Source organism: Fusarium coffeatum (assembly GCF_003316985.1).
Source record: "Fusarium coffeatum strain FIESC_28 chromosome Unknown BRIP53273_contig_179, whole genome shotgun sequence".
In the NCBI taxonomy this organism is placed as follows: Eukaryota; Fungi; Ascomycota; class Sordariomycetes; order Hypocreales; family Nectriaceae; genus Fusarium; species Fusarium coffeatum.
The window spans coordinates 1-132,891 of NW_022157972.1; the positions used below are offsets into that span (position 1 = coordinate 1).

Genomic DNA, 132,891 nt, shown 5'->3' on the forward strand with positions numbered 1-132,891 from the left:
TTTTTTTTTTTTTTTGTCCACTCGCACCAGTTCCCCCGACGGAAGCCTATAAATCGGCCAGAGACATATTGGACTCGAGGCGAATATCATATGTCTAGATCATCAATGCATATTCTTGCACTGGGGTATGTTGTCAGATGAGCAGGCCTGTGGCAGTTACAGGCATGATGACCGACGACACAGAGGCTGTTCGCCGATCCAAGATACTAAATTTGGCAAAGACACATTCGACACTTCTTGTTACCAACATCCATGAGATTAAGCGATTCGTCCAGGGCCTAGAAGCAAAGTCAAGGCCTGTATCCTCATCGGGTCTGCCAACGTTCTTGAAGGCTTTGCAACGAGAAAATTGTGCGCTATGCAAGCTCATTGAGGAATTTTCATCGGAAACAAAAGTCTTTGACTCTCAACGACTCACAGCTCAAGAGCGAAAGCTTGATGCCAGCGTTACATTTACAGCCCATAGCATCGCCCAATGGAATCGATTAAAGAAAAGCCATGACTTTGTCGCCATTAATCAAGCTTTCCAAGGGTCGACCAAAGATGCGCGAAAATTGGAGATTGAAAAGCGACAGGTTTCAGGAAAAGATAAACACAATTTGCATCGTCTGTTGAAGGAGCAGGGTCGCGTTGAGGTTGACGTCGTTGAAGGTGGACGGGAATGGATCGCTATCAAGGCCATTTCTCGCGACCGTCTGGCTCGCCAGATGAATGACTGCGGCTGGGGATGGGGTGAGCATGAACTTGGCGATGAAGTTGATCGAGAAGAGTGGGAAGATACGCCGCTGGCGATATATGTGCAACGGCTAGTCACAGCTGCAAGAATGAATCGTCACGAGTATCGTTTTCCCCGAATACGTCTCGTTCTTGCTAGTCTCAGCCGCGGAGAGGAGGAACTGGACATTCTCCTCCATCAATTGAAACACACGGATTCTTTGGTCGAAGTCATCATCGAAACTCAAGATAGCGATTTCGTCACCGCACCCAGTCCACCACTCGATATAGCCATTGGAAACCTCGTTGGAGATGAACTTGCATCACTTACATCCACGGTTAATCTCGATCACACTATCCTCATTGACCTCATCTCGGACCTAACGCATCTGGATCTTGAACCTCAACCATGGCAATCACGGACAACGCGTGCGCAGATAGAAGAAGAGAATTCGTATGCAGGTGGACTTATGGCTCGGGTGCTGTATCCTGTCTTGGCGGATCGTGAGCTCGTTTGCACACGGGAAGCAGCGGAGCATTTCCACGATGTACTACGAACCGTTGGTACTGAATCTGAACGCGAACGCGGCAGGCTGTTGATCCCCTGGGGTGGCAGTGACACACAAGGCATATCCTCAGAGCACATTCGCGAACGTTTCCAGGAACTCACTATTCATCCATTACCATCCAATGTTCAGATTCCTGTAGCTGTCATCGGCGAACCATGGGATATGGATGCTGTGGCAGCTGCTATTAATAATGGTACACTGCCCCAAGTCGCTCAAGACGTTGCATTGAGTAGTGGCTTCAAGAGCTCAAAGCTGTCTATCTTTGTGTACGGTTGGGCAGCGGAGTTGACAACAGTGACGAGCAATAAGGAAGTCCGAGGACAGATACGGACTTGGATTGAGGCTCATCGTAAAAACGACGAAGAGCTTGGGCCTCAAATATATCGGTTAGAAGTTACGAGGAACCTTCTGGCAAAAGCTGCAGAGCCCAGGGAAGGATGGCAAGAGGGAGATGGTGCAGATGCGGATGAAGCCGACGATGAATGACGCTCCTCGAAGACTTGGGCCACCAGAATAAAGTAGCCTAAGTGCTACTCTAAGCTGACATAAGGTGATCAGCTTGTCTCGTTTCTTATGACCTCGACGGCCAATTCTTCTGATTCCCTGACGACTCTGCATTTGTATACCAGACCAAATACTGGCAAGGGACTATCCTGCTACATAGAAGATGCGATTACTGAGCAAATATAGATCTAATGGGATACTTTCAACTGAGGTATCTAGGGTTGAGATGGTCTTACAAATCTTCTAGATAAATGAAGAGTAAATATCCATTATCGCGAACACCTTGGAGCTGGTGAGTGATGAATCTACCCTATTGGACTTGAATTTCCTTGATCTCCACTCCGTATAACAAACGTATCAGTACCTGGCTCAAAAGACACTATTGCCTTCCCCAAACGCTAATTGGCAGCTTACGAGGCAATCTGGGGCTCAGGGTCCCGCAAGTCAGAGCTCAATTTGGGAAACTGGGGCCTCCACTGGTAACGCTGTCCACTTCGACTTCGTATCCCTGGTACATTGCTGTACCTTAGTAGTGCTTGGGGTATACCAGCTTTTGAAAGCTGACGGCAACATCACCAAGACCAAGACACAGGCTGTTTTCTTCTTCTTCTATCATTCTTTTCTGCTGGCCGCTGACCAGTTTGGACATTCAGCATCTCAGTGAGTGCATTTCCTGAACCTAAAGCGTTGCGCCGAGACTTTTAAACTTACGGCGCATAGGTGAGCTTTAGCTCCCTCTTCCCGCCGCATCCACGTCTCCTTTCTTTAATTGCCCTGAGGAATCGACGTAAACCTCACAACCTCCCTCCTTCGACCTCGACCTTCTCGACTACCCATTCCCCTACCGAATGGCCACTGGCCTTCTCTGCGCTCCCCCATGAGCTCCCTCAAATTTGTAGTGTCCTCGCTTGAGGCCATTGCCTCGTCCAAGGATGCTCAGCGCAACAAGCAACTAGAAGAGACCACTACCAAGGCACTCGACGCCATCAAGGAACAGGACCAGCTTCCTGACCCCGAGATCGTTTTCGCTCCTCTACAACTGGCATCACGCTCTACAAACGTCCAGCTTACCACAACCGCTCTCGACTGCATTGGAAAGCTTATTTCCTATTCATACTTCTCCGTGCCCAGTAACCCTTCCGAAGGGACCGAAGAGGGTGCTGAGCCCGTTCCTCCCCTGATTGAGCGAGCTATCGATACTATCTGCAACTGCTTCCAAGGCGAAACCACCGCTGTTGAGATCCAATTGCAGATTGTCAAGTCCTTGCTAGCAGCTGTCCTCAATGACAAGATCGTAGTCCATGGCGCTGGTCTTCTCAAGGCCGTGCGGCAAGTATACAATGTCTTTCTGCTGTCGCGAAGCACAGCCAACCAGCAGGTTGCTCAGGGTACTTTGACCCAGATGGTTGGTACCGTCTTTGAGCGTGTTAAGACAAGACTGCATATGAAGGAGGCCCGTCTCAATCTCGAACACCTCAAGAATGGCTCTAGCAATGTTACTTTTGACCAGGCCGAATCAGCCAATGGTGCCAACGACAGTCCCGACCGCGACGAGTCGCCAGACGAAACTATCGAGGCCACGAATTCCTCGACCGAACCTGCCGAGAGCGGCGCAAAGCTCACCCTGAAAGATCTTGAGCATCGTAAGAGCTTTGACGATTCGAACCTGGGCGACGGACCTACCATGGTCACACGGCTCAAGCCTGACCGAAAGGAGACTGACACTCCAGTCTCTGACCAGGCAGGCCAGGATCCTGCCCCTGCTGAGGATGGTGACGTGCTGGACGCCGAGGACGAGGTTTACATCCGGGATGCTTATCTCGTCTTTCGATCTTTCTGCAACCTGTCAACCAAGGTTCTACCACCTGATCAGCTTTACGACGTCCGTGGTCAGCCTATGCGCTCCAAGCTTATTTCTCTTCACCTAATTCACACACTTCTTAACAACAATATCGCCGTTTTCACTTCTCCTTTTTGTACGATTAAGAATTCCAAGAGCGGCGAGCCTACGAGTTTCCTACAGGCGATCAAATTCTATCTTTGTCTAAGTATTACTCGTAATGGTGCTAGCTCAGTTGACAGGATATTCAACGTGAGCAGCGAGATCTTTTGGCTGATGGTCAAGTACATGCGCGCTGATTTCAAGGTAAGTTTGTTCCTGGAGTGCAAACTGTCACTTACTGAGACTCTTGGCAGAAAGAAATCGAGGTATTCTTGAACGAAATCTACTTGGCGCTCCTTGCACGAAGAACTGCGCCGTTGTCACAAAAAGTTCAGTTTGTTACAATTCTCAACCGATTATGCGCCGACCCTAAGGCATTGGTCGAAATCTACCTTAATTATGACTGCGATCAGACGGTCGATAATATTTACCAGACCATCATCGAGGACCTGTCCAAGTTCTCGACGACTCCGCTTACTATTACTACGATCAACGAGCAAGTGTACGAAGAAATGCGGCTGAAGACAACCCCTGCGAGCGAATGGCAACTCAAAACGACTCTTCCTCCTCCTCTGACGGTAGCTCACATTGCTCCTAACCAAGAAGCTGAGCCGGATTATCCCAAGGAGTATGCGATCAAGCGGTTATCTATCGAAGCTTTGGTAGAGACGTTGAGATCTATGGTGAACTGGTCGGCGCCCATTCGAGGTGACGCTGAGCCTGCGCGCTCCGAAAACCAGGACCTTAAAGCTTCCCTGGATATCCGACCATCGATCGACCCTAGCATCAACGATAGCGTCTCTCGCGTGGAAACCCCTTTGCCTCCATCCACGCCTATCCTGGAAGACGACCCAGATCAATTGGAAAAGGAGAAAATGAGGAAGACGGCCTTGATGAAAGGAATCAACCAGTTCAACTTTAAGCCGAAGAAAGGTATTCAGATGCTCCTGCGTGATGGCTTCATCCCAAGCGACAGCCCCAAAGATATCGCCGAGTTCCTGATAAGGGAGGACAAACTGGACAAGGCTCAAATTGGAGAGTATTTGGGTGAAGGAGACCAGAAGAATATCGACATCATGCACGCATTTGTTGACACCATGGAGTTTGCCAAAAGGAGATTCGTTGACTCGTTGCGCCAGTTCCTCCAGTCTTTCCGCCTGCCTGGTGAAGCTCAAAAGATCGATCGATTCATGCTTAAGTTTGCCGAGCGTTATGTTCTCGGAAACCCCAATGCATTCGCCAATGCCGACACTGCATACGTCTTGGCTTATTCCGTTATTTTGCTCAACACTGACTTGCACAGTGTCAAAATCGCCAAGCGCATGAGCAAGGAAGAGTTTATCAAGAACAATCGTGGTATTAACGATAATGCGGATTTGCCTGACGAATACCTCCTTACCATCTACGATGAAATCGCCGCCAATGAGATCGTTCTCAAGAGTGAGCGAGATGCAGCGGCTGCAGCCGGCAATGCACCCGCCCAATCGACTGGTATTGCTGCTGGTCTCGGACAAGCACTTTCCAACGTTGGTCGGGATTTGCAGCGCGAGGCCTACATGCAGCAGTCGGAGGAGATCGCTCTACGCTCCGAACAACTGTTCAAAGATCTGTTCAAGAGTCAACGCCGAAAAGCTGGGACGAAGTACATTCTTGCAACTTCTTTCAAGCATGTCAGCCCCATGTTCAGTGTTACTTGGATGTCGATCTTTTCCACCCTTTCGAGCCAGATTCAGAAGTCTCACAACCTCGAAGTCAACAAGCTTTGCCTTGAGGGTATGAAGCTTGCCACACAAATCGCTTGCTTGTTTGATATGTCTACTCCGAGAGAGGCGTTCATGTCAGCTTTGAAGAACACCACCAACTTGAACAACCCACAAGAGATGCTGGCCAAGAATATCGAGGCTCTGAAGGTCGTCCTTGAGTTGGGACAAACCGAGGGCAATGTCCTCCGCGAGTCATGGAAAGATATTCTGATGTGCATCAGCCAACTTGACCGACTCCAGCTTATCTCAGGTGGTGTCGACGAGAGTGCTGTGCCCGATGTATCGAAAGCTCGATTCCTGCCCCCTCAAAGGACAGAGAGCTCTGACTCTCGCTCGTCAAACTCCAGGAAGCCGACACGGGCCAGGTCAGGAACTGCATCAAAGGGCTTTTCTACCGAAATTGCTCTCGAAAGTCGATCCGATGAAGTGATTCGCAGCGTCGACCGCATTTTCACCAACACCGCGAACTTGAATGGTGAATCTATGGTCTACTTTGCTAGAGCACTAACAGAAGTCAGTTGGGATGAGATCAAGGTGTCAGGCTCCAACGACATGCCTCGCACCTACAGCTTGCAGAAGATCGTTGAGATCAGTTACTACAACATGAACCGTGTCAGGTTTGAGTGGAGCAATATCTGGGAGGTCTTTGGCGAGCACTTCAACCGAGTTGGATGCCACAATAACATGAACATTGTGTTCTTTGCACTTGATTCTCTGCGCCAGCTCTCAATGCGATTTATGGAGATCGAGGAGTTGGCCGGTTTCAAATTCCAAAAGGACTTCTTGAAGCCCTTTGAGCATGTGCTCGCCAATACACACAATGTGACAGTTAAGGACATGGTTCTCAGATGTCTGATACAGATGATCCAAGCTCGTGGTGATAACATCCGATCTGGCTGGAGGACCATGTTCGGCGTTTTCACAGTTGCTGCCCGTGAACCTCACGAGAGCATTGTCAATCTGGCTTATGAGAATGTCAACCAGGTTTACAAAACCAAGTTTGGAGTGGTCATTTCTCAGGGTGCATTCACTGACCTGATTGTATGCTTGACAGAATTCTCCAAGAACCTCAAGTTCCAGAAGAAGAGTCTGGCAGCTTTGGAGCTACTCAAGTCTCTGATTCCTACTATGCTCAAGACGCCCGAGTGTCCATTGTCGCAAAAGTACAACAACATCCCACCTCCTGATGGCGCAACCCAGACTTCTGAAAAGCGATCACGGTCAAACACCTCGGTCGAGGAGGGATACTGGTTCCCTGTTCTTTTCGCCTTCCACGATGTTCTTATGACAGGCGAAGACTTGGAAGTGCGATCGAACGCTCTCGAGTATTTCTTTGAAACCCTATTGAAATATGGCGGTACCTTCCCATCAGAGTTTTGGGATATTCTATGGCGTCAGCAACTCTACCCCATCTTTATGGTATTAAGATCTCGCCCAGAGATGAGCAATGTTCTGAACCACGAGGAGCTTTCCGTTTGGCTATCGACCACTATGATCCAGGCTTTACGGAATATGATCACTCTGTTCACACACTATTTCGATGCGTTGGAGTACATGCTTGATAGATTCCTGGAGCTATTGGCCCTTTGCATTTGCCAAGAGAATGACACGATCTCACGAATCGGTAGCAACTGCTTGCAACAGCTAATCCTCAAGAATGTCACCAAGTTCAAGCCAGAGCACTGGAACAAGCTTGTTGGGGCTTTCTGCGAGCTGTTTGAGCGAACAACTGCATACCAGCTTTTTACAGCGACTGCTATCAACAACACTGCTTCGATATCGCCTCCACCAAATGGCCTTGAATTCTCCGCAGGCTCAACAGAGGCCACACCCGTCGATGAGAAGTCACTCAAAATCGATGGACGAGATGACGATGATGAACACACTATCATTCCTCCGCCTGATGAGGATGAACTTCAGACGCCAACAGCAGATGGCCCTCATGTTCCGCTCGAGGAGTTCAAACCATCGTCTAATCTTCAGCAGCAGCCCGTTGTAGTGACGGCCGCGCGACGACGATTCTTCAATCGAATTATTTCTCGTTGCGTTTTGCAGCTATTGATGATAGAGACGGTCAATGAACTCTTCAGTAATGACACTGTCTATGCTCATATTCCTTCTCAGGAACTCTTACGTCTGATGACGCTGCTTAAGCGATCTTTCCTATTCGCCCGTCGGTTCAACGAGGATAAGGAATTGCGTATGAGGCTTTGGCGGGAGGGTTTCATGAAGCAGCCACCTAATCTCCTGAAGCAGGAGAGTGGTTCAGCTGCCACTTACATCTCCATCCTTTTCCGTATGTTTGCCGATGATGCACCAGAGCGATTGCAGAGTCGACCTGATGTGGAGACTGCGCTGGTACCTCTGTGCAAGGATATCGTTCATGGCTACACCACTCTAGAAGAGGAAAGTCAGCATCGAAACATTATTGCATGGCGTCCAGTTGTCGTCGATGTTCTTGAAGGTTATGCTACTTTCCCCGATGATGCCTTCAAGAAGCATGTTCCCGATTTCTACCCTCTTGCGGTCGAACTTCTCACCAAGGACCTCACGGCGGACTTGCGTGCCTCGCTCTTAGTGGTATTGCGACGAGTTGGAGAAGTTGCACTGGGTATTGAGGGTATGACGCAGACGAGACAACGACAAGACAGTGTGGCCAGCCGAATGACGGCGGAACCAATGGGTGATCGAGAAGCAGACGCAAGGAGAATGCTATAGGATGGGCTTCCTCCGCGATTGTTGACAGTAAAGAGAAGCAGGGCGTTGGGTGGAATCATAGAGAATGTTGGTTTTCATGACGTTGTTCTAGATACCCCAGGTTATCCGATGATGGAATAGTCTGACCTGGGGAATGTATTATGGGTTGAAATGGGATGTGTCAATATATACAAGTTTATGTTTTTTCTAAAAAGTGGTTGCTGTTTCTGTGTTTCTTATTAGACAAAGCCGTTCCACGCTTTCGGACTCGGGAGCTTTACATCTTATAGCACGGACAAAATTGAATGGTGTTAAACTGTTTATTTTAGTATTTACTACACGGTGCCAAGCTATGATAATTCGACTCGAGGCTCTTGTGGCCTACGTCGCTCATTAGTCCAGTATTTGGCTGATGTACTTGGTCAGGGGCTCCGCTTCCTCCTGTACCGTCCTATCTGGCAGTGTCCTCAAAGACCGCTTCAATTCTTCATCTTGTGAAGTGGCTGTCTTGACCACGTTACGCACAATGGCATCTTTATCGGGCGAATCGCCTGCAATCCGCAGAATGCTCACAAACGACTCGAAGAAGACAATCAGAGTCTGATGCATGAGAACATCACTTGTATCAACCATGTTCAGTGCTGCCCATTGCAATAAGCCATGACCGATGGTCTCGCTTGCATAGTCTGGCAGAGGGAATATATCCGCGAATGGAGAGATAGCCATGGCACGAGGATGAAGAGCGGTTAGGCGAGGAATGATCCTCAATAGACGGTCCTGCGCGAATGTTGCTTGTCGATTGATGATTGCGGGACGGCAAAGGGAAACGATGATCTCGAGATAATGGCGATCCCAGATAACCAAGCGCCAGAGACTGGCATGTCCAGGGATATGACGCTTCACGAGCCCTGTTTCTGAAGGGCTGACGACATTGACGCCGTTCGACATGGCTGGTTGGGTTTCCGGCATGATATCGCAATCTGTCTCGAGAAGACTGCCCAAAACTCTTGTAGAGCGTCCTCCAACATCAGGATCTGGTGAGCCTAGCCATGTGCGAAGTAGCTCCTCGACAACCTCAGGTAGGGCAGCGAGAGCGTCGACCTCTCGGGGATTGCTAGCGGCTTTTTGAATGATATTCAGAGCGAGCAGATTGGCGCCAGCAAGAGGCGACTTGAGAGCTTCGATAAGAGATTCAGCGCCGCCTAGAGATAAGCATTGTGTGAATAAAAGAGGTGATAGGAGCTTGGTGGTGAGAGAGAAGACCACAGTTGGATCTTGTGTTGTGGTCTTGAGGAGAGACATCAGCGGAGGGAGAAGAGTTGGCTGAATAATAGGGATATTCGAAGCTGTAACGGGTCAGTATCTGCAGTTGTTTATCAGGAAAGATTGACGTACGAGTGAGTTGAAGCTCGACATCATCAAAGAGCTTGTTGTTTAATGGTGTCTCTTCATTTCCAGGCTGATGGAGCTCTGCAAGATGGGCGTGCAGTTCAGCAAGGCCACTGACAGGGACATTTTCGCCCTGTTGAGGAACGACTCGCTCGGACATGTTGTATATGAGTATAGAGCTATAATAAAGATGGGTGGTGTTGATTGTTTGGCAGTTTAGAGTTGGTGATGATGGTTGTGAGTTGCAGGTTGATGGAGGGGTACGTAGTCGAAGAAGCCTGAAGTTCCATAAGACACAAACCCAAAGTACGCAAATCCTTTAGTTTAAAGAACGATCAGATCTTAAGCTGAACGTATTCTCATGCAAAATGAAGGAAGGAAGCTTATTTCGAAATGTGATAAGCTAAACTTATCCTCCGCGATATCAGTGCCGTCAGGGAGTCTGAAGGATTGGCCGCCGAGAGCACAAGAGACGAAATAATTAGGTCACCTTAGGCCGCCTTAGGATAGCATTTAGGCTACTTTATTTCTGTAGCCTAAGCCTTAGGGGCCTTCGCGATCGCCTATACCTACTGCAGGCCCGGTCAGCGGGGCATTTAGCGGACTTAATTCCGTCCCATCTTTTTTTCTTGTACAGAGTAGGCGCATTCAGAACACCCCGCAAAAAATCATTCTGCGTGCGTCAAACCTAGATCGCGAATAGTGACACATGCTCTATAGCTACAAACGGCTTGAATCTAGCATCTTACCTGCAGAAATCACAAAGTCCTCATTTGAACCCACAGCCTAGGCGCGTAATGTCTCGAGGAGGTCGAGGTGGAGGCCGCGGCGGTCGCGGCGGCGGAAGAGGTGGAAGGCCTAATGTGCCGTGGGATACAGGTGACGAGCCTGATGCGCGACCCTCTGAGCTATTTCCCGTATGTCATTACACTGATGGATCGGAGTGTCACACATCGCTAACACAATTGACAGCCATACATCGTTCCGACACCCCGAGAGCTCGCCGCACCCGAGAAAACCGCCGTACAACACCTTCTACTATTAAGGCACCAGACCCATGCCTCTCCTCTATATACATCCAAGCGTACATCCCTCAACGACCCGACAGCGCCCCGGAAACACTATGGACAGGCACAGAAGAATGCCGTGTTCGGCGTCAAGAGCAAGGCTTCCGTAGATCCTTTTACTGCTGTACCCACCTACTCTCACAAGTTCGCCCGTGAAGAGCGCGCTCTTCCGGATTGGTCCAATCGCCCAGTTTGCCGTGAGCTTTTCCCCCGCGAATTATACAAAGAAATCGACGCTGCGGCTACCAACAACGCCGACGTACCTGGCGGGTTCAAGCGCCGGAAACTTGAGCTCTCTAGCGTCAGTGCGCTGCCAAGCGCAGAGGAAGCTTTCGGCATGGCAGGTGACGCTGAGGATGATATGCAGGGCCGGACACTTCTTGAGCGTCTTCAAGCTCTCAAGGAGGAGGAAGGCGAAGAGGGCGGCGACCTCGAAGACGAGGAGGGCATGGAAGAGGAAGAGCAGGACGAAGTCTATGATGACGAGGATGCAGGCGACTACGATGCTGAGAACTACTTTGAGAACGGCGATGATTTTGGCGACGATTATGGTGATGACGGCGACGGAGAAGGAACCTTCTAGTTTCCCGAGGAATCGTGAGGGCCGCATGGAGTTAGAGAGGGAATAGCGATTATTTGTATATACATCATGGCTCCGCATTGCTTTGATACCCAAAGCCCGCGAACTCGCGAGGCAAAATAATGAGACTTTTGGCATTCGAGCCAGCTTCACATTGACCATCTTGAAGAATTATTTTCTATGGTTTAGACTACAGATACAAAGTAGCCTAAATGCTGGCCCAAATTAGCAGAAAAGGGCTAAATTATTTCGTCTCTTATACTCTCAGCGGCTGATCCTTCCGATGCCCTAACGGCTGCCAGAGCCCATTCCATCGCCCGAATCAGGATGGAAGTTAAGCTTCATTACTTTTGTTCGATATTACCCCTACGCTTGTATCACAACCCTCATGATGCTGTCTTTTGTTCAAGTGGTATTCGTACATGTCGTAAGGCTATCCTCACTATGATCCTCTGCGTAGCTGTTAACACCATACCCTCTCCCTCGTCTACCAAACAATGCATTTATGAAACCTGTCCCCTAAACAAGAAACGGACATTTGTATTGTCCAAGATATTGATATTACCATCCGTCTTTAACTCGCCTCCTCTTTGACACATCGGTCTAGTGATCTAAGCGTTCATGCCCATGGCGTACACTCCGCTGTCCACAATGCCAGCTTGGAGACGCGACAGCCGTTCTCTGGTGTCAGCGATTTGTCCCGCCTGCGCAACAATGGCGCTTCCCGTATCCCTCAGCGCCAACAACACCTCGTTCAGCTGGTCTTGTACAACGACGCTGCCGGCGCTGCGATCGCGCATAGCTCGAATCTGTTCGTAAAGACCGTTCTCAACTCCAGGCATATCTCTCTCAATATCTGCGCGGTACTCGTCAAGACGGGCCTTGTACTTTTCGATATCGTCACAGATGCGGTTAAAGTAGGTAATCAGATCCTGCGCATCGGCATGTGTCGACGCAGCATCTGCACCATTGGTATCGGCGGCGGGCGCTTGGCTAGCGAAAAGACCTGTCTGGTGGTAATGTGTAGGAAGTTTGAGGTTATCGGCACCTCGGAAGCATAGGCGAGCATCGGCGGCATTCTTTCGAGTTTGATCCTGGAGAGCCTTAACGGTTTGGATGTCGTTGTTGAGTGCGACTTGAACGGTGCGGAATTTGGACTCGACGAACTTAACGTCGAGACCAAGTTGTTCAATATCTTTCTCATGTTGAGGCATGAATTCACCAATCTCATCTCTCATCTTGATAACTCGTTGGATACCCTTGTCCAGCAGCGCAATTTCGTCTTGTACGGGCTTAGCGAGGTCATCGAACCGAGTGCGTGGGCGGATGTTGTCATAGTTGATCTGTACGGCTGAGACTTGGTTTGTAGATTGACCTAGAGTGTTGTTTTGCTGCTGCTGTTGAGGTTGAGCTTGGCCACTGTTGGAAGTTAGCGCTTGTTACTGCAGGGAGCTTGATAGAACCTACAAGAGACCAGTACCCGTAGAGGCTGGCTGAGCTTGAGATTGACCGAAAAGACCGGTTCCTGTGTTGGTCTGGGTATTTGTTGCTGTAGATTGTCCAAAGAGGCCTGTGCCTGTTTGCTGAGGCTGCTGCTGGGTTTGATTCTGCTGAGTCGATTGACCAAAGAGTCCACCGGTTGACTGTTGAGTGTTTCCTATTCCCCAGTGAGCCCCTGATATTGGCGCTCCAGTTGGCTGCTGACCTTGTGGTTGGGCGTTGTTCGCGGCGGTGTTGCCAAAGAGTCCAGTGCCAGTACCGGTGCTCGGTGTCTGTTGGGTGTTTGTAGCACTGGCATTTCCAAATAGACCACCACCAGTTGAAGCGGCAGGTGTAGTTCCTGTCGTCGATTGTCCAAAAAGACCGCCGGTCCCCGTCTTCTGCGCGCCGCCGCCAAAGAGAGACATGTTGCCTGTGCCGCTTTGCGCTGTTGCTGTGGTGTTGTTGGTAGGTGTAGCGGAGGCAGATGAACCAAAGAGACTTCCTGCAGCAGAAGGGTTAGAAGCAGTGTTGCCTCTGTTGAAGATGCGCGGGTTAGCAAGAGAATAATTCGACGAGGTAAGTTGTGAAGCTGGCGCAAGAGAAAGCAGAGCAGAAAAGTTGGGTGGGTATCGGCGGTGATGAATGATTGATTGTTTTGTTAGAGTCGGGTGTGGAGCTTACAAGGCGTTAGCAGCGCCGGTGTTGATGCTTAAACCACCTGCTGGTCCGCTGGCTGATCGGATCAATGACATGCTAAGGAACAAAAATTACAGCACTTTGAGCGAATGCGACAGTGGCTTCAAAGTCAAATTCCTGCGATTGACCGTGTTTTGACACCGCGACACGATTAAAAAGTCTCCAAGCTATTTGGAGAAAGCTCGCGCTTGGACCATTTTGGGCTCTAGGTCAGTCTCGGTGAGCGTTCGCTGAGCAGCTGAAGCACCAGGTGAATCAGCTGTCCGGAAGAATGTCGGCGCCGAACAGCCAATAGCTGCTGTAATTGTGAGAGCTTGAGCTTGAAGTCCGGTCTTTGTAGGTATCCGTATGCACATACAATTCTTAATATTTACATTTTTCACTTCGACGTCAATCGTACGCGACCCATATCCTTTCCACCAGAATCGCCAACATGGATATCGACTCAGATGATGACCTCTACCAGCCCGAGGAACCTAAGCTCGAGAGCGCACCTGTAGAAGATCCTAAGCCTAAAGTAGACGACTTGGAGGAAGGTGAAGAAGAGGATGAGGGCGCAGCTATGGACGAGGATGACGACGACGACGACGACGATTCAGTAAGAGGCTCGCGACACGCTACGATTATATCAACTGACGCCCAATTGCAGGATATCGATATTATCACAGAGCGCAAAGATGGCACCAAGCCAGCTCCTCCACAGTACGCGATTCTTGAATGCGCAAGAGCTCAGAGAGTGCTAACTAGTTTCTCTCTACCAGACAGGCTAAATACAGCGACATTCGAAATATTCCCCAAAGGACAGCTTCAAATGATATGCCAGCACAGCCAGCACCAGTGAGGAGGGAATCAGAATCTCGGGCATCAGTCAATGTTGCTGCACCCAGCGCCGATAAGACTTCAGCTGCGGCATCAAAATCGACAATCGACGTGAACGCAAACCCAATTCATCCCGGAACAGGGAAACCCATCACTCAAGTCAACATTGACGAAGGTCAGTAGACTTTGACCGAACATTTGTGTCTAAGACTAACCTAGCCACCTAAAGACCTTCCAGAGAACGACAAGCCATGGCGGAAACCCGGCACGGATATCAGCGACTATTTCAACTACGGCTTCGACGAGTTTACATGGGCCCTGTACGCCTCCAAGCAGGAGACTGTCCGAGGCGAATTCGGAGCCGACGTCTTCGCACAGAACAATAAGAAGATGATGGAAGACTTCAACATGATGATGATGGGCGGCATGGGCATGCCAGGCGGAAGCAACCAGGGTGGTCAACAAGGAGGTATGTCTGGCGGCATGGACGGTATGTCCCCCGATATGCAAGCAATGATGCAGCAGATGATGGCGTCAGGAATGGATCCAAGCCAAATGGATCCCAGTCAGATGAGCGCTATGTTCTCCGGCATGCAAAACGCTGGTGGCCAGGGTGCTCAGGGCGGCCAAGGAGGCAACTTTAATGGTGGCTTCGGCGGCAATCAAGGCGGTTTTGGCTATGATCAAAATATGTCTGGAGGCGGCGGCAGAGGTGGTTTTGGAGGTCGTGGACGCCGTGGACGGTGGTAGACTCAGAAGCGAGTCTGGTCCTCACTCAAAACCCAATCACTTAAGCTTGCGTCGTGGAAACAAACTTTGTTGTTTTGATAACGGGAAGAACCTGGCGTTGGGGTATATTGCCTTTAGGCACGGAATAAGATAGATTGGCTCGCTTCAAGGGCTACCGTTCAGATGAGAATCATGACTCAAGAGGCTGATCAACGTCTTGGTCTCTTGTATTATTCTCTACTCGCAAGAAATTATACCCAGAACATCCAAGCTAATTTGCATCATCCTCGCCGGCTCCGTCCACAGGAATTGTGTTTGCTCTCACATGACGACGTTAGGATCTTCTCGTCTTCATTATACCCACGCTCTTAGGCCTACAGTCCTTGGTATCTTTTCGCCACCCATCGATTGCTAAGATAGGTACAACATGGATCGGATATTGTGGCTCGCAGTTATGTATGTGTAAAGGAGGACAATGTATACAGCGAGTGGGTTGCGGTTCTGCAGTAGAAGTATGTTTGCTCTAGGGCAATGAACAGTGATCCTTTGATGCCGAGTTGAAAGTTAACGTCGACCGGAGATATCATGGGCACGTTTTCAACGCAACCTTGTATAGTCCATTACACGATCGAACTTGTAGATTCTCCTTTCTGGTGACCTGAGAAAAAGAACATTGCTGTCATTTGTCCATTGACACTAAGCGACCATAGACATATGCGATGCTTTGTCTCTAAACTACCCCATTGTGAGGTCCTAAAGTAGGCTTCCAGATTATTATAAGCTCCGGCTCATGGCAAGTAATACACCCTCTGAGTGAAATTGAAGTTCTGTTCACACCAGCGCTCGAACTCCTTGCCATCAAACGCAGCTGGTCCATTCTCATACACCATAGTGCCGTCGTTGAAGACACAAGCATAAGAGTTCCCGTCCGCGACGTTCAAAGCCAGTGCAGCGATACAGACCTCTTCATCCTGCTTCTTGCGTAGGGTGTCCTGTAGACTCGGATACTGCCCTTTGAGGTCAAATCTAAAGCGGCTGTCTCGGTACTGCGCAACCCAAGAGTTACCAACACCAAGCCAGAGGCTCTCGACGGCAGATCTGGTTGCGTGAGAAGTGATCTGAAGGCCATTGCGGATGACCTCGGGAGACAAATTCCATTTCTCGGTGCCATCTTCGACGCGAGTGTAGAAGGTCTTGTTAGGACCGAAGTACAGAAAGGGCGGGCGCTCAACATCATGTTCGGTGAAGAGATCGCAGACTTCTTCGTAGTCTTCAAAGTCGCTACTGTCTTTGGCATGTATTAGTATCTGAATTACTCACTGCTAGCAAAACTCACTTCGGGCGGCAATTCGTCCGGTCCAACTGCGAGTACATCGAAAAAAGCGTTTGTTAGGACCGAGGATGATGTACTCGGAGCTTTTCCCACCATACTCATGGTAAAAATCCATGTTGGCAGCCTTTGAGGCCATCTCGTGGACATATCTGAATGGAATGTTAGCCCTGAACTTCAATAGTTTCATGATACCTACCCATAGCTCCTGATAGGGCCACTGAAGAAGTAATACTCGCCAGCAATGCTCACAGTTGGAAGTTCATGTCTGAAATCTTCTTGTCGATCAGGACGACCGATTGCGACCGAACTGCATGCAGTATTATGAGCCATATTGTTAAGGCAAGAGTAACTGCTCGGGAATACTGGAAGACGAGAATGGGGTTGTGTGTAGTGGGAAGTATGGAAATGATTCCCAGAGCTCAGGTTCTATACTCATTCTTTCTCTATAAATACGATACAGCCTCAACTGTGATGTTTGCTAAGTAGCTTCCGTCGCTTCTGTTTCATAAGGCTAGCGTTTGACTCTGTACAGATTCCACTATGTATCACAAGACGTTTATTTGGCTGAAATTAGACACGAAAGGACCGATCGTCTTTCTGTGAACGAAATCAGGTCTTCCAAAGTTTACCGTTTGGCCAAAGGGCCCTTGGTGTTTGCTTGCCAATGCCTGCATTGAATTAACATGACACCTGACGATTTCCCATTGCTGTTACAAGGTGATACTTGAGTACAGTCAAATTTCATGTTATGAGGCTAGAATCAAGGATATCTATCCTAGAGGGTATCAAACGTAGCTTCTTTCCCGCCTGCTGACGACTCATAACACACAGATATCGTGTCCTTCATACTGCTCCCGCTGTCATCACGGGACATTAATTTCAATATGTAGAGGTGACAAACCCCCTTACCGTTTCACACGGCTTGATAGGTATACATATCCGACAAAAAGAGTAACATGGCTCTTCTCCAAGCACAGGTGACGGTCGCCCTAGGTGGGAATGAAGTTCTGGGAGTCCTTCTCCTGTTGTTCAAATGACTGCGGGAATGCTGCCAGACCAGCAACAATACCAGCAGCCATGAAAAGGATCGAGATGATGGACCAAATGACACCCCAGCACTGAGAAGAACCGCCATATCGCTTCGCAAAAACACTGGCGTCAGACTCGTTTACTTTCCGAAGAATCAGGTCGTCGCAGATATCCCAAATGCTGTAAAGTGAAGACATGACACCGATGAAGAGAACGACAAAGCGCAGCGCCTCGGCATGTTGAATGAACCAACAAGCGATAAGCAGTCCAACGGCCAAGAGAACGGTGAGGATGGTGAGCCAATCACGCTTTCCCCACCAGAGAGTGAGGAGGAAGCAAACGCCGAGGACGATGCTGGCGACTTTACTGGCGACGATGTTGAAGCCGCAAAAGGTGAGAAGAGCGCCAATGATGGAAGAACCTAGATAGCCAGCTGGTAGGACGATGGCATCTGCACCACCGATGTGATGAGTTGCGCCGCCCTCGTTGGGGCTAAGAGTGATAGACTTGACGCGGCCTCCAGTGAGAAGAACGGTGATGGCGTGACCAAATTCGTGAAAGGCAATGACCAACATCTAAGAGCAGTTAGTAAGTAGTTCTTTCGTTCATTGATAAAGAAGACATACCTTGAATGGCCAAAGAATCATTTTGACATAAGGAACGTTCCATAGAATAGCAATAACAACGACATAGACGCCGATGATACCCAATGTTATTTGTTGGGTGCGATTTGGGTTCTGAAGATCACGTCTGGCCAAAGTATGGAATGTCTTTTTAGCTGCATATTCCACAGCCGAAGCGTAGGAATCTGAGTGCAGAGCAGGCGCCATTATCGCTTTGAACTGGAAACCTCTGCGTCGTGAAGTGTAAAGTGAATGTTTACCAGGGTTACCAAGTCAACGAATGAAGAAAGGAGACGACGTTAAGCAACGAAAACCGATAGAGTCAAATTCGGGTTGAAGTTGAAAAGAAGGAAGGGGAAGGGGTTTTGTTTACTAAAAACTAAAAACTTGATCTTCATTATCTATTTGTTGCATTGCATTGCATTGGATTGCCATTTGGCGCCTCGTAAGCAGCCTCCTCTAGAATTGTCTTGGCTCGAATCCAATTCCTTGGAGTGTTGACGCGGCATTCCGAGGCGGAGCTGAAACAACGGCCAACGCCTTGTTGTAGAATGTGGCTGGGTGAGACATTATTGGTTGATATTAATAGGGCTGGGGATAAAGAGCAAGAAGAATCTACTACCAGAGACCAGAAAGATAGAATTAGTGCTTCAATTCTATGTGAGCAATGTACAGCGGCTTGATCCATCATTTTACGCACCCTAAATTCAGCAGTCGACCTTTCTGTAGCCGATCTACCGGGGCAACCACCCCTGTAAATCACCATCAAACCTTAGCGCTCTACGTCATTGCTTTCTTTCAACACTCACCAGCTTGGGCTTAAAGAAGGATGATCAGGGTCCTTCAAAGTCGGCATTCAAAACCTTGTTGTTGATTGGAATATTCTTGAATAACTACCGGCAGTTGCTTTGGCTTTTATTTCCACTAGCGACTTCAGGCTTGACCCCTCATGCTAGTACCGTACAAACAGCATGTTGCTCAACTTGGTGATAATGTTCCTGAGCATCAGTCATTCTTCATCTTCTGGAGGTAGTCACAGTCGATACTCATTGTCACACAGAATCGACCTGTTCTTTTACTTGGCGCTCTATTGATGCCTCGTCCGTGCGCGTGCCTTCCTATCTGACATGACTCTGCTATTCAACTCGTTCTTTCCCTCTAGAGGCTCTATCATGGCTGACAATAGTGGTCATGGCAAGAACTGACCAACGCTGGGGCTTGTCTGTTCACTGCCCAACAACTCACCTCATCTACATTCATCACATCAACAGAAAAACCACGATGAAACCTCCGAATCCTCTTCCAGACCGCCCCGTCCATCATCACCAACTATCCCAGTTCTGTGGGCCCAGATACCGAACCAACAACCAGGATTTGCGCAAAATTCGCATTTCATGTCATGATACAGTACCATATCAGACACTAAAAAAAAGGACCACGGTGTATTAAAGAGCCATGGCTTCCGCACCACAGATCCCACCCATCCTTTCCTCGCCAATCTTCCAGGCGACAGACTACGCTCTCGATACCATTATGGCCGCCGATTTCGAAAAGCAGAGTTACTGGCACGAGCGCTTCGCGTCCGAAAAGGCCTTTGAATGGCTTCTCCCCTCGGCAGAGTTCACCTCGTTAATCGAGCCCGCTCTCAACCGGCTCGATCCGGACACGGCCCGTATCCTCCACATCGGCTTCGGAACAAGTGACCTTCAGAATCATTTCCGGTCCCGGGGCTTCCGTCATGTTTTAAACGTCGACTACGAGCCCCTCGCCATTGATCGCGGTCGCGACCTCGAGAAACAGGCTTTCGGCGATGTTCAGATGGATTACGATGTTCAAGACGCGACTCAGCTGGACCTGAGCCAGAAGTTTGATCTTGTCGTTGATAAAAGTACCGTTGATGCCATCTCATGCGGAGGCTCAACGGCGCTGCGCCGTATGGCTGCTGGTGTCAAAGGTTGTCTCGCAGAAGGTGGTGTATGGGTGTCGTTAAGCTTCTCTGCATACCGGTTCAACCTTGATGATCTACCATTCGACGTTGAAGTGCTTGCCCAAGTCCTCACTCCCAAACTATCGCCAAATGATCCAGATATTTATTACTGGTGTTACCTACTACGGCCGAAACACGACACGCCATTCGAATCGCCGCAGTATATAAACGATAATCCTCTTGAACAAGGCTAAAAGCGCTGATAGCGTAGCTACCGGATAATTAATAATGATGTATGCGCCATGAGCGGGAAATTTGATCCTTCATCCTTCCTTCGTTCTAGCGCGTACCGGCTGAATGGTTCATTCTTGAGGAACTATCCATTCAGCAAACATCCCAATATGAGAAATTGGGAATATTGGCCATAGCGTTATCACATCTGGGCCCGTTAATCGGTCACAATTTTAAAGTTTCGTCATGTTTAAAAGCCAGATGATTCGAAAGCATCCTCAATCTTTATTGGACAATGGAAGAGAAAGTTCAGGATATCACAGGGATCAAAACAATAGATTTCCGGCATGTATGTCATTATCATGCTATTAAAGTATTCTTCTGTAAATATTTTTTGTCTTATACCGTGACTCGTGATATTGCTTCTCGTTTTGGGAGGCCGTATCCAAATTCCCTCCCAAGTGTCATTAACGCCGACCCATATCAAATTATCATGCTCATCCTCTGGAAGGCCAAGAGGTAACTTGTGGTCTCTGCGGCCATGTCACCAACTCGAGCGACGATAATCTGCTATCCGTGCTCTTTTGTCGTGCCGCATCATTATAATTTCCTTCGATATCGGCATCTTCGTCTTCCAACCTGACTCCTTTCGACCCTCTTTGGAGACTGTTACTCCAGTTTCGGCCATTCTTCTTAGGTCCAGTGACGACAGTAACGACTCCCGGGGCTGTGCCGGGAGGATAAGCGTGAGACTGGGTGTTGTTGTAATAGCTGCTGCTCTTGGATCGAAACATATTTCTGAACAGGGGTCGGAGGGCCGGTACACTTCCGCAGATAACTCCCAAATTCGCTTCGACAGCGGTCCAGATCCAAAGGTGGAAACCCTCCCAGGTGACATCGTAAGTTTCGTCGGTAACATAGTGGGTATAGTATGCGCGCATGGAGGCCGCAAAGACAACGACCAGACCGAGGGAGAAGACAACGATAAGAGCGATGCGTTGCGACAGAGGAAGTTTGAGTTGAAAGAGTGTTTGCAAGGGCAAAGCACAGACAAGGAGATCGGTCAGGACTGTGGTGATTGCTTGGCTCCTGCACACGAAGAGGTTAGTGATGACCAAGAATGAAACTGACGAGTGGTTATACTTACAGGACTCCAGGGCCTTCAGGGACGCAGCTGTCACCTCCTGTCAAACTCCAGTATGCAGAGACAGGTCTATCTTCAGTTAGTACAAGAGTGCAGGGGTTGTAACGAAGAGTGTATTGACTTACCGACATTGTGTCCATAGTACGATCAGGAAGATAAAGATTAGGGAGGTCACAATGCCAATTGAGACAAAGGTCAAACGCCGAAGCCAGGAACGAGCAGGGGCAATGCGCAGGTAAGAGACCAGGATCGAGTTTTTGGCCAGACCTGACGAGAACAGAAACAGTGTTTGAGCAGCAAGAGAAACCTTTCTGCCTGTTTCTGCTTGTGATTTTCTGAGATCCCAAACGTGGATGTTCCAGCCGTACAGCTGGGCTGCGAGAATGACACAAACAGTGACTCCAATTCCGAAGATCTGGGGTTCCGCAAGTCAGCATTGGAAATTGGAATCGATCTTCGCACATGCTGCCGAGGTTTGAGGTGACTTACCATGGCAGCCAGCATAAGCCAGTCGTCGAGGCCATGCTTGTTGACTTTGAATATCCGGACATAGAGACGAGCCATGAGGGTGAGGATGGCAACGGACATGATGGTGACCTCGACGATGAGCAGAGCAGGCCCACGATGCTCTGGATTATCATAGTTGGGCTTTGGCCATGTAGCCACCACCTCAAGAGGTGGGTTACGCATGATGATGTCGTTTCCGTTTCTCTGGTGGTGACTTTGAGAGAACTCAGCTCTCCAGTTCGAGAAACAGAGAGAGCAAGACCCGCGGCAGCGGGGTGGGAAGCAGGAGGATCATCATTATATGTAAGTATTACTTACAGTCCTGCATTGCAGGACAAGACTAAGAGTGGCTCGCTCGCTGTTTCGCCTCCGCGTGGTTAGCTTTCTAGACCCGCCTCCACGCATATGAATTCCGTAAGAGGCAACCTTGAGATTGAGTAGGAGAGGATAGGAACTGAGCCGTATCCGAACCCTGCTTCTTGGGTTATTACGGCATCGCGTGACGGCGGGTTCCTGGTATGGCAGTGAGCCTAGGTGATGGCTTACTTGGTGCTTGGAGAGGCCTACCCCTTGGCTAGACTAGCTAGAATCGAATGAAAGGGTTTTTTCCCATGGTTACAGTGCATATTGATTGGGCCCGGGAGTACGGGAAGAGGGTGCCTGTCGGGGGTATATCCACAGATTTTCTGACATGGAGGCGCCTCTGCCGGACGTACTTGACGGAGCAGGTCTAGCTTCCGGGCGGAGCTTACAGTAGCTTTCTTGGACTGGGGGACCCGTAGAGGAGCCGAGGCTACAGCCCTAGGGTACCTCGACCTCGATTGTCATTGATCGATCAGAAGCCAGGATGTGCTTGGTTAAGTGCTGCTAAGTGCTGGGGCCTTTAGCCAACGGCAACCAGAGGAACAAGCCTTCGTGTCGAAATCTCTCAGTAAAATGGACCGACAGAAATAGAATTAGGCTATGATTGGATATCGACTTGACAGCTGTCGCATCTTATCAGAGCAATTAAGATCAAACTTTTTATCTTTATCCGGTCATTTATATGATGATCTATTCAACCCGTCAAATCTTCAATTTAATCAGTTGACACTACTTACTTGTTCACTCTCACATGTAATTACAATCAAGTCAAAACTACTCAACGCCATGGATTCATTTTACAGTAAGAAACTACACAATAGGCAGGTGGGCGCATGAAGGTCAAGGAGGGAAGTTCCAGAGCACTGTCTAACGCCACTGCATGACACTTAGGTACGTACTTTACGGTCTCCAACTTTCAACTGTCTGAGTCTGGCTTAGCCTCCTGTCAAGGGTGCATCTTGGTGCATCTTCCAGGGGTAGAAAAACGTGTGAGCGAGACATTTTCAAAGCATTATTACCTGAATTTTCTTCTTAGCAGCGACATGTCCCTGTTAATAATTCGCTCGGACCTTGAACCGTTACAAACGTGATCCAACTCGATAATCGGCCAATGAGCAGAGGATCCCTACCACCTTGATCAATCGGATATACAACCTGAAATTGGAGTTCCGTGCATGTTGAAGACATTTAAGACTGTTCCTCTATCAATAGTCTCAGGTGATTAAGCTAACAGTGTGTCTGCTATCCATATTGAAACATATAGAGAGAGATTGATACTGTTGTTCAGCTTACCTCAAACAGTCAAAACCTGACATCCAACTAAACTTCATCTAGAAGCTGGTTTCGAAAATGTGCGAATCTCATAATAGAGTTTCAATAGACGTATCCACCTCGGTCTGAGGCTCTCTCATCTCCGTTTAGTTTTGGCCGATAATACGAGTGACATATCAAATAATCCATCCGCCCACAACCCGAATATGAATATCTAACTAAATACCTAGCAACATAGCGAAATGGCAGTTGATGCCCGAGCGTCTTGAACAAGAGATCTTCAGAACCGCAGTGTTGCTGTAGGTGATCTCAATATAAAACACACCCAAAGTGGGTAAATCGCTTCAATGTGCCGATGCTACGGAGCACGCTATCCTGAGTGCGGAATTGAATGACATATCATGTCCAACTACCGGAAAAATACTTCAGGTGAAACAAGTTCGGCGTTGTGCTAAGCGTTGATCCGCTTCTTCGGCCTCAACAATTTTCTCACCTTACAAGGCGCTATCTCATCTGATGAATGGGTCCGTAGGTTTTCTTTTTTAGCCAAAGAAAGGTACTTCACGTCATAAGTTTCATGTTGTTTCCTATTTGTAAGCTCTTGATTAAAACATATTAGATATACCCAAGCAGAATTGGTGGTAGAGTTGCGAAAAATCACTGGCACAGCTCGAGGAGCCGCATTGTATTGCCAGAAACGCTCTTCTCTACATACGATGTGATGGGCAGGCTGTAGCATGTATGTCACTTGTAATGCATGATCCATCTCCGCGCTAAGTCCACTTACACAATACGATAAACAAAATACTATGAAGACCTTTCAGCCCATGTTCCGCTATATGAAGCTGGGGTTACTTCGTGCCCCCGTGATGTAAGTCTCTTGGCGATCTTCATCAGAGCGCGAGCTCAGAAGGCTGAACTTTCATCTAATTGCGCTGATCGCAAAGTTCTGGCTCACCCTGATGGCGTCCTCGGACAAGCCTCACAAGTCGGTGAACCCGTCGCTCTTTTTTTCCTCGAGCGCGAGATGGCTGTGACTAACGGAGCCCAAATGTGCCACTGATGATGGACGAGTCACTTGAGAAGCGCCACGAAAGTGTAGGAACGACAAGATATACAACTCCTTCCTAAAGAAGCTTCTCGTCTACTCCAATACAGCATACCGTGCAGATGTATTCCAAGCTAGAAATATGATATCTATGTTGGTGGTTTATAGAATGTCCTTCTGCCATGCGGCCCAATCAGATAACATGGTTAAGACCGTAGATGCGGCCAACCATGAATGCGTTTACAACCTCAACTGTGCTAGTAAGCCTACCGAATGTGGTAGTAGTTTCCACCAAGTTCAGAACAGAGATCATATCATGCGTAACACGGGGAACTACTCGTACATATTCTATATGCTTAACTCATGAGGACACGGTAGAAGCTGCTGTGCCCACGATACACATATGTTGCCCACTCTCTCGTGAGTTGCCATAAAGTTCCTTGCATAATGAAGTTGCATTCATATCTGATAAGGAATCGGCCGACTACCTATGTACGTAGGTTGGCAGATATTATGATATTCAGGTCTAAGAAGAATAAACTGCCTAAGAACTCTCTTAGCCCGTCATGGATCAGCTCAGCCATTGGACTGCGTATATTCGGTCATTGGATTTGCTGACAACTCAACTTGTATACATAGGTAGTCTTATTCTTTGGGCTGATTCAGTGTAACATTGTCTTACGAAGTCATCGACACGTTCTGTTTAACCGACAATTATGCAAAAGTATCGGGTTTATGATCTCATCGAAGCTCCGACCCCCGCTTGTCTCCACTCCGTCCCGTGCCGTCCGGCTGAAGCTCCGGCTCTTGGATAACCTACTACAAACAGAGTCTCGCAGCATTAATGTGAATCAAATTTGGAAAAATGTAATGACACAGTAGAAGTTTCAAAGGCCTGAGAAAGGAAAAAGACACAGTATCTTTGATGATTCTTACATAAAGTTGGGGTAACTGCCGGGAAGCTGAGAGGCGGGCTCGGGAAGGAAGGATTGACCCCACTCCTTCGCATCAGAATGAGGTGAGCTGAGCGACGCCTTCCTCAACTTTCTGCTCTTGCATTCAATAGAAACACTCAATTCGTTTCATTCTCTCTTGACTTTGAGCAACAACCATCATTCACTGATTTCAGGTCTTCAGCAACACTTGAACAATCTCAATTGTCCCAGCTATCACTTACAATGTCTCAACCCGAACCCAAGCGTGTCAAAGTTGATGATGACGCTCCCTACGAGCTCATTTATTGGCCCGGTCTCCCTGGCCGTGGCGAGTTCGTCCGTCTCGTCTTCGAAGAGGCTGGAGTTCCCTATACGGACATTGCCCAGAACCAAGAGAAGGCATTCGATGCCGTCACGAAACTCACAGCCCTTGATAACGTTGGCGATGAGCATAATCCTCCCGCCCTAGCTCCTCCAGCGCTCAAGCACGGCAATCTACTCATCTCTCAAACAACCAACATCCTTCTCTACGTTGCACCTAGAGTTGGTCTGGCACCCAAAGAGGGCAATGGCGTGTACCACCTCAACGAGATTGCGTTGACCATTATGGATGGTCTTGTTAATGAACTCCATGACACTCATCACCCTATTGCTGTTGGCCAGTACTACTCCGAACAAAAGGAGGAAGCCAAGAAAAGATCTAGCTACTTCATCAAGGAGCGTCTTCCCAAGTATTTCAAATACATGCAGCGATTGTTCGACGCCAAAACTAGCGGACAAGGGCCATGGTTGTATGGTGACAGTCTCACTTATGCAGACCTCGTACTATTCCAAGTGAGTGAATCCATAGACCTAATCTCTTTCTTGAAAGTTTACTAATTCTCCCCAGGCTGTCGATGGTACCAAGTTCGCCTTTCCCAAAGCTGTTGAAAAAATGGAAAAGTCTGGCGAGTACGATGGTGTATTCAAAGCATACCAGGCCGTCAAAGAGAGACCCAACATCAGCAAATATCTCGAAAGCGATAGGCGTCAAGCATACGGGGATGGAATTTACCGATACTACCCTGAGTTGCAGGAAGATGAAGAATGAAGAGAATGTGTTTAAACCAAGCATCCCTGGAAGAACTGCTACAGGCGCCTTGAGGATAGAATGGATATTATGTCACTAGACAGCAGAGAGATTGTCTTGCAAGGCATAGAGCACCCAAATAAAGTACCCTGATTGCTGATCTAAAATCGCTCAAAATGACCGACGTAACCTATCCCTCATGCTCTTGATGGCTAATCTTTTTCATATCCCGATGTATGCTTTACTGCCTAAACAAAGTTCCACTGCCGTGCAAGTTGCCGTCCGTTTTCAAAACCCATCAAACCAGGTGTCCTATTTTCAAAATCCAGAGCGCCTTCATAAATCATGATTGGTGTCCATAATGCCCATAATACCCTGTATCAATAGTCTCATGTCTCACCAGAACATTGGTCTTTTGCTGCTGCACCACGGAATGTCCGAAGGCCAGCGTATGATCATCCCACTCCACTGCAGGCCTTCTCTCGCCCGTTCTTGTTGTCAACTCTCCATACACATATGTTCCTCCAAGTTCCCTGATACGCTGCTTTCGGTCATCACCATCCATTGCTGCCATGCCACTAAAGTGGTCCACCATATTACTCTCGCTGACGTAGTACATCGCTCCAGCAATGGAGCTTGGGTCGACGGGCATATCAGGCCAGCGGATAAGGAAGCTGATGATGATCGTGAGAGCCATCAAAGCCAAAATTCCAACTGAGATACGGGCGCAGATATCATGGGAGATTCTGACCTGGGACAGCGAGTAAGGTATGTTGGCGAGCAGAATTGGCATGAATTCCGAAAATATGGCCATCAATGCCACGAGCCCTGGGAATATTTGGCGATGCTTGATGGCAGACCAGAAACCCGAAAAGGGGTTTGTGGATCGAGTAAGGAGGACCGAGTTTGAAGCCGATTGAGGACCATACGACATGACTTGATATGGAACAACCATGGCGATAGCTAGACGATGTTAGCAAAGAGTCTTGATATGGCAGAAGTTGTTCTTTAAGGCTTAGGTCGGCAAAATAAAGTGGCCTATATACCAGCCTGAGCTGGCATAAAGTGCGCAATTTATTTCGCCTTTTAGTCTCTCGGCAGCCAACTTTTCAGAAAAATAGCACTTACTAACAAAGAATGCTGACCAGCTGAAGGAGATGATGACACCAAAGGTAGCAAATAAGAACCGAACACCAAAGGTTTGGCTATTCATAAAGTTCTTGAACGACGAAGACTTGTCAAGTGTAAGGTGGTAGTACAGCAGAAATACCATCAAACCAAGCAGGAACAGCAGAAACACCAATCGCCATGCGAGGCCAAGAAGGAAGAATGGGTTCCTGCGACCGGTGCTCACAACTTCCGTGTCCACGGAACTAGCCTCTAGCGACAATGCCTGCTGGAGGTTCTCCCCAGCATCGTCGTAGAGAACAATACCGTATTCCGTTTTGCCTGCGTGGTTCTCAAAGAAACCAAACCCATATCGCTTTTCGGCCACCTCCTTTTTGATCTTCTCCTCAGAATCCTGGCAGGGCCTAATATCTCTATTGGCAGCGAGAGATGCAATACCCGCAACACTCCAGGGGTTTGCATAAAGACCAGTGTGAAAGTCCCTTAAACAGAACAACAACGCACAGAGAAGCAGGATAATAAGACCCAGAAGAGCGAGAAGAATACGCGATGACAACGGGGAAACACCAAGTGCCGGAGCGCAACCTTCGAAGGCGTTGATCTTGCACTGGCCATGCATCTTGAAACCGATGGCTTCAACGGCTATGGGCGCCAGAAGCGCCGACGCCAATGCGATGGTCATAGTGATGAATGGCACAGGGTGACCTTCAAGCAGAACGTTGAAAGGCTCTATGATACTGCCCAAACCACCAAAATGGAGACTCATCGACTCCGATCCTCTCGCACCATATTCTTGATTCATGGCGTGGAACGGCTGGAAAAGCTGCGCGTTGTAGTCGATGGCTCGAGCAGGGATTGAGAGCATAACTGCCAGCATAGGAGGAAGGAACTTGCCCAAGAAATACTTCCCGGCATCAAGTTCAAATACAGTAATCACTGTTTTAACTACTCCGCCAGTATCATCGGCTTCGGACGCGTCACCGGTGGCAGTAGGAGCGATTGTAGTGGTCTTCTCGTACGTTCTCGTAGCACCTTTGACAGTAGAAAGCCAGGTCGAAGAGTCTGTTCTGTCAGATGTTATCGTCTCGGTTTTCTCGGTGGACTTTATCGACGCGATAGTTGTAGGCGCGGCAGCCCTGGTGAGTGTTGCCAAGGAAGCGGCCTTAGTAGATACGACTTGTTTAGTTGTAAGTAGACCATCTGCGCCAGTCTCGACAACATCGACTGTAGTTTCGACAGCTTCAAACTCGCTCACGAATGTCTCAACGCCATCAGAGATGACCACGTTCACCGTCTCAATATCTTGAACCTTGGTCACGTAGGTTGTGGGGTCTAGCTTTTCGACCTTCTTAATGGTGCGGTCAGGATCGACCGTTACGACATCGATAACAGTTGGTTTAGCCTTCTCTGTTGGCTTAGGTTTCGGCAAAGGCTTTTGGTTTGTATCGGTATAAACGGATGTGATGGTGATTCGACCGTATGAGACATAGGTGCTCGCCGAGGCAGTCGTCTCTCCCACACTTTCGTATGCTGTAGGCGCCGCTTCGGTGATGAGATGCGAAATCGTCTTTGTCTCTCCATCCTCAACAATCGTGGTGTAAATCGTTTCTGTCCTATCTCCTTCCAAAGTCGAGGTATAAGTGGCTACCACACCAGGCAATGAATAGGCTTGGGTAATTGTAATTGCCTCCGAATATGTCAAGGTACCAGGGGCGGCAGTTTCAGATCCAGAGGGATATATGTAAGAGTAACCAACGCTGATGCTTGTAATGATGGATTCTGACATCTCTGCTGGCTTTGTGGTAACAATTGCTGTAACGACCTTTGTTGGAATGACTGTGACATCCGCACTAGTAAATGTTGACCCATCTTTTACTGTTGTTGTATAACCCCAATGTGTAGTATACTCAGTTGTAGTGATCGTTTCCGTATATTTGCCTGTAGTACCAGGCACTGTAACTACAGTAGAGACGTCGCTCACGATGACTGTAGTCGCCAGTCGTGTCCGTCCCATTGGGGTCATGGGTAAGTCATTCGAGTCGTCTCCTCTTGGAAAGTTGGGATTGTCGATAGGATTCCGCTTGTGCACAATCTGCGCAGTCCCATCAGAATTGGGCATCTCTATCATTGCCCAAATGACGAGGCCCATGACAGCCAGAAGGAAAGCGATCTGGCCAACGATGAAGTACCATCTTAAAGCTGTTGGTTTGTAAAAAGTCTTCTTCCTGTTGGAGGGCAGTTTGTCTGAATTAGTGTCCCACAAGGTATCATCTGTCGCTTGAGGCGCGTAGTGGGCGTCTACGCCAGCTTGACTTGAATACATGGCGACAGTGACTTTGAGGCTCTTGCTTCACGTTGAGGAGATGATCATCGAGACATGAGAATGGAATAGATTGACAGGTCAGAGAGAGGGGAAAGAAGGCAAGGACAGAGTGCGGATTAGTATAGGTAGTTCTATTAATACTAAGGATGGCTTAGCCTCAGCCTCAGGATCCTAAGCTGACATTCAATCGGGATATAAACAGAGCAGCATAAGCATAGCCGCAAAACTTTGTGGGGGGTTGGACGAGCTTTGGTCGCATTTGCTGACAGTCCAGACAGCCTAAGACAGATCCGTAGCTGACGATTGGTTATCCGTGCAAAGGTCAAACGAGTGGCGTTGGGCTGAGCTGCAGCTGCGTTAGACCCATATAGGGCTGAATCTCCTTAGCAGGGAGGTTGAATCGTTCTCGCTGGTTCAGTCTCTGACACCCCGAAAAGTATGTAAGACGATGTAGCTGATGATGCGGGTGCGAGTATACCAAGCGTCCTCTTCCTCCTCCAGTGGACCGGGTAAGGGAGTCTTGAGCGCAGACCAGTCTTCGACCCAGTCCAGTGTGCTTTCTGGTGCAGGCTCGATGAATTGTGCAGCAGTGCGGATGTCGAGGGACTCATAAGTCTTGCAATTATTGGCAATTTTCTTCTTATATTTTCGCCCGTAATCACGTTTATCGTCCCGGGCCTTTTTCTTCTCTTTGCAAGATGGTTGCTCGCAGAATTTTGGGCGAAGGTATGGCGAGGATGACACCTTTCTAAGACGGTTCTCATTGAGCTTCGTTTCTCTAAAATCCCTTCGTAGATCGAATTCCGGATGTTCTGGACTTGGTGACTTGTCCGATGTTGTATGAGCCTTCTTCCGCGGTTGTAGCTTCGCGGGGCGAGCATGTTTTGTTTTAGAGTTTTGCTTCTTCTTGCCCGTCATGTCGACGAAGTGCTGTTTATTGTGTGTCTGATATTTGTTCATAAATAAATCGGGAGAAGACGATACCCTCGAGCGCAGAGGAGGTATTTATATCAGTCCAGAAATAGGCTCAGAAAACAAGCTCACGTAACTTTCGACGATGCAGTTACTCTATGAACTATGAACAGGAAAACTGCAATCGCGATTGTTAAACTTTGCACAAAAGCTTGCTATAACCGTCACTCCACTGTAGACCTCCCATGATCGCAATCATCAAGGCCAGTGAGACAACAATACTCGTGGTGCCATAAACCCACGAACTCCGTCGTCGTAGGCCAGCGAGCTCAGACACCCACGTTGAAATGGTCGTCAAACACCCGCAGAACCCATCTTCGATACCCTGCAGCACCTGGCAACCAATAATTCCACCCAAGGGCACATGGGCAAGATCCCACGCCATACCTAGCACTGCCGTACCGAGCACATTGGCAGAGAAGGTTCCGACGGGGAACGTCGCCATCTTCCCGTTGAGGTGAAGGGACAGGTAAAAACGTAGAAGACAACCGAGCGGTGCAAACACCAGTGCGAAGATTGCTTGACCTCGCCAGGCTTCGTGAGGTGGGAAGATAGCGAGCAATATGGCCCCAAGCCAGCAGCCCCAGCCAAGGAGCACACCCAGCGGATCTAATACACGCCGACTGAGCGAAAAGGGGACTGAAGGGGTGATGCGCTCGAGACCGACGGCCAGATGGCTTCCCACAAATAAGCCAGATAATGATAGCGAAACCGTGGTGATTATAACAGCTAACATGGCCATAAAAGAATACCCTCCGTTGCGACGTGTTGGTGATTCTGGCCACCCAGGCGTCGTCAACTCGTTGGACAATGCCAAGAATATATCTCTGACGAAACTCGAAAACGTAGTGAAGCTTCCGCAGAAGCCTGTCGCAAGTCCGATGTAAAGAGGAATCGTTTTCTTCGTCGCTAAATGTGCCCTTTTCGCCGCCTCTAGGTCGACCTCCTTCTGTTGACTGGAGCCAGACCCGACCTCCCCTTCGCCGCGCTTCTGTTTGGTACGCTTAATAGCATCGTCATATGTCGGAGTCCCCCACTCGTTGAGAAAAAGCTTTCGGTCTTCGGCAAGAAATCCCATAACCAGACTTCCAGTAAAGTTCGCCCAGATGGTGTTGAAAATAACGGGAGTGCCGCTGTAGCGCGTTAGCGCTGTCAACCCTAACCGTGCCAACGTTCCGAGGATGGCGAAGAGCACAAGATATGAGTGCGTATATAGTCCAGTGAGCAGCTTTGATGTCTTTTTCGGCTCTGTCTCTCGGGATAGAGACTCCGATTCTTGGTCTCTGGGTCCATGGCGGACTGCGTTGCTTTGCCTTCTTGATTGCTCATGAGTCGATTCTAGCGACAGAGTCTCGAGCGCAGGAACAGATCTTGTTTCGTTCAGATCGCTATAGTCTTGGGGGACATTGTAGGTGCCTCGGTCGCATCGCTTTGACTGTGGTGGCGATTGAGCCGAGCCATCTACAACATCGTTGTTGGGGTATTCACCAGATGTCGGTAGTCCCTTGCCATTGTTGATCTCAGCGTGTGCTTGTGGTGTATTGTAGGCTCCAGCACTCGAGCGCCGGTTTTGGTCGGGGAAATTGCTAGCCATGTCGCGTTTCTGTCGCTGCATTTATACAGTCACTTCAAGTCAGGAACCTGGACGTGCTGCGACGGCACAATTGGTGGTATAGAATCATTGTCTCGGAGATGATGTTCGGTCATAGTTGATATTAACGCTATAGCTGGCTGTCAAAAGTTATGGTTTGAGGCTAGATCTGCCGGATATGACGGCATATCGCGAGGAAAGAAACATCCCGAGCGACAGCCACTTTGGAATTTGGTACTGGCGTGTTTATTTCGGTGGCAGTGGAGGCGTCCTGCATTTCGAGACAGTCTAGGTGGTCTAAGGATTAGGCTACCAAAATAAAGTAGTCTAAAAGCCTCTCTAAATTGCCATAAGATGACTAAACTATTTCGTCTCTTAATGGATGCTTATGACGGGACGGTCAATTCTTCTGATATCCTGCGGGACAGTGGAGATTTGAATGTGGAGGAGAACAAGGGTCTATAAGAAGGAGATAACAAGCCGCAACTGGTAGAGAGAACAAGGCGACAGCTTCTCCAATAGTGTTGAATTGGTGCCTAAGCAAGGCCAACAATCGATAGTGATATGGATGTTGAGTCTCACCGCGTTTCGATCACAGCCCTGTTCTTGTCTTGTCCGGGCTGTCTTTCAGGTCCCTCAATCAACAAAACGGAGCTCACCGCTTATCTTATCGCACCCCGCCCTCCTCCGGGCATCCGCTGTAGGTACCTAGCATGCCTAGCTCCAGGTAAGCTCCCGTCTACCCCGCCGTCCTTGTGATCGCTCTTAGACTGTCACGGTAAGAGTCCATGTAGTACAAGATATGCTGATAAAGAGGTATTGTACTGTGCCTGTGCTGTACTATGTTGTGTTATCCTTGACGTGTCTCTCCCTAAGGCCAAGCTCCCTCTTCCTCGAATACAAAACCCCCTCCCATCTCCTTTCTCTCCTCTTACTATCTTTCTCTCTTCTCTTTCTTCCTCTCCTTGGCTTCGTCCCAGCATCTAATCTCTGGTGCTTAATCGTTTCCTCGTAGACTCCTCATTGTGAACGAATTCGTACATTTTCTGAATCAAGATACATACAATGGCTTCTTTACCGTCCAACGTCCATGTCTCTCAGCACCCGTGTCTCAGGGCCAAGCTGAGCCAGCTTCGCTCAAAGTCCATTAGCCCTAGAGAGGTTAAATCATTGATTCATGAGATTTCTCTGATTGTCTCTTGTGAGGCTCTTGCTTCATCTTTGGAAGCTACAGAAGGATCTCAGGTATGAAATGTGATGAAACTATACACGCAGAACTCCGTTAACAATACCAAGGATGAGACACCTCTAGGCTTTCAGTTCAAGTCCACCACAGTTCACCCAAGCACTATGTGCTTAGTTCCTATCTTGCGATCAGGCCTTGGCATGGTTGACGGTACGTTTAACCTTCTCTCTATGAGATCCCCAGACTTACTTTCCCAGCTGTGCAAACGATGCTCCCTAATGCAGTCCCAGTCCACCACCTGGGCATGTATCGCGAGCCTTCAACTCTCGACCCAGTCGAGTATTACAACAACCTTCCTCAGCAATCCTCCAGCGAAGGTGCCAGCAGTCTCGCTATCCTGGTCGACCCCGTTATTGCAACTGGTGGAACTTGTGCTGCCGCCATCCAGACACTTCGTGAATGGGGCGCAAAGCGAATTCTTGTCCTCTCTGTCATTGGAGCTAATGAAGGTGTTCAAAGAGTTGCGGCCGAGTGGCCCGAGGGATGTGAGGTTTGGATCGCCGCAGTGGACAATGAGCTGACCAGTGATGGTATGCTCAAGCCCGGTTTGGGAGATGTTGGTGACAGACTATTCTTGACCATTGGTAAATGAGTACGTGTCGACAAGTTCGCTTTCGATGTCGTTGTTCACAATTACATAAAGATAAAGGCTAGGTAGAAAACATTTGCTACATACCCCATCATTCTCAAGGGACCACAAATCGTTCCTCATCAAGTAATGTGCTCTCCTTCCAGCATTCCTCGACCCAGTGTCCTGTCACAACTCGCGGCTGTACACGCCTGGAGCTCAACTCCTTTCGTACCATATCAGCCGCCTCGCCCACTTGCATTGGGTCATCTCCCTGTATCACCACGTGTGATATGGACAAGTCATGGGCGTCGTCTGTGACACTTCCTCCACCGTACTTGACGAGATGCTTTAACCTCGAGACCTTTTTGTCGCCAGCTTCCACCGCATGGAATAGCACTATGCAACGTCGAAATGTTAAACTTCTCAAGTTTCCCAAATCTTTTCCATGCTCCTCAAGCTGTTGTACGAACTCATCCTTGTCGAAAGTTATGCCATCCTCAATCTTTGGCATATCATTCATAACTTCTCTCAGCTCTTCGATAGACAGATCGCGCACGTAGCTGTCGCCGAACTGATCTGTGTTGTCGTTCGCCGCTCTTTGCAACGCATCCGTGGCATGGAATAAATGCGAATGCTCGAACGGCAAAAGAAACGCGCCCAAGTCCTGCTCGAGGCAATCTCTAAGCCATTTCGGGCGGATAATATTTACGTTTCCTTCTTTGATAAGACTTGCTACCTTGACCACCTTTTTGTCAGCAATAAGAACCATATTGGTGCCAGGCATCGCTCGTTGAGAGACGGTGCCGCCATTCTCCTTAATGATAGCTTCGAGCTGAGTTTTTGTCTTTTTGTAGGGTTTGAGTGCCTCTGAAAGAACACAAAACTCCAGCCCGTCGAATAATTCTGTCGTCTCCCCCGTCAACTCGGCAGCTGTTGTATCCTCTCCGGCGATGGTGAGTTCTCTCTTGATTCGTTTGGGGTTGCGCCGCTTCCTGTCCTCCACCGTCATCGCTTTTTCCTTCGACTCTTCGTCAACACGCTGTTTCAACTCTTGAAACTCCTCAAGCGATAAAGCAGTATTCCAGCTTCGGTCCAATCGAAGACGCCTAAATCGTGGGAATCGCAGAGTAAAGCCACGAGCAAACTGATCCGAAGGTCCTACACTGGCCGCTTTGACGGAAATCACAACAGAATCCTTGGGTCGGATCCAAACATCCGGGCGCTCATATTGCCTGGACTCGCCTCCTCCCAGTTCAATGTACTCCGAGGGCGGATTCCTGTTGTCCCACTCAATCCATTTTCCTTCTGTCCGATGTCGAATCTCTGCATAGTCCTCTCCGCGGAAGCCGCCTCCTACTTTGAAGAAACTGAAGCACTTTTCAGGATTGGCACCAGCTTGTATATGATTCTGCGTGACACGCAGTCCACATAGGAAGCTCGATAGAGCGCCACCACGTTTGCCTGTGCCGTAAAAACCACCAATGATGATACAATCAAGAGACTCTCCAAATTCGGACATATATTCAGGCTTGACTTTGAGCCAGTCATCATTTCGACTGTTGAGACGGTACATGGAGCGCGGGTTCTTCAAAACAAGGCCTTCGGAAGCATTGGCAACAACTTCGCGAAGAAGAGGCTCGATAGCGTCGGCATTCGTTGCACTGGTGTAGCTGTGTATTTCGAGTCGGCGATGCACAGGCTTTATCGCTTTCTCTAGAGCTCGGTGTCGATCTCGTAAAGTGTATTGTGTCAAGGGCTTATTGTTGAGGTAGAGGATATCGAAGACTCGAAATAAGGGACGGTGACCGGCTGAGTCTGTATCCGACTTGTTTTGCTGCTCCGAGATCGCGGCAGTCTTGAGGGTGCCGAAAGGCACTATCTTGTCGACACCCATATCCCACGTAATCATCTCTCCATCGAGAATCAGATTCTTCACACCCGAGGCGAAGGCATTTTTGAGGTGTCTAGTCAGACTTGAGTTCTCGTCCTGAAGGCCATCGCCGTAAAGATATGTGTAATCTTTTGCCTTTCGTGACCAGAAACAAAACTTTCTGCCACCTGGATGGCTCTTGTCTTGGACCATATGCACCTGCATACGCTCGCCGTCAAGCTTTTCCTCGATCCAGAACTCGGGGTCCTCTTCGGTCGGTCGGAGGAGCTCAATCATCTTTTGGAAAGATGCAGGCATCTGGAATTGGGCAAGCTGGGGCTGGAAACATTGCATCAGAGCGACGCCTGCCTCATCTTGTTCAAGGCGAGTTTCTGGGTTCCAGAGTTCCCAGCAAACACGTCTCAGACTTGACGATACGCTGAACAAAGCATCCCCGTCGGGATGCCAAAGATCTAAAAAGGTCTTCTCTGTAGCGCCAACTTTCATCTGCTTCAGCACGATTCGTATAAGCCACATAAGCTCTTCTGCATTCATGCGATTGTAAAAAGTCTCAAAAACACGTAGGTTTTCCATTTCTCCTGTTGAAGCCGCAAGCTTGTCGAGCTGCTCGTTCACCTCGGCAATTGTCATATTGCCGACCTGAGTCCGCATCGGTCGCTTCGAGATGACCTCAAAACAGCGTCCAGCAAAATCACCGGCTAGTCGAGATGCCATAGTCTGGCCAGGTAGCTTCCAATGCAGAAGGTTGTAACCATCTTCGGAGTTCTTATCGATTTTCATGAGCTTAACGAGCAACTTTCCGATGGTGTTCTCTTTGAGACCATAAACTCCACGATCGCGATCCTTGTCAGGGAGAATCAGACGCAGAGCAGGGTAGAAGTCGGGACCAACTTCTTTCCGCCATCGAATGATGAAGCGCTCAATAATGTGCCGCCGCTGTTCATGGGGGGAGAGCTTGTTGACACCGCGGAAAGCCTTTTTTGGGCCTGCACCAGTGGCATTTTGTTTCTTGTTCTCGTTGAGCGGGTTGAAGACCTCCCGAAAGAGCTCAGAGAACACGAGCGTCTTTGAGTGGTTCCTTGGACGGTTTGGATACCTTTACTGCGGTCAGTACTGATGTTGGGATGTTTGACGATTACTGACTTTTCCTCCAACTCTTCACGGGTTACTCCCATAGAGCCATATTGTATATCGTCTTCATGCTTGGCGTCGTCGGCTTGCGACATATTGCTTTGTTTACTTTCTGGTGTAAACCACCTGCAGCCAGCTGTACAGCCTCAATGCGCCAAAGACAATACTGGTCTGGAAATTGCCTTAATTCGAGAAGCGCAAGATAGAAATGGATGTAGAGAATGTGTATACTCTACTCTCAGGTCGGGAGATGGATCATTTTAAATTCCCGGTTCGGGCTGTGAGCAGATGAACGTTGTAAGCATATTCTGGGCGTGAGGCTTCAAATGGGGCAGTAGTGGTTGCTGCCTGTAGGCTCCAGGGGCCCAAGCTTGTACAGTAACGGAATTCAAGACCCTTATGTAAGCACTTGACCTCTTTCAACGCAAAAGCTGCACGACAGTAATGGGTATCTTGTTAATTTCTGTAAGTAAGTGACTTATGTCTCTGATTCTTGTTTGGTCCTCGAAAATCGAATTGTGCTGAAGCCGGTAGTTGGGCACATTCACCAAATACCTAGGCACAAACTGCTGGCCCATCATTACCTAGGCTCACGGCAACAGCAAACAAGAACAACCCAAAGTCAAGAAATAAAAGATCGTTGTGCTCCTGGAGCATGCAAGCCTGGAGACGGATGTGATCAGAAGCGAGGATGGGTGTGCTGCTGCTTGAACAACTGAATGTATTGTTCTTTTGTTTCTAGCGTTTCCTGACCACGGTCATCCTTTGGCAACAAACTACTAACCTCTAGATCTATATAAACGGTCAGTAGAAACTGTTCATAAGCGCTACACTTAAATATGGAACCTTTCTGTAGATAATATTGCCCCTAATCCAGTCTCCAATTCGGGTATCATTAAAACCAAATGCTTCGATCGTCCGTCCTATGCACGCCATAGTCAATCATATCTTTAGCTTTATCTTCTGGTTCTTGGACCTCTGCTTCTTTTTCCTCAACGTCAGGATGTGTCTTCTCTGCACAAGCTTAATGAGCCAATTGTAGATCGCCTCTCTCGAGATAATCAAGATTGTGAACACAACGGTTGGAACAGCGCAAGCCCAGCTGGGAGTTGTTAGCTTTTTGGTTCGAAACAGATGAGAAACACACTTACAAATACCAAATGCCGTGGTGGATTTCAGGAAACCCCTCCTCAGCAAAATTCTGTCCAAAGAACCCAGTAATGAACGTCAATGGCAAGAAGATAATGGTGACTGTAGTAAGCTGCTTCATTGACTCGTTTTGGTGAGCTGCGATAGTGTTGAAAATCAAGTTGATCAGGTTATCGGATGATTGCTTGAGCTGCTGGAGAGCCTCTGTAATCATTATGCAGTGATCTAGAACGTCACCAAGATAGGTATGCGTCATGGGCGTAACTATGACACCAGACGACGGGTTCTCAAGTACCTGCATGGCATTCTCGTGGGTCATGGAAGTCTTGTGATCGCGAAGGACATTGACCACATTGTCAATTGGGTTCAGAAAACTGAGCATCTTGTTGATCTCGCTGATGCAGAGGTAGAGCTTTTTACTCTGACTGATATTCGGAGATGTGAGGACGTCCAACTCGATATCTGAAATAATGTCTGTATAGATAGCCGTCAAAGGGATAGCGAGATCAATGATGGCGTCGATTATACCTTGACACAACAGAGACGCATCGTTGGACTCGCGAAGAATTGTGCCAGGGGTACTGAGACGGGTCACGATCGGCCGCTCGATGTCGCCGGCTGAGACCTCGAAGAAGGAAATAACGGTGTTGTCTGACGTCAAAAAGATAGAGACTTGTTCTGCTGCCACGGCCATTTGGTAAGGCGCGAGAGAGGAGTGGCTTTCCATGAACTCTGTTCGTGCTTCATTTCCAGAAGCATGATATCGCTGCAACGTCCGTATCATGCCTGTTTCCTGCAGATCCGATGTGAGGTCCGGAGCCCGCAAGTTACTCTCAAATACATTCTTCTCGGTGTCTGCCGTCTGGCGGCTTTTCCAGAGTTGCCTCATAGATCCTCTTAGCGCGCCAAGGGTCTTTGAAGAGTATGTACTGCTCGTATCAGTTGAGTCGTCCTCATCGTCGACCAAGTGGACAAGTTTTTGCAAAGTCAAGACGATAAAGGCATGATTTGGGTACCAGTCAGCCTTTGTTCGGTTTCGAAGCTGCATCAAATCCTCCAGCGCCAGCTTATGCAGGCCCTTTTTGTTGCCAATAGCCTGAATGACATCCCAGCTAAGCCCATTGACGTTTATCCATCGACATCTTGCCCATTCTTCCTTTGGTTGATCCAAGAAGGCTATGAAACTCGCATTATCGAAGTGGCGCTTGACCATACCGTCTTGTGAAAAGTCAATTACGGAGATTTCACATTGGGCTTGAAGTGCAGGCATGGAAGCATGTCCTCCATCGGGGAGCTTAGGGTCATAACCGGGCTCGGAACCAGGTTGCCAGCCGGGGCGATCGCCAAATGTCTCGAACTCATCGAAGTCGTCGACCGTCTTAAACGTCGGAGCGCGACTGATTCGGCGACGCAATATTGACGGGGAAAAGTTCATCTCGCGATGTATTTCGGTATCGGATCGTACTGGTCGTATAGGCTCGGCCGGGGGTGGGGAGAGATTCTGCGTGTTGAGGGTGAGGTTATAGCGGACATGTTGCTCGGCCTTCTCGTCAGAGGTATTGGTATTAGAGGACTGGCTCGGGCGGCCTTCTTGCTCTATGTCGTTGTCCATTGAGGAGTCCTGCTCCGCTGGGATAGCGAAGTCTCTTGAAGTCGACATTGGAGGAATAGTTCGATATACAGGCGGGAGGGGAAAACTAAGGACTTTCTTTATACTATTGAGTAAAGACGGAGAAAATAAGTTTGGCGCTGAGAATAAACCATCAGCTCAGCTGAGGTCGGATGCAAAGACGGAACTTTGGTGTTGGAGCTAAAAGATACGGGCCTCGAACAAAAATAAATTCAAGGATGCATTTCGCGACGCAGACGCAGGGGAAGGGAAGGATAGCCCGTAAGCACCAGTACCAGCACCCGAAAGTGAAAGTGGCATCGGTAACCGTAGAAGGATTAGGGATAAGGGGCCTTCACTGGCATGAAACAAAAGCAACCAATAAACCCAGTGAGTCGCAAGCTTTATTGGCGCATTATGAGTGAGGAGTCATAAAGCTGAAGCCGATTACCCGTCATTAGGGGGAAAAGATGTTCTCGACCATCCATACCATGACATTCTGGCGATGTCATTCTCGGACAAAGGCACGCGAAAACCCCACGCCCAATCGTCGATGAGCAGTCTCATCCTCTTTTGGCTAAGCTTTCATAACAAGCTTCATATCCACATTTATCCCGCCTCGGCACAGACTATGCAGCCAAGACGAAACTTAGCAGTTGCTACAGACCATCAAGAAATACAACAATAAACGATAACCAGCCAGAAAGCTTGGAGAGGCCAGGACTTTTGGCGCAGCATTGTTGCACCGCATATGGAGGTTATACAACTATCTATACAGAAACCTTAGCGTCTTGGTTTGTGCGACGAGGTTGTCAAGCAAGGCATGACTCTTTTATTGCCTTCATGTTTATTCTACCTACCTACCTAGAGTATATCAAAACATGAAATATCACGGCTACAATGACCCCATCATCATCCTACTATCAATTTCCTCTAGTATGGCAGCTTAACTAGAATACAATTCTTTCTCTCGTTGAACTCCGTTACTCCTGGTACTCGAGATCACAAGGTGCATCTTCGGTCTGACTTGATCCCCTTAGAACGAAGTAATAGGGTATATGTCTGGTCCTGGCAGAATCTGTTACTACGTGAGCGATGGAGATGCACGATTCTCTTTTCAGAAAGCTGTACGATCAAGGCAATCCCGACGTCAGCTTTGGGCAACACCCCACCCAGTGATGGCATCTCCGGGTTGTTGACAACAGCTAAGCTTGAGAACCCAAGGATTAGAAACCATTGTGATTGAACCTGGTATACTTAGGCAGTACACATTAAAAATTAAATCAACATCCCCTATGTGCCACCATTACCCTTGCTAATGTTACAGCCATAATGCCCGTCCATTTCAGCTTGCGCTGGTCTTCTCTACTTCGCCGTCCTTATCGTACAATATCGTCTAGTTCAACTTCCTCCCTCCTCGGTGTTGCAAAACTGTGGGTAGCCAGGTACTGTGACAGAAGGACAGTTGGACCACCATTGAGGGCAGCAAACTCCATAGCTCGGGATAATCCACGTGTTGTGCCATCCAGGAGCGCAACAATCCGGAACATCAAAGGGCAGCTCATTGATCGTGTCCGCTGTCCATGCCTCCGCATCGTTGATGCGGTTGATCTCTTGGTATATCAGGGGGCAAGCCGTGTCGAACAGAAGCTCCCTAAAACATCCGCAAAGGTTTAGGAATAGAACGTAGCCACACATATGGGCATTTCAGATCTTGATTTGCGTCTTGAGTTGTTTGGTATGTTTCGTTCGCTCTTTGAGTAGCATGAGCGATTCCAAAGAACGAGAAGCATAACGATTGTGCTGGTCGGAGCTTCGGTGCAGTTTCTGGGCGAATTGGCTGCGTATGATCAGGACATATCATGGTCAATATCCTATATCGTTTGAAAGCGCGAAGGGTCGTTTGTTGTCGATTCTCCGTCTTAGGCACTGGGCCAGCGACTTCGCCGACTGTATAAAGAGTTTGCGCATCTCCTCCCCCCTGATGATCCATTGTCAGTTAGCCCCTAGCCTGTGTGTAGCAGTTCTTTCCTAGCGAACTTGTTTGACAGCCGTCATCACTCGTTCCGAGAAGCAACGTGCAGATGGGTTGCTCCAGGCATGCCGGAAGAACCACAAACTCCCCTGTGACACCAAGCTGTCACTCTTATTCCAGCAGCCATTGGCTCCATCATGTCCGTTCATTTGAGCTGAGCCGTTATGAGCATATGTGGATGAATCTACTTTGGTCAGTGTCTTGCAAATTGGCCGCTTGACCTTCCATGATTAGGAGAGTTTGGTGAAGCGATTTCTTAGTGATAAGCCTGAAAAGTCGCCATGGCCGTAGTCAAAGCAATTGTGATAGAAAGAAACGTTGACTGGGCTTGTTGTTTCAAAGTCTTATCCGAATTACCGCATCGAACAGCTTATCGGGAATCATCGCAGCCTGTTGAAACATGCGGTGCGGATATCGCCTGTTTCTACTATGCCTTGATGGCTATCATAGACACAAAAGGAGAATGAATGAACGCAGCGCGGGTTTGGGAACGCGAGTAATTAGACGTTAAAGAGGGTTCACCGTTTAAAGTTGGCGCTTATCCACGTGAAGATCGTAGATGCGGATTAAGGAACCCGAGCAGAAGCCGCATCTTGTGATCTCTGCATACGTCTCAGAATTACGTTCCCGTGATCAAGGCAACTTATCATAATTGGTTCTTATCTTCAATAATTGATCAACAACGAACAAACGGCTTCTTTTACCGCTCCACCCACAAAACCTACTGATGTCACAGGCTCCACTGATAATGGAACGCTAGCCCCCCTGTATTGTAGCTTTCCAAGTCACAGCTAGAGCTCCCCGCGTGCAGCTCTAACAGCCCGTGTCGCATGTGCGACAATGCCGTAGTCGCCTTCCAACCATTTTGCCTTCTTCAACCTTGCACAACGCTCCCTTCTTACGCGGCCAGATACAATGGTTTGTCTCCCTCCTCTTCTTCTTTCCTCAACTCAGCACTTGTCATCCCTTCAGTCCTGAGGTAGCTAACAATGTCTTCTCCTCAGGCCAACGAAAGCGATCCTCTCTTATCCGGGTCCGGCTCTGGCCACGACCGTTCCCACGCCGAAAGCAAGGCTGTCCGAAACTCGCGCCTCCGTGAGCTTGGTCTGTTTGCTTGGGCTTTGATCGCTACTGCGGCTGTTATTGTTGTTGCTATTTGGACTCAGCATGAGCAGCAGACCAAGCATGACCACAACACGCCTGCTACGAAGCGAAATCTTGTCTTCATGGTGTCAGATGGCATGGGTCCTGCTTCCTTATCTTTGACGCGCAGCTACCGACAACATGTGGAAGACCTTCATTTTGGCGATACCCTTACACTGGACAAGCATTTCTGGGGAACGAGCCGAACTCGCTCCAACAGCTCCCTCGTCACAGATAGCGCTGCTGGTGCCACCGCTTTCTCCTGCGGCAAGAAGACCTACAACGGTGCCATTTCTACTCTACCAAACCACGATCCTTGCGGAACCGTTTTAGAGGCTGCCAAGCGTGCTGGGTATCACACTGGTCTTGTTGTGACTACCAAAATTGAGGTACGAACAATCCCGGAAGTTCCTGAGTTAGGGACGGCGAAGCTAATGGTGACTACTTAGGATGCGACTCCGGCTTGCTTTAACTCGCATGTTGTGCTTCGTGAAATGGAAGATGAAATCGCTCTTCAGCAGATTGGAGAGGGTGTCCTCGGTCGAACAGTTGATCTCATGCTTGGCGGTGGTCGCTGCAATTACCTGCCCAAGAGCGCAGAGGGCAGCTGCCGAGCTGACGACACGGATGTTGTTAAGATCGCAAAGGAGAAGCACAACTGGACCTACACTGATGATCGCGCCGGTTTCGACGCTCTTAAGGGTGGCAACAACGTGAAGCTGCCTTTTCTCGGACTGTTTGCCCCAACGGACATTCCTTTCGAGATTGACCGCCGAAACCACAACGACGTCTACCCCTCGCTGAGCGAAATGGCCAAGACTGCTCTTCGCGCCCTCGAGAAAGCTACTGAGAAGAGTGACAAGGGCTTCTTCATCATGATTGAGGGCAGCCGAATTGACCATGCTGGTCACATCAACGATCCTGCCGCTCAGGTTCACGAGGTTCTTGAGTACGACAAGACCTTCCGAGCCGTTCTCGATTTCATCAAGCAGAGCAAGACTGAGACTGTCCTCGTCGCAACCAGCGATCATGAAACAGGCGGTCTGGCTACCGCGATTCAGGAACCTGGCCACCTCCCTGTTTACAACTGGTTCCCCAAGGTCCTTGCCAACGCGACTGCCTCAGCTGAGTGGCTCCATGCAAAGCTCAATGCCCATCTCGTCTCCGAATCTGGGGCCAAGAAAAACATGGAGAAGCTTAAGAAGTACATCAACGATGAACTTATCGTCCGCGGTCTTGGAATCTCCAATGCCTCCGACAAGGAGATCACTGCGATTGCTGAGCATCCCGAGAACGCGCTCGTTCTCTTCTCGGCCCTCATCTCCCTCCGCGCCCATATCGGCTGGAGCACTCACGGCCATACCGCTGTTGACGTCAACATCTACAGCTCTGGTGGGTCTCGAACGGAGAACCTCCGTGGCAACGTGGAGAACACCGACGTTGGTAAGTATCTGCGCGAGTACCTCGAGGTTGACGTCGACGCCATCACTTCGGAATTGCAGGATAAGATGGGCAAGGCCGCTGTTCAGGATACAGGTATGGAGGCGCTGGATGAGGTGTGGTCTCTTGGAAACAAGTACCATGCCATTGAGAACTAACGGGTTTTACGACAATTAACTTACGGTTTGGACAATTTATGGTTCATGAAAGAGGTGGACAATACGAGATAGAATAGCATACTCAGATGTACCAGTACAAAAGAGTCGAGCATGAAATTATGTATTGATATGTATTTCTTCCGATTCTAAACGCTTCTTCTGCAACACATGGTAAAGCAAAGACTACGCTAACTGCAGTTTGTTCGATAAACAAAACCAAGGCAATTCGATGTTCATAGTACTCGTGTCGTATCTGTCGGGTGAGTAAGAGAAGAATTGTCCACTGAGGCGATAAAATACTTTAGCCAGCAGCGCTTTCAGACGCTATAGCGCATATAAAGTCTATCCTTGAAGTGTGAATGACGAATCCCATTAGGCCTCGCTTCGGCAAATGTCTTGATAGCTTCTTCAACATCAAATCCACACCGCTCAACGAGATAACACACAATAAAGTATCCCGTACGGTTGAAGCCATAATGACAGTGGACTCCAATGACGCAGTTCTCTGGATCTTCCCATTCCTCTGTGACGGCTCGCTCAGCTTGCTTCTCGCGGAGCTCATCAACTAGCTTAATGAAAGCCTCGACCTCATTTGGTAGCGGTGGGATCTTTGAGACGGTCGGAAACTTATGGTAATGTATACCAGCCCTGTCGAGCCCACGAGGGTCGTAAACAGGCTGATCTTTTGAGATGTCAATAACATCTTTCACAATAGAGCCCCATTTTGCAACAAATTCCTGCGGACAATGCACATCATCCGCTTCACGCAGCGTTTTGAGGGCGCGGAAAACCGGCTTCCCCGCAGGTCCAATCGGGTCAGATACGGGATTGACGGATTTCCATTTGTTGAGGTTTTTGACGTCCCATTTTCCTTCACGGGAAAGGTATTGCAATTGCCAGGCAAGAGATAATCTTTCTGTGACATTCGTAGCAAGGAATTCGGAAATCAAGCCGGCGACAGCTCGGACCGAACAAGGCGTATACAACACAGCGTGTGTTGCAGGGGCGGGCATTATGACAGACCGAACAACCTTCTTAGGGTGATCCGGTTGTGGAGGCAGCTTAGTCTCGGTCATGTTCTCGTTCGGAGTGGAAGGATCAGTATGACTGCCACCCTCAGGGGGTGTCACAATGCTTGGGTCTTTGACCTTTGTGAAGTCGTCTTCTGTGATTTCCTCAATAGTTTGAGGGCGATGGTCGTTTGATCGTGTTGAAGTATCAGCAGAAGCAGCAGCTTCAACAGTGGCATCGTTCGTCTCGCTCTCGCCTTCCGATGCTGGAGATGTCCTTTCGGAGCCCAAGACTTTCACGATCTTATCGGCTTCTTTTGGCGAGACAACGTTGTCTTTCTCACCAGCTATCAGGAACACGGGGATATCCAGCCCTGCCCAAGTGTCCAGAGTTGGGATACCGCCTGTGGGCAAGCCATCGTTGTAGACTGGTAGCGCGCCGTTTGCCATACGCCTCCAGACCGGTGTACGGCTTTGCCTGTTGAAGCGATACTGTAGTTTTCGAGTGGCTTCATCGGCACTCTCACCAACGAAACGCTTCACACTTGCACTTTCGGAGCCACCCCAACCATCCCAAGCTCGCCATAAGTTGAGCAACCAATCTGGAATCCACAAGGCCCTCCTTGCTAACTGTGTGTGCCGCTCATTGAAAGGCTCTGCTACGGGGCAAATGGCTACCAATCCCACCACGTATTGCGAAATGGTACTGCTGCGTGAAAGCTTAGCATTGGCCAGTCTCGCAGACAAAGCAGTGCCCATGCTATGGCCGATCAGAACCACGCGCTGACCCGCATCTTTGTCCCGGTAATCATTGATTATGATGTCTAAGAGGTCGACCAGAGCTTCTGTTGTGTACGCTTCCCAATCGGTGACCGAGAACTCAGACCGGCCGCATCCGGGGTAGTCAATTGCCAGACAAGGGGCCTCGTCTTTAAGACTACTCAACAAAGAGTGAAACTGAGCAACAGAGCCACCCAAACCATGCAAGAACACCAAAAGAGGCAACGGGGGTTTGGGTAGTTGGTCAGCTTTGGCATGTTGTCGGTAGAAGACACGAATGCCAGGATATTCGAACCCACGACTCTTGTAAGATTTGAATTCTGAATGATCCTTAAGAAGGGGAGGGTCCGTGAGATGAGGGTCAGTGGAGTCGACAAGATCCTGGACGTCCACTTCCTGTGCAGGAGCAGGAGCAGCCATGACGTGGAGTCGTTAGTATCGGGAGCTCAGGCGATATTTTTGATAGTAGCGTTGTTATGAGTTTCTGTGTCGCAAAAGGCCGTCGTCTAAGGCTTATGCTGTCGAAATAAAATAGTCCAAATGCTGTTCTGGCCCGACACAAGGTGACCAAATTATCTAGTCTTTTATGTTTCCGACGGATAATTCATCTGGCACCCTGAGGGGCCTGTATCGATGTATGGAAGTGTGTTGGAGTTTGATCGAGATTCAGAGACTGCAGTTGTTGAGTCACCAATACGGCGCAAGAGTAACACAAGTTCGCGTCTCTTTTATTGCCGTGACCAATCTTGATCAAATTCTGGTGCGGTCGGCATAGCAATGTCTCACTGAAATGTCAGATGAATTACACGATACAACGTGAAATAGATGTAGTCCTAACTCACTTGGTCATGAAAGTTTGGGTGATGAATTGTGAGATTGGGCTTCAGTGCCTTGGTCTTGGGGTCGCAGAAAACTCGATTCTATTAGCCCATGTGACGAAATAACTTGGTCATTCCTTCCGGCTTTAGAGGTGCCACTAGAACGCTTGTTTTCGTCAAACAGGCAGGCTTAGGTCTTGAGTTTTCTGCTACAGTAGGTTACCTCCTGCCCAGGTGGTTCAGGCAGTCGCAGTAGCCAATTAGAGGGTTCAATACTGCATTGGGGAAGGAACGAGATCATCATTGGAGAAGTCCACTGAAGTGAATTTCCGTGTGGGCCTGCCTGACCTTGTAGACAAACAGATGCAACAGCGATCAACTGTCTGTCTGTGTACATGTCGCTTGCCCGTGATGGCCTTCCAATACAAACAACAAAACTTAGATGTAACAGAAACTGAAAGCTTTAGACAGAATAGGATGTTTATTGGAATATTTACGAGGTGTTAAGTGTTCAATGATACTGACATTCACTATGGATTGTGAGATATGCTTTTGTCGATGGCTTGTTACCCTACAGTAATCGAAATGCGTTTTTGGTCACAGATCCAAGAGCTCACTGCCAGAGTATCGAAAACAGACAATCGGAGTATAAGAGACAAAACAACATTTCTGCTGGTCGATAGCTCACCCATTAGTTGCGATGCTACAGCTGTCTTGACCGACGCATGTTGTTTTCATATGGCCAGGATGTTCCATGGGCAGGTAAATGAGTCCAAGGTAGTCCATATTCGTCACATTAACATCTAAATAGTACATACAAGTCAAAGAATTGACCTTGCCTAGGCTATAATCTTACAAGCAGATGTGTACAACATCACTGTCGTAATGACTCTTGCTATGCTCTTATTTCGCTCCAACTCCGTCCTGCCATCCAATTGGTATTAAAGCAGCCGCCACGTTTGATACACCTCGCTCTGTAGCCAGCAGGTTAAACTGCGCTGCCGCATTCCTTGTGTCTAGGATTTCGATTCGCATGCCGAGCTCAGATATGACTCGTCTCGTGTCGGGAGCTAATGGCATGATTGATGGGCCGACTCCAATAATCAGAAGATCTGTAACTCTGTTAGCACAAGTACTTTTGGAAGCGTCGCCGTCTGTCCATAAGAAAAGCAGAAACTTTGAATCCACCCACCAGGTCGAGGGTATAGAAGGTCAAAGAGCGCAAATGCATTGGGTGGGAGCTCGAATTGTCCTTTCTTGTTGACGAGGTTCATGGAGCCCTTGGCCTCCCATGGGCGCCACTTGAACACTTCTCCATCGATCAACAGAACACCATTGCCGCCCGTAATCGTAATGCCACTGTTGAGCCCAAAACCATCGTACATGCACACGTCGACCGAGGTTGAAGGGGCTGGAGTGTTGCCGAGCACGTCGAGTTCGCCAAAATCGGTTGGGGGAGGTTGCGCGGGCGGCTGTTGGTCCTTTCTCCTACTAGGGATTATATGGAAGAGCCGGCGGTCTCGAATAGAGGCTTGCAGAGGAGACTGTACTTGTGACGCTGTGATTCTGAACGCTGCGATCGAGGAACGCGGGCTAGGCCGAGGAGCCTGGGTAAGAGCCTGGCGCACAGCACGTTGCGCGCTGCACGAGGGGACGAGGCTTCGTGACACCATGATCTTGTAGCAATTAGAAAATATTTGTTGTGTGAATAACCCAAGGTAGAATGTGCGCGTGAGAGCTGGCTCGGAGTTTGGATGTTGAAGTTGGGATAGTCTAGGTCATAGAGATATGAAGCTACGTGGGGAACGGGTATTTTTTCGAGGTCCCGCACGTCATGATGTTGGAATTGTAGGTAGTCTATGCCCATACACTTTAAGCGCGGCAAATATGGATATCATTTCGAAAAAAGTCATCGATAAACATTAGGTGCGAATATGGAAAATTTCAGGCTTGTATATTTTGACCATCAGGCGCCAGTATCTTTTAATTCACATCACGCCAATATGCGTTGGGGGCACACATATTGACCAGCCCACAGAATTTCATCACGCGTGCGAATGGTAGCAGTCCACGCCAGCTTGATGTTCTTTTGTCATTCAAGTCACCAAGAGGATAGTAGCAGTCCTAAGACAGCAGAGGGCCGTCCATTCTGGCCGCGGCCCGATGTATCATGCATTCAGTCCCTTTTTGCCTAATGAACACCAAAGCAATGGACCAGATCCCCAGAGGTCCTTGCCATTCCCACGCAGAAAGCCAAATCCGACTAGGATTGCATTTATTTCTTCTTCTGGCTCTGCTCCTGCTCCTTCAACACCTTCTTGACGATCTTCTGCTCCTCAATGAGGAAAGCTCGGACAATGCGGTCACGGACGCAGTTACCGCATCGAGAACCACCGTAGGCACGCTGGACGGTCTTCTTGGGCTTGGAGATCTGAGAGTACTCGCGGGGTCGGAGAGCGGGGATCTATAAGAGATATGAGTTAGTTCCAAGCTTTCGAACGAATGTCGAGAATTTTCTGCGGTGATGAAACGGGACAACAATCGCGGGCTGGTTTTGACAAGTCGTCCAATGTCATGCAGGATCACCATAATGTGTGCATCCTTTCGTCGGCGGTGTTGTATCTTGATCGTTCGGTCCATGCCACCCAATGCCCATGTCTCGTCTTCGTCTTGTTGTCCCGCATCACACTGCACAAAATTCCCATCGTTTTCGAGAGGCACTTACGCCAGAGAGCTTGGAGCCGCAGTCACCGCACTTGGGGACGGTGCCTCGCTTCTTGATGTGAAGCAGACGGATATCACCACCGGGAGTCTTGATGACTCGGGTTCGGTTGGAGGTGGTGTTGTAGCTGTGCGACAAATTGTTAGTTATATGGCCTCGGGCTAAGATATACAGCTCGTCGATTCGATTTCGAGCGAGCAAAGGCGAGTACTTGCCCGTTGCGTCGGCGGTACTGAACGCGCATGTTGACCATCTTTGCGGCGGTTGAGGTTGTCGACGTGGAAAATTTGGTGGTGACGGCTGGGCGAAGAGTTGACTCTCTGGATCGTGGATAATTTGGGAATTTTTTTGGTGGGTGGCACTTTCCTCAGGGCCTTGAGCCACGTGACCTCGACAAGCGGAGAGGGAAGGGTGTGGCTGTGGATCTAAACTGTTTCTGTTTAGCAGTATCGAAACAAGTTGTAGAATTACTCGGAAAGGAATGATGAAAACGATAATGATTCGTATAATACTATTTCTTAAGTCAGTTTGCCGTTATTAAAGCACCTAGCTTTTTTTTTGTCTGATGACCCTATTTGTGGTGCATCTCGAGGTCAAACGTTACTCAAGGTTGATCCTCAAACTAGTGATTGTACCATCTCATCCCTTAGTACGGATTTGGGTGAAAAGCAGGGTCCTTCTGCGACGGAACATACCTCATCTTTCATAAATACCGCCTACAGATATCTGCTCTCAGAATGCGTTGTTGATCGACTTGCAGGGTTGAGTCACAGCCACAGTCTCCATCTTGAGGCTCAACTTCAAGTATGGAAAACCTTCGGGATTGGCTACTAAAATAGTGGGAAACGAGTAATAACCGTGCCTCTTGTCCAGCAACCAATATAAGATCATAAATTACAGCCTTGAGGTTGATCAAGGTAACGAAGATAACGAACATTTAGTCTCAACAGTACCTGTATTACCCAATTTTGCAAAAACGCACCAGCCCATGAAGAAAAGACATGACCCAACCATAGAAGAACGCCAACAGCACCGATCCCAAGTAGAACTCACAAACGCCGCATCATAAGTAGATCCGATGCATCACTCTTTGAACCAATCTGGATGGTCGTAGTATTCCCAGCTCTCAATACCTTCCGGCTCCTCTGCTCTTCTCTTTTTAGCCTGGGCAAACACCTCACGGCTCTTCTCATCACGCATCAAATCAGTGACTTCTTTGATGTTGGCTTGCGCTTCATTGACCGAGTTCATGAAAGCAGCAAACATGACATCGGCTAGATATAGAAAATGCGTCAGTTCAAGATGTTTCAGAGTAAGGACAAATTGTGTGACCTACGTGAAGGCTGCTTCTGCACAAGCGGTTTGATCATCTTGGGGATGGTGTCATTTAGACGTCGAACCTGAGATAAGAGCCCGATCAGCACACCTGCATCTTTCAACCCGTGTTGGAAAACGACGTTACCTTGATATGCAGTAGCTTGAGCCGTTTCATGGCTTCCTCGAGTTGCTGCTCATCCCAGACATCCTGCCCGGCGGCATTTGACGCCTGAGCCTGCGCCTGGTGCTGGTTCTGGGCGGCAGGCTGCTGGTTCATAGTTGCGAATGGGGTAGTATGCCCGTTCAAACGTATGTAGAGTCTCCGGGGGCTTGAAGGGGTTGATGGGCAACACGAGACCGTGGCCGGCCGTAGTCCGATGGGCAAATGAGAGTCTTTTCTGGAGGATTGGGAAAAGATCGGGCAAGCAAAAGTGGACAAGGCTCTATTTTTATTCCGGGATGGATACGAAAGTCTGAATGGTCAGTGCTTGTTGACTCTGTTGATGCAGGGAATTGTTCTAGAAGTCAAGACGTAGATGCATATGGCCGTGGTATATACATACCTAGGTAGGTACAGTACAGAAGTTGAGTGTCTCGTTTGTCCTGCCCGGGCTGTCGTCTTTGCCTTGCGTGACGTGGGGGCAAGTTTTAAGGGGGATGGGAAGAAGCTTTGACCGGTGGTACTACTTATACCGCCGCATTCAGAGGGTTAGAGTTACCTACCTACTGTGTTTGAACGTTTTATTATTGAGTTTAGGCAGTGGGTTGAGTGAGACGAGAATGAGAAAGCCAATACTGCGATATTTGGATGTCGTTTTGGAAGCCTCAATTGATAAAGCAAGGGCCCAGGAACCAGGAACAGGAACGGGAACAGGAACCAAAACAATGGGGAGTGGAACTGGACCTAGTGAGCTTGTTTGGGTTTGGGGAAGATGAGCCCGCACCGTGTCGATGACTAGCTGTGAGTGACGTTTGTTCTTTGTTAAGTGATGGAAAACGAAACGCAACGCATCACTCACTGACATAGGAATGAAGACTTCTATCAATCAATCATGCCAATCAACCCATCCAATATCTCTGAAACAATTTGCGGTCCTCCTCACTTCCACAAAGCCCGCATCGCTGCGTCCGCCCGTTGCCTACCACTACGAGCAAAGATGTCTGTCTCTCTACCAACCCAAACGCTTCATTCAGTCTATCACGTGCTTGGCATGGGATGGGAGTAGGTAGTCCTTGCCAGCCGTGAAGCTTCACACCCCTTCCTTCAGAACTTGATTTATATCAGTACAAGACAACCACATTGCATCGAATTCCATCACAATTCTTCACTCCTTCATTGCATTCGCATGTAACCCACTCTCTGCCACCCGCTTACAGTACTTGATCGATCATTGATTGATTAAAGCTCCACGAGCTTCCGTCTCCATCCCATTACAGTACTTTACCTACCGTACCATACCCGCGTCGTCTTCCACACCCCCCAAAAACAATCATCTACAGTCAGGTACTGTACTGTACCTCGGATACCTTCCCCATCACCGAAAGCTTGCTTGTTACCTTACCTGCAACTGCCCTCTTGACGCGCGAAAAGAAGCTCCAGGCCAGGTACGTACACTACCTCTAACCCAGTATTCCCAGCTTGCATCTAGTGCCCCGCCCTTGTGCAGGCTTGGCTTCATACTGGGCCGTCTTGCCCGGACCGGATCAACACTAAACCTTGTTAGTTTCCATACTTGTTCGACAGTGCGGATTGGAAAAGTCCTCACAGCCCAGCCTCTTGCATACATCCACACTTGCACCGCGACCACGACCAACAGCAGCACATCTCGTTTATACGCGATATCATCTTTGCGCCTCTCCTTTTAGACCTCTTATACCTCAAAGAAACCGTTTTTTGGGCAAACTCTTTGCCTCCCCCCACTTTACCCAAACTACCCGTTACAACCGTCACCCTGGCTCAATCACTCACCATGACGACGAATACACCACCTCCAGCGCTATTACCCCCACCAGAAGGGATATTTAGGACCTTCGATGATTTGATGGCTTCAGTACAGCGCGTGGCCAAGGACCAGGGCTACGGCATCGTCAAGTTGCGCGCTTCTAACTACCGCGACGGCAAGCCCACACGTTACGATCTTGTTTGCGACCGCGGTGGTGTCAAGTATAACAGCACTGCTAAGAAGCGCAACCCCTCTACGCGCAAGATCGATTGTCCCTTTCGTGCCAAAGCTGTCTGCGAAGTCCAGCTTGGAAACCAATGGCGCTTTGCTATTCAAGAGGGACGTCACAATCATGAACCACGAGTGCCTGCTGGTACGCCTGGTCAGGAGAACGCGCCGCTCGCAACATCTATCCGATCCTTCACAAACAAGCTTGACCGCCTAAGCCACGACATGGCTCAGGGTCTAATGCGCATCGAACAACGTCTTGATAACATCGAAAAGCGCATGGAGAATCTGGAGGCGCGAGCTGGAGGCTACGAACCGCGATTCCAGGCAATTGAGCAAAGACTTCAAGGAATGGAAGGTCCTCGTATGGATGGTATGGGCATGGATGATGTCGAACAGCGCCTTCTGGCTTCGACAGTCATGTAGGATGATGGCCAGAGACCCGCGAACGCTGACGACAACCGCACCATCATGACCCCCGATGGGAGTGCCAATGCTGGTTTCAACGAGGACATTGACTTTAATGGTAACATGACCTTTGACGGGAACGTTGACTTTAAAAGTGACGGTTTCCACCAACATCAAGATCCTCTCTGACGGCAGTGACGGAGATGGTGTCTCAATGCCCATCGTGGAAGCCGCCTTTCCTTATTTCGGAGTAAAAACATCAAATTGTTAACAAAAGCGGCACACAGCGGAACGGCTTGCTATAAGTCTCCCGGTCTTTGTGGTTCTCGGGGTTATTATTAATGACAAACTACGGGATTGTTCGGGGCGTTCAGGGAAAAGAGCCTACAAAGTTGAGGGTTCTGTGAGATTACTACTACCCCTTCATGAAGTTGCGCGCAAAGGATTGTTTCGTTTATTTTGGTTTTATTTTTTCTTTATTCATTTCACCATTCCTGTCTCTATTCAACAGACTGAGGGTACAGTTTTTGATCGCGGGCATCGGTTGGGCCCCAAGGCTCTTTTGCAGAAAATAGAGCTGGGCGAGTTCTCGAATAGTCTTTCCAGAGACCAAGGACATATCATCTGAGTGTGTACAAATTTTCGAGAAGCTGCGAGCAAATCGCTGGAATGTGTATGGTCTACTGTGTTGTACTATACCGTGTATATCTACAGGCTGGCCTATGGTTTTCTACTGGGATTCGAACAGATTAGCATTTCTTAATGCAAAGCACCAGTGCCCACGTCTTGATTGAGTCTTGTCGACCCTCTGATTTTGTCTTTACGGTATGTAGTTGATCGACATCGATGCCATGTCGTTAGCCGTCCCAATTCGGAGTTGTTGTAACATGCAATTACTACCTAACTGACCAGGGCTATTGAAGCTTGGACCTCCCTTCAACGCAGGTTTCCATGTGGCATGCCTCGAGGGGCGTTTGTGGACATGAATGACCGTTGACGCCTCACACACTGTACAATGGGTACATGACATGGCATGTCCTTGTTCGTCGAAGCAAACAGCTTCTCCCTGGTCGATTGTAGCTCACACCGACCCCACGCATTTGGTATTGAGGCAGATAGCATCAGACGGTCTGCGAAGCGAGAGGGTGTCGTGGGAAGTTACTTTTTATGGTATCCAACTCGGACCCGAAGCTGACAAGGACAATGACGAACTATCAAGGAACAAGTTTAGCTGAGAAGAGAAAGAAGCTGTTGGTTCAGACATTGGAGGCCCAGAACCCAGATGGAGGCGTATGGTGTTGATGTAGTGCTGCAGGCAAACGGTTGTGTGACACTGGGAAAAACACAGGTACATGGAAGGGTACGAGAAGCACGGGGGTCGAATCGAATGCACGACGGAAAGAAATCAAGATCCAGATCCAGGCAAGATCCAGGAACATTGCGATCTCTCCTTTGTTCTGATACACGTTGTGAGGTCCCTGCGCTTAGACAAGGGAGCTGAGTTAAGTTAGTAGTACCACCAAAGCATAGACGCCAAGTAACCAAATGAGTAAGGCAGCTAAGGCTGTACACTACAACTACAGTGATAATAGGCTGCGTAAGATGAAGGCTTGCACCCAGTGACCAACAATGATTGAATTTTGTTATTGAAAAGTCAGTAAAGCTTGGGGAGTAAATATGTTTATCTTTATGATGATATCTTCACCAGCTTAGATGAGTTAGGGTGACACCTCTGTCTATCTTGGGACCCTAATGTCTTACGCATAGACTGCAAGGCGATACAGAATCTCAATTAAGAAATGAGTCATAGACCAATCTTGTACTCCTTTGGGGAGTGTTGATTGTGAAGCTATATTTGCGCATGAGAATATCAACACTTCCACCAACACCATCGCTTCGGACATGGCAATGCGGCCAGAACTTCATTCAGTTAGATTCTTCCGTGTCATATGTAGCGGCCTCGTTTAATAATGATTGTTGGTTGTCTCAATGAAATTGATCTTACAGTTCAAGTAGACTCTCTGATATGTTCACTTACCATTCGTCAGTATACTATCTCAAGATCTATCACCAACATGAATCACAAGATAATCTGACGTGCTTCGCTTCTGCAGAAGCGGTGGCGCTTATTCTGTCATAAAGTACCGATATGAGAACCAGATGAAAATCGGTACATACACCGCTGTCAAGCACAGATTGAGAGCGCTTTGACGTTGTCTCAACCACTTACAGATAAGGACTGACAAACAACCCCCCGGATCTTCGACAATTGTGTCAAGTTGCAGGCAAACTGATTGGTGCAAGTAAGAGCTGTTGGCTGATACTTGCGGCTGAAAGGATCCGGGCTTGACGAACAAACTGCATGGGGAGAGCTAAGAGAATCTTCGCAGGCGTTGCCAAGATGTACCTGTCGATGTCATTTCTGTTGGTTTGGGCTGTCACAACGTCTGCCACATGGTCGAGTCTTTGAGTTAGAGCCAAATATGACAACAATCAGTGAATGTGTCTGTCCGTCTGTCTGTCTGCATGAGGCCAAACAAGCTCTATTTTCATGTTTCATTATCCGCGGCTATGCTTCCGAGCCGATATGAAGTGTTGATGATAAACATGCATAGAGCCGCTATACGTATCCATCTTCAATAACAAAAGAGGTAACTTTCCCGTAAGAAAACACGATACAGCGGCTACATGCATTTCTGCCGCGTGGCTGGCTAGATCCGCGGTATCTCAGGCTTCCACGACTGACAATACCAAGATTCTGTAATAGTAACAACCCTCCGGCCTGTTTGTGCGCCGAGTCCTGTCACAAGGACATTGGCGAAGTTGTGGTGTCGACAGAAAAGATTTGGAGGAGGTCAAAGACCCTGGCATCAACAACAAAGGGACGGAGTTGTCCGTTGATGACATCCAAGGTAGGGTGTCACGTCACTGAACAAAAAGGGATTTGCTTTTTGGCTGTGCTGACAAGAACAAGGCTGAAGTGTTTGCCGTGGATAAAGCTTACCGTCTTTGGTTTGGTCTCTTACGGTGACATGTTTGAATACGATCTGTATGAGAACTCACAATCACAAAACAAATCCTATGACTACGACTCAATACCTGGGCCGTGTCTGTTTGGCACGACTGAACTGAGAATTGAGCCCTCTTCTGTAACTCCTCGGATACCCACCCGAGTTGTTGTACAAGGCAACAATAGGGAACGACAGTATGAACAAACTTCTGTGTTACAATGAACTCTAGAAATGATTGTATTAGTCTTGTGTAGAGATTCTTGGAGTCTGCCCAAGGCAAAGAGAAGTTCTGAATGAAAGCAGTCTGACCCCTGCGTAAGATCCATAGATATCCAAACCAACCATTAATCCTAAAGCCATAATCGATAGCCCTATATGATGGCTTATAGACCAAGATGCTAACCTAAACGACATATGCCGACTCCTCAAGAATAGGAGCACTGTCCGAAGCCACTCTGACACCCGCTTCCACAGTATGCGCTCGTCTTACCACTAGAGATACTATTAGTACGAAGAAAATGCAAGAGGTAGACCACGCGGAACTTACCAATTGCCATTCTTGGAGCAGCAGTTGCCATAACGAGAGCCCTTGCATGTCTGGTGATACTTCTCACCGCAGAGTCCATTATCCGAGATAATGAGCCGGTCGTTGGCCTTCAACTTGTTGCACTTTCCATACTGGGATTGACATCCGCCGTCACAGTAGGCTGATGTTGAACCACTAAGAGAATAGATGTTAGTCGTGGCTTCTATGATAGGGACACCAATACTGTTGACTTACCAGAAGTTGTTGTAGGAACAACAGTCTCCCCATTTGGATCCCTTGCACTTGAGACCGTTCTTGGCACCACAGGTACCATCTCTGGTTACCCCTGAAGGAGAAGGGGGAGGTGGGGGGTAGTATGGCGAAGGCTCTGTTCAGAAGAAGATCAGCAATTGGCTCAGAAAATGTCGCAATCACTCACTATAGGCGTCCCTTTCTCGGAGTTTGGACGTACCGGACTTTGTACCCTTGGCATCGACATACCAATTCTCTGGGGCATCTCCAAGACACTCTCCGACAGGGACAGCACGGTAACCTCTAGCCTTGAGAGTCTTGATCATGAAAGCAGTCAAGTTATAGGCTGTCTGCTCATGCGTATCATGGCTCAACTCGATGTAGCTATGTGACTTTGAATTAGTAGACACTCCGTCCGAGAAAGTGTTTTTGCTGGTTTGGATCTTGACTGGCGAGTCGTTCAGGTAGTCCTTGGTGTCAAGATTCCAGTTCACGACGTGGTAACCAAGTTTAGTCACGTAGTCAAGACAACTAGAAACCCGTGTGCAAGTTCCATAAGGAGGACGCAAATACTTGGGGAAGAAACCAAGGACATTGCGGAAGGCCATCTCGTTGTAGATGATCTGTTGTTTACGGAGCTCGTCTGATGCAGCTGAGAGATCCTCATGTGACCAGCTATGAGAGGCGAGCTGATGGCCTTCAGAATGCATACGACGGAGGATCTTGGGCCAAGGCGTGGAAGGATCATCGATCTGACCTTTTCCTAGATTGTTGCCAGTGATGAAGAAAGTCGCTTTGATGTTATTTTTCTTGAGGACGTCTAGAACCTGACCAGTATACTTGTAAGGGCCATCATCGAAAGTGAGGGCAACAGTCCCAGGATTGGTGCAATTGGTGATGTAGATATCTAGACCTGTATTAGAACCGACGGCTAAGGGACTGAAGTCATGTACCTACTATACGGGGCTTTGCCAGAAGTTGATCTGGGAATGTTCGCTGTAGTCTCCCCCTTGGGCTTCTTACTAATAGATGGTGAGTATGATTTCGTAGCTATATGGGTAGAGCATCACTTACCTGCCATCACAGTTGCCATTGCTGTAGGACATCTGGCATTGTGGTGAAGTGCAATACGCAGAAGTAGTGCCACAGTTGCCAGACTCAGAGCAACATTGTCCCTTGGGACAAGAGCCAACATCCTTGCCGCAAGAAGCTCTCTTCGAGAGCCTTGCTGGATGATCCAAAGCATCGTCGTCATGACGAACGTGCAAGTTGAACTCTGCCCCCTGGCGTCTTGCCACGAAACCATCAGCAAATACCACGTTGGGCAGAGCAGACAGGAGAAGAAAACACAAAGTCTTCATCGTAAGGAATAATGTTCTTGCAGTAGTGAAGAGAAGTGTCCTTGGTGGTTGAAGTAAGGATCAGCAGATAGTAGGCTAGAAGTGATAGATATATGTATGGATTCTACCTGCTTGGCAGGTCTCCAAGCATGAACTAATGGTGACTTTGAAGCCTTGACGCCGTAACTCACGTTCGTGAATATTGCTTTATTAGAATGAGCAGGTCATGACGAGGACGGCGTCCAGTCCGACCTCGGACCACCTTAGCATCAGACAAATGTGATAGTATCTTGACATTCCCAACGTCGTCTGATCCAATAGACCTTACTATGCATACAAAATACCAAGGAAAGCCGTTAAATGTTTCTCGATGCAGTATGGCGCTCGCTGCTAGATGTGATGATTGTGATTGTAGAGGTGGTCAACCATCCATATCTGGAACTCACAACACTGATCGACAACCACGGGTTCCCAATTGAGCGTCCAGACCGAGTGATCCCGGTCACTAGGCCGTTGAGAATTCATCGAGGCAGTCCAAAGGGTATACGAGATCGACATCAGGACGTGCGCAAGAAGGAAACTACGACTGGGACAGAACTTACTGATGGCGTCTGGCACCAGGCGGACCGGTTCCTGGTTTCTCAATTAACCTTTCCTATTGAAATGTATGATCGACATGTTTCGATCGAGTTTCTAAAAGTGCCACTCCCGTTGTTTAGCGCGATGGACACAGGCTTTGGGCTATGTGAAACGTAAACGCCAGGATTTTACACGAAGCGCTAACGTCTGTACTTCGATGTGATGGAACTTTTCAACTGAGCAGCTAGATTCTAGTAAGCGGAGAGAAACAGATCGGCAGGGCGTGAACATGTGGATGGGACGGAGTGTTTTGTCAGGTTGACGGGTAAGACAGCAGACCACTAGTTGAGGCACGATGATGCAGGTTCCTGGGTCAGAACTTCGAATGTAAACGTAGGCTTATTCTGCTTAGAGTTATCTGGTCTAAGGTGTGTGAAAGTGATATTTGTATTCAGACTACTTGTGCTGTGTAGTGGCAGGCACGTATACTATCGCTGGCTTCCTGACCAGCACGCCTGTAGCCACCTCCTCCCTCGCATTAACCTGCGAAGAACTAGAGCCGCTACCTGCATCCGCGATCTTTTGTTTCTCCTGTACCTGTTCCTCTGGGGTTTCGGTGACAACCTTTCTAGTCTTGCCCCAGCCAAAACTATCCATATTAAAAACTGCAAACACCATGACTGCAATGTTCAAGAATGGTCCTAGAACAACGAATATGAAGAGACCAAGCAGATACTGAAGTCTCTCCAGCATTGACTGAGGGAGCCAAACTGCCATGATAACGTAGTATATGAGAGGAATGATCATGATTCCTGCAAATGCCATGATGATCCACCACGGCTGATGCATGAAGGCCACGATCATGCAACCAATAGAGGCAATAACGAAGACATTTAGACACCAGGTAAGAACGTTTGAGAAAGCCAGTATACGTTCCCACCACTGGCAATGCCGCGCCGTGAATAGCAACAAATCGTTGCTTGTAGCTCCAAGTGTCCAACGGCGACGTTGAGAGAGGAAGACACTCCAAGAATGAGGGACATCGGTATAAGCCCTCGCTCGCAAAGCCTGGCGAGTTTGTGCTTCGGGAAACGTAGTAAGAAGTTGACATATATGGTTTCGGTCTTCAGATGCAGTGGCTCGAATGCGTTTGATCATGCCGTCCAAAGGCCTGGGATAGTATCCAAACTGCTCAATCAAGACCTTGTCGCCGCATGTCATGTCGCATATCTTGAGCAACTGACAACATCCAGGTAAACATGAAACCTTCTTGGTAGCAATGGATTGATGCAGGCGTCTCAGTCCCTGGGCAATTGTATACTCGGCGTTCTGATAGATAGACCACAAGTTCCAATTGCCTCCACTGAAGTCAACTGCAACATAACCACAGACTCCCACAGTGGTCGGATACTTGGACTCCTTGAGAAGCTCGGAAACACAGGATTCATCGAATACAGTGTCTGCATCCATACCAATCAGATGGTCAACCTCATTGACTTTGACTTCTTGAGTAAGCCAGTCTGTCATCGAGAGCAGAAACCGAGGTGAGAAGATGTTTGTTGGGTTGGTGTTTCGGATGTTGAACTTGTACAGGAATGAACGGACAACAATGAGGCTATCACGTTTGCCCTGGTTCTGTTCCTTGATGATGCAGTAGAATGGCACACCCTTGTAGTAGCCCCATGAGATGTCAACATCCATGGCCTGGCCGTCCCAAGCCCTGTATGCACCACGAATCTTCTCAGAGTGGATCTTTCCAACAAATATGTCTTCCTTGAGGTACTGGGCTGTTGTTTTCTCCATGCCAGGTCCACGAACACGTCCATCGCAGATAACCATGATGCCTCTCTTGTGGTTATCGATACCGACTTGGTTGACAAGAGAGTCAAGCGACTTGGTGCATTCTTCGAGAGTTTCATTGTAACAAGGCATGATCATTACTAGGTTCTCAATTTGATCCGGCTCAATGATCTTCTCAGCCTTGATGAGGTTCCTGAGAGTAAAACAGATGATTGAGGCGATCATAATACAGTTGAGGACCAACGGGAATGAGATGAATGGGATATAGACGTAATAATATCGAGGCCACCACCAAGATGCAAAGATGAACATGAAACTGTATAATGTTAGAATCTCGTTATTTAAATGCGATAGTATGCGGTACTTACTTGACAGAAACCAGGAAACCCGTCATGATCCACTTGTGCCGAGTGACTTTTCTCTGGCCGTACTTTCTCAAGTACTCATCCAAATTCTGCGACTCAGAGTCGATCTCAACTTTGGGGGTAGGATCAGCAGCGTTTTGCTTCAAGATAGAGTTTCGAGGTGAAGTCTGAGTCGCAGTGGCAGCATACTTGTGAGCCTCAATGGAGATATCCTCCACACTATACAGTGAACCGCTATCTCGTCGCCGAGCTACCGGGTCTGGAAGCCTTGTGCGAGGAACGATGAGATGTCCATTGTGAGAGGATCCTGATATAGAAGGGCTTCCGGGCTTTCTGTGCGGATAAAATGAGTTCAGGGACGCAATGGGAGTCTGGGCAAATGATGATTTGTATGAGGGAGATGCAGTGAATACTGAAGGACCAAGACTCTCATCGGAGGATCTGGTGTCGTCGAAACTGGTTCTCTGTAGGATTTCACCCAAATTCAGATCATGATAATGACCATCGATATTCTTGAATACAAATTTGCTGTTTGCTCCCCTGGAGAAGAACGAAGGTGGTGGAGGAGTGTCTTTTCCTCTCTGTGGAACTGGACCTCGCCAGGGTTCTTTCTGTAGCTTGTCAGTATATTCATCATGTAGAAGGAGACGATAGCTTACATCCTTCCTGGTATTACGAACAGGATCTGTGATATGTGAAGCTTCCATTGTGCGAGTCTAACAAGGGAGAGATGCCTCTTGGGAACTAATGGAGAGAGTTCAAGAGTTGGCAGTAGAGGATAGACAGATATCAACAGCAACAGAGGAGTTACACTAAGTTAGTATTAAGCATAAGTTAAACATCGTATATTCGATCTGCCAGTCTCAATGATGCAGTGGCCCCCGTGCTCTTCCTCTTACAGGTCCGACCTCGGTACAGTCAAGCAGTTAGCTTGCTGGGTCGTCACGGTCAACTTTGACGCTATTACAAGCCGATAGCTCCTTCACTGCAGTCGATCATCTCGATGTATGATTCTTGTTCTCCATATCAAAATTGCTCTGTGAGTCCTTTGTTTGCTTCGACTCCCATCATCGAGGCGCTTCACATGCGATGGTTGTCCGACATACATCGCAACGTTGGCCGTAACCGTTAGCTTCAGGCGTTTCAAGCACGAGCTAGTTCTGCCGATCTCTTTTAACCGTTCCTTGGTTGATTATATCGACGGTGTTGAGCAAAGTCGCGCTACTCAGTCCTGGGGGGGCGTGGAGCGGCGTTATACTCCGGGGACCAAGACATACAACAACTCCACCGATAGAATTGATGATCGGTAAGTACCAAGTTGAGTTTCTCAACGTCTCGGCATTTAAGAGTAACTTTTCCAACGGTTCTTCGCTACCAGGTTCATGGATTTGCTGGAATGCGGCAGTTCATCTAGTCAGGTTCTTTGGTGGAAATTGAAACGTCCATATTCAACAGTTCCTATTACGGCGAAACTAAACGAAATAGCCCTTTTCCTCTTCTTTACCGCAACCTCTTAACCTGTTTGTACGCTAAAGTATCTCCTCTTTGACAGCTTGGTAAAGCTAATTACATGCAAAGTAGCATGACCAAGTCACTAAAGCTATCTGGCACGTCCATCCTAACACAATAGGACACCCATACAACCTCTTCACAGAGCAGCTCTAGTATAGCTCCAATAGGTCTCAGACTACCAGAGCTGTCACTGATCTTGGCAATTAGTTTCGGTCGGTCAACTTGCATGATCGAGCAGGACTCCGTGCCGTGAGGTCTTCAGGCAAACAAGAGGGTGTCGTGGTCAAGGGATGAGTCGTTCCGGTGCGTCTAGAGTATGGAGCAACTCTAATGCAGCAGGGATCATGTATCACATCGTTATGTGTGATCAATCCTTCGTCTATCCTGTTAGTTCGCGTGATATTTTGAATCGTGTTATTCGATGAGAAAGGATAGGCAGGCTGGCGACTACACTCGCAAGCCAAACGCCATATAATCGGCACAAATTGTATGACCGATGAGTTTCAATCAACTGGTGAGTTCTCGTCATGTTAATTCTTAGACCAGGAGTCAGTATGCCTAAGATTATTCTTAAGCGTAAGCTTAGTCTAAAAGTGTTGGGCATATGGCAAACAAGTTTTCCACGTTTAGCCCGAGTAGATGATATAAACCAATTGAGATCACCGGAGGGGTGTTCATAGTCCCCAGGCTATGTTAGCATGTCCGGTAGGTGAATCGATCGCTTGATATAGCAGGTTCTCAAGATCATGTCTCGGGTGTTCCGATAGTTCGTCCCCATGGCGCATAGAGAGAAGATCACCGGTTCAGCTACTTATATTCGGAATAGCTATTCATTGGAAATTAGAAAGCCTCATAAAAACGGATAGCAAGAAGTTGACGTTGCCATGTCTGTAGCCGCGGCATATGATCGGAGTGTTTCTGGTGACGGTATCCTTTGTCTAGCAGACATCCACCAGGAACCTTCCATAAACAGCAAAAGCCAACGGCAGAGGCTCAAAGGGTTAAGCCTGGTAAGAGCTTGCTCATGTGCTTTTCGAATTTCCGAGGCGTTACCGTTAAGAAATCACCCGATGGAAAACATGCATAAACAGGAACAGCATGAATGGCAGCAAACATACAAACAATCATTGGTGGATATCCGATCATCGCAGTTACCGCGCAGCAAAAGGTCCGTTTCAGAGTCTAAAGCCACTGATGTCTGAGGAATAACCGTGCATTATCGGTGTTGTTCCTATGTTCTGTGATCTGTCCAGCTTTTCGGGTCGGGAGGCGTCAAGGTTGTGAGATGTTCTGACCTCGTTTGGCTTGCATTAGCTGCCGTTGCGTACGTTACCATTTGATCTATACACTTTCCCATATCGAGAAGATCGACTTTCTCTTTCTCCCTCAAGGGAAAGATCAGCGTTTTGACTGGAATGCGGAGCCAGGGGGATCAGTACCAAACCGGGCACATGGAGCCCAATCGGGACATATGAAGAGTAGTACTGCTTAACTAGTCACTAGTCATGATGATGTTTCTTTGATCTAACTTAGTCTTGAACTTTTACAACATCGCAATGGGAGAGTGCACCGAATGGAAAAGTAGAGAGCCGAGTGACAGTCGTGATATCATTGCGCAAACACCTTGTAGCAAATTCAAAGCTTCACTGCCACAAAATCATCCCAAAGTCAGGCAAGAGGCTCCGTTATGTTGATGTAGTAAAGCAAGTCATGGATCTACAAGCACCAACCACAGGCTCCCGATCTTGTACATGGTCATAGTAGTCACTGTCATCTAGGACCGCAGTTCTTTGGGAGCATATAGAGGAACCAGCCATATAACCAGATCCATCTTCACGAAACCATTGCAATCAGAAGTCACTAGTGCTTTTGTTCGTCGTTCAAACCACCATACAGACTGCTCGCCAAGCATGGCCCAAGTGATGCCCCCAAAACCTCTCTCAAGCCTTGTTCCTCTAAGAGAGAAGAGGCTCTCGTTACCTTCACCTCTCGACTCCTCATGGAGCCGTCTGGATAACAGCTTTGCCTTTTACCCTGATACTCCTCCTCTCAGCTCCTCATCCTCAGAGTCTGACACTGCCATCGATCGAACACTGGGCCACTTCACTCAAGTGACCCAGCAAGACGAGCCGATTGTTGCAGTAATTGGCGTTGGCTATGTCGGCAAACATCTCGTCAGTTCATTCTCCTCGAGATACCAAGTCATTGGCTTCGATGTTTCTACAAAGAGGATTCAGGATCTCACTGGCGAGTACAAAGACAACACCAATGTGCAGTTCTCTCGAGATTCACAGGATCTTCGAAGGGCAACACACTTCTTGATCTCTGTACCAACGCTTCTACGGCCTGATAAGACGATTGATTCTTCTTATCTTCGCGAGGCGTTGAAGACTGTGGGTGAAGTGGCTCGCTCTGGGTCTACGGTGGTCATTGAGAGCTCTGTAGCTGTGGGTATGACCCGTCAACTTCTCGGTCCTCTTGCTGCGAGCCGCAGATTCTTTGCTGGAATGTCTCCTGAGGTATGCAATCAACTATTCTAGAGTATCCTAGTACTAACATCTATAGCGAGTCGACCCCGGGCGCGTCAAACCTCCTGTTAAGTCTATTCCAAAAGTCATTTCAGGCTTGGATGATATCACCCCCGGATCCCTCGACGCCATCGCCCGAGTCTACTCTACTATATTCAACACAATCGTCCCTGTGTCGAAGCCAGAAGTGGCCGAGATGATGAAGCTCTACGAGAACTGCCAAAGGATGGTTTGCATCGCTTATGCTAATGAAATGGCTGATGCGTGTATCCCACATGGCATCGATCCATATGAAGTCTGCGACGCTGCCTCGACGAAGCCATTTGGCTATATGCCATATACTCCTAGTGTTGGTGTAGGCGGGCATTGCATTCCTGTCAACCCGTTCTACCTCCTTTCCAATAGCCACTTTCCTCTGTTGGAGTGCGCTACAATGGCGATGCAGTCTCGGCCCTCCCGACTAGCTCAGAGAGTACTGAAGACGCTGCGCCAAAAGGCCGTGAATAGAACACCTCGAGTACTGGTAGTGGGTGTAGGCTTCAAGGCTGGTCAGTCACAGATAGATAATTCGCCAGGTGCTGAGTTGGTCAAAGCCTTAGCTGTTTCGCGGGAAGTAGATGTCTGTTGGGCGGATTCTCTTGTCAAACAGGAGGCATTTCCACAGATTCATCGACTGCCTACCGAGGACTGGTGTAGGGATGTTTTGGAAACATTTGATACTATCGTTGTCGCCTCAAGGCAGCCAGGTTTGCAGTTAGACATACTCGATGAGCTTGAAGGTGTTGAGGTTGAGAGATGGTGCCAATGAGGAACACTTGGTGATAAGTAATGGCGGGTAGTCTGGAGAGACAGTGTATGACGATCAGGGCACTTCTAATGGGCAGCTAGTAATTCAATAAAGTCGAGTTGTTACGAAGTCTTTCAATGATGTGAGTTGTCATAAGATCGGCGCAGTAGGTAGCAAATAGATGACTTGGTGGAGAATAATGAGCTGAAGCTGGAAACTGGCACGAAAATACAAACTTCGCGAATGAAGCATATTAAGAAAGTTCAAGTGCTCAAGATAATCATATATTCATGGTTTTATTAGGTCAGTGGCAATTGAATTCACGGTGAGTCTTTCCTAATGCCGATTTCCGAGGTCCAAGCAACTCACTTGCCAATGACCAGCATGTATCCGTATCTGCATGCAGCATCCTGGTATAAAAGCACCTGCTTCCTCAGCTTCAGCTTGGCCTCACCTTGGCCCTGCATCGCATCGCATCGCATCATTCGACTGTACCTGCCCAACCACCTTGGATATCATTACTGACTTGCGATAGTGAGGAGTCATTGGGGCTGAGTCTCTGTACAACCTGAGACCTGCATTTATACCTAAAATACTCGATTTTGCTCTCCTTAATATCCTGTATTCCTGTCATTGTTTCTCAGTATTTCTCATTGTTCCATCATCGCATCCAATATGTCATCTGAATACATGAACGCCGTGTACTATCCCTCGTGGCGCTGCTACAAAGAGCGCCCTCCATCATGCTTGGATACCTCCCACATCACACACATCTTCTATGCCTTTGTCGGGTAAGTTTCTACACTCGAGCTACATCCTGGTACTGATACTGACTATTGTAGCGTCAATGAGGACGGCACATTGCGAGTGAGTGACATCGAAATGGTTCCCAGAAACACCATCCGCTAACTTCGACCTTCCAGGCCCTTGACGATTGGGCTGACAATGAAAAAATGGTCGATGGCGAAAAAGGCTGCCTCGCAGCGATCGCCAAACTCAAGAGTGAACACCCGCATATCAAGACACTTGTTTCCATCGGTGGCGGCTCCAGCAGCAAAGAGTTCCCTGCCCTCGCAGCGAGCGAAGAAGCCAGACAAACTTTTGCATGCCAAATCAGTGAATTTTGCGAAACCCATCAATTTGATGGTGTTGACAGTGAGTAGAAATTGACATTAACGGCATACCGTAACAAAGCTGACCATATTGTAGTTGACTGGGAGCATCCTCAGACCCCCGAAGCAGGACACGATTATCTTCTCTTCCTCCAGGCTATCCGAGGGACCATGCCAGCTTCTCAGTACCTGCTAACGAGTGCCCTTCCAACGGGAGAGTACTGTCTCAAGCATCTCAATCTACCAGAAGTGGCCGAGTTGCTTGATTTTCTCAATCTCATGGGATATGACTTCACAGGAGGATGGACAGATGTTTGCGGGCATCATGCACAACTTCTACCTCCGAATGGGGACCTGAACGAGGTGTACCCGACGCTCCGTAAGTCTTGTCAGCGCGGTATCGAGTATTTGATTGCAAATGGCTTTCCTCGTCACAAGATTGTACTGGGTATCCCGGTATACGCCAGATACTTCGGCCAGGCACATGCACCAGGTCATCCTTTTGAAGGTGCAGGTGAGATCGATTACTGTGATTTGCCGGATGATTGGGTGGCGGATGCAGAGGTCGATCAAGACGTTGCGGCGGCCTCTTTTGTTGACACTGAAGGAGACAAGGGCTTTGTGTCGTTTGATGTTCCCAGCACAGTTGCCATCAAGGCAGGATATGCTAAAGCCCTGGGTCTGGGTGGGCTATTCTACTGGACAGGAGCTGGTGATCGCAAGGACCATGAGAGTTTGGTCACTGCAGGATGGATGGGACTCAATTCAGACTAACTCCAGCCTTGGGCGCGCTTTCAATCCTAAGCTATCATTTTAACTATCACTTGGTCTTCTAAACCGGGCACGTGTCTGTACAAACTTTTTCCTAAAGCTTAGGCTATCATAATAAAGTAGCCTAAGTCCTGGTCTAAGACAGCATAAAGTGACCAGACTATTTTGTCTCTTATGCTTTAGAGGGTAATACTTCTGATGCTATGAGGCTCGATGAGAATGGTCAAGTTGGTTCAACACTTGTTGTTTTTATTTTTTTACTTACTGTACTTAACTACTACTACACTGAACAATAGTTCCATCCAAAATTCAGGGCACTCACTGACTGTTACCGCCATCTAATCCACATCTTCGTAGCAAAACCAATATTGACTGTCGCCATCATCTAGAACAAGAACTGCTGGGGAGATCAGCTGCATGTTTTCAGGGGTATACTAACCTTGCCCAAGAGTCATTGGATTGACAATGGGCTCCGTGACTTCAGCCTTCGATTCTTCTAGCGGGCCGTCGTCCATGGAGTATCGTCGTTGAGCAGCCAAGCGATCCTGAAGGAACTTCTCACCTGAGTTTTCTCCGTGCTGCTGGATAACTTGAGCGAAGACATCATCAAGGCCACTCATATGGACATCCATGTTCAGGTCATCGGTCACCTCAGAGGTGCTCTCCTCAACCAACTCCTCATCGCTCGGCAGATTTAGATACATACCCACATCCATTGTATCGATATCCTCTCGGTCAGTCTGCTGGTCAACCGCGTCCATAAAAGGTGGTGCGTCTTTACCAGCATCAGAGACTTGGTTAGGAACCTGAGTCGGAGAGCTTGTCGGCGGGGTGGCAGGGGTTTGCTGGACCTGCTGGAGGAGGGCAGGTGGTTCTGGAATGCGGAAATCCCGTGAATTAATGGGAACTGAGGCATATATCGTCTGTTCCTGCTGAACTAGAGAGTCATCTTTTCGTCGAAGGCTATACTCGATAGTGAGAGGCTGCATTTCTGAATCAGGATCCTGCAGATGGATGTGAGCCAGTACAACTTTGTGTGGTCTAGGGAAATCAGAGGCTGGCACGTTTTTATCTGCCGGTGCAGCCAGAGTCAGCTCGTAGTCACCCACACCTGGTGATGGTCGATTTTGACTAGTCATAGCTAGGGTCTTCCGATGAAAACCAGTTGGGTTACTCATATCTCTTGGAGGTTGTAAGTGCGCCTCTTGCTTTGTGCGTCAGAACTGGTGTGACTTTCCTCAGGACAAAGCAACCTAGTTCCTGCTTCTGATAGTAAGTCATGTTCTGATGAATCGAGCTCATCTGAAAAACCACGATGCAATACCCTCAATCACATTCTGGTATCGTGGTGTGGCAGCATCATCAAGTGTTGACGCGTAGATCTCCCAACATCTTGGAGGCTGTGAAGAAGATCATCGCGGTTCCTCGCTGCAGAACGTTTCACTTGAACAAAATGAGACAAGATTAGCAGTTCAAGACCTGATTTCCACCCATCCATGTTGAGGATCAAGGCTGGTATTCTTTGTCCTCCAATCATATGTACTGTGAAAGAGGTGTGGCGTCAATCGCACAGCCATCAGTATACGTCATTACAGTGACGCCACAGCAGCCGGCATGTCACTGAAATGACTGAATGGCAGAGGCCTCTCTTCATGGTCCCTGCCAAGTTTACGATTGACGCCCAAGATCTGGTATAAAGTTGATCGCCAACCCCTCCGACACTTTATTTTCATTACAAACAAGCTTCTTTCAACTACACCTCATCAATCGTCAGCCCTACAAAGGTAGATATTTCTTCTTGGCAAGCATCCGTATCGAAACATTACATGAGCTAACAGTATTTATTCAGATCACTCACACCCAAGAGATCACATATCCTTCACCTCAAAGAACAAAACAAAAAACCGACATCATGGGTCTTTTCTGGTCAAAGGGAGTTGGTGGCCGTCACTTCGGCACTAGTGTCCATGTCGACAAGAATGGCGTCCGACGAGGTCCCTGGCGATTCTCCCTCGGAAAGTTTAGCTGCTTCCGTCACTAAACAGCTAAATAGCTGGAGCGGCTTGGCATTCACAACACAGCCTTTCACACCTTCCTAAGAGGAAAGAGACAAGTCTCGATGGCTTGACACGATGATATGACAGGAATGGGGTTTGCGGAGTTTGGTAATTGATAAGGGACAAAAGACCGGCAATTAATTCTCTCTATTGATTCAACTTGATTCGTTTTCATATTTGCTTGGAAGCTACGATGACGTGATGGTATCTTAATGTTTTGATGTTTCGATGATTGGTACAGGGTAGCCAAAGTGGGGCTGGATTGGGCCCACATGCCGTTATAATAGGCAGGCACGCGTTCACGGAAGCATCATTGGCCTGACAAGTCAAAGTTAAAATGAGTTGAATTCTTACAACCGAGGCCAAGCTATCATGATAAAACCTTTATGAAAAACTCCATTCAATAAAGCGTAATGGCGCTTCTCAGCTTCACATTGAGTGAGGAGGGCGTTGCTGCATTTCGTGATGCCCTCATTTGCTTGAACAAGTTCAGTGACGACGTCTCGCTCGAGGCACGCAAGGATTCAGTAAGATCAACCAATCATTTTGAAGAGCCTCATTTGAGCCAGCAACTTACAAATTCTTGATAGTTCGTTTTGACCACTCTGAATACTTCCAAATCCGCTTATGCGAGTGTCAAATTTGCTACGACCAAGTTCTTCTCGCGGTACCACTATCAGGGGAGTCGTCAATTCCATGACCGTTTCCACTGTACTCTCTACATCCGCGTGAGTCTCTTCACCCTCTGTCGATCATGCATTATTAAATAGTTTTAGGCTTTGGTCTCTTTGTTTCGCAGCCGCACAGCGTCCGATACACAGAGAGATGTTGAAAAGCAGACGCTCATCGACAGATGCGACGTCGCCATCGAGGACGGAGAAGGAATCGAAAGTCGGTTTATCGCACGTCTCATTTTCCGTAACGGGTTGACATCAACACATCGCCTCCCCTTTGAAGTTGCCGTTCCTGTTCATGCCAAGTTCAACAAACAGGATGCTCCTCATCATTGGAAAATCTCTTCACGAACATTACGGCAGCTGATGGACCACTTTGGCCCGGGTATCGAATTCCTTGACATCAACACCGATGGCGACCACGTCAACTTTACGTGTTTCAGCGAAAAGACTGTGAGCGAGGATGGTGCGTATCGCCCGGACAGACGAATCTTGTTATACTGACACCGTTAGCGGTCCTCAAGAAACCACTACAGACATCAATCGCCGTCGAGGCCGAGGAGTTTGACGACATCGATGTTGAAGACAAGCTTCACATTGTAATCTCTGTCAAGGACTTCCGCGCCATAATTCAGCATGCCGGAATCACAGGCAACGACGTCTCAGCTCGCTACTCAGTTCCTACGCAGCCCATCCAACTCTCCTATACCGGCGATGCCATATCATGCGAGTTTCTCGTTATGACTGTTGGTGAGCGTGGAACCAATCCTGCTCAGAAGACCAAGAAAGGTCGCAAGAACGCACCCCAGAGTACGGGGCCACGCTTGGAAGCTACTACACGGAGGCCTAGCATGCCGCCGTCTGAACCACAGCAACCTCTGCTACCACCCCCTCCTCCATCCTTCCCTCCACCTAACTCGACACCACAGATGAGCGCTGCTAGAGCCAGTGCCTCGCGTGTGGGGATATTCGACCTCCGCCCGTCTCAAAAACCGGCACCGCCCGCTACCAACCAATCTGAGAGCTTGTTCGTGGAAGACGAAGGCTGGGAGCCCATCAACTACGATGATGAGGAGCTCATGGACGATAATGCCAAGCTAGGATGGGATCATAGTATCAACCCTGTAAGTTGCACTACTTTCTCCGATTTCGCCAAATACTAACTTGGAAAGGATGCTTCTGCAATGGATATGAGCCGCTTTGCTGAAAACCCTGCACCTGCTGATTTCGAAGCCGAAGCTGAACAACCGCATCCACAGCCTACGGATGCAGAATCAACATATCTCGAGCCGACTCAGAAACTGGCGGATGTCGAGAACCTCGCTCTTTTCCCAGACTAATCATGCGACATCAAAATTTGGAAGGTGAGGAGTGCTATTTAAGGCGAACGGGTTCAATCTGCTGTGATGAATACCCAACTGGTGGCACATCCTGCCCCGACGTGTCCTATCTTAGAGCCCGGAGGAATAAATTTGGACGAAGCAATGATATTCCATCGTCCCTTGACGTCGTTGTTCTCAACTTGAGGTCCACAATTGCCGTGCTCGCCCCAACCCCATGATAGTACATTGCCTGTAGTTGAAAGAGCAACGACATGCTCACTGCCAACTGCAATCTTGGCCAACTCCGGTAGATTCGGGGGAGGAAGTTGTCCGTGATCGTCTCGACCCCAGGCCTGAAGAGAACCATCCTTTGCTAAGATGAAGATGTTTCCCCAACTAGCCCTTACATCTTTCCACTCAGGACATATCTCGGGTGCATCTGATTGAATTTTCCATTTGTCTGAACCCAGAACCTTGAGGTTTCCACTTTGTGGGTCGCCGAATAGACAGGTGAATTCTCTACCACAGACAGCCCGTGCGACCTTGAAATCGAGACCCTCAATCTTTCTGGGAGCGTGAAGAACTTGACCCGGTTCACCAGCTTGAGATTTTCTCGCATTACCCCAGCCATAGGCTTCTCCATTATTGAGAACTGCGACAACATGTCCCATGCAGGCGGCCAAGTCGACAACTTCCGTGCCTGGAGGAGGAAAATCTCGGGTTCGTGTTGCTGATGGTGTCCTAACGATGAGTTCGCCCAGACCAAGCTCGCCTTTCAAGCCTGCACCAAAACTAAAGACCTGTGTGTTCTTGCCATCTGCATCCTTGGCTACAATGATAGAAGCTTCCCATGTCGCTGTGATCAGGGCGATCTCGCCAACTGGAGGCTCTCCATTCTTGGTAAGCTGGATTTCTCGGAAAACAGCAACATCAGGACCAGATGTCAAACCGCAAGCTCCAGGCGTAGGGTCACCACTCCAGTAGAGCTGACCAGCTTTCGTAAGTAGTAGCGTATGGTTTCCACCAGCTGCGACTTGCACAATTGGGGAGGCTGGCTGGTCGGGATGGAAAAGGACCTGCTTTGGCACGGAAACATCCTCTTTATGGCCAATGCCGAGTTGACCAGAGCCGTTTGAGCCTAAAGCGAATACGACCTCCATATTTTCGAGAAGCGAAATTGTGAACAAGAAGTCCTCGTAGGCAAAGCTTCTCTCGTCCTGAGGTTCTGTGCTTCTGCTTGCAGTGGATAGCTTCATAGACCCACCCATCGCTATATCGCGGTCTCGATGGCTTACGTAAGGCTCATCAAATCTCCACCATAAAGAAGGTCGCGAACTTTTTTTTCTTCTCTTCTTTTCCTTCACTCTCAACCACACTCTTTTGAGCTTTCAGCACAAAGCTACAAACAAAAGACGCTCGCTTGAGAGGATGTGATTCTTGTTTTCTGTTATTGCTATCATCGCGCAGCAGATAATATGGCTTCACACACGCAAGTCGTCCCCGAGGGGATGGAGAACTTCGTCGTCGGACTGATTGGAATGGGCGACATGGGCAAGATGTACGCCGAAAGGCTGTCTGCCGCTGGCTGGAGGTAAGTCTAGGATCCATTGCGATTCATGCTTCCAGCCCCAGCTATCTCTTCTCAAACGGTAAGCACAACTCTCCTCACCTATCACTTCCCTCCCCTCTTTCATGATGACTAGAGCGCATTTGGCTCGAGCATTGTTCAGGGACGCCCGGTGTCCGTTATGGCCATCGGAATCGGACCTGTGCTCTCAATGATGTAAACGCTTGCTACCTTAACATACAACTGTCTGAATTTTCACCCATACCTCAATTTTGTTAGCACTACTTGTTTTGACACAACAGCTAACATGAACAAGAACAGATCCTATACAATCCTACTCGTGACTGCAACCCAACCCGCATGCCGAGTGGCTAACGGCGGACTACTTTAGAATTTTGGCCTGCGATCGAGAAGAGAACCAGGAGAGCCTTCAGAAAGAATATGCTGGAAATGTATGGCTTACTGATTCCTGTCTTTCTCTGCCTCGCGCCAGTCGCTGAAGCTTTCGAATAGAAAAATATAGAAATTTGCCGAAATGGACACTTCGTATCCCGCGCAAGCGACTACATCATCTACAGCGTGGAAGCCGCCGTCATTGACCGTGTGATTGCTCAGTATGGACCATGTATGCGCCCTCTTTTCTCGTGCACCGTGAATTGTAGCCCAAAAGGGCCATAGACCAAACATTGTAACTGATCTTGTTATGTTTCAGCTACGAAACTGGGTGCCATTGTCGGAGGCCAAACCTCGTGCAAATCTCCTGAGATCGCCGCTTTCGAGGCCCACCTTCCTTCCGATGTCGATATTATCTCTTGTCACTCGCTACATGGACCAAACGTCGACCCGTACAATCAACCTCTCGTCCTCATTCAGCACCGCGCTCCAGACTCGGCTCTCCGAAAGGTCGAGGCCGTTCTCAGCTGTCTCCGGTCCAAGTTTGTTCATCTCACAGCCCGTGAGCATGACCGTATCACCGCGGACACACAGGCTGTTACACATGCCGCTTTTCTATCTATGGGCAAGGCATGGCACGCCAACAAGCAGTTTCCTTGGGAGCTGAGTCGCTACGTTGGCGGTATCGAGAATGTCAAGGTCAATCTCATGCTGCGCATCTACAGCCAGAAATGGCATGTGTACGCAGGTCTTGCCATCCTGAACCCTGAAGCTAGGGAGCAGATTTCCCAGTATGCCCGAAGCGTCACAGATCTGTACAAGCTCATGCTTGAGGGCAACCGGGAGGGCTTCAGGGAGCGAGTTTACCGTGCGCGCGACAAGGTGTTTGGCCCGTCAACATCATGGGATACACGACCTCTCCTCGAGCCGTCCATTCTGTCGTCCTTCTCTCTTGGCACACCAACAGACGAGCCTCGCCCCAATAATCATCTCTCCATCCTTGCCATGGTCGACTGCTGGGCTGCATTGAACATCGCACCCTACGATCATATGCTCTGCAGTACCCCTCTGTTTCGTCTGCGCCTTGGTGTAACCGAGTATCTGTTCCGAAACGAGGACGTGCTGGAAGCCGCGATTGAGACTGCAATCGATGATAAGACTTACCGCAGTGACGATCTCGAGTTTACTTTTGCAGCGCGAGCCTGGGCTGAATGTGTAAACCTAGGACACTTTGAGACGTGGGAGAAGCGGTTTGTGAGTACCCAGGAATTCTTCGAGCCACGATTCGAGGAGGCGAAGGTGGTTGGCAATCAAATGATGAAGAAAATTTTGGAGAATTCTAAGGATAATTAGTTCGACAGCCGTCAGGCCGCCAAGAGCATAAGAGACTAAATAATTCAGTTACCTCATGCTAGCTTTAGCTAGCACTTGGGCTACTTTATTTCTGTAACACAAGCCTCAGAGGTCATTTCTTCTGCAGTGTTAATAACGAACAGTAAGGGCTTCTTTTACTCAAGTGCTATTCCTAACAGATAAATATGCGTCTCCAAGACTCTAAACAATGTCTAAACCGACGAATGGGATCTCCCAGTTTGACAACCTCCACACTGTCAAGTTCTATCCCACAATTGGAGTAGCTTCCCAAGTAGAACCACTCTAACAAGGTTCAAACGTGCTACTTCTCATACAAAGTTATACTTGAGTCACCACGTCAGGGACTCCGGTCTCGATGCTCTCCTCAGTCATGGCCACTCCGTTGTCTACCGCCAGCGGTATGGATGAACATTCTACCAATGAGTTTTCATTATCGCTCCCCTGCGAGTCGGTGGTCTGTGAGCGGCTACGAGGAGAGGGGGCTCCCGCCTCGGTGTTCCCTCGACTCAAGAGAAGTCGCCAGGGATATCCTTCGGGCGGTGGAAAGTAGGAAGCACTGAACAAAAGCTGATCGGCCAATCGACGTCTGGTAGATCGTGAACCAGGGGTAGTCGGACTGTGCCATCTCAGTCAACAAGGAGCGTCTATCGAGTTCAACGCACATGACTTACCGAGGGATACGCGTTGCCCGTAGACCTTGTCGTGATGATTGTTCCTGAACTTGATCTTCGGGAGCTCTGGCCATGTTCCCGTTATCAAATGCAGCCAACCATGGCCAAGGGCTTTCTAAAAAGTCGGGAGGGTTCGAAGCTACGACTTCTTGATCGTCATGTTGAGCAACGTCGACTGAGGCTTGTTCCTTCTCATGCAGACTTTGCCCAGTGGTCGGAATTTGCTTCACGATGGGCAACTTTCGGACTTGTCGCTGTGGTGCAAAGACTGTCCTTTTAAGCACATTTCGAAGATCCTGATTCTTGTGATGGCGGCCAAGCATACGCGCGATTTGTTCTTCGAGCATTTCCATCATTTGGCGATTGTTTGCTTTTGGACGATGCTCATTGATGCACTCAATGACATCTTTCTTGATGACTGGTCTCCCTCCCAATGCTTCGAATCCGGAACCAGCTGCGGCTGTTGGGGGGATCTCTCCATTAGCAACTGCATCGAGGCTCAAAAATGCCCGGTCGACGCATACAGGACGACATCTTGGGCAAACTCTGTACTGGCAATTCTTCTTATCGTCACGTTTCCACTGTTCAGTATATGCGTCGTCATTCATATGAGCTCCAAACCCAGGAGCCGGATTACCAATCAGGGCGCTTCTCTTAAACTCTTCCCGCGCGATGACATTCTTCAACTATAATGCAGGATAAGCTTATGTCAAGTTTAGGAGAAATGGCTTACCTGTTCGCGTTGTCTCAGGATGGTCGCAATCTGATCTGGTCGGTAACAGGCCATCTGCTCAGGAGTGAGTTCGCTGAGAAAGCTCAGTTTGTCCCGCCGAGCTTCTGCGCTTCCTTTTCTTGCACCCATACTCTTTCGAAAGTCATAGTCCAAGAAATCGGTGCATGGCTATTATCGAGTTAGCTATTGTACCGACGTCAAGTGATGCTTTAAGGTAGTAAGCATCTTACCATCTTCTCCTCGATTATCTGGTCAAGATCCTGGGTACACTGATATAACCATCCAAACTGGCCAGGTTCCTGACATGAGAAACATGTCGCATCCGTATCATAGACCCGGGTCATGGTTAGGTGCGTACATTGCGGCTTGAAGACTGTTGCCCGCGGTCGGGAAAGTCGTAGCGGAAACGGCATCGCGGGTTGAGAGTTCGAATCAGTAATAGAATATATCCCAGCGACTCGATACGAGCAAACTGGTTAGTGGGTAGACAGAATGGCTTTGGGTGAGGGTCGAGCATGAGCCGCGATCGAAAGTGACAGTAAGCGATGAATTGTATTGAGTTACTTCATGATGAAGGAAGATCGTTTTCGGGCAACGAAGCATGAAAAAATAGCCAGGTGTGTAGATGAAAGAAACCGAAGACTGGTTTGACTTGCAAGAAGTTTGGTATTCTATGATAACCAGCTGCAAGAGCAAGAGTGCACGCAGGTGCAATGCAGGTGGCAGTGGCAATGGCAGTGGCAGTTGCCTCTATGCCGACCTACAAACCCGCACAAGCAGTATACCTCCCCTCCCGTCAGGGTGTCAGAAGAATTGGCTGTCGAGAGAATAAGAGATGAAATATCCTAGTTGTCTTACGTCGTCTTAGATGAGCACTTAGGCCACTTTATTTTGGTTCTCGAAACCATAGGACAATTCTTCAGTCACCCACCTGCCTGAGTCGACCTAATAGACATAGTGATTAGATCATTTCCTCTACCTTAGTAATTTGCAACATGATGATAAGAGACACCGGTTAAGCTTACCTGACTCCAGTCAAGAAGAGTGTTGAGTTGCTGTGCTAGCGTACAAGTTGATATTGAAACCATGAAATTTTTAGAGCCATAAAATTTTGATATGGCTCTGAATGCTGATTGACTTAGGTGCTCTCTCACCTCTACTAGCCACAGGCCAGAAGCTCTTTGACTTTCGAGTGATACTAAGACTGATCAACATCCTTTCGTAGTATTCAATACTCATCAAATGCCAATGGTATTCTATCAGACCAATACTAATCCCCTCAGGTAGGTAACAGGTGAATTGTCGTCCAAGACTTAGGCTACCATAATAAAGTAACGTAAGTGCTAGTCTAAGCTACCTACCTAGCATACATAGAGTGACTCAATCATTTCCTCTCTTATACCTTCAGGGGTCAGTTCTTTTGATATCCTGAGGCCCTTTAACTGACCACATGCGTAAGAAGACCTCGCCTTTTGTGGGTAAACCTCTGCAGCCAAAGTATAGCTAACTGCCAGGCCTCTGTTTGCCACCAAGCATAACTCACGTAGTTTGCAGATGGCCAATGGAGATAGACGGACGTGTCAGAACAAGGGTTGATATCTACGAGCGATTTGAGCACCAGTTTGGACTTCAAATAGCATTGCGGATGTTTAGATGGGGCCCTCAAAAGGGGTTTTGTTTATTTTTCATGGCCTTGCCTATAATGCAAGACTTTCACTTAAACCCCCTAGCGCCCTCATCGGTTTGGAGTAGAAACACACTTGTCATGCCCTTCTTGACTCCCAGAGATTTGCTGTTTAAGCGGTTGATGCCAGTTTCTTTGTCGTTCAACGGCGCGTTTTATTCTCTAGCATGCAAACTTATATGCTAGAACCGCAATAACGCAAATCCCTTTCCGATGCATAACCGTAAAGCAGCCCAATAACCGATCCATGTCCTTTTTAAACCTCGGTGGTAACCTTAGCCTTGGGGTTGGTGACCTTGACTCCCAATTGCTTGGCACGGGCAATGATTTCAACTCGCTTGCGGGAAGAGACGTTGTGAGCGATCCTGGAGTGTTTTGTTAGCAGAAATTCGTCGTCTACATGAGTAGAGAAGGCGTACTCAGCCGCGTGCGTCCTGTTGTGCATGAGCAAAAGCTCTACATCGCCGGCTGCTTCGTGTTAGAGAACGAATCGTCACTTAGGGGAGAACGGTCATACTGTTGCTGACGAGGAAAGCCTTGTGGCCGGAGGGCATCATGTAGCGGGTCTTCTTGTTGGAGCCATAGCCGATCTGGAGTAATAACGTATCAGCACAAAGTTCCAGGACATCCCACCCATGAGAATGTTGATGATTCCACGTGGGCCTCGCAGAGTTTCAACGTACAGAGGGCATAGCAATGGTACCACGGAATCGACGGCGAACGCGACTGTCGATACCCTTGGGCTTGCGCCATGTGCCCTTGTCAAGGCGCATGAAGCGGTCGGCCTGATGCCGAGAGAAGTGCTTCGTGCCTGTATGCAACATATCAATATCGTGATTCCATCTTCCACAGCACAAAGTGCTTCTCGATCTCGGATTCGGTGGACATACGCTTCTTGACGATAGGAACGTGCTTCTTGGCGGAAACCATCTTGAATCAACAATGTCAGTATTCGCGATCGATTGTCGATGATAATGAGCGAGGTTCTGCTGACCTTGACGGTGGGCTGCGGTTCGTCGGGTTAGTATGAAGTTTTGACGATTTTTTTCCGTGCAGTTGGAACGAAGATACCAAACTGGGCCGCACTTGCCTTGTGGTGTGGGACTGTGCCCTAAAACCTATTTGGGCTCCACTTTTCCCACAGACGTCAAAGCCTATCAAAAATCAGCAGCTGCCCCCACCTACCACCTGCCCTAGCCAGTCCAGAACTTTGCAAAATCTCAACTCACATTAACACCCTCAACACGGCGACTGCTCCATACCCTCCGGCTTCACGAAAGGACACGACAATCGCAAAGATGAGCTCTCCTCAGCAAGTCCAAACTTTTGGGAAAAAGAAGACTGCGACCGCCGTTGCCCACTGCAAGGTTCGCCAATCCCGCGTCGAGACGACCTACGAGAATGAATATATGAGGCTAACTGAACTCCCAGGCCGGCCGTGGTCTCATCAAGGTCAATGGACGCCCTCTCCAGCTTGTCCAGCCTGAGATTCTCCGCTTCAAGGTATGTTTTTGTGCTTTTCTAGAGAGATTTGCGAAATTTCGGGTCTCCATCTCAACACATGCTAACATGATATAGGTCTACGAGCCTCTCCTCGTTGTTGGCCTTGACAAGTTCGCCAATGTTGATATCCGTGTGAGAGTCCAGGGGGGTGGACATGTTGGTATTTTTCTCCCTTAAAAGGTGCTTATATTGACCTTTTGCAGGTTTCCCAGGTCTACGCTATCCGACAAGCCATCGCCAAGGGTCTGATCGCCTACTACCAGAAGTTCGTCGATGAGCACTCCAAGAACCTCCTGAAGCAGGCTCTCGTCCAGTTCGATCGAACCCTCCTCGTTGCCGACAACCGCCGCTGCGAGCCCAAGAAGTTCGGTGGTAAGGGTGCTCGCTCTCGTTTCCAGAAGTCTTACCGTTAAACGGTTCAAGATGTTTGTCGGAATGGGGCACAAAAGCGTCGAGTCGGAGCGATGTTGCAGTGGAGGATACAACGGGCAGTGCGAAAAGGGGACCGGAGTCACAATTTCCCTGGTTTGGGATTGGTTTACCCATTTACATTTGCATGGCTCTTGCTTTTGGCGGATTGTAAAGGATCTGGCAGGCAAATGAAATCTTTCAAGTTAACGATACAGTTCACGCTGCGATGAATTGTGATGTCAATGAATCGTCTTCTGGCTGGGCTCGCTCCGAGACAATTACTTCCCACTACCTTGCATGTGACGTCTACAGCGACTGAATGTATGAGTTTGGCCTCTGGCATGGAATTCTGTACAGAATTCGATATGGTTGAAACAGCAATCGATAAGAATGATGGTGCCGTCAATGGTATCATCCACTATTACTGTCACGTTCTCTACAAGTCATAATACCAGTATACAATATCAAGTGCAATATTATTTGTAATACTAACGAAACCGCCAACTCCCAGCTCTCCTATTTCAAATCTCTGGACCGTTCGCAGGGCCACATCTCCATTAAGCCAGGCATTTCTGTAAAACGATTAGATCCTGAACGCGGCCAACTATAGCCTGACCATGTTCCCGTGCTTGCCTGAACCCTCTAACGGTGGCTTTCCCAGCTATTCGTCCCCAGCGTCTCGAAGCACGAACCGTTCTCGCAGCAAGACATCCTTAATCATTCCACGAGATCAAATCACGTTGTCTCCCAGATTCATCCAGATCAACAATCTCTGGTGCCCACTCGCCACGTTCATCTTCAGCTGCCATGTCGGCATCTTCTAGCTCAACCTCCTCACCATCCTCCATCATGACATTACCACGGCGCAAGTAATCTCCTCGTAGATCCCAATCCAGCGTGCCTGTTGCAACAGCCTCGAGGCCCGCAAACGCTGTGGCGACGCTGAGCTGCTCAGGTGTGGCTTGGCTTCCCAGACCTTGCATGAGTTCCTCGAGGCGGCGTTTGTAGACAGTAAGAGCGAGTCGCAAATCCCGGGTTTGTGACTCAGCAGAATCCAGGATCGAACCTTCAAGCCAAGAAGCGCTGTATGTGAGTTGAGCCGTCAGAGTACGAATGAAAGCGGCAGCGAGGGACGGCCGGCGGGCAGGAAGAAGGTGAGCCCGGAGGAATATCTTGAGGAGCATGTGCCACCACTGCTGGATGCATGAATCGTTGCCAAGGTGCACACCCACAACGAAGGAGAACTGGAATTCGCCAACCAGATCTTCGGATGTAAGGTCGTTGTCAGATGCGTCGACCAATGATAGTATGTAGGGAGTTGCGTCTGTGGCCTCAAGGGTCCGTTCAGCGCCAGTGTTGTCTGTCGAGTATGTCTTTGTCCGCTGACTGAAGGCGAAATTGAGCTCACGCGACTTGAGCATAGGATTTGAGAGCGAGTTATCGAGTTCCATCTCAGCAGCCATGAGTACTGATCCCTTGACGCGATCGCCCGTGTGTACCGTCCAGTTGTCGTAATTCTGTCCAGTCACTCGGTTGAGAAGACTCTCACTGACCTTACCAGTCAGCTGCTCCCACATATTGAAATTCCTTTCCGAAGCAGCTTGAGCCAGATCACCACTGGTTGCATTGACTGCAGTTGGGTCTTGATAAGGGACTAGTTTGGAGTGAATGGTCTCGAGGTTGTCAGCTTGGATGCGTGCCTCAGCACGGGCAGAGTCGCCGAGAACCTCATTAAACCGATCCCATTGCATGACATGAACGGTGTTGGCGTTGTTTGCGACAACCCAGAAGCCGCAGCGGGCGGAAAGGCCTCCGGGATGGGCAACCCAGAAGAAGTGAGCTCCTGGAGGTATATCCCTGATGCCGCCAAAGTGCTTGGCTGTGAATGATATAGAGTCATATCCAACGGTAAAGACCTCAGGCAAGTCAAGGATAAGAACCACATCGCCACCTCCTAAGTTGTGTGTCAAAGGGTCCCATGTCGGACTGTGGAGAGATTTGGAAGAGTCATGCTGTGACGTTTTATATGCAGAACTGGAGTGGCTCTCATCTTGTGTTGAGGGAGGATCGAGGGGTGGTGGGCCGTCATCGTCGTCGTCTTCCTCCTCATGGGTCTCATTAACTTGATGAACGTGGAGAGTTCCTAGAGGATGAGATCCTAGAACTGGTACCGACATTGCAGAGCCACCTCCAAAAGATGCGCCCGACTCTGATTTTGTCAGGCCTTTGGGACGAGATGGGAGCTCTCCGTCCATGTTGATAAGCTGACGCAAAAATAGATGACGATTTAGAAATAGAGTGAAGGCTGGTAGTGGTAAGAGTGCTCCCTTTTCACCTAGAATGACTCTGAATATCTGTCAAGGCCAGTGGTGTTATTTTGAGATGAAGATATGAGAATGAGATGTCTTGTTGAGAGTTTGATGTCGCTTGTTACACTGCAACTGGTTGAATGGTGGGGTAGCAAAAAAAGTCAGGCAGGCACGACAGAATGGATGCCAGTGAATGCTATGAAAGCAACAAAACACACCCAATCATGGACACAAGCAAAGCCTCTGATAATATCAGCACTAAGTTATTATAATGTATTGGTTTGAACTTGTTCTAAATTGACAATGTTTTATCGTGCCTTTCGGCACTTTTTCTCTGGCGCTTGGAGCACCACCACACGTCATCAACAGAAGGGCATAGAAAAGCGCCAAATGACGTTCTGAGACAGAGAGATCAAGGAAACAATTCCAGTGAATGCAACATCGTCGATTTGTATCATTAATATATCTCTCGGGTCTAATAGGAGTAAGCAAATCTTAAGCACCGGCAGATCACGATATACCGAGATAACGTGACTTGGTCATTGATAACCAGTTTGCCTATGCCAGTGTCTGTATCAGCTTTGTACTTTTCAGTTGACTCATTCGTTTATCGAAATAGTTGAAGTTAACTCTATCTCTCGTAAATAATGATCGAAGTAACAAAAATGCACACTCCTCCGAGTCTCGGAATCATGGATATTCTTAACTTCGGCAGCTCCTATACGCTGCGTATTCGGTCTCTGGTCGGCAGGATATGTAGATTAGGTTATTGCCCATGCAAAACAACAATTGTAATCCTGGCTGCATATTGGCGGTTTCGAATTGCGTATATACAAGCCTCAATCGGTACAGTACTATGTTTGGCCGTTGTGTGTCAACGGTCAAAGTTGCTCATTGCTCCAATAAGGTACTGGACCTACATATGATTTACAACGAAAGGCTACCGGCAAATCTGCCTCCACGAACTTCTATCAGTTGTTTTCCCTAGTATTCTTCACCTGCCTGAGCGTGCTGTTCCCAGACGTTGACTCTCAGTACGGCCATGACAAACTCAGACTCACTCTCCTAAACCCGAAATCTAACTCGAGTCTTCATAGCTTCTATCACAATGACCAGAAGCGACCGCTTACTTTCGCTTCCAATAAAGAACTGAATTTTCAGTCTTACACGCACTATGTTATCTTATACTTGTTTCTCTTCGTGTAAGGCTGCCAGGCTGTGACTGCAAGTAGGTATCTGAGATGGTCAGTGTTAGGACCCAACAGTCCGTGGTCGGAGGATCTCTTGCTGCAGCGCCAAACAAAGATGGTTACTGAATCTCTTCTTCTATGTTTGGTTTCAACACCAGGTGTTAACAGTGCTCGTGTGTTGACGGCTCTCGCCAAGGCATTGGCGAGCTGTGCCGTTAGGATGCATCTTCAGCGAGGGCCATCTAGGCTTCTACTCCAAAACTTGTACATATATCAACAGAAGTTGACTTGGTATTCTGGACATATATCTTGTTGTAATTAGATCAGATTGATATGCGATAAGGGCCTAAACTTAGATGAGTCTTTGTAGGCTTGTACAACTTTATGATGAGTTTACGATATAGGGACCGGGTGACTAAGAGGCCCCAGCGCTCATTTAATATGCCACAAAGGGTTCTGAAGTAAAGCCAAAAGAAACATTCGCAAGGGGCGGGGCATTCTTATCCCGAATTGAGGATCTGACGACATTTTGCATTGTAAAGTTTCCCTTGACGAACCATGCTTCGCGTCAGACTTCGTCTGTAAATCGCCGCCGTGGGCGAACTCGGTAAGCGAGATTCATAGAGCGGTCGAGTACATGCTGGCCTTTGCAGTGCTCGCTTCACTTAATCCATGATTCATTCCCGACCACGTCAAGCATTGACTTCCATGTAATGGATTGCAAGCTCCACGCAGAACAATACGTGGACCAAAGCATATGTAGTAGACTATTGTTGCACAATTCGTATCTACCTGTCAAACAATTGTGTACCCCAAAGTCAGCTCATGTTTGTGACACTACACCCCTATATACTGCTGTCATACACCAAGCACAGAGACAATCCGCTCAAAGACTTGACTTGTCTTTGTATCACATCAATTTCTATCCGGACTTTGTGGTCTTTCACACCCGTCTCAGTCAGAAAGTTGGTACGCCTTGGGCGAATTACAGGCTGTATCCCAGACCCGACAGAGAGGTTCATAAAAGCCATAACCGTTCAAGGTACCAAGGTTACTGTTCAAGTACCAGCTATGAGGGGTGTAGACAGTGTATATACAACACAAAATAGAACCAGGTAAGAAAGAGTTTCTTCACCAGAGTTTTTGGGAGTACAAGTACAGAAACACCTTTGAATAAAACTAGGTAGCAGATGGCGTATGTCTTGTCTTGTCTTGTATGTCTTGTGTCTCGTGTTACCTTTTCCTTGCTTTATGTAGTAGATGTTAGTTTCGTTGGACTACCATGTTTTAATAGAGAAGCGGCTAAATTCTCCTAGCGCCGCAAGGTCACCCCCTTGTTCACTCGCAACGGCGTCAGTCACACACACACTTATCATCTTTCGCTCGCTCGCTCGTCTGCACGCTACGCACGTTTTCCTTCGCCTTGCTACGTTGAGCTGAGCCTTGGTAGTTGGACTTAGACGTTAGTTGGTTCGCTTTTCTGCCCACCCTTCCCCCTAGTTGCGTTTTTTTTGTTTCTCTCGCGAGGCTCAAGCTACTACTAGTTCTAGTTCCTAGTATTTTCTACTGTAACGTCTCATTCAAAGAAACGACTAAGCAAGGGGGGCGTGTACAGCTAATCTGCATGCAATGCAATACAAGCGCGGCATGTTTATATCGTAAGGCTGTGCGGATAATGTATGTAAGCAAGCACTGACGATATGATATTACTCGAGATACGGGCGGGTTGTTTATTTTTCGCATCTTCAGATCAAGTAGATATTCATTTGAGTTGCCATGTCTTTATACTGCCTGCCGAGTTGATCAACTTTACATGCCCTTGTCTATATCACAGATAAGTCTATCATATAAACAAACAGATTTATCCACGGGTATATGCGCATGCACGTCCAACAACAACGCTGTAGAATACCACCTACTACATTTCCATCGCTTCTCATGACTCCTCACCCCTATCTTTCTCACCATCCCAGTTGCAGATCACTTTCTAAGTTCTCGTCTACTGTGTTGCCATCCATGATGGATCGGTCCGCACCGCACCGCACCGCATGGCATATAGTAGTATGGCATCGCATAGCATAGCATCGCATATAACATCACCAACTCGCATAACGCACACACCACTCACCCGTCATCGTTCGGCAATCTTATAGATCGATCTCTACCTCCTCCTCTTCCTCTCTCACTACATCGCCCCCTCCACTTGGCGTTGCTTGGAAAGACCAAACAACACAAAGAGAAAAAAGATCAGACCACTTCTCATTTCATTCCCCTTGCTAAGCTAAGGTGCACTATACATGTACGTCAGGCCTCTTCTGTGGCCTTGTGTTACGCGACCTTTCCTTTCTTTACCCTCTGCCTTGTCCATCACCACCATCACCTATCTACCATCCTTGCTTTTTGGGTCCTTTTGTTATTCACACCCTTGACTGCCTACCTTGCCTTGCCTTGCCTTGCCTAGGTGCAGTACTGTACAGTACTATAGTTCTCATCGGCTTAGCGTTTGTAACACAGCAACACAACCACCCCGTCGGTTTACTGCAATGCGCAACACAACCCTACCTGCGGCACGCCACCCACGTTTAACCAGGTTTAAGCATCATTTCCCATGTGTTGCGATCGATTTCGCCTCCTCTCAGTAAATCAAGATAAGGCTGATTTTGACCCGACAGATTGGTTCACTAAATCTTGAAAACGAAGTCTCGTATGCCGTCTTGTTCCTAGAGCATCATTGCTTGACTCCAGTTTCTGACTTGCAAGCCATACGAAGCCGTCTGTTACGTTGCTTCTTCACGAGCATTCAATCACTAAACATTCCAGAACGACGTGCATTGCACAAGTATAGATTTGTTTGACCAGTGTGATTCTCAAAGTGCGATTATACATGCAAATCACAAAATCTAGCCGCCATATAATCATAAAGTACCATCCGTATGCGTCTATCTGTCTCGCTCATCAACCTCTTGAGCGCATCAACATCGCCAGGCGGACTAGAGCCGCCGCCATATGAATAAAAAAATCTTCGTCCCCGTCTCTGCGATCATTGCGCAATAAATGTGAAAAGAAAAAAGCGCGGGCATCGAGCTCTACCGCTGCACTGCCGTGTCAGCTAGGAATCAGCCATGCCACCAAAACATAACAAATCGTCTCAAATGCAGATAAACCACGCCGAACCTCCAGGACCGTCCCTTGACCAGCAACCTGATGCTCATAAATAGAAATCGGTAACTCCCCAACCCAACATCTTGTCGAAGAGCGTATATGCGTAAACTCCAAAACCAAAACCAAGAAGCAAAGCGGTCCAGCGACTGAACGTATATGCTGGAAACCCCGTGGAAGGTAGAGTGCCGACCAAAGAGGTTGCCATAGTCGAAATAGAGAGGTAATTACCGGGTCGAGAAATCGCACAGCGGCGTTCCATCGTCCCAAAATCCATCGCGCCGCCCAACCACCACATCAGGTCGACATTGACGTGGGGATCAAGGACAACACAGCAGTTCAATATAGTACAGCGGGTATTCCTTTTTCCATCCTGACTTTTGATGACTTTCCTCCTCTAGAACCCTGGTCCTTGCTTGACCATCTGCCTTAGTGGCTTGGGGGTTGAGCTCCGTTTGCTAAGCCTGGTTAGTTCATCAACTAAGCCACCCTCTGTCTTTGCGACATACATTGGTAAGGAATGCCCTGGCTAGGTTGCGCATAGGGCGAATGAGGCTGGTAATTGGAGTACATGTGGCTGTTGTTGTAGTCGGGGAGTGGCTGCTGAGGAACAGCCGATGGTGGTGGTGGGTACTGAGCAGGCTGGTATCCGATGGGAGGCAGCTGCACAGGCCGTGAGCCAGGGTAGGATGAGGTAGGAGTGCCATCAGGTCCCTGAGGATCAGGGCCTCCATTTTGAGCTGCTGCGGCGGCGGCGGCCTGGCGTTGTCGCTCCTCTTCGGCTTTGCGGTTGGCCTCCTCTTCCTTCTTCCTCTGCTTCCACTCCTTGCGGATCTCCTTGAACTCTGTGAGGTTTCGTTAGACCGTGTCTCTATCAAACAGCACGTCAATGATACTTACCCTCAGGTGTTCGCTTCTGACCGTGAGACTGCATGGTGACGTGAGCATTCAGATGGTTCAGTGTACCGTAGGCCTTTTCACAGCCGTTCCATCCACACTTGTACATGCGCTCGATCTCTTCATATCGACGTCGAGGTCGCTTGTGCTGCTGCGCGCCTGGAATGGGTACGAAAGAGTAGACCTAAGACGTGTTAGAACAATCGTGTATCAAACCAGCAATGGACCCCGCATGAGATGAACTTGCAGCTCGTGAGCCAACGCGTCTCAACAAAACTCATCAAATTTTACGCGCCATGCTCTCGTTCAAGCTCAATTCATCTCATACTCGTCTGTCCAATTCCAACATACCTGGTTGGGTCGTTGAGGGGGCGGCGCTGATTGGGGGTTCTGAGCGTAAACTGGGTGGCCAGGAGTCAACGGCGCACCACCGTGCTGTCCATAACCAGCCCAGTCTGGCCGAGGCTGCGCATACATGCCGCCACCGGGGTGAGAGTAGCTATGTGTCATGTCTGGGTTGGGCGCATAGGGAGAATGCTGCCCGTAGGACGCGTAGGTTGGGCTCGGGGCGGCGATGGACGGATCTATAGGAACATCGTTGTCAGATTTGACCGGATGGGTCTGATGGCTACGCCCATCATGCTGGGACATTGACGGACTGTTCTGTTGTTGCGCCATACTTCCACTGCTGGTGCTGCTTGCAGGATGGTATGAACGCTGGACGTGCTCTGGAAAAGATCCTGATCGGGCTGATTGAGGATAAACGCCGTACTCGGAGGTGGGAGTAGCCGATGTCGAGTAGTTGACTTCCTGCTTGACGGGATATTGCGCAGCAGATGCGTGATCTGCCCTCGAACCTTCAGAATTGGTGTCGCCGAAGTTGCTTGGGTAGGGCGAAGGCAAACCTGACTGCGAGTACTCCGTAGCACTTCGTTCCATAGAGTTGGGAGAGCTGAGGAGCGTGTCTAGGGTCGCCTCGGAACCAAGTTTCGCGATGTTGGAAGCAGAATGCAGCGATGCGCGGTTGTCAACAAAAGTATGAGGTTGCGGTGTTGGCACCAAAGACATGCTACAGCTCCACGGGGCTGATGATAAAGAAATGGCCGGCGAGGTTTTAGCTCAGACCCGCGTCAAGTTGGTGTTTGCCGGTAACAGGGGAAAGAAGGGTAATGGCTGAGCGCTTGCAAAGAGACTTGCGGCGGCGCGGCAGTATATGTTGTTGGCGGCGGCAGTAGTAGCGCCGTTTGCAAGACCAAAGGTTGGTTTATGGTTAAGTGTGTGATGCGAGCACCTAGGCCGAGTCCTTGGGCGCGGATCTTGCTGGGGAGGGAAGATAGAGATGGGGGAATGGAGCCTAGGGCAAGGATAGTTCGCTTTTCCTCGATCAGAGAGAGGTCGGGCTAAGTCGCCCGTAGTTCTTGGGGAGCGACACACTAATATAGTGCGATGTTGAAATCGGCCTGGTACGGTGGACTCTGCCGAGAGCCCAGAGGCAAAGAGGGTCTAGCGGCTGGGAGCCTGAGGTGGACAAGGGTGTGTCAAAGTGTATCGTGGGAAGATACACTGACTCTCGTCTTGCTGAGAGCGACTCGCGACCTTGCAGGGGGGGGGAGGGGGGTGTACGGTGTCTGCAACTGCACTGCGAAAGCCTCTGTGATGACGGAGACTTGGGAGAGGGGCGGGACCGAAAAGAATTTTATAGGGTCCCAAGGGGAGGAAAATGAATGACGGAGTGATGAACAGGATGCACTCCTCCGCAACCTGGAGGCAAAAGGTCAAGTTCGGCGGTCTCGAGGTGGGACCAGCCGGTCGGGAACACAATAAGCCTATGTATCTGAGTATGTACAGTACGGAATGTAGGTATGCGCGTTCGAGGATTATGATTTTTGACAAGCAAAAGCCGTCAGATTTGGTGTTGTTGGGCTAGACTGGAAGATGCCGAAGCGCAACGGGTACTGGCAAACAGTTGGGCACATGCACCGTAGTACTGTAAGCAGGAATTGGCTGGTTCAACCCAACTCTACCCAGGGCAGTGGCAGTGGGATTATGCGCTTATCGACCTTGGTGGATAGCGTGGATTTGTTTTGAAGACGAGGGGTGTGCCAGTTTCTTGGGTGCAAGCCTTTTCAGTACTGTACTGTATGGCAGACTGAGTGAGTGAGTGAGTGACTGGACTGACAAGAGGCAGCAGCAAATGAATACCAAGTCGGGATATTTCCGTCGTAGCGCGAGCAGATGGTGGAGGGACTGGACTTGGACTGGACCGGACTAGACCTGAAAGAACGAAAGTTAAGTCAAGTCAGTGAGAGTCAAGTGAAAATCGCTGCTGCTGCTGCTACTGCTGCTGCTGGGTCGAAGTCGATCGTTCTGCCGAGGATACCCCACGTCACGACCGGTGCCGGATCTGCCGCTGACTCGTGGTCTTCTTGAGCGAAAGCGGCGAGTAATTACGAGAAAGATCAAGCGTCTTTTCCCAGGGGATAGGAAAGATGATTTCAGAAGAAGAGAGAGAGGGGGTGTGGTGAACCAGTTAGGGAAGGCACGAGATCTGAGCTGACTTGGTTCGAATTGAATTGAGTTGGCTTCGTTTGGTTTGATTTGGTTTGGTCTGGGTTTGAAGCAATGGGGGAGGTGAAAGTGGAGGTGAAGGAAAATGGGAGGACCACTGCCTGGTGACTGCTCTTTTTTTCCTCCCTCTGTCTGCCCTGGAAAGAGGAGGGAGAGAAAAATCGGAATTCGTATGCACCCGTGTAATGAAGGAGCCTGAGCAAAAGAAAGTGGCAGATGAACAGGAAACCCTTGTCCCCTGTCATCCTAGGATGATGGATTTACAACAGTACGGTACTCATACTGCGTGCTCTGTGCTTCAAGCTCAACCTGCTGGCTGGGCCTGGGAGGTGGTCTTTGCTTTGCTCATCAATCTCCCCTTGCTAGGCTCACAAATTATTACACACACACACGACACAAAACAAGACAAGAGCAGAACTTACAAAACTGTGGCGGAGGGTGTCATTAATTGGACTGCTGGCACTGCCAAAAAGAGACAGAAAAAAATAAATACAGGTGTGATTGGATCGCCAGGTGCCTTGATTATGCTGATGTTTCCTGATGCTGGTGCTGGTGCTGGTGCAATCAACCCGCGAGATAACCGCTTGTCTGTCCATCCTCCGAGTCCCATGGTCACAGCCAAATGTTGTCCTCTATGCTCAAGAAGCACAACCTCAGAACACGACTGTAACGCGAGCTGGTGAGGGCCATCACGTCCACATCCAGGACCAGGAAGCGTCGAAGCCCGGCATGATGGTGAAATCGACCAGGGGAAGTCAGCATAGCAGAGCAGGGGTGGTAACCGCGTGCCCTGCCCTGCGCTTTTGGCACCAGTCCCACCCAGAAGACCACCCCGTGCTGGATCAAGGGCTCAAGGAATGTCCACCCTCCACTGGATACAGTGCGCAAGGAGGATCCCTGACCTCTGGCAGTAGATCTGCGGTCTTTTCCAAGACTAGAACCAATCAAGCCAGGAGGTGGCTGGTTCCACCGCTGGAAGATGCGTCCAGGGTGCTTGTGTTGAATGCAGCTCGGGGCTTGGCCTATAATTTCCAAAGAGGGGTTAGACAGGTTAGTTGCCGATTTTCCAGCTTGTCGACAGGGTACCAATGAAAGAGGTCATCGATCAAAGAGAATGGGGTCTCCGAGCACGCGGATTGCCACGGCCGATGAAGGAGACAGAGATTGCCAAATCTTCCTGTGACCTCAACTGACTCAGGCCCAGGACCGCAATACCCTTCGATTTTAGTTATCAGTAATCAAGGTAATGAGAGCACGGATACAGGCGTTGAGGCCTCAGAACGTGGCGGGCAATGTCGCAATGGGTGTGAATGAGCCCGGCGTCGTGGTTCCCAGGACACTAGTTGCAAGCCAAGCTCAAGGATGGATCAGTTTATTCTCCGCGACTCGGTTGTGTAACGACGACTTCGCTGCGCAACACCCGCGATACTATGATGGCAAGCTTGTTTCGACGTACATAGCATAGCAGCGTACAGTACAGTACATGTGGAATCGACGAGTCCCTGACGTGCAGGTTGCTTTTCTTTAGCAAAGCTTTGGTCTTTTGGATGCCGGCGCCGTTGATCGGGCTAAAGATTCCGTATCCGCCTCGATCGTGTTGGCTTCAGGGGATGGCAGGTCTCTAAGCTCTAGTTCAGCCCTAGAAGATGGTTACTCAGGTTATGAGCCAGCGCTCCGGAGAAAGTGTGAAACGGCGTCGGGGAGCAGCACCAAAGACCACGCCGCGTCGTCAGCAAAGTCCCGTCACCATTTGTTCGCTATGCTGGTAGACCATGCCGTGAGTGTGGCTGATACTGTAACAGTGGCATCAACGCCGTATAGCAGTTGACAGACATTGCACGTACTGTAACGACAATGGGCCTCGTGATTGAGTATAGGGTGATGCATTATGGAATCCGACTCAATTCTCCTGCACAGAGTAAAAAGTTGGAAGGACGGAGACAGACGGTAGGGCAACACAAAGTTGGTAAACGTCAATTCAGTCAGCTGTTCAATCCGACTACTGGGGCACATCCCCTCTAACTTTGTGGCATACGCACATCCACTCCTAGACCAATGCCATCAAGACGCTGCCGGCAACAGCCACGTTTAGAAGGGCAATCTATCAAGACTCGCTAATCGCAGCCCAAGTGAGAGATGACAGATTCAATACTAGCATTAAAACAATTGGGCAATTATCGAGATCTTCGATATGAATCCATTTTAATCAATTACGCTTTCTTTACCTTGCACTGCGAATTTTAGTATATGCTCAGGCCCTGAAGCAAAGCTAGGTGGCTGTATCCGTAGGTTGGCACTTGCTCTACCCTACAAGACGGGAGTGGAGACCAATGGAACTAATCTCAATTCTCCCCAGCTCAACTTCCTGCCGACAACGACTCATCGACACCTGAATCGAAAATCAACAATCCTTGACACATTCATCTCCTGAGCGGCCGCAAAGCATTTTGTCAGCTATGCCATAATACAATCTACCAGCATGTTTCGTTTATGATCGTGCCTGGCATCACAATAGGCGCCGCTTCTTGGCTTCTCCAGCTTTCGGTGATCGAGCCACACGGTTCCAAGATCCTGGCAGCTATGATACCTTTCTAGTCGAATGATCTGTCCCAGAAACTCAGGGTCTAGTTAAACAAGATCCTAAGCGACCCGAACATCTGGGATGAACTAAAGGGGGACTAAAATGCCCCAAAGAGGCACAGTTGTCCTAGCTTGTTGGTCTCTCTACGGTAATTAGTGGATTGCACTTCTCTGCTAGCCAGGCACCTCAGCTAACCTGTTCGTCAATTCACTGCAGAGCGCTCAAGAAATCAGATACGACTCATTGTCAAGCGACACCGCATCCAACAATATTGCGGTATCAGGACTGTCACCTCTGCCGCAGCACACCGCGATGCATCAATACGGTGTCTGACAACACACATGCAGCTGCTTCGGTCTTTGAGCCAATAGATTCCCGACATCGCCCAACCAAGCGACTGGGCCGTGAGCCCAGAATGTCGTCGGTCAGACAGGGGGAGCTTAGGAAAATCCCTTCATAAAAACAATATATTTTATGTCGATGCTTCTCAGTGCCAGCTCTTCATCAGCCGCGTGCCCAGCCTGCTACTATTATCTACGGACCGCAACATGACACACTCGATGTTGCACAAATCGAATGGAAACATTTAGGAAGGCTCCACGTGTTGACTTGGCTTTGTGTTCCTACGAGCTTGCGAGACAGTCCCAGTACTGACTACGTACTGCTCACGTGGAGTACCCACTGATGCGCAACCCATGCCGATTCTAGCCCTTGTGGTGAGGTGGCTGGGCCCCTGTGCGACTTTTTACGAATGATAGCTCTTTTGCGACATCAGACAAAACCGTCCCACCGCCGTTGGTTGGCATCTGTCCTGGGGGCTAGATTCGCAACGTCGAGGCTTCCAGGGCTCCCAGCACTGTGTTGAGGGCACCCACACCTTCAAGTCCGACGTCAAGCTCTACGATTTCGTCCGTGCGTCTGATATGTGGGCGGAACAGCTTTTCGTTTCCTCCTTGGCATACATGCATAGAGACCTGAGCTCATCGTCCAAGCTGAACGCGCATTGGGCTTTTCCGGTCCAGATATCCGAGTTTACATATGTGCATGCGATTTCTCTCCTGCTCAATGCTTTGGCCGACGCGTTGTGTGCAGTTTCAAAGTAATCATGGAGTTATTTGTGCAGGGTCTTCGTTCCCCATCTTATCAACAAGATAAGAAGCATGGTGTCCGAGATTACCTTGTGGGGGAAGAGCACCAGTGTTGCGTGCGGTTGGGTCATTTGGGCGCCAGTTCACGCATCCGCACATGGGAGGGCAGCCCCAGTGCGTCTACCTCCCCTGTCACGCAGCAACTGAATTGTTACCTCAGCCCTGACTCGGTTTTGCTACTGCATCGTTGCCAGTATCCAGCCTCCTCAGACCATATTAATTCTAACTCGATTGTTAGTGCTCCCAAAGTTGCGGGGAACCAGAGTTGCTAACTTCTTGCTGGTTTACTGTACAAATGACTGCCGGCATGAAGCAACATGAAACTGACTTCTGGTTTCTTCTACCAAGGATGTGGTTTTACGTGGGGTTTCGTTCACCTCTACCTCTTCTCTGAAGGATGTTAGGTGAATGCAACCCCCCTCCTGGGTTCTCGTCTTGACCGCCTTCGATGCATTCATCCGAACATCCAATTGTTACGCAGGGCGAGCTTGTAGACTGCAGACAGACAATTGATAAAAGCAAGCATGCTTGGTTTCTTTTGCGACATTACTTTTGGACATGGGTCTGTAAAGAATGAGACAGACATACCCCGTCAGACATACTTTTCCAGCTTTGCTCTGCAAGGAAGCAACTGTCTAGACCTACAGCACGCCAAGGTTGGGTGCCATATGCAGGCAGGCCGGAGAACGATATTCGAAGCTCATCACCTTCTGGACTATGGCCCACATCCACGATTAAAGAAATTCTTGGATAGAACATCCACAATATTGAAGCGGTGAGCGTCCAAGCCAATAATGATGCTTCGTACTCACCAACATACCATGACACGAAATTCAGTCGTTATGGAAAAGATCAAGCGGCTCAATTCACTCTACCGTACGGTTACTATACCAGCCATTCATTCAAGCAAGAAACCTAAGCGGCGCACCATATAAACGATACCAATCCGCTGGAAACTGCACAAGGGCTTGTGGCTCTCGCTGCTTAACTAGAATTGGGCTAACTCGCCCTGCAAAGCCTCCAATCACAGGGGTGTGCATAGGAAATGACGGGTTGCCGGCTTGGGCGTCTCCACTAGTCTTGGAGTCAATCTGGTGGATGATGAGTTTGCCAATCCAAAGACAAACGACTCATTTCGTTGGTTGAATAGACCCGACAATTGATAAAAGTGTCAACAAGGAGTAATTGAGCGAGTAAGAGCCGAAACGACAGCGAGGAAGCCCCAGAAAAGGCAGTTCGTGAACAACTCGCACAAGCAACAGATTATCGGCCGCTGAGGGTGATCAGTTTCCGCATGGGCAGTACAATGCCAAGGAGCTGTGAGGGACCTCAACATTTGATAAAAACGTGTGTGGGGGCATGTTTATTGCAAATCATGATACAAGGGGCATGCTCAGTCAATACTCGTATGGCTGTCCGCTGTCGCTGTCACCCTGGAATGCTGATGGATCTAATCTGATGGGCCAGTACTGTATGTATGTACTGGATTTGGAGCATACAACGTGATGGGCTGCCAGTACTCCTGTGCCATTCGCTAACAGCAAGATAATGGCCTAGTGCTATTCGAATGATGTTCGAGATGACAATCTCCCAAGCACAAAATTCTCCTGTTGGACGCTTCTTTAGTCAATCTGTTTTGTTTCTCGGTTTGGTGGGGTACAGGAAGTGTTCAATCGCTGGATTCTTCAGGGATGAACGCTTACAGATACACTGTATTGCACCCATAATGCCCCAGCGTCGCACAGATACCAACATCTCGGAAACACAGCAAGCCGACTTCTATCCACTCTTGGGTCAAGGGTCAGAAAAAACGCAGGAGGACCTTTGGCAGCCAGTAACTAGTGCTGTTTCGTGGGCCTTAGCCCCAAGTGACCCAGCAGATCTTTAACCACCCAGGCTCATGAGTCGGTGGATGTCACTTGCATATCCAGGAACGTGTGAGGCTACGGCAAGCCATCCAGTGTGACGGTGGACGGCAGTCGAATTAGTCCACGTTGACGGTGTCTCTGATCCCCCAGCAAACGTGGGCTAGTCAGAAGCCGGTCAATTGCGATCCCAGGCCTTCCCACGGTCCTGGGAATCTCCCGCACGCCGTCGTTCGTCATATGCGATGCTGGCTATAGACACGGAGAGCAAAGAACAACACCGGCTAACCTTGATATTATCTGAAGCTCCTCAGAAGGTTTTGCCGACGGTGCGAGGGATGCTGCCACAGGTGACCAGTCACCTCATTGATCTACCAACCAATCTCACTTCCTCTGGATGATTGTATTAGGGCCCACCACACCGCGAGAACACTCAGATCTTGGTGGGCTGAGCCGCTAGCGATCTGCAGAACGGTGGGCGCAAAGCCAGACGACTCAGCTCATTAGCGCAAGTCGAATTAGGCGTGGTGCGCATTGAACTTGGGAAACTGCTCCGTAAATTGCTCTACTAGCGCACACCTGATGATTCAGGGTGGTTGACCTCCAGACCTCCACTATCAAGCTGCTCTGCTTCTGTTCTGTTCTGCTGTGTTGCTTGGGAAATGATTATGAGCCCAGTTTATTCAGGTCCTGAGCATTGGATTCGGCAGCGACCGGAATGGAGCTGCACAGCTACAGTCCCTTTTCAGGTTTACTTGTTATTCTATCCGGGTTCTTCTGTTACGATTTCGGCACCGAGCATGAGCTGACTCGGCGTTCGTGTACCCTCTTTCAACATAAACGTGTGGCTTCATATTCATGAAACGCGGGCGACTGTGTCGCAAACAAACGTCACGGGCGATCCTCCCTTCCAGTCCGGTCTGGGCCATAATCTAGAAACCGAAAGCAGGAAGGCATCAAGCACTGAGACATGCTTACTGGAGTCTTAGCCGCGTTCCTGGATTCTTGACCATGATGGGTTGGCTAACAAACCTGTGGCACAGGGCAGGCATCTGCCCAAAAACTAAGATCTGGCGCTGGAGATTCCAGCCACATCGCACGGCTGGCTAGTTTGTTTGCTGATAATTACTGGACAGCCAGCAACTCATTAATACCTTACTCCAGGCTGACAAGCCTGTATGGTCCCGGCCGCATTCCGTCACTCGCGAATGGCTGCCGCGCTGTCTCTTATGCCTCCCTCCACGACTTAGACTGAGCGTATCCACAACCCGTTCCTGGTGCGCTTCTTAAAAGCAAGGTCAGAAGCAGACAAATAGCCCGGGTGCGGTTCGATACCTTATCCGCCATTGAGATCTGAATATGCGGCGTGAAGTGAGAGGAAAGACTGATTGCGAGACAACACGATGCCGACGGCAGTACTCACCCGGCATCTCCAGCCCGCCACCGACGCAATCAACGGCTGATACTGAACCACCAATTCCAGGTCTGCGGCCTGTTCTCTATGAACGTGGAATATCGCGATCGGAGAGACCCAATGTTGAGAGGATAATGGGAGTGTCCGCTAACCGGATACATGCTGTACAGTGCTCCTACAACGGTCTTCACTCCTCAGTCCCAGCAGCATGGGGCCTCTGCAAGATGTGGATACTTAGCCCATGCAGCGCAGCAATAGAGAGACCAGGACCCCTCTAGCGTCCCCGTGGTGGTTTGCAACGGCAAGGCCACTGAAGTTGTCCGTTCTGGGCTCCTGGCTACCGCGGCTCGCATTGTACTTGGCAGTTGGATGGTCTTCCACATTGATGCATGCTGTTGAATCATTCATGATCAAGCGCCCGGAATTGATCGCATCAAAGACGATACGTCCACGCAAGACCCGTGAAAGGTGACGTAGCGCATATTCAATCTTGACAGACAAACGTACCGCTGTTGAGTCAGGAGAGTTTGCTGCATACGGGTGTGCGATAACTAATAAGATGCCTACATACATCCCGGGGAAGCAGATATTGGTATTATCGACGGTGACATCCAAGAGATTCCCATGACTGGGTGTTGAAGCAGGGCTACTGTATCTGAGAATTGTCAAAGAGGGGTTCTCGATTGTCAGCGGAACGGAACCTTGAGCGGAAAGGGGAAGCCGTATGCGTCCATTTCGTCAAAATACAGCATAATGACAGGCAAACACACCGACAGATGGATGGGATGTGTTTCTGTCTTGGCCTGGGGTTCGCCGCGGCAAGCGACCAAAGAGTTATCAATACGGGTGGAATACAGTCACATATCACAATCTTGGACATCAAGCAAAACATGACGATATGATACGGTATGGAATTGTCATGCTACACCATATGTACATACCATACTGTACATACGGAGTACCATGCCTTGCACAGGTGCATATGAAGGAAAGTTAAGCACGGCACGACGCGACATTCACACTGACTGCGCGGTGGTCCGGGCTAGTCCCTGAAGTCGTCAGGTCAGTCCCCTCGCGTCTGGAGAAAGCTTGGACCGTCAAGGCAAGGACCAAGGGATAGACACAGGGGCTGGAGAAGCACAGGTACTGTAGCATTGTCCAATGGAGCACCAAGCCTCTGGGAAATGCCACGCCATGTCATACAGTAGTAATCAGGCCGGAGCCACGCCGGACTCATCAAGCTCTTACCCTCATTCCTGGGGTGCATCGACGGCGGCTGAGGCACTTGGACTCATAGGCACTGGATCTTGGCCGATCCGCACACTCGTCTTCAGCCTTTTGGTCCCCTGTTACCCATTGGTGGTCGTCGTTTCCTGTTACCCCTGCAGGTTGTGGAAACTGAACAGCCTCTTCTACGGGTCTCATTCTTTTTCGTTATTCTCTCTTTGCTAAGGAGACTGTGGTTGACGATTCATCTCCGTCCGATTCTGCTGTACATATGTCTGCTTGCCATCGTCCCGGAGCGCTGGGACCCGTGCTTCTTTCCTGGCTCCGAAGATTTTCGGTCCAAAATGAGTCTCCATGATGGCAAACATGGGCCATCTGAAATGCCTCAATGGCAACTCAGAAGGCTGATATTGCCAATGATGATTTCGGGCAACATGGTCGATTGGGTGGATGGCTCCGAAACCTGGCGTCGTGTCTGAGAGACAATAGAAGAGAACAACTTAGCTTAGTCTGTTCTGGAACGTTGGGTTTAGGGTGTCTCCCATCAAAGACTCGGCGAAACCGTCTTGGTCAGCACCACTCAGCCTTGACTCTCGGCCAATTTGCGCCGCCTCGTTCCATGTCATGTCGCCCCGACATACCATACCATATGGCGATATGGTTGCCGTTCTGTGCTTCGACACAATGTCATTGAATTACAGAAGTCCATATGCGTCACTACTGAATTTCAATTGGAATTGGCATGGAGTCTTGATGATACGACCGCACCTATCCGCACTACTGGCCGTCATTTCGATACTATGCCTCTTGGACAGCATTCATTCCTTGGCTAAGGACCAGGCGGGTCTCTTCGCGCCGATCTTGATCACTACTGCTCCTTTCGCTACCCTGCACTTTGCTTTTGGTGATATCTTTTTCAAATCATTGTGCAAGTTGGTTAGTAAAGGACTTCATATACACTGAGATGTAATGGCATTGGTTTCAACCTTGCATTTACCTCTGCTTTGGCATCCCTCTATCCTGTGAAGACAGCCGTAAACTAAAGCAGACTTGAGCGTTTGATACTTTATCGAAGCGTTGTATGTCTTCCCGCAAGCAATACGTCTGGAAAGCAAGATCATCTGCCAGTTCAGTCAGTATGGATGTATTGCAAGTATCGTCATCAAGGGCATGCTGATTATTGCATATGTTTGATAACGATCGTCGAGGTACTTTCTCTCGATGTGGTAACTGTACCCGAACCTATGGGTGTATCATGAATGTTCATCGTTAGGCAAACATAACCCAACCTCCTGTGACATCCCAGACATCCAGGCAGTTACTTACCAGTCACTTCAGGCTTACAATGATACACACCTTGAGAAGACTCACGTATTGTGTTCCAGATATAGCTCCTACCTCACCGAGACCCTTGAGAAACAGTCAAGCACAGTCAGCGCTGAGAAGATAGTCGGGTCACTCGGGATGGTCGGCACGTGGAGTCGGGTACAGCCTGAAAAGAGCGAACGTAGTGATATTCTGACCGGAGACACAAAAAGAATACTTGAGCTATGCTGGACTGCAGCATGTTGAGCTTATTGCGAGCCAAACCCCGATATTGACAGACTTGACAATGCGCGATTCAAAGGGTCGATGGCCCTTGAAGCTACCCATATCGAAAGACTCTCCAAGAACTGGCGAACAACGCAGTGGATAGATACGTGCATATCACTGGAGCAGGGCTGCAACCCAAACCAGCTATAGAGACTCTGATCTTTCAGGGGTGAGTACAGCAGTGGCATTGGTATAATGCAGTTCTTGACGGCGATTGTATTGATCATGCATTCACTGGTCTAGCAACGAAGGACATACCACAGACGTAGAGACCTGGGGATGTTGAAGTTACGTGTTTGGGCTGCTAGTGACTACGACATGCATCGCGAGGAGTGTAGTACGGCTCGAGTAAACCATTCGTCAACTTGCCAACAAGATGTCTCGCTGTCCACAGCAAACTTCCGACGAAGAAGCCAAAGCATTGTTGCGATCTAGGCAGCACTGAAGCTGCAGAAAGCAGCGGGAAGGCAAGAGATCATCATCAGCGCTGGTCAAGTTGAGGAGGATGAACATCACATTCGATTATTCTATCCCATCACTTAGGATCAGGTAGATAGCCAATGGCTTGCATTGTCTTTATCCACAAAACTGATTGAAGTGAGCCCGACAAACATCATCTTGCTTGCTTCATGGGTTGAGTAACTGGTACAGTCATCGTTTCAATGGAGGAAGATGTTCCCCGAAGCATGAGTTACAAGTCGACCATGCTAGAACATCATCGTTCTCAATAGATGACATGACCAACACAGCACCGCAGGGTCATGTTTGAGGAGCGAAAGCAAGGTGTAGACGATAGGCTACTGAGATAATTGAACAAGGCACAGTCAAATGGCAACTTAGCAAGTAAACAAACCTTCATTTGAGAGCAGAACTTCATCAAGCAAGTACACATAATAGTAAAGCACCTCACAAGTTCACAGTTGGTACGCCGGCATAAATGGAGAAGTTGGTATATTAACAATGGACACATCACAATACATTAGGCACAGTAAAGGTTGATTGAGTTCTGTTTTTTTTGAGAACTACATAGTCTAAGTAGACACTCAGCCCAATTGTCATCGACCTCCAAAGCACGAGGCCTCCAATAAATGGATATTTTCTCCTCATCTCCGTCGTTGAGTGTTTTCATACCACTCAGCACGATATCATCAACCCAGTCTAAAGCCATTATTTGAGGTAAACATGTAACGCAGAAATGCAACTAAGTGCGACCAAATTGGCGCAGTCAAACCATGAATCCAGACTCGCAAACAACGAGTCAAATCTAATCGAGCCACCTATCCTCTAACAAACAAACGCCTTGATGTCATGTACTTTTGAGAATCTGAAGATCCGAAATGCGAGACTGTCTGACCCATACCGCGAAAGGTCGAACCCCCAAGATGGAGGGATACCTTACCATCGACGGTTACCGATGGGCATGTTGTTGGCGTTGGCTGGAGGTCGAGTCAGCTCGATAGGCGTCTTGCTGCTTTAGCGACGGCGGAACCCACCTCTACCTCCGCCACGGCCACGTCCCCATCCACCGTAACCGCGACCGCCACCGCCGCCGTATCGAGTCATCTCAACAAGACGAGGATCAATCTGCTGCTTAGCCTCAGTGAGGACATTGACAAGATCACGAGCCTGCTTCTGGTCTGGGGGAAGTTTGTTAGTACTTTGAAGGCAAAGGGCGTTGAGGAGAATACTCACTATCAGTAGTGAAAAGGGTAATGGCGGTACCCTTGGCACCAGCACGACCGGTACGACCAATTCGGTGAATGTAGTCTTCCGAGTTGTTGGGGTAATCGTAGTTCAACACATGAGTGATGTTGCGCACATCTTTAGCAAGAATGGTTAGCAGGCGAAGAAGGGGTTTGTATAGCAACGTTCCAGCGTGGAAGATGAAGGTGAATAGCGATGCATATTGGCATGCCATTTGTACTTCACTCCTAGCGGAGATGGGGCAATAGAAAGTGCGTCAAAATGCCATCCTGGAGTATGCGGGTCACTGGGTCCTGGAAACAAGAGAACCTTGGCCAGCAGCTTGATCAAAGGCAACAGTATGCCAACTCCACACCTGTACCACGGAAGTGGAAACGGTACAAGAGCGAAAACACGTGAGTATAGCAAAGTGAAGGCTACACAACGGATCAAGACCCCGTTGGTTGAGAACCAATTGGACACGATAATTATCAGGCAGATTCGCACAGTCAAGAGAGCCCCTAAATACGAGAGTAAAGTACAGCAAGTGCTGTTGCTGGAAGTTGCCATGAAGGGGGAGAGGGAATGATACATACCAATACCACGCGAGGCAACGTCAGTGGCCACCATGATGGGGGACTTTCCGGTCTTGAACTGGTCAAGGACCCAATCACGCTCGTTCTGCTGCTTGTCACCGTGAATGGCTGTAAAAGGTTAGCATTTGTCAATAAAAGTGCAGTAGCATAGTACTCACAAAGCGCAGGCCAGCCGTCCTGGCGAAGGAATCGGGTGATCTCGTCAGCAATTCGCTTGGTACCGACGAAGATGAGGATCTTGTTCTCCTTGTTCTCCATGGTCTTCTCGAGATGCTTAATCATACGATCACGCTTCTCCATATCGGTAACAACCTCGACAATTTGGGTAATTCGGTGGTTGGCGGCAAGCTCCATGGAACCGATGTTGACTTGGATGAAGTCGTTGAGGAAGTCGGAAGCCAGAGCACGGACCTCCTTAGGCCAGGTAGCAGACCACATGAGAGTCTGTCGGTCGGGTCGAATCTGGCCAATAATCTTGCGGATCTGGGGCTCGAAACCCATGTCAAGCATGCGATCAGCCTCGTCGAGGACGAGGTAGGTAACACGACGCAGGTTGGTCTTACCGGCCTCGAGCATGTCGATCAAACGACCGGGGGTGGCAATGCAGACCTCGACTCCTCTGGAAAGGTCACGGATTTGAGGACCCTTGGGGACACCACCGTAGACACAGGTGTTGCGGATGCGAGAAGATCGACCGAACTTCTTCATCTCTTCCTGAATCTGGACAGCAAGCTCACGAGTGGGAGCGAGGACAAGGACAATAGGACCATCGCCGGGGGCGAGGAGAGGTTGGGCGTTGATGTGGACGATGGAGGGAAGGCAGTATGTGAGGGTCTTTCCGGAACCAGTCTCGGCGATACCAACGACATCACGACCAGAGAGGGCCATGGGCCAACCCTGGGACTGAATGGCGGTGGGAGCAGGGAAACCCTGGGCCTTGACCTCGTCCATAACATATCGTGGGAAACCGGCCTCGTCGAAAGTCTCGACAGGCTTGGGGACCTCGGTGCCAGCAATGGTCATCTGATGCTTGCGGCGGAAAGCCTCAACGTCGGCATCAGATCGGTTCTCAACATCGGGGTGCTCCTTGTAGAAGGACTTCTCGAATTTGGGCAGAGAGTTGACATCTAAAAGAAGGTTAGCAGATGCGAAAGAAGAAAACTGATGATGATAACACATACCCCATTCTTGGTTCTTGAGGCCGGAGCCGAGAGCGCCCATACGGTCGCCGCCAGCACCTCCTCCGTAACCACCGCCGCCGTAACCACCACCACCACCGCCGTAGCCGCCACCGCCGCCGCCGTAGCCATTTCCGTTGCTTCGGCTGTATCTATTGTCAGTAAAAATGTCTTAAGAAAGTGAGGCGAAAACGCGGTGTAGAAAGGCGGGCGAGTTTCTGTTGAAGAAAGGGCGGCCCAATCTTCAAGGTGAAACCACCAAACCGTACGCGCAAAGCACAAAGAAAAGTCGACTTACCCTCCGTAACCACCACCGTGACCATTGCGGTCACCACCACGGTCGCCGCCGCGATCACGGCCATAACCACCACCGCCGTAGCCACCGCCTCCGCGGCCGCCACCGCCGTATCCGCCGTCGTAGCCAGACATTATGATAAGGAGTAAAGGATAAGACGGAGCTGGTTACAATAGCCCGTCTTGGAAGGGAGAAAGGGGATTATTAGAAGGAAGAGAGTCGTGGGAAACGCGATATAATATCTCCAAGTAATGAGATTGGGGCTCTTTTTGATGGAGAAAGAGTGCGTGCCCAAAGGTTGGATGATGTCGGAAGGGAAAGGAGATGAAAGGTGAGGACGAGTGGAAGTTTTAAGTGAGCCTGCGATTCCCAGCGCGCTTGGTTTATTTTTTTTTTCGCCGCTAACAAAAAAAAGTTGATGCAACTGGCGCCTTGCGGCAAGTCCGCCTAGTGGATCCACTTGCGATATATGATTGGCTTTCACTGGTCCACGACGAAGAACCCTTGGGGACTGGAAATAAGACCCGCCACCTTAGTCAGGGACACTGAGAACCCTGCATATAAGCTACCCTATAGAACAGGTTCGAAAATTTCTTTCTCTCGATGGATTTCAAGATGATGAACAATAAATCCAGTAGGTGGAACTCACCTGAATGGGACGTGTGTCTCCCTATAGAATGAATGGCTGTGTCTCAAGATCATACACCTTCAATGACTGCGTTCATGACAACGTAAGTTTGTGACGCTGCTGCTGCCTGAAAGCCAAACCTTGTAAGATACACGCTTGCCAAGCCCAGAACAACAACACATGCTGGAAGGTGTAGTTGCGGTAGCCGTGAATAATGTAGTGATCCTTCCGCGGTATATGTTAGGTGGCAATAACTTTGTCAGTTTATAACATGTGTCTATCTTGTTCGTTTGTATCAATTTATCTCATACAGTCGAGTTTTTCACTGCCCCAACAGCATCCAATGCTTCCCCTAAAGCCTCCTTAAAAGCATTCACAAACTTCCAACAATCCAGAAACGTATTGTACAATGGTGCAGGAGCAACCCTAATAACGTTCGGTCTGCGCTCGTCCACCAAAACACTCCTTCTCTCTAGACCAGACATCACCTCATCCAACAACCCGTCAGAGAGAAGCAAGCTTACTTGCGCTCCGCGGCGCTCTTGTTCACTGGGCGTGATGATCTGCCAATGTGCGCTCATGTCCGCCGGAAGTTTCTGCAATTCAGAAACGAGGTATGCTGTTAACCTTGTACTCTTGGCACGTATGGGAGCCATGCCGCCGGCGAGTTCGAAGACCTCTAGAGAAGCGCAGAGTGAGGTTATATCGAGGACGGACGGGTTGCTGAGTTGGAATCCCGCTGCGCCAGGGACGGGTACGAAGCCGGGTCTCATCTCGAAGCGCTTTGTCTTGTCGTTTCCCCACCATCCGGCAAGTCTCACATTGTGTGATCCATCTTCGTCGACCTGTGTATGACGCTCGTGAACAAACAGACCACCGATACAGCCTGGACCACCGTTAATGTACTTGTAGGTGCACCAAGCAGCAGCGTCTACGTTCCAGTCATGCAAGGAGAGAAGCACGTTTCCTGCAGCATGTGCAAGATCCCAGAGAACGAAGATACCCCGTTCGCGAGCAAAAGCTGTCAACCGTTGGATATCGAGTAGTTGGCCTGAGTAGTATTGGATACCAGGGAGGAGAAGCACAGCGGTTGTAGAAGCGTGTTGATCAATAACAGACTCAATGTACTCTTCGGGGAGAATGTCCGCGTTATTGGGAGGTTCAAGAGTAATCATAGACTCTTCAGGACGTAGTCTATGATGGCGTATTTGTGTTTCAACTGCATACTAGGCACGCGCATATGTTAGCTAGCATACCTTGGTATCTAGTCTGATCACTAACATGGTCACTTGGGAATGCCTTGCTTTCCAGGATGATCTTATGGCGCCCCTGAATATCGGGTTTGTAGAACGCTGCCATTAAGAAGTGCAGGTTCGCTGTCAGTGTCTGCATGACAGCCACTTCGCTGACCTTGCCGCCCACGATAGGTGCAACCATTTCCGCAGCGCGAGCGTCGACATCCAACCAAGTCGGCAGAGGGGAGTCATCAAGGGGCTTGAAGTGGCCCTGTACACCCTGGGTGCGCCATGTTGCGAGGTACTGCTGAATGCGCTCTGCTGTACGCTTGGGCTGGAGACCGAGCGAGTTGCCTACAAGGTAGATGGCCTTTTCATCTGCGTCTAAGAGTGTCAGCAAGGAGTGTTCTTCGGCAAGACACAAAGAAACTTACTTGTGCTATTGTCCGAAGGGAGAGTTTTGCGTGCTACGTCAGCTTGAGATGGGATGTTAAATTCATCACGAGTGTGTCTCAGAACATCACTCGAGTCCAATTCGATGGCACGGTCCTGTCCGGAAAGATTTGACGAGTCACCCATGGCGAAGAGCACAGCTTAGCTAGGTTATCGTTGCAATGGGTTGCCCACCTTGGGGATAGTGACGAGTAATAGTTATCTTCCGTCCCCACGTCCAGTCTTCTGGAAACAAGCCTCGGGGTAGCAGGAAAGTTAACCTTTGAAGGCCGAGAAGACAAAATAATGGAGTTACTTAATGTCGATTCAGACTGGCCCCTTGGATTATTTGTTTTCTGCACCTTGAGCTTACCTAGATCTCGGCTCCGCATGTCGGATTGATGCGGGGAGCTCTGTGCCCCGCAGTCCAACTTGCGAACCCGGACCCCCGAACTACCACCGGAACTTTTTGGAGATGGAAGGTCAGATAGTCTCGATGCTAGTCTTGATATCCACATGAAGACCAGGTCAGACCAGACCAGACTAGACCAGGCATGTGAATTACAGATAATACTCATCCATACCCGGTCTGCCTGGAAAGAACCGGCAACATACATCATGTGCTCCTAAATATTGTCTTGCGATGCCTCCTAACGCGCTGATCGTCCATGTTGACAGCTTTTTGTCTTGGAGAATCACATGTCACATTGGATATACATCGTAAGCTTTCAAGGTGCGCAACAATGAAAGAGCAAATGCTTAATTTACTATGTCAAATCTTCTTCATTTGTTTTTCACCGACCTCCCTCATGTCTTTGCTGCTTTTCCGCACGCTCTAGCTATGTCATACAAGGGCCCTGCCTCTCCCATCTATATCCGTGAACAAAGAAAAATTAAAGAACAACCAAAAAGAAAGACCAACTCGAGGTGTACATTATGAAGCATTCCAACCCAAACCCAACTCCAATCAGACCTCTATTAGTCCGGCTCAGTTAGGCTTCATAGGCCTATGCACAATGCTCCAAGTACACCCTCCCAAGAACAGATCATCGTGAGCTAGGCAGCGTAGACTGGGTTTCGAACTCACCACTAACCATAGCTCATATCAGGGTATCGAACCTTGTCGCGTAAAAAGGGTTTGTCGGATCGAGGTTTACTCGCGAGAGACATCACGGCCGAAAGCCTTGGACTTGAGCCAGTCAACGGCAACCAGAACACGGTTTCGGGCTGTGAAAGTTTAGTTAGCATAAATCCTATACAAGGCTCAAGAATTGTCAAAACTTACTGCTGAAGCACATAGAAAGGTAAGCACTTCGCCAGAACAGGTAGGTCAAACCACCACCGCTGGCAATGTTGCCGTTGAACCAAGGGACATCAGCGACAGCCTTCTCGCTACCGATGTAGGCCAGAGAACCCTGGTGGGAGTATCGGAAGGGCTTGACATCCTTGATACGGCGGAGCTGCTTCTCGAGAGACTCAATCTCAGCAGCAATCTCGGCAGAGTTGCCCTGCTTGAGGTTCAGGCTGCTGCTAAGCTCCTTAATGCGGGCCTCCTGAGTATCGGTCTTGGCCATGTTGTTGAACAGACGAGCCAGGAAAGAACCCTCCTGGGAAGCGACCTGGGCGGTAGGGGCGTAGCCGGCAACAGCGCAGTCACCGACAGCCCAGATGTCGCGAGTTCCCTGAACAACGAGGTACTCGTTGACGGCAAGACCGCGACGAGAATCCTTCTGAGCGGGGACCTTGCCCATGAGATCACGGACGATGGGTCGGACAGCGTTACCGGTGGCCCAGACAAGCAGGCCGTAAGGCAGGCGGAGAGTCTGCTTGCTGCCGTCGGGTCCAGCGAACTCGGCCTCAACATACTCCTCTGTTACCTTCTTGACCATGGTCTTGAGCTTGATGTCGATGTTCTCCTCACGCATGGTGTTCTCGGTGTACTCAATAAGCTGCTTAGAGAACGAGGGGAGAACGTTGGGAAGAGCCTCGATGAGGGTAACCTTGAAGCGGTGGCTGATATCAGGGATAAGCTTCTTGATATCCTCTTCGAAGAAGTCACGAAGCTCTCCAGCGAACTCAACACCGGTAGGGCCACCACCAACGACGACCATGTGCATGAGACGGTCGATCTCCTCCTGAGACTGACCCTTGAAAGAAGCTCGCTCAACACAGTCCATAATCTTCTTGCGGATCTGTTGGGCGTCGCCAATCTCCTTGAGGAAGCAGCTGTTCTCGCGGACACCGGGGATACCGAAGGTAGCGTTCTCAGCACCAACTCCGATAACGAGCATGTCGTAGGGGATCTCGGTCTCGGATTGAGGGCCCTTGCCCTCAGTGTTGTCCTTGATCTTGACAACCTTGCGGTCAGGGTCGACGGAGGAAGCCTCAGCTTCGTAGTACTTGACGGCACCCTTCTTGTGGCGGAGGATAGTTCGAACAGGCTCCATGATGGAGCGGTGCTCGATAAGACCGGTTGTACATGAGGGCAGGAGGGGGGTGAAGAGGAAGTAGTTGCGAGGAGAAACGACAATGACGTTGTAGTTCTCGGTATCGAGGTTCTTGAGGAGACCAACAGAGCCCCAGCCGGATCCTATATAAGGGTATTGCGTCAGTAACTTTGTTCAATATCTAGGAGCTATGCGCGGGAAGTAACTTACCAAGAACGACAAGAGTCTTCTTGGAAGGGTCAGGCTGGTACTGCTCTTGAGGGTGGCGGTCATCGTAGATAACGTAGCATGTATAACCGACGAGAGCACCGAGGGAGAGGTATGTAAGTCTCCATGTCCATCGCAGAGTTCGTCGAATCTTGCCAGGTCTGGGCTTGGGCTTGGGGGCCTCGTCAGCGTAGGCTCTTCGGAAAGCAACACGGCCAGTGTTGTTCAGTCTCATAGCGACAGAAGGTCGAGCAGAGGTCTTGGAAACGGTAGAGAGGGCGCGAGTTGCGATGCGACTGCTGGGAGCGACCTGGCCGACCCTAGAGAGGGCCGTCATGGCTCGCGCGGAGGAAGCCATTGTGAAGGAGCTGGTAGAGAGAAGCTCAATTGAGAGCGATTGGGTCGAGAAGAGGGAAAGAGAAGAACAGGAGACACAGGACTGAGAGTCTCTGGACCAAGTGAGGGCGTCGCGAGCGTACGGGGCTGGTGACGAACAGAGGTGAGTCGAAGGAGAATCAGTCACAACCCACGAAGGAGGGCGAGAGAATTTAGTTACAGCGGAGTGAGCCTGTAGGTACCTCAGTACTTTGGACTTTGGGTTACGAGGTTAGGTTAGAAGCCGGCTGGCCGGGCACAAGGACTAAGAGGTATCTGTAGTGTAGGGTGTAAGAAAAGATGATGGCATAGCTATGCTTGGCTATGGTTGGATTGTTTTTTGCTCCCTTTCGCTTCTCTCTATTTGACGAGATAAGACAGACACATCCCGTCCTTTCCTCCATTTCTTGCTTTGCTTTGCTTGTGGTTGTTGCTCCACTAAAAAGTTCAAGTTCCCTGCCCCTGCCCGTACCTTTAGTAGCGGAGCGGGTCGGCGTGGGCTTCCGGGCCTTCAGCTAGGTGAGGTAAGGTGCAGGTGCCATGCCCTGAATGACGCCCACTGAAAGACACGACATTCAACTGGGTCGCGTATTTGTGAGAATTGATTTGAGTCACAATTCTCTTTGACAATTCATTTTTACTCACTTTGAGGGTATTCATTCAATACATGGAACCCTAGAGGTTGTTGTTTAATCCCGCTTATCAGTTCTCATATCCTAATTCCATCTCCAATCTCATATCTCAACCTATCTATCCAATCCATCGGACCGGCTTTGACCCCGATCCAGAACTCTGGCTCCAACATAACGTTACTGTCCACAGTGGAAATCGGGATTGTTCACGGCCATTTAGACAGTATTTTGCCGGTCATGATGGATGAAAGACCTAAAATTTTGCTACTCTCGCCCTTGGCATGTCCGGCCCGTCTATGAAATCAGCGAAACTCCACCATATTGAGAACCCCTGTATGCATTTTTGTCATGATGGAACGCAACGATGGTAAGAATGTGAATGAGAAGGAGAAGGAGGCGAGCAACCTTTTCAATTGGTCTTGATAACTTGCTCTGCTTCTGAGGTCTTTACCGAATAACTAACAGAGCATGTGCTTGTCATAAATTGTAACCTTTCTGTCCCATGGATGTCATCATTGTAGCCCAGAATAGGCAGTACAACTCACAAAAGGGTGGACAACAAACAACTCGGTGTCACTCCGTTTCCGGCCGTCCGGTATTCACGACAGCATATGTCACATCGGAATTCACTATCTGCCCTGCTACTTCGCAGGGCTGTAGTCAAGCGTTTAGGGGAGATATCTGATGTGCTATGGGAAAACCCCGACCCAGTGATAAATGTTCGGTGAAAACCCGGTTTCTCGCGTTCCTGTATGTCAAACCCAGTGATATCGGATAAGCTAACCAGATAGTAAACAGCATTGCAGTGCTTGCTTACGATATTCATCAGATGGAGACAAAGATATCGATCTGAAGCTAGCAACCGCAACAAAAGAGTCTCGACCATGTAGAGCAAAAGACGGATAATTTCCATGATACAGCGCGGTTAATTTACAAGTGGCTATAGGGTAATCGATATGCGCGATTTGAGTGCATTCGCATTCACATGTTGCAGGTAGCTCCATCCATGGATCCGTGGTAGCCCGAAGAGGTATATACCCTCGTCTCTAATGCTAGGAACAACAAGCGAATGGTGGAATTGCTAATGAAATCGAAATCCATGACAGAAGATCATGTTTTATCTTTGATCCTTTTCTCCTTGGGATGACAAGTCTCACCTTGTGGTTCACAAAAGTTACAGACTGCCCTGTATCATTGAATGCAACAGAGCATCATATGCCTACATATACCACCCTCCATCTCGCACGTACATAATCTAGATAAATATTTGTGCAACCTCAGATCTTGACATGTGCCGGATGACATTCGACAGAGTACTTACCCCAGAATCGAAAGAGTGTTGGGGTCTCCAATACATCCCTGACTTTCCAGTGCGGTACTGTACTGTAAGTACACATCGCGGAGCCGCAATCAGACCCTTTCTCGGCCTTGCATCCGTAGATGCGTACATCTCATCATAACAATTGAATCCGAACCTCAACTGAACCCTGAGAAAAGCCTCAGCTCCCTTAAGTTAGTGCCCGTTCTGTTCTGCCTCCTTTAGACCGGGTGGATCTTATCGTGGAGTCTTAGAGACAAGACAATCGATAATCAATGTCTCTGTCTGTCCGCAAGTGCGCTAATGATGGAACCGCGCTTGGTTGTTTCTTTTTCTTCATTGAGTACTGTATTTCGGCGTAGGCGAGCTGCGTGATTGGAGCGCATTGCAGGAGGTGTTCGGTGAGAGAGCACGGTGAGAGTGCTGAGGACGGCGTCTATTTCGACTTCACCCGTCATTTCGGTTATCTGTTTCTAGGAACAGGATATTATTAGGTCTTATAGCCACCGTTACTAAGTAAAAGCGCTACCTGACGCTGGTGACTGGTACTTGATATTGGTGATATCCGCTGTGGTTGCTGGTCGATACATGCAATAAAGGAATGCTTCAGGTAGGTAGTTGTACGCGTATTCCGCTAATTTCGTCATGAATTCGACTCGACAGTAGATGATGAAGGGTTCTCGCACAAGCCGCGTCCCTTCTTTCACGAAACAGGATATCAAGATTATTGTTTGCCACTTACTATCATCATCATCATCATCATCATCATAACTGAAGCATCAATGCTTCTATGACCCCCACCACGAATATTGATGTAATATTCTGGAACTGAATCAGAGGTGTTTTCAGGGTCCATAAAAGAAGGATGCTATCCACCGTGATTCAACATCAAACATCCACTTGACGACCAAAGCTTCTTGATATCGGACCGTTTTGGACGCCCCATCATCAATCGCAGATTTTGCTAGTTGCTGGACCCGGCATTTAACAAGCGACCCCAGATGAGGCTGATCAATCATCAAGATAAAAGGAAAATCAATGATAGGTCGCGTGATGAACTGCCTTGATCCAGTTGGGCTCGGAAGAGGGATATAACGATGCGACTCTATATGTGTTAAGGTGATGGATTTGATGCAAAACAAGCTTCAGAATACTGAATTTGTCTCGGATCAACCTGTTTGAGGCAGCCCAGTCGTTCCTGTCCAGTGGCAAGAAACCCTGTGTTGATCATTTAATTCGCTCTCGTTGAAAGTTGTTGTTATTGGACAATTGAATGGATATGAGTGTTTGTAAGAACCACACTTGCATATCGACATTGTCTGCATAACAAGTTAAAGAACGACATCCGTCTCTAATAACCAATCTATTCCACAAAACAAAGGCATGCTGAGAAACGGTTAAATGATGTGATATAGACCCCCTGCATGAATGTCTTCATTTACTTCTGGCGACCCCGAGCCGGCTGAAACAGGAGCCTGAGACGAATAGGCCCCCTGCTAGAATATTGGCCAGCACGGAGCTGAGGCCAGCCGCGCCTAACACAGCCACAGCTATTATATGCGGTGGCCCTGTTAGTAGACACAACGACAGGCTACTGTATCATGTTCCTCGCGCCCTGAATCTTACTGCCGTTTACACTCAGACTCACTGTCTCTCAGTGAATTAGTTATTCCGTCACAGTAAATCAATTTGACCACGAATGGTTCGTGATGCTGGTCTCGTGTTCAAACCACCATCTAACGTTTTAAACCCCCCTGAACCCTGAGATCGCCTTGATTCTCGTCAAAAGTATGCTGGTCTTCCAGATACTGACATGGATGTAATTGTGTCGTTAGGTCTCCAATGTAACCGTTGATCGTGTCTCATCTTTCCTCTTCGTTTCGACTTCCGCTCGTTTTCCCTCTTTCTCTCAATCATCAGAAATACAACTCTTGCCGTCTAACCGCCAAGAGCTTTTATACTTTCCTTTGTCATTCTCTTCCTCTTCCTTCTTTTGCTCAAGGCTGGCCCTTCTTTTTGAATTTGTTGATTGTTCCCCCCTCTCTCACTTATCGATTCAAGTCTGTGACTTCAATCGTAACGACACTCTTTTACCCAACACCCATTGACTTGGGTATTATCATTGATACATTTTAAAGAACATATTGTTCAAGTAATACTTATTCTTCTTACCACATAAAACATTCGCTTGGACCAATAAGAGCAGCAACGAAAACAAAACGATTACAACTACTACAACATACTACAACAACAAATACAATGGCACCTTCACCCGAGAAACGCCGCCTTCAATGGCAGACTAAGACAAAGACGAAGAGGGGATTTGCAGGAACTGTCCCAGACTGGACTGTTGCCGAAGAGGACGACGATGACAAGTACGATGTTCACATCATGAGAAGGCACTCTGTTAGGCATAGACTTCGACGACGAGACATCAGCAGCACACCCGTTGAAGAGTCCGAGGTGCTGGTGTCTATTCTACATGATGAACCTTACAACACGCAACCCGTCTCGACCCCAACCCCAATCTCAACTTCAACCTCAACCTCAACCCCGACATCTACCAAGGCTATAAAGGCGTACGAGAGTGGCAGCGACAGCGACAGTCAAAGTGGCGATGAAAGTATGAGTGATGACGAGAACGAGGAGAGTGACGATGAGGTAGAGAGCGACCCTGTACCAACTGATCAACCCATCGACGACAAAGATGTGCCATACAAGGTCAAACTTCCCGCATCGGCAACAGAAACACCAGCAGTTGATGCGCCATCAGCAGAGGGCAGCATAGAGGAAAGCATGGTGAGTTCAATCTCTTCGACCCGCATGTTTTTGGCATTGTTTTAGATTAAAGAAACATGTCATCCGCATTGAAAGCTTGGGCTTGCTAACTCATAAAAAGATTTCCGGAGGTGAGGGCATCCACTCAAACGTTCATAAGATCCTCTTGGGTGTGGGATCAGTTGGTAAGTTACTACTTTAAGTCATAGTCATTCATCAGAAGCTGACATTTATATCCAGGTGGCTTCCTCCTTCTTCTCGGTATCGTCTTCCTTGTCTGGAAGTTCCATTCAAAGAAGAGATACACGGCGAAGCCTCCTCCTCCACCTCCTGTCGACGATATGTCTCATGAAAAGCCCAACCGGTTCGAAACCCTCGTCTCAAAGCTACCTTTCTTGGGACCACGTCTTGGCCACAAAGACTGGTACACCATTGAAGACCCATCTCCTCCCTACTCTTCACATATCAGCGATGAGAAGAAGAGAGTTTTCTCTCCCTCACCCTCACCTTCGTCGCTACCTCCACCTCTGCCAGTCTCATCCCTTCCTAAGCAGTCCGCCACTCATCTCACTGTGCCCGCCAAGCCATATGGTCTCTATCGGATGAGCAGCAGGACCGAGCAAACGAACTACGACATTGATGCTACAAGTCCTACAAGCCCAGGCTTTGTGGAGAATGCTGTCCAAGTTCAGGTCGTCGCTCGTCATGCTCCCAGGCAAAGGCAAAGTCAAGGTCTTAGCCCACCTTACTACAAGCCGCAACCACAACACAACCGCGCCCCTTCGGCAGCGCCATATGCTTACGACGTTGCAAGACGCCAGACCGGTGTCAGTGAATTGTCCTCCATCTCTTCCGGCTTTGGTGACGGCGATATTGTCATAACGCCATCCTACCAGACCGCCCAGAGCGTGCCCTCTCAGCCAACACCTTCTCGCCAACCCACATGGAAGTCTACCAACACACACAGCCGTCGTGATACTGTATCCACAGTAGCCTCAGTGGAAACTCGACCGAGATTTCACTCTGTTAACTCGTGGGTGAAGCAGCAGAATGGACAACTGCGACGGGCCCAAAGACAACAAGAGCAGAGTGACGCTCCCCCAGTCCCTGCTCTGGCTCCCCCTCCTGAGCAGGACTTCAGATACATGTTGCAAGATGACGAGAGACCACGTCCAGTGGAGATGGTCTGATCTTGATTAAAGAAGCATGTTTTTATGTGTATGTATGCATGTTTGTATGTATTTATTTGTTTTGGAGTATGGTATGCTAGAGGCGTCATATATCCTTACGTTGGAGTTCATTTTCTGGTCTAAACACAACCCGCATAAACTCAAGTGTATACTCAATTCTACATCTAATAATTGAATTATATCTATACCATAACCCCCTTTTTGTGATGAAATGTCTTGAAGTTATGTCTGCTTAGCAGGGAACATCTCCCAGAAGCCAATTTCCATCTGTGTAAAGTCAGTAAGAGTGCCATGGTTTGGACGACAGAGTATCTACCTTGAGTGCATGAATGAAGATTTGCACCAGTTCTTCAATTCGAGAAGGTGACTGGAACTGGATGTGCTTTTCGAGCAGAGCTTGGTAATGGTTAACGGAGGAAGCTTGATAGATGTGAGCGTAAACTTACCAGAACCCAGCTTGACAGCATCAGTGTAATCCTCCTCGTTATAATTCTTGATCCAAGCCCAATACGTGTTGTTCTCACGCACGGTATTTTCATGGTCGTGAAGCATCTTAGCCGCGGCGCCGTAGCCAAGGAGGCATGGGGCGAGTGCCATCTGAAGACCGAGCCAGTCACCGTTTTGACCGACGTCAAGGACATAGCGAGTATAAGCGGTGCATGCTAAAGTGGTATTAGTAAGAAATGTTGAGAGAAGTTAGTAGACTGGCTTACCTTGCTTCTCTGGTGTGGCACGAATCTCTTTGAGCGAGACACCAAAGCTCTCGCAGTATGAGGTGTGAAGCTTCAGCTCATGCATAATATGCTGAACGATTTCTGTTGCCTGGAGAAGACCTGTTAGCTCTTTGATCATTTTAGGTCAAGGGTGCTACATACTCTAGAAATATCCTCGATGGTCTGCGCTTTATAAGCCGCGAGGGCATTGGCACGCGAGAAGTGAATCTACAAACACTTGTTAGTCAAACATGATAGGTTACCACAAGATCAAGACAGACCAAATAAAGATAGTCCTGGATGATGTAGCCTTTGAAAGACTCGAGAGGCAGAGTCCCATCTCCCATAGCCATGACAAACGGATGGTACACAAACTCCTTCCAGACATCACGAACATCTGGGCGCTCAAGGAGCCATTCGATGAAGTAACCACTGTGGATTGAGTCAGTGAGCGTTCGATGATAGTAATAGAGAGATCTGCTTACGGAGCAAAAGGAAGAGTATAGGTTGAATGGAAGTGGTTCAGAGGACCGTGTCCCTTGCCCAGTCCTGGCGCAGTGCGAATTGCAGCCTCGATGTATCGACATGCTGATTGAACAGCCTTGGGCGTTTCAATACCTTTAGACAGATTCGAAGCGATAGCAGCTGAAGGACCGTTAGCATGTTCCGAGTTTTCTCTCAAGATAAGGCCATCACCTACATGCTAGCGAGCATCCCGTGCCGTGGGTGCTGGAGCTTGCTTGATAGGGACTCTTCACCCTAATTACTTCTTCATTTCCTCCAACAAGCACGTCAAAGACAGAATGCTTCTCCTCTTCAGTCTCTGCCACGGTAAAGTCTTCTTTCATAGGACGGTGCCCACCCTTGACAAGCACCCACTTGGGGCCCAGCTGCTGGATTCTCTTCGCGATAGTCTCAAGATCTTGAACGTCGCGAACCTCGGGAGCTTCTTGGCCATTTTGAGACAGGATAAGTACTGCCTCAGGGATATTTGGGGTGAGCACTGTGGTGTGTGGTAAGAGGTGCTTGCAGAGATGCTGAATGGCTTCATTGGGGAGCAGTGTTGCGCCAGAGGTTGAGACCATGACCTATCCACTGTAAGAAGGGCGAAGAACAAGAATTTGAGGCTAAACATACTGGATCTACCACAAGACATGGGATGTTGTGTTTGGTGACAGTCTTTCCAACCATCTCTATCGTCTCTGCCGAAGCGAGCATGCCTATAAAGGTGTATAAGTTATGCCGTTGGCTACTGGACGACGTATGTTTTACTCACCAGTCTTGATGACATCAACTCCAACATCTTCTACACAGGCATCAATTTGCTGAGAAACAAATTCGGCAGGTATGATATGAATGCCCTTGACGCCCTGGGTGTTTTGTGCAGTAAGGGCTGTAGTTGCTGTCATAGCATAGCAGCCATGAGCAGCAATGACTTTCTGGTCCGCTTCAAGTCCACTAAATTAGAATGGAATCAGCACGCAAACATCTCACTCAAATTATTAAATATGCAGGAATCCGTGTCATGCCACTCTTGAATGAAAGGCAAGACGGAGTCGACTTACGCTCCGCCCGAGCTGTCCGAGCCTGCGATAACAAGCACCCGTCCCTGTACCATAATGTTCTGGTTTCTCACAATTGGCCTTCTCAAGATTTATAAGATATAGACAAATGATTCTCTTTATGAAGAGATATATATCATGTGTAGATGTCGAGACGAGACTTAATCCCGCGTTCGGCCTTGAAGCGGCGTGGGATTGGTGGGGCTCAAGTAACTCACGTCACTATGGCTAAAGGCCAAGTCGTACATATCAGTTCATGATGTTACTAACCTGCTCATATAACTGATTAGGGCGATAACTATCATCCATAGCCGATAATCAATGTACAATTCTTCTAGATCGAGTTATACTGGGTAGAGCAACAACTTGTGATTCAATACAGAGACTAAGTATGCGAAATAAATGGACATCACCGTTGTAAATCGCTTCAAAATGCTCAATTCAAGCAAACATCTCCTACTCAACATCAGACCGGCAGTCTTTCTTCCTTGACTTTTTGCCCAATAACTCCTTGATCCAAATTCCAACCCGGACACCAACCCCTTGCTTCAACCGCGCACCACACATAGGTATATATACAACTCAAGATCGCCTCCCGAACGTGCCATCATTATTGTTGTCATTGGTATCATACAGTTGAAACTTCCCAACTTGATCTTGCCATTGGCTATGTAATTTCTTCTCTTTTGCCTTCATCGCCTGCGCCTTTACCGCCGAATCCGAAGAGGGGACGGTGCAAGTTCTGGCGGCGGCGCCAACGGCTCGCTGATACTGCGCTGCCTCTCCGTTCTATCGTCGCCCGAACTGTTCTCGCCCTCGCCGCTCTCTTCTCCGCTATCATCGCTACTATCGTCGTCGTCCTCGCTATCCTCGTCAAAAACAATTTGACGCATCACGTTCTTGTCGAACAGGTCTATAACCATCCTCCGCACTCCCAATCGGTAGTGGTTCCACTCCATTGCAGCCATCACCTCTTTAAAGAATTGGGTGCTTCGGAAGGCTGTTGGCTTGTGCGCTCGCAGCTTTTGAAGGTCCGTAAGCGCCTTTTTGTAGAGAACCATGTTTCCAAGATCCACAATGAGTTCCAAGACCCTCGTGTTTACGTCCGCGTCGCTCAACAAAGCGGGAAGCTCTGATGGCTCAAGAGGTGGCTTAGCAGCTCGAGGAGGTGGTGCTTCTTGGGCTGTGCGTTGAGTCGATGGCAAAGTGATTGACGTTACCGTCTTTTGTTTCCACGGAGTCAGTGACAGTAGCTTGTTTAAGTTGTTGGGTATACAGAAACCAAGCGAGCTGCCCATGGGTGTTGTGTTGGCATCCCAGCCGTTCTCAGAAAGAATCTCTAGACCGTGTGTTGACCGGGAAATCAGGCCGAGAACAAAGAATGCCGTTCCGCGTAGACTCATCACCTCGTGATGCTCGGCAATCTTGATGATATGCTCCACCACATCATTGGACTCCAAGAAAGGGGCACCAAGCTCCATCGATCCAACATTGCCGACTGCCCAAAGACATCCCTTGACCTTGGTAAGCATCTCTGAATCGCCTGTATCCATGCCGTGCTCGCGGATTGTAGCTGCAAAATCTTCAAAGTGACCCTTGTCACTGAGCAGTCTACATCCTTCTTGGGTACGAGTCAACTCTCGATAAAAGTGCGGCGGTACATGGCTATCATGATACTCCCCATCGATCTCACCGTCGTTGAATAAGCTCATGCGGGGGTTGTGCTCGTCTGTGTCCATAAGGAAGGTCTTGGCTAAACCTGCCTCAATGACCTTGACATAAGTGTCGTTGCGTCCTAGGAACCAATCGTCCATTTCATTGCTGATATAGTCCAATCCGTCCAAATAGTGGTATCCAATAGAGGTCGACAAGAATCGCAACAAAAGCGGTGCTCCGATCTCACCTAAATGGTCAAGAGCTGGCCTACATTCAACGATATATTCCAGATAGGTCTTGCGATTACAAGCCTTCTCAAGGATTTTGACAGCTGTTGCACAAACTTCAATCTCAGGATCATAAAGTTGCGTTACCAGTAGCTGAATAGCCCATTTGGAATCACTGACTCCACCCTGCCCATTGACCGATGGTACTGGGCGAATCGCGTATTTGCGAAGGGCATTTGTTGCGTGAATGCGAATATCCTTTGTACCGGCCGTCAAAGCTTTGGAGATCAGCACACGGGGATGCCCTTGGACGCTATAGTCGAAGCTTGAAAGAAGCAGCTTGATAAGATCGGGTCTCTGCTTTAGATCCATGATATGATAAATCATGTTGAACATCCTCCATCGTTCTAGTAGCTGAAGTCCCTTGGGATCACCACTCAGAACACCAACCATCGAGAAGTAACCCGCGCACAGTGTGTCGGTCACTCGATCTTTCGAGAACATGGGGTACTGGGCTGTGAGTCCACTAGTCTGAATCGATTGTTAGCAAGGAGTGATACATGCTCGGGCAATAGACCGTACCGGATCGCATTGTGCTAAGCATTCTGCTATCTGCCTGAGCAATTTGCTGTCCGCCAAAAACTTGATTCCTTCGGGAGATTGAAGCAGCGAGTGCATCAAGGCGCAGCCAGCCCGCACATACTTTTGAGTGGCCCGCGTGTTCTTGACATTGGCGAATCTATACTTAAATGGTCGGTAGAAACTGATGATTCTCTTCATAAATTTTGATGCTTTGATAGCTTCTTCGAGTCGCTTGCCGCTCTGCAAAGGTCCGTCAATGATCCTGATAATGGTTTCCCAGTTCCACTTGGCATAGTTGGAGCTGTTCAGCACGTTGCTATCAATGAGGAGTTGCCTAAATGTAGCATCATCAAAAACCTGAGATTGGTGAGACTTGGGTGCTTCATCAAGTGCTGATAAGTCTGCATTATTGTTACCAGACGACAGCGCCCCTGATAAAGCACCCGACGGCGTGCTTCGATATAATGTCCGGCTGACGCTGCTGATTTGGTAAACGATCCCTGACGCTACCCAATGATCGTTATTGCCAATGTTAGCCGCCGATGAGAAGAGCTCCGGTAGTAAGTGAAGCTCAGCACTCCAAGATGGAGGCAAAAGGCGACTAGCAAGCTTGAGTACTTCGCTAATCAATAGGGTTGTTTTGCGCTGAAGTGTTGGATTTTCATCCCCTTGCGCGATCTTCAGGAGAATAGGTAGGAGACCTGCTCGTATAAAGACGGCGAGTAATAGGGCTGTGTAGTGCTCGACGAAATTTTGCTCGCCGCTATCCTCTTCCATGAATTGCGACTGACTCTTGTCCTTCTGGTTTGACTTTAGATTAGCCACTCGGCCATATGTCGTTAGTCTTCTTCCTGCTAAGAAAGATGTTGCCCATGCTGGTGGCTTGATGCGCAAAAGAGAGAAAATAAGGTCGAGAATAGTTTCGCGGACCACATCGCTGGGTAATAGCATGCTCGTGACAAAAGACCGGATTGTTCGTAGATCGTACATGCACAGAGTCATCAGCCCAGGCCATGACTTCAAAGCTGTTGCGATGGCTTTAGAATTCTGTTTCATAACGGTTTCGTTGGTGAGGAGGTGGTCGGTAAAGACAGTGAAGAGCGCCTCGAGGCCATAGCCTGGCTGTATGTACTTTCGTTTCCGAGGGTGATCGAGCAAGTATAAGAATGCAGATGTCAAACTCTCGGGGGCTTTGTAGACACCTTCTGAGAGAGCTTCAGTTAATGGTCCCAAGCCACCAGATGCCACCAAAAGTGCTGGATCCTGCACAATAAGCTCTGCCAGTGTCTCGATGCAGATAGGTCGTAGACGATCTATATCTCCCTCGACCGATTGGCCATTTGCTCGTCGATCCTCCCCATGCTCAGCGACTGCAACAACAGTGCGTACAACAGCTCGAGAGACCTCTTTAACTCCACCCTTGACATCAAGGAACGCGCGGACGAACTTGAGTGCCTGCTCCCGTTCAACATCCGCCTTGCGATAGTTATTCAGAGACCTGAAACTGTCAGCACAGCGGATTTCTCTAGGCTGTGGTACTTACCGAATTACTAAATAGTCGGTGTTCAGACTACGAATCTTCTTGAGCGATGCAACATCGGATATAGCATATCTCGTCATTCGATAGCCAGCAGCCACAACCTCGCGGCTTTCGCTCAAAAGCATTATCTGCATGCGGAGTCCAAAGACCGACCAAACTAGGTCATATTTGAGAGTAGGGTATCGCTGGAAAAGATCGACCAGTTGGTTTCCTCGTGAGACGTAGTACTCGGGCATCATGCCCTCCACTTCAAGAGCTTGAAGCAATTCAGCGAGCGCAAAAGTCGGGCTTTCTGTTGGCTCTTCAGCATCGGACTCTCCAATGGATCGTGTCACGCTCTGCGGTGAGCGCAGCCCAACGGGTCTAGCAGAGTCGATAGTATTGCTCTGTGTACGGTTTCGTTTTGGCGTATCTGGCGGTATTTGTCGTGTACGCTGGGCATCGGAGATCTTCTGGCGTAGGTCTTTAATACGCAGGTTGCTTGCGTTGAGCTCTGCCTCAACCTTCTGCCGTTGCTCTTTGGTCTGCTTCGCTTTCTTAGAGTTCAGCGCCTCGAGCATGTTCTCGCTGCCCTCCTTAATTTTCATCTCGCGGTTGAGTCTTTCTTTAAGATTTGCTAGAGCTTGCTCTGCTAGCGTGTCCGCGTCGTCCTCATCTACCTTGTCCATGAAGCTGCTCGGGTATACCGACCCCGCCTCTGTCTTACTCCCAGCCCGACTGCGCAGCTCTGAGCTGAAGCTGCCTGGAGCAACATTGAGACTGCTTCCCCTAGGCGCAAAGGAACCGCCTGAGGCGCCCAGATTGCGATTGTTGGCGCCATTGGGAGGCTGTAGACCAGAATCACCTCGATCAAAGCTCGTGCGGCCAGATAACTGCTGAGGTAGGCTGGGTTGTGAAGATTGGCTCGGAGGGGTCATTCCCTTTTGAGCTGCAGCAGAGGAGCTCAGCATGACAATGGCGAGCAGCCCACCGGTTGGGACTGGGCCCAAGAATGGTGGAAGGGCATTCGTCGATCAGCCCGTTGTCTGGTATGTCGAGTGCAAAGGATGCGATCGCGGTTTAGGCTCGTATACGGTACAATATCGTTTGGCGTAATGGTCGTGCCCGATACGTGGGGGTTCAAAGCGACAGCTGCAGCGAGAGTAATGATAATGTTTCTTCGTATGTATAGATATATCCGACCGCGTTTTTGTCGATCGCGTGGAGACGTTTAAATCTGGATAGAGGAATCGTGGTTCAAGCTGGAGTTTCGAGAGAGCGGAGTCGTCGCCTAGGTACCTGGTTAAGGTGCGTTTGCGTTGCGTTGCGCGTAGGTTTGGATCGGATTGGATGCGACACTTGGTGCATAGGAACCCAAGCAACAGTACAGCCACGAGCAAAAACAAAATGTTCAGATCAACAACATAAGAAATAACTAGATTGATGCCGGTAGACTACTGATGTAGATAGGCCAATATCAAGAGCAAAACGAAGGAGACTCGAAGAGCAGTTGGACAGGGTTCGATAGAGGAGCGAGCAGATGATTGGAGGATCGAGGTGAGAAGTCGTTGGTTTGCGGGACAGCCAGGGCCTAGAGTGGAGGCAGGCAGGACCTAGACAGGACCCAGCCAGATGGTGATGCATTCCATTTACAGGCACTAAAGCTAACCTGCAGCTCTATAAAATGCAGCTGCAGACTGCCCAGGCCGTCACTAAAAAGCAACTTTAAAGTGCCCTGGGATAGAAATCTGAAGATCTTGTAGAGTAGGTAGTGTGCTGTGGATACTCTGAAGAATGGAGTTGAACAACGAGGTATTCCTATTCAATGCCGAGATTATCATTTGATGTCACACAACAGTAGTATAGAGAAGAATCGTCTCAAACCAGACAGCCTATTATTACCATCTATTCCAGCCTCGTGTCAATTACCAGCCGCCGCCTTGTGATCAACTCCTTATCTTGAGTAACAATCCAACGTTTATCGTGTCTGTATAGCCTCAAAATCTTATTCAATGGATGGATTGGCGTCATGACTTTTACAAATCCTTATGTCTTGTCGGTTGAAGTTTCCTATCAGCAGTTCTCCCAACCATCTCCCCTTTGCTAAAGTTGCTTATCAGCATCTGGTAACAATGAACGAATCTTTGCAGAATATCATGGTATAAGTGCACTCGTAAAGGTGAATTTATCATTGTGTAGGTAGGCAGCTAATATGTATAGTCCGAGGATACTAAAATCCTGTTGATTTTGTCTTATCATGTGCTGATATTCAACCTTGGACCTGCAACTTTATCATGGCCAAAACACAACGACCTACCTAAGCTTGTCTTGTTTATCAAATCGTTTAATCTTCTGCATATTCACATCTCACAGAAATCATGCGGTCAAAGTCGCATTTTGACTAGGTTAACCCATGATAGAGATAAGATAGAGATAAGAAACTTGCATAGTCAAAAGTCCAATGCTTCAGGCGGACCCCGATATACCGGATTTCAGGGCATCGGCGTCCTCCGTAGCCCGGCACCGACCCTGATCGCCCCATTTCATAGCAACGCTTCAGTTCAATACCTTCCTTGCCAATTGCAATACCCGGCCTTGGCTCTTCGGCCGCAGGCGCTTCTTCTCGATGGATCGCCAGCGTCCGTCTCCGTCCGTTGAGCCGCTTGGGGTAGGTACTTTACCGTTGGGGAGCTGGCATTGTTATTAGGAGGGGGGCTGACGTTCCAACCGTCTTGTATATATATTAGAAACCTGTTCCCTCCCTTCTTTCTTTCGTGTCATATCGTGTTTGATCTTAACCTTTCTCATAAATCGCCATCTCCCTCAACAATAGTGACTCTCATCCTTTGTTGCCATATAGCTTATCTGAGACCATCATCATATACAGCTTCTGTTTTCATTCATTAACCCACGCCAAAGCAAAACACAAACCGATAACAGCACCAAAGTTATCACGATGCCTTCCGTATCTGCTGCTCGCTATGGCAAGGACAATGTCCGCGTCTGTAAAGTCGACCGCGATGCTTCTACTGGTGTTCAAACCGTGACAGAAATGACCGTCTGCTGTCTTCTCGAGGGAGAAATTGAGACCTCCTACACCAAGGCCGATAACAGTGTTGTCGTTGCCACCGACTCTATCAAGAACACCATCTACATCACCGCCAAGCAGAACCCCGTCAACCCTCCTGAGTTGTATGCCTCTATCCTCGGCAGCCACTTCATTGAGAAGTACAAGCACATTCACGTTGCCAACGTCAGTGTCAAGACTGTTCGCTGGGCGCGTCTTGAGGTTGATGGCAAGCCTCACCCTCATAGCTTCTCCAAGGATGGTGAGGAGACCCGAAATGTCGAGGTCCGAGTGAGCCGACAGGAAGGCATCGAGATCAAGAGCTCTCTCGTTGGCTTGACTGTTCTGAAGAGTACCGGATCTGCTTTCCATGGCTTTGTCCGTGACGAGTACACAACGCTCCCTGAGACATGGGACCGTATCTTCTCGACAGACGTGGACGCCACATGGAAGTGGAAGAAGTTCGACTCTCTCGCTGCTGTTAAGGATGCCGTCCCCAAGTTCGACAGTGCGCGTGAGGCGGCGCGTACTATCACCCTCAAGACGTTCGCCGAGGACTCGAGTGCTAGTGTACAAGCCACCATGTACAAGATGTCGGAGATCATCCTCGAGACTGTGCCCGAGGTCGCGACAGTCACCTACTCACTACCTAACAAGCATTATTTCGAGATTGGTAAGCCCAATTACTATCCCCATACTGGAGCACTCATACTAACTCGTCGATCAGATCTGAGCTGGCACAAGGGGCTCAAGAACACAGGCAAGGATGCCGAGGTCTACGCTCCCCAGTCAGGCCCTAATGGTCTCATCAAGTGCGAAGTGTCCCGAGACAGTCTGCAGTCAAAACTATAAGCCTGACAAGAATGTTGCACATTTCTTAATGAGAGAGGTCAAGATGTAATGACATGTAAGGCATCTAAGATGAAGATTGATACCAAGCGACTTGCTTAGATTCGATAATAGATATGAGATAATCGATTGCGTTTATCAACCCGTTGCTGCTTGTCTTTGATGGTGGTCAGTGAAAATGGCATCTTTCAGCGATTGCTGTAAACCGTATTGAGATCACAGCTGTTGACTTCAGTTGTAAAGCGAGTCAGTGATGATGCCCGCCTAGATCAAGGGGCCTCAAGCAATAACGTCTCGCCTAGTGACCCGGATTGGCAAGGCATTGGCTGACTTTGGAGCGTAACGAGAGACCACAGCATGGAAAACGTTGATAATTGCTTGATGCTAGGTCATGAATATACCCAAAATATTGGTACAGATAGTACAAGGACTTTCACAGTCCGCCCACACTACTCTTCAACCCAACCCATCATCCCATCGTAAACTGCCTTGCTCGCTTTATAATCTCTTTTTATCGCCCTCACGAACCTTTTCGACAGCCTTCTCCCATCCAGGCTTGCCCACCTGCACACCACTAAACCGTATCAAGTTCTGCTTGTACGGGTGTGCATCTCCCTCAAAAGCCTTGAGTCTCGCCAGCCGCTTGTCTCGTAGTCGGTTCTTGGGCAACATGCCGCGCACAGCCTTGCGTAGCACTTCGCTGCCTCCGTGCTGCTCCATGAGGACATCCATGGTCACCGTCTTGAGACTACCAGGTCGAGTCGTGTGTCGGTAGTATGGCTTTTGCCACTTCTTTCGGCCAGTTGTGTGAAGAGCGGCGCAGTTTGTGACAACAACGTAGTCACCGCAGTCGGTTGAGGGATCGAAGATAGGCTTGTTCTTGCCCATGAGGAGGACGGCGATGCGGGATGCGAGACGGCCGAGTGAAGGAGGTGTTACACCGGGCTGGGTAGATAGAGTGGCATGAGGAGCGGAAGCAGAGACACCGTGCCATACTCGAGAGTAGGCGAGTTTGGTCTATTCGACATTGGTTAGAACTGAGGAAGTTTTAAAGATATACATGAATTGCTCACCAGACCGAGAACTTGCGACATGCTGGAGGTCTCGAGAGAACGATCTCTCCAATAATACCTCCAATTGGTTCGATCAACCGTAGAACGGGAAAGGAGGGGTCGAGTCGCCGTAAAAGGTGCGTTAAGCTGTATCGCGAGATCTCCGACGCTGAAACGATCAACCAGAAAGTTTGGATCCAGATGCCAAGCAGTGAGTAGATTGCTGAGTCAGGATTTTGGGATCGTCACGTGTCTTTGCTCCAGGCTTGTCTCAGACTCTGTAGCTTAACGTCGCCCGATTCCCGAAGTCGCTGGTCCACTTCTTAAGTCGGGGGGTGTAACTCGGGACCCCGACGTAGGTTGACTTATGTTATCACTCAATTGTGGGTGGATTTCAAAGCAGCAGACAAAACCCGATCACGCTCGTGCTACAACCTCCTTCTCCTCTTCTTCTTGACAAATGCCTCCAAAGTTTACGCCTATTAGACTCTTTACAACTACATCTTTACTTGCTGTAGCCGGCTATTCAGCTTACCAGTACCGGTTTTCGAATATTAACTCTAAGACCACGCCCCCCACTTGTAAGTTCTCCAATTCATGGGCTTCTCTTACACTGCGAGTATGAAACTAACAGGCCAACACAGCACCCAAGAAGATGACTGTTGATAACTCGTTTGAGGTGCGCAGAAAATTCTGAACGATGACTCATGGCTGTGGAAAGGGGACGAGGAGAGTTGTTGAGATCTTTCACCACAGCAAGTATACTAATGAAACGTCTTGAAAACAGACCCTCTTTGCAGTTCCGCTGTCATGTGACGGCTGTATCAAAGCCGTTTCAGACTCTCTGTATAAGCTGGGCGGTATCAACAATGTCGAGGGTAACCTGGAGGACCAACTAGTATCTGTCAAGGGCACTGGTAAGGCGAACTTGTTTCTGGAAGCGTGTATGCATATACTGACCGTGCCGTTCTTCCAGCTGCCCCATCAGCTATTGTGGAGGCCATCCAAGCAACTGGTAGAGATGCCATCCTGCGTGGATCAGGAGCTTCAGACAGTATGTGAAATCTGTTTCCTTGACCATCTGTATTGTGTTTGAATCGCACTGCCGTGGACGATCCGTCTCTGCCGAGCATCAGCTTCGTTTCTTGATACGGTGCACGACTGACCTGAATCTTTAGGTGCTGCTGTCAGTATTCTGGAGACGTTTGAAGATCCTGTTGATGGTAACTACGAGGAACCCAGCCGGGATGTGAGAGGTTTGGCAAGAATGGTTCAGGTCAGCTCAGGGCGAACACTGGTCGACTTGACTATCCGTGGTGTCTCGCCAGGCACATATCGAGCTTCCATCCGTGCGTACGGCGATTTGAAGAATGGTGCAACCTCAACAGGACCCGTCTGGTCGGGAGATGATCAGAAGCTTCGAGGAGATCTAGGACTTGTTGAAGTTGGCAAGGATGGTAGAGGCGGTTCGTTCATCGACCACGGGTTTCAAATCTGGGAAGTTATTGGCCACGCCATGGTTCTGACAAGACAAGATGAGAAGGCCGAGCCTCTCAAGAACGATAAGGATACCGTTGTGGGTATCATCGCCCGAAGCGCTGGCATGTGGGACAATGATAAGACCGTGTGCTCTTGTACAGGCAAGACACTCTGGGAGGAGCGTAAGGATGAGGTCAATAAGGGCATGCTATGATAGCGAATCATTTGCCAAATCACGAATCGATGATAGAACGAACAAACATTGGCATTGGATAGCGTCGAGCATCGGACGAACTCTGACTTGTGGTATGATGTGTATGTATGCGTTGAAGAATCCTGTTCATCTGGTTAACAGCACAGCCTCCCCGCAAATTTGAAACACAGCCCTTGTCATGGGAGCCTGGCTTTGGAAGTAACTTGTGGAGGATCTGTAACGGGCGATCGTGCTGTGGCGAGATGTGGTGCGATACCAGACTCTGGGATAAGATTGAACATGGGATGATGGTTCGATGCTGATTCCAAAAAGGCAAGAGGCTTGACATATGACAGGTCCTTACGGAAGAATCAATTAATCTAGACGCCCATTCTCAAGTTCTTCGGAATTATCTCTTGCGGTCACAAGTTCTCGTGATAAAGAGTGAGAAACAGCTGATGGAAATGCTGTGACAAGGGCATGAACAGGAAGTGGATTCTTAGATCCACGGCCTCGGTGCATTGAGACTGAAGCCTGGCTGAGATGAAGATGAAACCTTCCAGACAAGCCACAGAATCATGGGCTTCATGCGAGACAGTGGTGTAAAGTGGTACCTGTATCAATGTTCCACAACGCTTTAAGTTGTTGCCAGGTACAGGTACGGCAGCTGATAATGTAGGGATAATGCTTAGTACATCTACCGATCATACTCGCACAACAGCCAATAGTCTTCTATATTCTGGCAGAATTCAAGACTGAGACGAAGCATAACGGGGATAGCATGGGGGTTTGTAAGAGAAGGACGGGAGCGGAAACACGGCTTGGTATTAGGGCAAACTCTCCGGTTTGCATAACAGATAGAGTCAAGATCTGATGCGACGATAAGAAACAGGAGAAGACGAAGATGAAGACGAAGACACAGACGAAGAAAAGTGATTGTTAACGGCTTATCTAGATCTGAAGTCTAAGACAATGCCGAGCCTTAGCGGACGAATGTTGGACTGCTGGCTAGTTGTGTTCCCCAAAATCTATTGGCTGTAACGAGAAGTAAACTGATAGCTGGGTTTCATGCAGAAATGGCATTGATTCTGGCTTACACCTCAAACAAAACCCGATTAAGCCAACTCTTAAGCCAAGACTGCTTGTTCTAGTTGTTGAATAAACATTGACTCTATTCAGGCTAAGCAAATCCTGACTTTAACTTCCATCTATCATCGCTACCTAGGCCATCTATCCTAAACCGTATAACCTTACAACTGCTAGCTGGGTACAAGGGTTTATAACAGCTTCCTTGTTGAAGTTAGCAACCTATGTTTGATGAGCAAGATCTCTGGGTTTTGGACGAGATAAACTATTTGCACTAGGTAACTACTGAATAATAAGACAAATTATTTGAACTCAATAATGTTTCAAAAATCTGGTGCCTGAATGCCATGACGTCTAGAAACATTCTGCTACGTCTTCGGGTCTCGGGCTGTAACCAGATTGTTACCCCTGGCAGGTTGGAAGGGCTCCATGGGGCTCCGGATCGCTATGTGCCGAAGGAAGTAATGCACCATCCTCACTGCTGCAGTCGCAGCTGTCGTAATGCCTCCTTGATAGAAGGGGTGAGTTTATATCCGTGTTGTGCTGTTGGCCAAGTTAGCAGGCCCGAAGAGAGAGGGAAACTTCAGCATTGTCATGCGTGATAGAGACAGGATGAAGGCACTGTGTGACAGTGTTACATTGGGTCTTTGAATACATATGTATGGATGCGTGTTGAGTGGCCGCATTAGCGTAGAACGCGCGCGGTAATCGAAGCAACAAGGCAAATTCTATGGTGAGATTTGGTCTAATAGATGAAGGACTTGCAGAGATGCCCACGGCAGCAGTCAGTTACCATGAACATGTGAGCGAGTATGTTAATTATGGCAACACGTATTTCATGATGCCGGCCTCGGCTTGGTACTCATCTCCGTTGCCATGGTCCCGTAGCATTGCCAAGATCGCTTGAAGCTATTAGGGTTGAATCTCGGCTGTACGTGGACAAAGACATAACGTCTTTTCCCGTCGTTTTTCTCCCACCGCAAGTTAGATCCACCGGCAATTATTGGACCTCGCATACAGTACCACTGGTGAAGCTTCTTTTGATCCCGTGCACTCGGGACCGAGATAGTCATGCCTAGTGCATCGATTGGATTTGCCATGATCCGTTGTCCTGGGCCTGACCTGTGGAGCTCACCGTTGGGTTTACGGGTTATCACTTTGACGGTCTGACCCAAGGCGCTTAGAATCAGATTAAAGTTGATCGAGAGACACGGAAGGCACGTCATTCGACACCAGCAGCTTGGATGCATTCAGTAGCGTCTTCAAGAGCTTCAGCCATGGCGCTGTACCGGGGTATATCCTGTAATTAATTGCTGTTCAAGTCCATTTCTGGTTGTTGGCACTTCCATTAGACGTAAAGAGGATTCGTAGTAGGCGCCGAGGGGTGGGCCGTCTAGGGAAGACCCTTGACTGGCATCCAATCACAAGGTGTGCCTGATAGTCACCAGCACCTGTGACAATCGCTGCAGCAGGTGCGTAAACTTTCCCCGTCGTCTAAGCAAACCCTGGCAGACCGTTAACCCCAAATCAACAACCAACGATCAGAACTCGGATCGAACCTTTCGATTCTCAAGGCATCTGACGAGGCTGAGGATTGCAGTGGTTCGATTCAACAGGAGAGCTGGTTTCATCACCAGCAGAATTTCTGGTAATCCGAATCGTCTATCTGCATCACATTCATCTAGTCATCTCATCACATCACTAACTACTCCTAGACTGATCTAGAACGGTTAGTGATGGATAGGCATGCGATACAATCTATCGGCGAATCTCACTTAGATCAGACCCTCATTCAATCTTCTTTTCGAAAACTACCCGAAATCGAAACGAGACGAGGAATTGGGCTGGCAGCTCAAACCCGGCCCGGTAAGAGTGCGATTCTCTTACAACAGGCTAGCGGTCGATCAGACGTTGCACATGCTGGATACATTTCAGATCTCAGATACAGATACCGGATACAGACTGCAGTTACAAACATTGTTGCTGGCTGTAGCAGATGGGAAAAGAAGAAGAAAAAGAAAACGCTGGACCCTTGTTGCACATCCCCCTGACCCGCCCTGCAGAGTGTGGTTGTAGAGAGTCAGGTCCCCTACATTATTGTAAACCGAGGGCTACAGTAACTTAGCCTGTGTGACAACCATCTCTTGACCAATTCCTGTCTTCTTTAGGCGCTGAGTCTAGATGTAGTAACCAGTAGTCGCCCGATATGTCATATCAAGTAATTATGCATTGAAATCACTCCCATCACCGCGCCATTGAGTCTTGGCTCGAAGTGATCAAGTAATAAATCAATATTCCGAGAAACAATCTCCCCTACAGGTCTGGGCGGTTTTGTTCTTGAAGGAAGTTTTCTGCTCTGCCATGTTCTTGCAGCTGAACCGGAGAGAAACATCCCACTTAACACCAGACCAATTCTTGGCTCTGTAAATGCCCTGCGCTGTTTTTACCAACTACGTATGATAGATACTGCCGAGAATGTCGTCTCCTCTTTTGAAATTGCGTCGATGAACAGAATTGTTACTGAATCGAGATCACACATTTTGTCTCATCTGTGGCAGCTACAGCTTCATCCGCTGACTTGATCAACAAGCGCGTATCAAGAATCCTTCATCAGCCAACATTCGAATATAACCAACAACTGAGAGCTGTAGAAAGCACCTGCATGAAGCAACAAATATCCATACGATCGAATATAATCTCCTCTCGATTAACTATCAAACTAATCCCTTTATTCATTTTTCACTTGCCTTTTTCTCCCTCCAAGCTAACGCCACTGGCTCGGCCGCCAAGCAATCGAGGTCTCTAGCTGCACCAATTGCTTGCTCAAGCAGGGAAAAGACCAACCGTTGCAAAGCTCCAGCCATCCACCAAGGGCAACCTCAGCAGCAACACCGCTCTTGTAGCGTAGTCTACCCCTGCCAGCCTTGGCTCGACCCCCCCCTAG

At 48.8% G+C, this 132,891-nt stretch overlaps 43 protein-coding genes across 43 annotated transcripts; 17 read left to right on the forward strand and 26 right to left on the reverse strand.

The window, feature by feature from the left end:
* Window positions 1–167: 167 nt before the first annotated feature.
* FIESC28_07922 (uncharacterized protein) lies at window positions 168–1,769 on the forward strand (the record flags this gene model as incomplete). The annotated part of the gene is made up of 1 exon (XM_031162062.1): window positions 168–1,769. One exon carries the CDS (start codon window positions 168–170, stop codon window positions 1,767–1,769), a length of 1,602 nt encoding a protein of 533 aa, XP_031013806.1.
* Window positions 1,770–2,664: 895 nt separating this feature from the next.
* Window positions 2,665–8,210, forward strand: FIESC28_07923 (uncharacterized protein; the record flags this gene model as incomplete). The annotated part of the gene is made up of 2 exons (XM_031162063.1): window positions 2,665–3,933; window positions 3,984–8,210. 2 exons carry the CDS (start codon window positions 2,665–2,667, stop codon window positions 8,208–8,210), a joined length of 5,496 nt encoding a protein of 1,831 aa, XP_031013807.1.
* A 372-nt stretch (window positions 8,211–8,582) lies between these two features.
* FIESC28_07924 (uncharacterized protein) lies at window positions 8,583–9,738 on the reverse strand (the record flags this gene model as incomplete). Its single annotated transcript, XM_031162064.1, has 2 exons — window positions 8,583–9,535; window positions 9,585–9,738. 2 exons carry the CDS (start codon window positions 9,736–9,738, stop codon window positions 8,583–8,585), a joined length of 1,107 nt encoding a protein of 368 aa, XP_031013808.1.
* A 637-nt stretch (window positions 9,739–10,375) lies between these two features.
* FIESC28_07925 (uncharacterized protein) lies at window positions 10,376–11,228 on the forward strand (the record flags this gene model as incomplete). The annotated part of the gene is made up of 2 exons (XM_031162065.1): window positions 10,376–10,495; window positions 10,551–11,228. The coding sequence occupies 2 exons, from the start codon at window positions 10,376–10,378 to the stop codon at window positions 11,226–11,228; spliced, it is 798 nt and encodes a 265-aa protein (XP_031013809.1).
* A 608-nt stretch (window positions 11,229–11,836) lies between these two features.
* FIESC28_07926 (uncharacterized protein) lies at window positions 11,837–13,459 on the reverse strand (the record flags this gene model as incomplete). The annotated part of the gene is made up of 3 exons (XM_031162066.1): window positions 11,837–12,644; window positions 12,693–13,241; window positions 13,389–13,459. The coding sequence occupies 3 exons, from the start codon at window positions 13,457–13,459 to the stop codon at window positions 11,837–11,839; spliced, it is 1,428 nt and encodes a 475-aa protein (XP_031013810.1).
* A 377-nt stretch (window positions 13,460–13,836) lies between these two features.
* FIESC28_07927 (uncharacterized protein) lies at window positions 13,837–14,972 on the forward strand (the record flags this gene model as incomplete). The annotated part of the gene is made up of 4 exons (XM_031162067.1): window positions 13,837–14,001; window positions 14,053–14,105; window positions 14,165–14,397; window positions 14,452–14,972. 4 exons carry the CDS (start codon window positions 13,837–13,839, stop codon window positions 14,970–14,972), a joined length of 972 nt encoding a protein of 323 aa, XP_031013811.1.
* A 767-nt stretch (window positions 14,973–15,739) lies between these two features.
* FIESC28_07928 (uncharacterized protein) lies at window positions 15,740–16,614 on the reverse strand (the record flags this gene model as incomplete). Its single annotated transcript, XM_031162068.1, has 3 exons — window positions 15,740–16,239; window positions 16,288–16,433; window positions 16,481–16,614. 3 exons carry the CDS (start codon window positions 16,612–16,614, stop codon window positions 15,740–15,742), a joined length of 780 nt encoding a protein of 259 aa, XP_031013812.1.
* Window positions 16,615–17,273: 659 nt separating this feature from the next.
* Window positions 17,274–18,143, reverse strand: FIESC28_07929 (uncharacterized protein; the record flags this gene model as incomplete). Its single annotated transcript, XM_031162069.1, has 2 exons — window positions 17,274–17,888; window positions 17,940–18,143. The coding sequence occupies 2 exons, from the start codon at window positions 18,141–18,143 to the stop codon at window positions 17,274–17,276; spliced, it is 819 nt and encodes a 272-aa protein (XP_031013813.1).
* A 1,248-nt stretch (window positions 18,144–19,391) lies between these two features.
* On the forward strand, window positions 19,392–20,117 carry FIESC28_07930 (uncharacterized protein; the record flags this gene model as incomplete). The annotated part of the gene is made up of 1 exon (XM_031162070.1): window positions 19,392–20,117. One exon carries the CDS (start codon window positions 19,392–19,394, stop codon window positions 20,115–20,117), a length of 726 nt encoding a protein of 241 aa, XP_031013814.1.
* Window positions 20,118–20,591: 474 nt separating this feature from the next.
* On the reverse strand, window positions 20,592–21,928 carry FIESC28_07931 (uncharacterized protein; the record flags this gene model as incomplete). The annotated part of the gene is made up of 4 exons (XM_031162071.1): window positions 20,592–21,183; window positions 21,242–21,307; window positions 21,364–21,653; window positions 21,728–21,928. The coding sequence occupies 4 exons, from the start codon at window positions 21,926–21,928 to the stop codon at window positions 20,592–20,594; spliced, it is 1,149 nt and encodes a 382-aa protein (XP_031013815.1).
* Window positions 21,929–25,606: 3,678 nt separating this feature from the next.
* Window positions 25,607–26,453, forward strand: FIESC28_07932 (uncharacterized protein; the record flags this gene model as incomplete). The annotated part of the gene is made up of 2 exons (XM_031162072.1): window positions 25,607–26,197; window positions 26,253–26,453. 2 exons carry the CDS (start codon window positions 25,607–25,609, stop codon window positions 26,451–26,453), a joined length of 792 nt encoding a protein of 263 aa, XP_031013816.1.
* Window positions 26,454–26,720: 267 nt separating this feature from the next.
* FIESC28_07933 (uncharacterized protein) lies at window positions 26,721–29,883 on the reverse strand (the record flags this gene model as incomplete). Its single annotated transcript, XM_031162073.1, has 3 exons — window positions 26,721–26,744; window positions 26,833–27,395; window positions 27,561–29,883. The coding sequence occupies 3 exons, from the start codon at window positions 29,881–29,883 to the stop codon at window positions 26,721–26,723; spliced, it is 2,910 nt and encodes a 969-aa protein (XP_031013817.1).
* A 414-nt stretch (window positions 29,884–30,297) lies between these two features.
* Window positions 30,298–30,801, reverse strand: FIESC28_07934 (uncharacterized protein; the record flags this gene model as incomplete). The annotated part of the gene is made up of 1 exon (XM_031162074.1): window positions 30,298–30,801. The coding sequence occupies one exon, from the start codon at window positions 30,799–30,801 to the stop codon at window positions 30,298–30,300; it is 504 nt and encodes a 167-aa protein (XP_031013818.1).
* Window positions 30,802–30,988: 187 nt separating this feature from the next.
* FIESC28_07935 (uncharacterized protein) lies at window positions 30,989–32,449 on the reverse strand (the record flags this gene model as incomplete). The annotated part of the gene is made up of 1 exon (XM_031162075.1): window positions 30,989–32,449. One exon carries the CDS (start codon window positions 32,447–32,449, stop codon window positions 30,989–30,991), a length of 1,461 nt encoding a protein of 486 aa, XP_031013819.1.
* Window positions 32,450–33,511: 1,062 nt separating this feature from the next.
* On the forward strand, window positions 33,512–34,284 carry FIESC28_07936 (uncharacterized protein; the record flags this gene model as incomplete). Its single annotated transcript, XM_031162076.1, has 3 exons — window positions 33,512–33,691; window positions 33,743–33,842; window positions 33,890–34,284. The coding sequence occupies 3 exons, from the start codon at window positions 33,512–33,514 to the stop codon at window positions 34,282–34,284; spliced, it is 675 nt and encodes a 224-aa protein (XP_031013820.1).
* A 94-nt stretch (window positions 34,285–34,378) lies between these two features.
* FIESC28_07937 (uncharacterized protein) lies at window positions 34,379–37,380 on the reverse strand (the record flags this gene model as incomplete). Its single annotated transcript, XM_031162077.1, has 2 exons — window positions 34,379–37,250; window positions 37,298–37,380. 2 exons carry the CDS (start codon window positions 37,378–37,380, stop codon window positions 34,379–34,381), a joined length of 2,955 nt encoding a protein of 984 aa, XP_031013821.1.
* Window positions 37,381–38,227: 847 nt separating this feature from the next.
* On the reverse strand, window positions 38,228–40,094 carry FIESC28_07938 (uncharacterized protein; the record flags this gene model as incomplete). The annotated part of the gene is made up of 2 exons (XM_031162078.1): window positions 38,228–38,387; window positions 38,437–40,094. The coding sequence occupies 2 exons, from the start codon at window positions 40,092–40,094 to the stop codon at window positions 38,228–38,230; spliced, it is 1,818 nt and encodes a 605-aa protein (XP_031013822.1).
* A 2,973-nt stretch (window positions 40,095–43,067) lies between these two features.
* On the forward strand, window positions 43,068–44,819 carry FIESC28_07939 (uncharacterized protein; the record flags this gene model as incomplete). The annotated part of the gene is made up of 2 exons (XM_031162079.1): window positions 43,068–43,610; window positions 43,671–44,819. 2 exons carry the CDS (start codon window positions 43,068–43,070, stop codon window positions 44,817–44,819), a joined length of 1,692 nt encoding a protein of 563 aa, XP_031013823.1.
* Window positions 44,820–45,136: 317 nt separating this feature from the next.
* Window positions 45,137–47,029, reverse strand: FIESC28_07940 (uncharacterized protein; the record flags this gene model as incomplete). The annotated part of the gene is made up of 1 exon (XM_031162080.1): window positions 45,137–47,029. The coding sequence occupies one exon, from the start codon at window positions 47,027–47,029 to the stop codon at window positions 45,137–45,139; it is 1,893 nt and encodes a 630-aa protein (XP_031013824.1).
* A 1,301-nt stretch (window positions 47,030–48,330) lies between these two features.
* Window positions 48,331–49,100, reverse strand: FIESC28_07941 (uncharacterized protein; the record flags this gene model as incomplete). Its single annotated transcript, XM_031162081.1, has 2 exons — window positions 48,331–48,539; window positions 48,620–49,100. The coding sequence occupies 2 exons, from the start codon at window positions 49,098–49,100 to the stop codon at window positions 48,331–48,333; spliced, it is 690 nt and encodes a 229-aa protein (XP_031013825.1).
* Window positions 49,101–49,702: 602 nt separating this feature from the next.
* Window positions 49,703–51,743, reverse strand: FIESC28_07942 (uncharacterized protein; the record flags this gene model as incomplete). The annotated part of the gene is made up of 6 exons (XM_031162082.1): window positions 49,703–49,891; window positions 50,153–50,276; window positions 50,322–50,579; window positions 51,246–51,423; window positions 51,486–51,549; window positions 51,612–51,743. The coding sequence occupies 6 exons, from the start codon at window positions 51,741–51,743 to the stop codon at window positions 49,703–49,705; spliced, it is 945 nt and encodes a 314-aa protein (XP_031013826.1).
* A 1,693-nt stretch (window positions 51,744–53,436) lies between these two features.
* FIESC28_07943 (uncharacterized protein) lies at window positions 53,437–54,063 on the forward strand (the record flags this gene model as incomplete). Its single annotated transcript, XM_031162083.1, has 1 exon — window positions 53,437–54,063. The coding sequence occupies one exon, from the start codon at window positions 53,437–53,439 to the stop codon at window positions 54,061–54,063; it is 627 nt and encodes a 208-aa protein (XP_031013827.1).
* Window positions 54,064–57,481: 3,418 nt separating this feature from the next.
* Window positions 57,482–59,195, reverse strand: FIESC28_07944 (uncharacterized protein; the record flags this gene model as incomplete). Its single annotated transcript, XM_031162084.1, has 6 exons — window positions 57,482–57,548; window positions 57,604–57,777; window positions 57,838–57,970; window positions 58,022–58,741; window positions 58,792–58,856; window positions 58,909–59,195. 6 exons carry the CDS (start codon window positions 59,193–59,195, stop codon window positions 57,482–57,484), a joined length of 1,446 nt encoding a protein of 481 aa, XP_031013828.1.
* Window positions 59,196–60,209: 1,014 nt separating this feature from the next.
* Window positions 60,210–62,625, reverse strand: FIESC28_07945 (uncharacterized protein; the record flags this gene model as incomplete). The annotated part of the gene is made up of 3 exons (XM_031162085.1): window positions 60,210–61,869; window positions 61,922–62,529; window positions 62,578–62,625. 3 exons carry the CDS (start codon window positions 62,623–62,625, stop codon window positions 60,210–60,212), a joined length of 2,316 nt encoding a protein of 771 aa, XP_031013829.1.
* A 2,715-nt stretch (window positions 62,626–65,340) lies between these two features.
* Window positions 65,341–66,766, forward strand: FIESC28_07946 (uncharacterized protein; the record flags this gene model as incomplete). The annotated part of the gene is made up of 2 exons (XM_031162086.1): window positions 65,341–65,949; window positions 65,996–66,766. 2 exons carry the CDS (start codon window positions 65,341–65,343, stop codon window positions 66,764–66,766), a joined length of 1,380 nt encoding a protein of 459 aa, XP_031013830.1.
* Window positions 66,767–67,420: 654 nt separating this feature from the next.
* Window positions 67,421–68,631, forward strand: FIESC28_07947 (uncharacterized protein; the record flags this gene model as incomplete). The annotated part of the gene is made up of 4 exons (XM_031162087.1): window positions 67,421–67,536; window positions 67,588–67,612; window positions 67,669–67,900; window positions 67,955–68,631. The coding sequence occupies 4 exons, from the start codon at window positions 67,421–67,423 to the stop codon at window positions 68,629–68,631; spliced, it is 1,050 nt and encodes a 349-aa protein (XP_031013831.1).
* Window positions 68,632–69,062: 431 nt separating this feature from the next.
* Window positions 69,063–69,767, reverse strand: FIESC28_07948 (uncharacterized protein; the record flags this gene model as incomplete). The annotated part of the gene is made up of 1 exon (XM_031162088.1): window positions 69,063–69,767. The coding sequence occupies one exon, from the start codon at window positions 69,765–69,767 to the stop codon at window positions 69,063–69,065; it is 705 nt and encodes a 234-aa protein (XP_031013832.1).
* A 1,331-nt stretch (window positions 69,768–71,098) lies between these two features.
* On the forward strand, window positions 71,099–72,699 carry FIESC28_07949 (uncharacterized protein; the record flags this gene model as incomplete). Its single annotated transcript, XM_031162089.1, has 5 exons — window positions 71,099–71,212; window positions 71,276–71,413; window positions 71,462–71,825; window positions 71,873–72,483; window positions 72,532–72,699. 5 exons carry the CDS (start codon window positions 71,099–71,101, stop codon window positions 72,697–72,699), a joined length of 1,395 nt encoding a protein of 464 aa, XP_031013833.1.
* Window positions 72,700–72,752: 53 nt separating this feature from the next.
* Window positions 72,753–73,949, reverse strand: FIESC28_07950 (uncharacterized protein; the record flags this gene model as incomplete). Its single annotated transcript, XM_031162090.1, has 1 exon — window positions 72,753–73,949. The coding sequence occupies one exon, from the start codon at window positions 73,947–73,949 to the stop codon at window positions 72,753–72,755; it is 1,197 nt and encodes a 398-aa protein (XP_031013834.1).
* Window positions 73,950–74,156: 207 nt separating this feature from the next.
* FIESC28_07951 (uncharacterized protein) lies at window positions 74,157–75,994 on the forward strand (the record flags this gene model as incomplete). The annotated part of the gene is made up of 3 exons (XM_031162091.1): window positions 74,157–74,272; window positions 74,827–74,873; window positions 74,961–75,994. 3 exons carry the CDS (start codon window positions 74,157–74,159, stop codon window positions 75,992–75,994), a joined length of 1,197 nt encoding a protein of 398 aa, XP_031013835.1.
* Window positions 75,995–76,333: 339 nt separating this feature from the next.
* Window positions 76,334–77,763, reverse strand: FIESC28_07952 (uncharacterized protein; the record flags this gene model as incomplete). The annotated part of the gene is made up of 4 exons (XM_031162092.1): window positions 76,334–76,631; window positions 76,687–77,372; window positions 77,420–77,587; window positions 77,650–77,763. The coding sequence occupies 4 exons, from the start codon at window positions 77,761–77,763 to the stop codon at window positions 76,334–76,336; spliced, it is 1,266 nt and encodes a 421-aa protein (XP_031013836.1).
* A 1,596-nt stretch (window positions 77,764–79,359) lies between these two features.
* Window positions 79,360–80,033, reverse strand: FIESC28_07953 (uncharacterized protein; the record flags this gene model as incomplete). The annotated part of the gene is made up of 5 exons (XM_031162093.1): window positions 79,360–79,468; window positions 79,523–79,571; window positions 79,621–79,693; window positions 79,787–79,914; window positions 79,994–80,033. The coding sequence occupies 5 exons, from the start codon at window positions 80,031–80,033 to the stop codon at window positions 79,360–79,362; spliced, it is 399 nt and encodes a 132-aa protein (XP_031013837.1).
* A 368-nt stretch (window positions 80,034–80,401) lies between these two features.
* On the forward strand, window positions 80,402–81,019 carry FIESC28_07954 (uncharacterized protein; the record flags this gene model as incomplete). The annotated part of the gene is made up of 4 exons (XM_031162094.1): window positions 80,402–80,470; window positions 80,535–80,606; window positions 80,682–80,762; window positions 80,810–81,019. The coding sequence occupies 4 exons, from the start codon at window positions 80,402–80,404 to the stop codon at window positions 81,017–81,019; spliced, it is 432 nt and encodes a 143-aa protein (XP_031013838.1).
* A 711-nt stretch (window positions 81,020–81,730) lies between these two features.
* Window positions 81,731–83,272, reverse strand: FIESC28_07955 (uncharacterized protein; the record flags this gene model as incomplete). Its single annotated transcript, XM_031162095.1, has 1 exon — window positions 81,731–83,272. The coding sequence occupies one exon, from the start codon at window positions 83,270–83,272 to the stop codon at window positions 81,731–81,733; it is 1,542 nt and encodes a 513-aa protein (XP_031013839.1).
* A 4,832-nt stretch (window positions 83,273–88,104) lies between these two features.
* On the reverse strand, window positions 88,105–89,640 carry FIESC28_07956 (uncharacterized protein; the record flags this gene model as incomplete). Its single annotated transcript, XM_031162096.1, has 4 exons — window positions 88,105–88,133; window positions 88,185–88,520; window positions 88,576–88,756; window positions 88,924–89,640. The coding sequence occupies 4 exons, from the start codon at window positions 89,638–89,640 to the stop codon at window positions 88,105–88,107; spliced, it is 1,263 nt and encodes a 420-aa protein (XP_031013840.1).
* Window positions 89,641–102,363: 12,723 nt separating this feature from the next.
* FIESC28_07957 (uncharacterized protein) lies at window positions 102,364–104,854 on the reverse strand (the record flags this gene model as incomplete). Its single annotated transcript, XM_031162097.1, has 7 exons — window positions 102,364–102,404; window positions 102,462–102,605; window positions 102,661–102,789; window positions 103,248–103,355; window positions 103,406–104,374; window positions 104,429–104,571; window positions 104,724–104,854. The coding sequence occupies 7 exons, from the start codon at window positions 104,852–104,854 to the stop codon at window positions 102,364–102,366; spliced, it is 1,665 nt and encodes a 554-aa protein (XP_031013841.1).
* Window positions 104,855–105,653: 799 nt separating this feature from the next.
* On the reverse strand, window positions 105,654–107,162 carry FIESC28_07958 (uncharacterized protein; the record flags this gene model as incomplete). The annotated part of the gene is made up of 3 exons (XM_031162098.1): window positions 105,654–106,574; window positions 106,630–106,967; window positions 107,018–107,162. The coding sequence occupies 3 exons, from the start codon at window positions 107,160–107,162 to the stop codon at window positions 105,654–105,656; spliced, it is 1,404 nt and encodes a 467-aa protein (XP_031013842.1).
* A 1,006-nt stretch (window positions 107,163–108,168) lies between these two features.
* On the reverse strand, window positions 108,169–110,027 carry FIESC28_07959 (uncharacterized protein; the record flags this gene model as incomplete). The annotated part of the gene is made up of 3 exons (XM_031162099.1): window positions 108,169–108,242; window positions 108,301–109,605; window positions 109,673–110,027. The coding sequence occupies 3 exons, from the start codon at window positions 110,025–110,027 to the stop codon at window positions 108,169–108,171; spliced, it is 1,734 nt and encodes a 577-aa protein (XP_031013843.1).
* Window positions 110,028–114,253: 4,226 nt separating this feature from the next.
* On the forward strand, window positions 114,254–115,962 carry FIESC28_07960 (uncharacterized protein; the record flags this gene model as incomplete). The annotated part of the gene is made up of 3 exons (XM_031162100.1): window positions 114,254–114,793; window positions 114,894–114,957; window positions 115,013–115,962. 3 exons carry the CDS (start codon window positions 114,254–114,256, stop codon window positions 115,960–115,962), a joined length of 1,554 nt encoding a protein of 517 aa, XP_031013844.1.
* Window positions 115,963–116,184: 222 nt separating this feature from the next.
* Window positions 116,185–123,192, reverse strand: FIESC28_07961 (uncharacterized protein; the record flags this gene model as incomplete). The annotated part of the gene is made up of 15 exons (XM_031162101.1): window positions 116,185–116,229; window positions 116,279–116,358; window positions 116,409–116,624; window positions 116,676–116,784; window positions 116,838–116,903; window positions 116,957–117,107; window positions 117,161–117,320; window positions 117,376–117,763; window positions 117,813–117,895; window positions 117,952–118,133; window positions 118,241–118,284; window positions 118,508–118,535; window positions 118,970–120,651; window positions 120,703–122,200; window positions 122,246–123,192. 15 exons carry the CDS (start codon window positions 123,190–123,192, stop codon window positions 116,185–116,187), a joined length of 5,679 nt encoding a protein of 1,892 aa, XP_031013845.1.
* Window positions 123,193–125,177: 1,985 nt separating this feature from the next.
* On the forward strand, window positions 125,178–126,140 carry FIESC28_07962 (uncharacterized protein; the record flags this gene model as incomplete). Its single annotated transcript, XM_031162102.1, has 1 exon — window positions 125,178–126,140. One exon carries the CDS (start codon window positions 125,178–125,180, stop codon window positions 126,138–126,140), a length of 963 nt encoding a protein of 320 aa, XP_031013846.1.
* A 495-nt stretch (window positions 126,141–126,635) lies between these two features.
* Window positions 126,636–127,231, reverse strand: FIESC28_07963 (uncharacterized protein; the record flags this gene model as incomplete). The annotated part of the gene is made up of 2 exons (XM_031162103.1): window positions 126,636–127,154; window positions 127,211–127,231. 2 exons carry the CDS (start codon window positions 127,229–127,231, stop codon window positions 126,636–126,638), a joined length of 540 nt encoding a protein of 179 aa, XP_031013847.1.
* Window positions 127,232–127,649: 418 nt separating this feature from the next.
* Window positions 127,650–128,882, forward strand: FIESC28_07964 (uncharacterized protein; the record flags this gene model as incomplete). The annotated part of the gene is made up of 5 exons (XM_031162104.1): window positions 127,650–127,770; window positions 127,834–127,868; window positions 127,977–128,106; window positions 128,166–128,243; window positions 128,368–128,882. The coding sequence occupies 5 exons, from the start codon at window positions 127,650–127,652 to the stop codon at window positions 128,880–128,882; spliced, it is 879 nt and encodes a 292-aa protein (XP_031013848.1).
* Between the last annotated feature and the right edge of the window lie 4,009 nt (window positions 128,883–132,891).